The sequence below is a fragment of the Mesocricetus auratus genome, unplaced genomic scaffold (genome assembly GCF_017639785.1).
Source record: "Mesocricetus auratus isolate SY011 unplaced genomic scaffold, BCM_Maur_2.0 Super-Scaffold_100008, whole genome shotgun sequence".
Classification (NCBI taxonomy): Eukaryota; Metazoa; Chordata; class Mammalia; order Rodentia; family Cricetidae; genus Mesocricetus; species Mesocricetus auratus.
This window is the reverse complement of record NW_024429192.1, coordinates 1682448-1821698: the sequence shown is the minus strand read 5'-3', so window position 1 is coordinate 1821698 and position 139251 is coordinate 1682448. Positions and strand designations below refer to the sequence as shown.

Sequence of the window (139251 nt, the reverse complement as noted above, 5' to 3'; positions counted from 1 at the left end):
AGAGCAATTAAAGACAATTGAGAGGGCGGGGGGGGGTTAGTTACTCATCTTTAACAAAGCATTTCTGTCCTGAAGAGCTAGGGATTTGGAAGTGTGGCTCTGGGAGGCTTCCAGAAGAGACCTCCTGGGGTGCCCTCCGGAAGTGGGGGTTCTACTCACCAGTCCAACGGTGTGGGGGCGGGGTCCCCAGGGTCTGGAGCACCCTTGGTGAGGTCTTCATTGTCGCTGACGACTACAGGGGCCTCCTTTCCGTACCCCTGGGGAAGCTGGGAAGCTTGGTCCCTCTCCTGGACAACTTCTGACAAGTGATGTCTCTATCCCTGGGGTGTACTTCTTTTATACCTGCTTTTTTTTTTAAGGGCACCAAGTATTGAAAACATTAAAATGCCTGCTTCTACAGTTTTCGTTCAGGGTTAAAAAAAAGAGAGCCGCAAATAAGTGAAGGAACTAAAATCTGAGAGGGGAAAAAGAGTTGACTCACAACTGCTCCTCTGCAAGTTCCTTTTACTCTTTCTTCTTCTTCTTCTTCTTCTTCTTCTTCTTCTTCTTCTTCTTCTTCTTCTTCTTCTTCTTCTTCTTCTTCTTCTTCTTCTTCTTCTTCTTCTCCTCCTCCTCCTCCTCCTCCTCCTCCTCCTCCTCCTCCTCCTCCTCCTCCCTCCCTCCCTCCCTCCCTCCCTCTCTCTCTCTCTCTCTCTCCTCTCTCCTCTCTCTGTCTCTGCTCTCTCTCTCTGTCTCTCCACTCTCTCCAGACATGGAAGGAGCCAGGATCTCTCTTTGACTGCTCTCTGGATCTGTCTCCTTCCAGGAATCTGCCTAACTCCTAGTCCCTCAGGGTCTCCCACGCTTCCTCCTTCCAGGGTTCCTACACCATCAAGCTGTGTAAATCAGCTGGGTGAACTTGTTGGTTCCCCAGGGTGGGGAGTTGTGGCTTTGGTTTGTCAACTGGGACCTTCTGAGGATCGGATAGAAGCTGTGTGTGTCTCCCCAGGAAGCAGACTCTCACCTTTTGACAGTGTTCTAGGATTCCAAGGTAGATAATGGTCGGGGATTGCTTGTGTTTTCACCAAATAGGTTGAGAGACTTGAGTTATGCAAGCTGGAAGGAAACAGTTTAGATGTCTCAAAAGCCCCATTCTCAACCAGGATCTTAGGGGTTTTATGGAGTGACCCCCTGGGCCATCCCAGCTGCAGCTTTCTGTTCCCAACCTCATTCAAGTGTTTGCAGCACATGGGGGACCTGGGCGGATTCCATGGCATTTGAGGGTGACCTAGGTGGAGGGACAAACATACCAGGCAGACCAAACATACCAGGCAGACAGAGCTTAGTGAGAAGTTTTATTAGAAAGGGGAGGGAGTGGGAAGGAAAGAGAAAAGAGGTAAAGAGACACAGAGACAGAGAGAGGACAGAAAAGGGAGACAGGAAAAGTCCTGTCTGCCCCAGGGGAACAGCAGGAAAGAGAGCTTAAGTGGGTGGGGGTCTCTCTCTCTCTCTCTCTCTCTCTCTCTCTCTCTAAGGGGTCCTTTGTACCTGCATGCTGACCAGGGTACTGCCTGAGTGAATTTTGCCAGGCGACAGGGCAGGCTGGCATAATGCCTGAATCCTTCCTTAGAGTGGAGCCCGTCCATCTCTTCTGGCGAAGATCGGGCACAATTGTGGCCTCCCACGGTACTGGGGTTCCCGTTAAGTGAACTAACTTTGCCAGAGAAGTGGTGCTGGGGTTGGGAGTCGGGCAGGCACCGCCACTGTCTTGCCTTCTGAGCACAAGTGAGGGCGGATAGATTGTTGTGTATTAAAGGACAAGTGTGTGTGTGTGTGTGTGTGTGTGTGTGTGTGTGTGTGTGTGTATGTGTGTGGTATCAGGTCTTGGTTTGCACTGAATGCTAAGAAAGCGCAAGGTCTGTCACGTCTGCTGCGCGGCCTGTGTCTGAGAACGTGCGGAGGGTGTCGGGGATTGACAACACAGAGACTCGTTCAATGATATAAAGAAAACTTTAAACAGGCTCCAAAAAGGTTCAAGAAAACTTCCTAAGAAAAGCTCCCACCAGAGAAGCTTCTGCTCTCTCCTTTCCCCTGGCTGGTTCTGCTCTGACACCAGAGGTGGATGTGTGTGGGTTTTTAAGGTGCGATTAGTCTTTGGACAAGGTCGAGGTCAGGGCGGTTTCCGTGGGAAGGCGTTTCCCAGGAACTTATTGTATCGTTTTTAGTAAACATGTTTTTACTAAACATTGTCTTACAGCTGCCTACTCCCAGGCAGAAGGGGAAGTGGGTCTCTGCTCAAGGTCTGGTGTTCCCACAATTCACCCCTTTTTATTTTCAAATGAGGCACTCCTGGCTTAGGTCAAGTAGGGTCACCCTCCCTTTCCTGTCTTTGGGGGACCTTGAACCCCTGTTTTAGGTGGGAGGGGTCTTCCCCACAGGTTGCCCGTCATCGGAGATACCCCAACCTTAAATCATCTGTAACCAACCTTCATGGCTATCGGGATTGCCATGGGCTAGGCTAAGCAATACTTGGTTACGGATCTCTTGCCTCTGGAACAAGGCACGTTTGAGCTCGGCATAAAGCCAGAATGCCTACTGCCACTGCCACCATTTCCAGGACCCCCATCGACATAGCGCCTCTCCATCACCATACCCATCACCAGATCTGGGCCATAGCATTCTACCAGCCTTCGTCTGTTACAAGGGTAACCTGCACGTGATTTACATTCTGTTACAAGGGTAATCCGCATGTGATTTACATTTACAATTTGATAAAGTTTCCAATCGTTTCAAGATCTGCTCAGGAAAGCATTTAGAAAGTGCACTTGCACAGATACATTAGGTACAATCATTGATGTTACACATGTAGCATTATGAAAATATGAACAATAGGCTTGTTGCACTATCCACAGAGCACCAATTTGTTCCTGTGGTGATGTAGTTTGTTGATTTAACGTCAGCTGATTATGCGACTTGAGTTAAAGTCTCCTTTTTGTCGCATTAGGACAAGTTGCATTTCTCCAGAAAAATACATTGGCCTAGGCACGATTCCAGAAACAGGAACCACCAAGTCTGATATTTCAAGTGACCATGTCCTGTTCAATTACTGAAAAGAGGCTTTTGTCATTCATCATAGTCCATACCATTGTCCAAATATTTTAAATGGGTCCTTTTTTTTCTCTGTTGGCTTCATGATGAAAACTCATCGGTCCGGAAGGTTGATGCAGCAGGTCTGTTGAGAAACTGGAAATCTCGAACCGACTGTTTTCTTTCTTTCTTGGGCTGTAGATTCGATGACATCAAGGGTCAGGAACATTGATTTAGGAGATCTCACTCAAACTGGCTTAGGTAGGCTCCCATGGTCTCAGGTCCAGTTTTTCTCTGCTCCATGCATCTCACTAAATGGTCTGACAGCTGCCGAAGCTTTATTCTTTTCCTGCAAGAAAACACAAACATGCCCTCGACCCCAAATTAGGGTCTTCTCCACTGTCTAGTGCATGGATGTCTCCATTTGACCTGAGCAATGGTTGCTCAAGTTCCATCATGCCAGAATCTGTCTGAAGCTCACTGGCATTCACATTATAAAATTTTTAAATGAGGAGTGTATTATTTGATGAGTCATGTGGGGACTGGGGGCATTATTCCCCCTTTTTTATTTTTTAAAAAATTTTTTTTGAACTGTTGAAGCTGGACCATAACAGAAAAAGAATTTGTCCACCCTCCTTGGTCAACTATCTAGGTAAATTGGGATTACTACCTAGATTATTTGTAGATGCCCATTAAAAAGGACATATCCATTAAATATTTCCCAAAAACTTCTGAAAATCACTCAAAGATTGTAAACTATACTGTGTCCAAATAACCTTTGAAAATTATTTGAAGTCTGTGAGCAGTCTTTCCCAATCTAACCTGCAGAGCTCTCACTAGCTGACAAGGCCTCATTTGCATCTTAAATTTTTTTTGTTAAAACATTAACAGACTGGCTGGATGTTCCTTTTGGCTATATTTAAAGCAATCTAGGTAGCTTCTTAACTATTTTTGAAGGGATTTAAGTATCCCTTTAATCATATAAGCAGTTCACACTCACGCATTCACAATCACATTTCATACATACCGGTGTGGCCACACCATACATTCAGAACATACATGCATCTTTCAGTCATCCTTTTTCCCTAGGTCATGGTTAGTTTGTTGCAATGAAGCTCCCTTAATTGAAATCTATGTAAAAGAACAACTCCAGCCAATCCTTGAACTAAAAGGGTTAAAAGTCCTGTATGTTCTTTATCATTCCTCCATTTGAGCTATAGTCATGGGGTACAGCCGTACATACTCCTTGTAATTCTGTAGATGCAAGGTGGAGAGGCCAGGCTTTTAACCAAAAGTTTTTAGAGATGACTCACAAAATAGAACTTAAATGTAAACAAAAAATTTTCATTCCATATACCTTTTTCTTTTTCTTTTTTTTTTTTTTTTACTTAATACCAGTACCTCTTTACTGTTACCAATTTTTTTTTTGAGTCAGGGTTTCTCTGTATTGTTTGGAGGCTGTCCTGGGACTTGCATAAAGGTGTGTTGGGATTAAAGGCATATGCTGCTGGGAATCTCTTGGATTCCCCTACTTCCTGACCCTGGTATCAGGCTTAGGAGGGGGAAACTCAGAATGTCTAGTTTCTGACTTTTTAATCTCATTGGCAGCAGCCGCTTCCAATGTATTATTGGTGTTATAAAAATTGATGAACAGGGAGCTGGAATGACTAACTGGCATTAACATGGGGGGGAATTCTCACCAACGCCCATATTTCCCTTACCTGAGTGTTCAGCAATGGTTGGATCATCTTTAGCATGGTGAGCATTCCTAGTATCCGGAGTAGTATTGGGGTCGACATGCCTGATGCACCGTTTGGGGACCCAAATGGGCTTCTCACTTCCTGGAGGGAAAACACAAACAGCCCCTCGGACCCTAGCTAGTAGGGGAGTGGGTGGCTGCCATTTTCCTGTAATCAAATCCTTCCATCTGACCCATCCCAAGGACTGGGAGGGTTTGTTCCAATGTCTCTCCATAGCAGACAAATTATTATGGTCTATGGTCAAAAAATTTAAAATGTAAAGTATGGTGGATAACTGAATATTGGGGGAGGTAACATACTCCCCCTTTTTATTTTCTTAAAATACTGTTTGAGAGTGGCATGGGTGCGCTCCACAATAGCCTATCCCGTGGGGTTGTGAGGAATACCAAAAGAATGGACAATGTGATGTTCCCTGCAAAAGGCAGCAAAGCGATTGCTGGCATAGGCAGGGCCATTGTCCGTTTTTAGGGCATCTGGAACACCCATGTAGGCAAAGGCCTGCAGGCAATGAGAAATAACATCTTTAATCTTCTCTCCTGAGTGGAGAGAGGCAAAAATCAGTTTAGAATACGTATCCACCGAGACATGCATGTATTTTAATTTCCCTGCCTGTGGCAGGTGAGTGACATCCATTTGCCAGAGATGGTTGGCCCTGAGGCCCCGGGGATTTACCCCTCATTGGGAGAATTATGATAAGGGGCACAATCAGGGCACTGAGAGGTAATCTGTGTAGCTATGGATAAGGGGCACCCAGTGTGAAATTTAATGGAGCGGGCATTTAGATGATACCTCTCATGGAGCTGGTGGGCCAGCTGCTCCTGAGTAAATAAGACCCTAGGGCGGGTCAAGGAGTCAGCAATTTCATTGCCCTGGGCAAAGGGTCCTGGAAGGTTAGTATGTGCACGAATAAATCCCACATAAGCAGGGTGGATGCGCTGCCAAATAAGATGTTGGAGCTGAACTAATAAGGAACGAACCTGGGAGGTTGGAAGAACATATGGAGAAGTTTCTAAAGGTCTAACAATGTTGGCAACATAAACACTATCAGTATATAAATTAAAGGGCTCTCCCTCAAACATTTGGAAAGCCATCAAGCAAGCAAACAACTCGGCGGCTTGTGCTGACATCTGTCCTGTGGTTACCCTCTTCTGCACCTGAGAAGAAACCACCACCGCGAAACCCTTGGAGGAGCTGTCTGTAAAGACTGAGCGAGCTCCAACTAGAGGGTTCTCCTTTAAAATCTTGGGAAAGATCACAGGGTGTTGTTTGAAAAAAGACATCAAGGGGCTGTTGGGATATTACTGTGCGCCTGTAGATGTAATAAACAGGGTCCACCCATCATGGAAGATCTGTAGATGTTCCACCTCCTCCTTACCATAAGGAAGGATAATTTTATCAGGACTCTTTCCAAAGGTTTGAATGCTAAACTTGTGTGCCTTCCACAACAATTGTAAAATGAGATCATAGTAAGGGGTCACTATCTTCTTAGGGGAGGCTGACAAATGTACCCAATAAATAGGACCAGTCTGCCAAAACACGGCAGTGGGCGAAAAGCTAGATGAAAGTACAACCAGAACAAGGGGCTGCCCATAATCTATACGCCGAAGGTGGGCTTGCTCTATACTTCTTAACAACAATTGTAGGGCTTCCCTGGCCTCTGGGGTAATCTGTTTAGGGGAAGTTGGAGCAGGGTCCCCAGGAAGAATATCATAAAGCGCTTTAAGAGCCCCTGTTTTAATAGAAAGAGAAGGGCGAAACCATTGCACCTCTCCCAAGAATCTCTGCCAATCATGAAGTGTTTTTAAATTTGAACAATCGATTTGGAGTCTTTGTGGCCGGAGGCCAGTTTGTTGAATTTGATGACCCAAATAAGTATAAGGGGGTCTCTTTTGGATCTTTTCAGGAGCCAAAATAAATCCTCGGGCCTCCAGAAGCTCCTGTAGCTCTGCAAAGGCTATGTAACATTGTCTTTCTTCGGCCGTGGCCAAAAGAATATCATCCATGTAGTGGATAATGTAAAGATCAGGGAACTTACTTCTGAGGGGATCTAAACAGGCAGCTACATAAATCTGGCATATACTTGGACTATTAGCCATCCCTTGGGGGAGCACCACCCATTGGAAGCGAAGGGCAGGCTCCCTAAAGTTAATCGCAGGAAGGCTAAACGCAAACCGAGGACTATCTTGAGAATGCAAGGGAATAGAAAAGAAGCAATCCTTTAAATCAATGACAATCAAATGCCAGTCTCTAGGAATGGCCACAGGCACGGGCAAGCCAGGCTGCAGAGCCCCCATAGGCTGCATGGTCGCATTCACGGCCCTCAAGTCTTGTAGTAACCTCCATTTCCCTGAAGATTTTTTTATTACAAATATAGGGGTATTCCAAGGGGACGTGGAAGGAACCAAATGACCTGCCTCCAATTGTTCTTGAACTAGCTGGTGAGCCGCCCTTAGTTTCTCCGCTGGTAAGGGCCACTGTTCCACCCATACCGGATCATCTGATAGCCATGTGATGGGTATGGGGGCTGGCGGCGCAACAGTGACCCTCATCAAAAATGGCCAAAACCCTTCCTATCCCCTGGGGCCCTGGTCTCCAAAGGGAGGGATGCCACAGGGCAAACCTCTCCCTGTTCTAGTTTACCTAGTTCCTTCCCCGGGCTCCAGCCCCTCCCTTGTGTCATCTGGGGGCCCCTGCTTTTGGACTTGGGTGCCTGGGTGGTGAGGATCGCTCCCATTTCTTGCATGAGGTCCGGTCCCCAGAGGTTAATAGGGAGGCCAGGCAAAACATATGGCTGGAAAAGCCCTGTGTGGCCCTCAGAGTCTTGCCACTTTAGGATTCTGAGGCTTTTTTGGGGCACAGCCTGTCCTATTCCCTGGAGGGTCACTGTCCCTTCCTCTTTCGGCCAGGCAGGGGGCCAGAATTTATCTGAGAGGACAGAGAAATCTGCCCCAGAATCTAAGACGCCCCTAAAGGACTTGCCTTCTATCTTTAATGTAAGCTGGGGGCGGTTCTCCATAGTGGCTACCCAAAATGCTGCCGGGCCGGTACTTCCAAAACCTTGGTTGCCCCTTTTCTCTTTAATTTTTCTAGCCTCACAAGGAGCTGTAGGGAGGAGGAGTATCTGAGCAATCCGTTCTCCTGCAGGGATGGCAACAACCCCACTGCCCACTGATGTCATTATTTTCATCTCCCCCTCACTATCCTGGTCTATAACACCGGGGTGTACCTGGATGCCTCGAAGAATAGTACTGGACCGTCCCAAGAGTAGTCCGACCGTGCCTGGGGGCAATGGCCCATGCACCCCAGTAGGGAGGGCCTGGATCCCCATTTCCGGTGTTAGGATTGCCCGGGCAGAGGGAGCGAGGTCCAATCCTGCACTCCCTGAGGTGGCTCTAAGGAGGTCTGAGATATGAAGGGGTTGCTCTGGGGGAGAAAATGAGTCCTGCCACTGCCCAGAGCAGGGGTCATTGCCCTGTACACATTGGTTTTGGGGCCCTGGGGTGGGGCCCTCCTCCCGTTTCCCTGATTATTATTAGCAGGAAGGAAATTTCCCTTCCGGTCAGTTTTAGAGTAGCAGTTATTGGCCCAATGATATCCCCTTCGACAACGGGGGCATAAACCAGGTCTCTTGAGACCCGTAGTCCTATTTTGAGGGCGCTCTCTGCGGAAGTGTCCCTCTCTACCACAGCTGAAACATGTTTTTCTCCCTCCCAGAGTAGGTCTTTCTTTCCCCACTTGGGGCCGAATAGCAGCAGCTAACACTTGGCCCTGGATGAAGTTCCCATCAATGTCCCTACAGATCCGGATATAGTCATTTAGACTTTTATTGCGATAGGGGCGAAGGGCTTCCTTACAATATTTATTTGCATTTTCAAATGCCATCTGCTTGATGACTGGCATCGCAGGCCCAATGCCCCCAAATATTCTTTCTGCTACCTGACTGAGACGGTCTACGAAGTCTTGAAAAGGTTCGGAAGGTCCTTGAAGGACTTTGGACAGATGATCCCCTCCTTCCTTGGAAGGCAATGCTTTCCAAGCCCCTTGGGCCGCTGCTGCCACTTGGGCATAGACTGCGATGTCATATTGCATTTGTTGCTGAATGGTGGCGTATTGACCACTCCCGGTAAGCATCTCCACATTTCTCTGGGGCTGTCCGGCCTGTGCATTTCTTTGTGCTGTCTGGCTGCATCTTTCCTGAAACTCACCTCTCCAAATCAAATAATCTCCCCCCGACAGAGCTGCTCTGCAAAGCTGCTGCCAATCGCCAGGTGTCAAATTAAGAGACGCAAAAGATTCCATTAAGGAAAGTGTAAAGGGAGCCTGTGCTCCATAATTTAAAGTTGCCTCTTTAAGTTGTTTTATATTCTTAAAATTTAAAGGGTTATGACGCCTAATGACCTGTCCAGAATTGTTCGGATCTGGAACTTCCATTACTGGGGCCACCACCGGGCAGCATTGGACCCCTCCTCTGGGTCTTCCCTCCAGGTCCGAGAAGGACTGGGTTATCTCATAGGAGGAGTCCCTTTTGTCAGAGTATGGGGAAGGGTTTCTCTCCCTGTCCTGTCTTTCCTTAATTTGAATCTTTTTTAGTTCTTTTTTAAGGGCCGCGATCTCAGCAAGTAACCGTTCCTTTTCAGACTGTGACGAGTTTGAGTCTGAGCTACTTCCATTTTCTAGGTCTGATAGAGAAGGATATAACTGATTCTGACCGGAGTCCTTCTTTTTGGGTCGCGCCCGGAGATCTCTACCCGTTTTTTTGTTGTTACTAAGAGACTCCTCCTCATCCTCACTAACAATGGAGCCTCTAGTTTCAGTCACAGTCTCTTCATCATCACTCTCTGCCCCTGAACTCAAGGAGGCTTGAGTCTCAGTCTCTTGTAACTCTAAAAAAGTCTCTTTTGTGTCCTGAACTACCTGGCGGTGACGAACCTTATCTGTCAAAAGTGCTCCCCTCACTAATCTCCATAAGGAGAATGTCGTAGGGGGCAAGGACTCAGATCCCTCTTTTCGTAAAAGTCTATGAAGATCACGGCGAACCTCCTCCCAATTTGGAATATTTAAGCTTCCCCCAGTAATGAACCATGGACTGGCTCGTTCGATCGATTTTAGAAAGCCTTCTAGGGTTTTAGACTTGACTGAAGTCCCATGTTCTTTAAGTAACTTTTTTAGTTGATACTGCAATGATTCTAGCTTCCTGGAACTATTCCCCATAGTTTCTTAACCCCGTCCACTTACCTCGCTTTCACGATCTCAGTGGGACCTCCAATTGTCACGTCTGCTGCGCGGCCTGTGTCTGAGAACGTGCGGAGGGTGTCGGGGATTGACAACACAGAGACTCATTCAATGATATAAAGAAAACTTTAAACAGGCTCCAAAAAGGTTCAAGAAAACCTCCTAAGAAAAGCTCCCACCAGAGAAGCTTCTGCTCTCTCCTCTCCCCTGGCTGGTTCTGCTCTGACACCAGAGGTAGATGTGTGTGGGTTTTTAAGGTGCGATTAGTCTTTGGACAAGGTCGAGGTCAGGGCGGTTTCCGTGGGAAGGCCTTTCCCAGGAACTTATTGTATTGTTTTTTAGTAAACATGTTTTTACTAAACATTGTCTTACAGCTGCCTACTCCCAGGCAGAAGGGGAAGTGGGTCTCTGCTCAAGGTCTGGTGTTCCCACAAGGTCAACCATTTTCTTCCAGGCAAAGCACTCCTCAGATGGTCTATTTATTCCTAAAAAAAAAAAAATAATAAAAAAACCGCGTCTGAGTTTTTAGGTAAACACCATAAGCTCCTGCTTCAGTCTGCCGCAGTGCGGTGTGGTTTCATGATGTATATGTGTATTGGGGTGACTCTGTCTCTCTGATGGCAGTGTGCTGCACACAGACTCTTATTTTACATCCTGTGCTGGGCTCAGTACCATTGGGTTCCTCAGGGCTCTGCAGGGCTCATCCCTGCTGCCTGTGCCCACAGGGTCCCCTGGGGTTTCTTAATGGATTGTAGGTATCTGGTCTGTGAACCTGTAATGGTGGCCACACCCCTTTGGGAAGCGGAAGGAGGGGAGCTCGAGGCTTGGCTTTCCTTCCCTCTGCCTTTCTGGTGGGTCAGCCGATCTGGTAGGAAGGGCAGGGAGACGCTCCTGTGGTTCTTTGTATTTTTCTGTGTAATTGTTCCCCAATAAACACCCATTTATCGTTTATCTTTGGTTTAGCGAAGTCATTGCAACCTCACCTTCATTTTGGCGCCCAATGTGGGGCCACTGCTCTCACCAGACCATTGGTTTCCTTTAGGGCTTGTATTAGTTCCTTTCCTCTCTGCTGTAACAAAATAAACCGCAGGCGCCACTTAAGGAAGGGTGGGTTTTATTCCTGCTCATGCTTGGGGAATACAATCCTTCACGGAGAAGGAGGCTTGGCGGCGGCTGCAGCTACCGCTGTGACAGCAAGAGTGTGAAGCCGCTAAAGTACGTAGCTTCAGGTAGAGACCTTGAAAGAAAGTCCCGGAGAAGAAACAAAGTGTCCACTGAGCTTTATGATGAGATCAACAGTGATGTGGGAAGCTTGGGGTGCTGCCAGTCCAAAATCATAGTTCACCTTCCTCTGGATCCACCTAATGTCTTTGTGACCTTTAGTTCCTGTGGAAGGAATGAACTGGAGATCTGTACCTTAATTTATGACTTTCTTTGTTCTGTTTCTACAAAAACAAAGACAAACAAACAAACAAAAAAACCTCTTCAAATTGTTACCACGTTGAAACATGGAATTTGAGAGCATCTGAATCTGTGTTCCTGGCCATGGCCACTCATATTTGACTCCAGAGTAGACTCTCTTATCTCCTTTGAGATGAGAGCTGTGTTTTCATGCCGGAATTTGCTTTCTCTCTCCATTTCTATTCAGTCCCATGCCCCAGCCCTCTGAAATTCACTGCCTTTTGCTCTCCAGTTAACCCTCTCAGGAAGCTTTCTCACAGACCTGTCAAGAGGTAGAGGTGTGTCTCCTGGGTGACCCCAAGCCCAATCGAGTTGACAATGGAACCGAACCCCATTGCGAAGCTCTGTATACGGTGCCCTGTGCTTCTTCTTCAGTAGTTCTGATCTCAAAAAGAGTTTATGGCTATTAAATACAAATTATACTTTTTTTTTGAGACAGGGTTTATCTGTATTGTTTTGGAACCTGTCCTGGAACTCACTTGGTAGAACAGGATGGCCTCAAACTCACAGAGATCCTCCTGCCTCTGCCTCCCGAGTGCTGGGATTAAAGGCATGCACCACCAATGCCCAGCTATGAATTATACTTTTGACTGGTTGCTAGTAGTTCTTACCTAATTGTAGCAGTCATTAATTTTTTGTTTTGTTTTGTGTGTGTTGTGGGGGAGGGGGCAACCTTGAGAGTTTGTCCTCACCATCAGATTTTTTTTTTGAAGAGAGGGAGGGTCTCTTTTTCATCTCTTATTTTATGTGTGTGAGTATTTTGCCTGCATGTATATCTGTTTTCGTAGTTCACCATTCTGTCCCCAGGCTGGCTGCTCCACCAGTTTCTGGCATCCTTGGCTTCTGCATTAGGAGCACCGGGTTACAGATGTTTGTTACTGTGCTTGGCTTTATGTAGCTTCTAAGGATTTGAACTCAGGTCCTGAAGCTTTCACAGCAAGCCCTTTACTCACTGAACTGCCTCCCCAGCATTTTTATTTGACTGAAGCTGGTTTTCATATGATTTCCTGGGAGAGCCGTGAAGTAGATAGTGATGCTGATGTCAGTGTAAAAATGACTATGCCACAGACACAACGCCCATCGTCAAAGAATGAACCCAACAGAAAGCGTGTGACTACAAAAAAAAGGTAAGCTTGCTTGACGCAAGATCTCAAACTGGGAAGCTCCCAATGAATTGTGTTGCTCAATTGAAAACTCAAATGGTGAGCAATTACAGATGGCTCTGCAAAGCCCTATCTCCACATGTCTTATGTGTATACATGCGTACGGATGTGTACGTATATGTAAGTATGTGTGTTTGTGTGTGTATGGATGTGTGTGTATATGTATGTATGTATGTGTGTGTGTATGTATGTGTATATGGATGTATGGATGTGTGTGTATATGTATGTACATATGTGTGATTTATATGTATGTATGTATATATGTGTGTCTGTATCTCTGTGTGTGTCTGTGTGTATGTATGTGCATGTATATATGTATGTGTGCATGTGTGTGCATACCATACATGTATGTGTGTGTACCTCTGTGTGTATGTGTCTGTGTGTATGTATGTGTGTGTGGCCGCTTGCTTGTGTCTGGGAACAGATGTGTTTAGAGATGCGAGAGTGTGTGTGTGTGTGTGTGTGTGTGTACATGGGGTGGGCGTGTGAAGGTTGGAGGTTGGTGACGGGCATTTTCCTTGCTTGCTCTCTACCCTATATACTGAGGCAGAGTCTCTCACTACAACCCAGAACTCACCAGTTTGGCTGGTCTAGCTATCCAGTTTGCCCCAGGGATCCAGACTCTACTTCCTGAGTGTGGGATTTATAGGTGGGCCACCATGCCTGACTGGTATTTACCTGGATGCTGGAGATCCAAACTCCATACTTCAGGCTTACACTGCAAGCACTTTACCCACTGAGCGGCCCCCTGACAAATCAGTGTTGTGTGTTTGACACCAACGACCAGACACAGAAGCTAATTCAGTAGCCCACAGTTAACAATTTGAATTTTATTTTATTTTTCCTGAAGGTTTTGTGTCAAGGTTTAGGGACCCACTGTGGAGGGTAAGCCTGGTAACCACAGCAACACCATTGCTGTCCACAGAGTAGCTCCCAGAACTCAAGGCTCTCGGGCTGGGGGCTTAATTCCTACAACAAAGGGTTTTCTGTTCCAGCGGGCACAGGAAGGCTCCTGTTGGTGATGGTGGCCAGGACAAGCCTTCAGGCTGATGACTCCAGAGGGAAAAATGTAAGTCTATAGCTTCCTACCCTGGCTTGCTTACGAACAGACAAGTGAGAACGCTAGTTGGCGGAGTGCGTTCCTGGGTGACCCAGGCATCTTCTTAGCAGTCATAGACTCTCCCTCGCGAAGGTACAGTCAGTGATCCCCAAGCTGTGTGTAGTGCGGACAGCACCCTGGCTTAAAACAACCCCGGTGACCAGGAGTAGTCCTACCAGCTGCTTTGCTGTCTGCTTCCCACAGACACGAAGCTGCCTTAAGACTGGGCTCTGAGGCCGTCCTTGGGCAGTCCTCGGCAGCTGCACCATCAGGGGCGTGAAATGTCCTTTCCCAGACACCGGCTTGCTCCAAACTCAAGACAGAGCACGGTTAATGAAATGCCCCTCAAAGACAGTACGCAGCCTGAGACACGGCGCTTTCTCAGAAAAAGAGGAGAGTGTGATTTGAAAAAAACAACGTAGTGATGTTAGAAATGTGTCCGGAATTCCATTTTGTTTTCCTCCAGGACAGTAGTGGCCATGGAGGTGACGGTGCTGAGGTCAGAGACTTTGTAGTTAAGAGCGTGGCTTTTCTTTTTACCCACCTATATATTTACTTATTATTTTGTTATTGTTTACCTAGTGTTCATTTAAAAATTTTTTTGGTTTGCTTATCCAACCGTGTTTTGGTGGTGGGAGACCGCTCCCCATTTTTAAAATGGAAAAGACAGTGATCTTAGGAAGTGAGAATTGGACCATGCCCAGAGCTGCGATGTAGGGCTCTGCTTACGGAGGCATGGTGGTGACTGCTGGTCGGTGGTGGTAGTGGTGGGGTCCCCTGGGCTGGATGTTTCCAAGGATGATCCAAGATTGCAAAGTAGCAAGAGTGCTTAGTTCAAAGCAAAGTGGCAGTGCAGATCAGGGGGAAATGCATTTTATGATTCTTGCTCTGGGCTTTCTTTTATGGGAGTCAGAGAAGGAGTCTGGTTGCCAAGGGCATGGCACAGGCAGTTGGGTTTTGATTGACAAGCTTGGATTATGTAAGCCTTCCCTCCTTTCTCAAAGTACCTCTGGTTTTAGTCTTACGTGCATCAACTTTTGCATAGGCATAAACCTGTAAATAGGGGACCTACCCCCTCTAAGGGTTCAGTCAGAGGATACCCCAAACCAGTTGGGGCCACACTGGCCCATTTTCTGTAGTTCCGGCAGGTGGGAGGCAGGAATGTGTTTCAGGGTGTGTTTGAATAGAGACAAAGCAGGCACGCACACAGCTGAGTGCGGACGGAGGCTGTAGGTTGCTTACAGGTTGCTAGTGGCATTGTTCGGACAGGACTGTGTGTGGTACTTGGAGTTAAGGGTCCCATGGGCATAGAAGCTCCTTGAAGGGCAGAGGCTTACTCAGACTTTTCTCTGGAGGATTTTGGGCCCCAGGGACATCTTGTGTCCATTAACGCGCTATCTGGTGAAGCAAAGATAAAGTTAGGCCGGATAGTGAGAAGGTTGGTGAGGGGTGAGACTGAGCTGAGCGATTAGCCATCTCTCACCTTCAGTAGCTAAGGAAAGCAGCTGCTTCTCAATAATCCATATCTTCATAAATGTACTATTTTTTATTTTTATTTTTTAGAAACAAGCTTGTTTTAAATGTCAATCCCAGCTCCGTCATCCTCCCCTCCTCCCCTGCCCTCCAAATGTGTTATTTTATGCCAGCATCCAGGCACATCTTAGCTCTGACCCTTGGGAATCTGGCACGGTGATCTGGCTCTATACACAGGTGCAAAGGTCTCTTTAAGAGACAAACTCAGCAGCTGATGGAAGCAGAGGCAGGCACCCACAGCTAAACACTGAACCGAACTCCTGGAACCCAGTGACAGAGAGGGAGGACTGACGAGCAAAGGGGTCAAGACTGGGCTTGTTTAACCCACAGAAACAGCTGGCCTGAACAAGGGGGGAGCTCATGGACACCAGACTGATGGCTGGGAGTCCAGCATGGGACTGATCCAGACCCCCTGAATGTGGGTGTCAGTGAGGAGGCCTTGGCAATCTATGGGATCTTGGGCAGTATTTATCCCTGGCATACAAATGGGCTTTGGATGTCCATCTCACAATGAGGGATGCTCTCTCAGTCTGGACTCTTTGGGGAGGGCCTAGGCCCTGCCCTGAGTGAAATGACAGACTCTGGAGGTCCTCCGTGGAGGGCCTCAGAGTGGGGATTGGGTGGGGGGCTGGAGGGCCTAGTAGGGGTGTGGGGGAGGAGGAGAGGGAGAGGGAGCAGGGATTGACATGTGAAGCAAGCTTGTTTCTAATTTAAATAAAAAGATGAATCTCAAAAGAAAAAATATACTAAAAGAGAAAGCTCCAGGTGTTGGTGGCGCACGCCTTTAATCCCAGCACTCTGGAGGTAGAGGCAGGCAGATCTCTGTGAGTTTGAGGCCAGCCTGGTCTACAGAGTGAGTTCCAGGACAGCCTCCAAAGCTACAGAGAAACCCCCCCCCAAAAAAAGAGAGAGAGAGTAGCTCCGCCTACTTTCTCCCTCTCTCTCTCCCTTCCTTTCTCCAGTAAACTTTCCACGTAAGTCCTGGCCAACGGCATATTTGCCTTTCACCCGCCATGGGATTTGCAGTCCCACCTTGTGCCTTATCCATAACATTTTCTGTATAATATTTAGCTCGTTCTGCTATAAACTCACTATGTATTTAACCTGACCTTGAGCATTGATTTTTTTTTTTGAGACAGGGTTCCTCTGTGTAGCCCTGTCTGTCCTGGAACTCATTCTGTAGACCAAGCTGGCCTCAAACTCAGAGATCTGCCTGCCTCTGTTTCCTGAGTGCTAGGGTTAAAGGTGTGTGCCACCACTGCCTGGCTTGATTTTTTTTTTTGCGAAAAGATTACACACTGTAAAGTGTATTTTTATGTGTATAGGTGTTTTACATAAACCATGCTTGTGTACCATACATCCATGGATGCCAGAAGAGGGCTTGGATTCCCAGGGGCTGCAACTACAGACTGGTGTGAATCATCGTGTGGGTGCTAGAAATTAGAAACTTGGGTCTTCTGGAGGAGTGGCCATTGTGTGTCCCCTACCAATGAGTCATTTCTACAGATTGCCGCTGATCCTTTAGTCTTTTCTTTCCAAGTGCTGGGATTGCAGGGCTGTAAGAATGCACCTGGGTTCTCCATTTTTAAAAATGTTTATTTATTTATGATATATACAGTGTTCTGTCTGCACACATGTCTGCAGGCCAGATGAGGGCATTAGATCTCATTATAGATGAGCGCCATGTGGGTGCTGGGATTTGAACCCTGGGTCCTCTGAAAGAGCAGCCAGTGCTCTTAACCGCTGAGCTATCTCTCCAGCCCCATCAGGTACATTCCTAAACAGGATTCCAACAGTTTAAACAGTGCCAGTCTGTACATTTTAAATACATGTAGACAAACCTCCCCCCAGACCCTGTCCCTGTATTGCATGTAGTGGTGAGAAATGGCCTGTTTCTATATCTATACTTGGAATTTTTGCCAACATTGAAAATAACTCATATTTAAAAATTTCACCTTAGTGGTTTACTTATGAATCAGTTTAAAAATATATGCTTAGCTGTTTGACTGCCTGTTTTCTGTTGTTGGAGCACATGTGTGTGCTGTGCATGTGTGCTCACCTGTGTGTGTGTGTGTGTGTGTGTGTGTGTATGTGTAGGTCAGAGGCTGTTGCCAGAATGTCTTCCTCAGTTGACTTCCCACCTTTTCTCTTTTCTTTCAATGTATTTCTTGTTTTTTGTTGTTGTTGTTTTTAATAATCCATTTACTTTTATTTTATTTGCATCGGTGTTTTGCTTGCGTGTGGAGTTACAACTCTCGGATGCTGGAAATTGAACCTGGGTCCTCTGAAAAGAGCAGTCAGTGCTCCCAACTGCTGAGCCATCTCTCCAGCCCCCGGGGCCACATTTTCTTTCTGAGACAGGGTTTCTCACTAAGCCTGGAGCTCAATGTTTCAGCTAGACTGGCTGGTCAGTGAGCCCTTGGAATTGTCTGCCTCTGCCCCATCCTAGCGCTGGGGTTACGGATGCCTGGTGCCATGCCAGGCTCTCACGTGGGTCTGGGGCCCTGGTTCTTGAGTAGCAGCACTTAGCCGGCTGTGGGCTACCTTCTACAGTTTCTGTTTCTTCCTCGGTTGATGGCTGGGTCTTTGATCCCGAAATGTTCTTTGTACAGTGAAAACAACAAAATTAAACTCTTAACCGATTGCCCGAATATCCAAAGAAGCTTAGTCGTCCCTTATGTTTTACGGTCTCTGTCCCGTTTGGCTTTGTCAACTCGACACAGCCTAGAATCATCTGGGAAGAAAGCCTTGATTGAGAACGTCCTTAGACTAGGCTGGCCTGTGGGCATGTCTGCGTGGCGTGGTTGTCTTGATTATTAGTTGATACAGGAGGGCCTAGGCAGGTGGTCCTGGGTTGTGGAAGAAGGCTAGATAAACATGGGCCAGCGAGTAAGGGAGCCAGCAAGGAGTGCTCCTCCATGGTTCCTGCCTGACTTCTCTCAAGGGTGTGCTGTGCCTTGAAAGTCAAAGTACGGAGAGCAAACCCTTTCCAAGATGCTTTAGATCATAGTGTTTTATCACTGAAACAGAAAGGAAACTGAGGCACAGGACACCCCAAGAGAGCTCTGCTCCCAGTGCTTTTGAGACAAGGTTTTGCTCTCTGGCTCAGGCTGGTTTCCAACTCACTACAGTCCCCCCTCATACTGGGGTTACAGGTTTGAGCCATGCGTGGCTTGACTTTGATGAATACATTCCATTTTCCCCTCTTACAGAAGTTACAAAGCGTTGTAAAATCAACACTCCCTTTATAGATTGTCTTTAGTCTGCAGGACGTCTTGTCCCAGGGATGAACATTGTTTAGTGGTAACAGTTGAACAATTAAAGAACAATGCCTCTGCCCTGACTTTATCCCATAACATTTCAGGGAAACCTAAGACACCTACACCCTGCCACCCCTGAATGCCGTTCCCTAGAGAACCTCCTGAATGCTGTGCTTCCGAATGCCTCTTTGGCATCAGCTCCTAAAACAGGCACCCGGCGTGTTGAGTGGCCCCTTATCTGGCCAGCTACAGGGCAAGTTGTTACTGGATGAGGACACTGACTTTTGGCAGCCAGTTTCTCCAGGTGGCAATCTCTAGGACAGACTTTCTCTTCTCCTTAGCCCTTAGGACAGTCCTGGGGTAGGTAGGGGGTGTAGGGATGAGTTAGGGGATAGTCTTCAACACTGAACGATTGCTGTGTAACTTTTTCTTGGGGGAGGTGAACGGATGCCTATGTACCCTGGGAAGAACACCAAGGACAGATGGAAATCCAAATCCACTTTGATGAATCGATGAGTTCATTCATTTTACTTACAGGAGTATAGATGAGGAGTTACTTGCAAAGTGTGCAAAGTCGCATCCCTGAAAAAAACATCCCATTCCCAGCATGGATGATGACCTCATAAAAAGTGCATTGATGAGTCTCTCCTTTAGGTAACCTCTGCTTGCTCGGTCAGCTCCTGAGACCATGCGGAGCTGCGATAGGAGGGACAGAGTGGGTGAGATCTTAGGCGAGGGTCTAGTGACCATGCCCATTCCCTCCTCCTATGACAGCTCACCAACAAGCCTGTTCTTTCTAGGCTCTCAAGCAGGTACTCACAGCTGCTCCTCCTGGAAGGTGGCCATGGCCATGACAGCATTCCCCAAGATGGAAGAGTGGGTTTATCAGCCACATGCAAGTTTTCCTTAGCCTGAGTTACCCTTTTGGCTCTAGAAGTTTGCCTCTGGCTAGAGGGCGTGTCTATGAGGGTTCAAACCAGGCTGTGGTCTCCAGGAGGCTTAATCCTGGCTGCATTAGTAGCCAAGGAAACAAATTACCAGAAACTCTGTCATTTTAAACAGCAAAACCTTTTCTGTAACCTGGTGTGTGTGTGTGTGTGTGTGTGTTTGTGTGTGTGTGAGAGAGAGAGAGACAGACAGAGAGAGAGAGAGAGAGACAGAGAGAGAAGAGAGAAGGGGATTGAGTAAGAGGGAGAGAGAGAGCAAGAGAAATAGCAAAAGAGAAAGATACACATGCACACACACACACACACACACACGGGCACTTTGGAAAGCAGAAGTGTGCATCTGGGAGGCCTGCAGGCCACGCCCCATCCTAACCTGCTAGGGAAGATCGTGTGTGCCCTTCCAAGGTGGTCCCAGCTTGGGACAGCAACACTCCTGCTTCTGCCTCTTTTTCCCACATCCTTCTCTCTCGTCTCTCGGCATCCTCCTCTCTCATAAGGGTCCATACTCCCTCTGCCGAAAGGACATCTTGTCTTGAGATCCTTTATGTAGTTACATCTGTAGACGGAGTTTCCGTTCCGGCAACCCTTCAACCCCAAATAAACACACAGAGACTTATAATAATTATACACGGTTTGGGCCGATGGCTTAGGCTTCTCGCTGGCTAGCTCTCTCTAAATTGTTATTAACCCATAGCTACTAATCTATTAACCCATAACTACTAATCTATTTCTACATGGCCTTATCTTACTGGAGAATGCCAGAATCCTGTCTTCCTGTGGGCGGCTCCTATCTCTGAGTCCTCTCCCTAGAATTCTCACCTCCTGGCCTTCCTATAACTTCCTGCCTGTCTACTGGCCAATCAGTGTTTTATTCATCAACTGATAACAGAAACATGCATATAGAAGCCGTCCCCCGCCATACATCTTCGGAGACTTTTCTCCGTAATGTCACACTTAGGGTTCCAAGTGGACATGAGGTCCTCGCCCCCCCACTTATTATTACTTTATTACTATATATGTGTGGATGGTTTATGTACCATATGTGTGTATACATGCTGAGGCCAGAAGGGAGCATTGGATCCCCCGAAGCTGGCTGTTAGATGCCATGTGGGTGCTGGGAACCAAGCCCAGGTCCTTTGGAGGAGTGCCTAGGGCTCTTAACTAGTGAGCTATGTCTCAGGCCGGGATATGAGTTTTATTTTGTTTTGTTTTTCTTTTTTTTTGGTCTTAATTGTTTTTTCTTTCTTTAAATTAGAAACAAGCTTGCTTCACATGTCAATCCCAGCTCCCTCTCCCTCCCCTCCTCCCCAGCCCCGCACCAGCCCCACTCCTTTCCCCAGGGAGGGTGAGGTCCTCCTGGAGGGGGTCTCCAGTGTCTGTCATTTCATCCAGGGTAGGGCCTAGGCCCTCTCCCATGTGTTCAGGCTGAGAGAGCATCCCACATCAAGGGATGGCTCCCAAAGTCCATTTGTATGCCAGAGATAAATACTGATCTACTAACCAAAGCCCCATAGATTGCCAAGGCCTCCTCACTGACACCCAAATTTAGGGGGTCAGGATCAGTCCCATGCTGGCCTCTCAGCTATCAGTCTGGGGCCCAAGAGCTCCCCCCTTGTTCAGGTCAGCTGTCTCTGTGGGTTTCACCAGCCCTGTCTTGACCCCTTTGTTCATCACTTCTTATCTTTTATCAAAACTAAGGAAAACTCTAACTATAAGAACTATAATTATCTGTCTTCAACTCCATCAAAGACCACAGAAAGATAATATATAAACACTAGAATTGACAGAGACATCTTACTGCCTGGACAGTCACCTGAAGTTCCTCTGTATTGTTGGGGCATCCATCTTCAGCCCATAGACCACAGTGTGTCTGGAACACTTCTCAGCAAAGCAGGAAATTTTAAACTGTCCATCTGCATTGGCAGTTTGTCAGTAATTTTTCTGTGTCCTGCAGAATGCATGGCAGACTCTTCCATGAAGCACAAACCCTTTAGGACTGCCCCATCAAGCTTATCAGTTATTTTCCTATGGGTCCTGCATGTCCAGTCTATCAAACAGTAAAGACAAGAGCAGTTTCTTGCCCAAATGGATAATCTTGACATGTTGAAATCAAAACTCCATAACAAGTTTCTTCAATGCCCATCTTCCTCTCAGATGTAATTGGTGTGCCAGTAATAGTTGTGTCTCACTGTCATGAAAAACCCTAAACTATTTAAACACCATATATTCTGCAGGTCTTTGAAAGGTTTGAAGAATATCTATCCATCTCAAATACATGTCTGTATATCTAAAGAAACCTAACTAACCTAACTAAGTTTTGACTATTATAGGTGACTATCTATAATCTGTGTGTAATTATATATTACATTTTAAAAGAGCTGTATAAACACAATATCTAAACAAGAAGAGAAATATATATATCACAAAATTGATCTTAAATTTGTATCAATAAATGAAAATCCATGCCAGTACAAAGTATTCATTTCTGTATCATATTCCCTTTTTTCCCTTTAGAAAGAGATTGACTGTGATCATTACAATTTATAAGCAACCCCATTTAAATAAAAACAAAAATGTATAAACAATATTTGGGGATTTGGGCATTGTTCATTTCAAACTGCTTCCTGCTGGTTGAGGGTACTGTCCATACATATCATGGGGATCATGACAAAACACAGAAATCTGGCTAAGTCCTTGTTTTTGTAATCTGCAAGGCTGCATCATCTTGCTGTTTTAGATGTTGGATCACTTGGGACACTGTTTCCGGGGGTCTTGCCGGAAACCATATTAGTCTGGAAGGGATCCATAGCTTTATACTTTCTCTGGAAACACAAGCAGAACTTCTTTTCCCAAGTAACCTGCCCTTGTATCTAAATTTAGAAGTCAAAGCATTTTCAAAATATGTAAGTTGGATTAATTCAGTAGCATTTCTTTTAGCAGATGTTGCTATTTCCTAAGCAGTCAAACAATTAAAAAACAACACAATAGCATACAGTGTCCAGACTCTCTTTGTACTTTTCATCTTTTTATTGCTACTGCTGACATTCATTTTTATTTAAATATGTTCATCTTGAAAGAGACTACACAACAAATATAAATGTAAGCATGCATGTCTACATCAGAATTAAGCAAAATGAATTTTTAGGCACAAGATTTTAAATATTATTAAAGGAGACAAGGAATCTAAGACTGAAATAACAAAGGCAATGAAAATACACATTTTCTAACACTTGAGTTGGTCTTCCAAATTACTGGCTAAGGCCTGAGTCTTAGAAAGTCTATGTTCCTTGCCAAGTGGAAAGATCCACATTGACTGTTCTTAGTACATATCTACAAATATACAAATAATTTTCTTTCAAAATAATGTAATAAATATCACACACACACACACAGAGGCTTAAAAAAGTGAAGGAAGGACTTTGGAATTTTCAAGTTTTCCTATTACTGCAGCAACACCACCCATAGAGAAAATCATTCTGCTGCAGAAATAGATTAACCAGTGGCATTATTAAAAATCTCTAGTTTATATATATTGCATTTTCCCAACATTTTCCAAAGGATTACCATGGCTTCTCCGTAGAACCAGTTTTCCTACCTTACCCAAACGGCCAACATTGCACTGAGCAGCAAACACAAGTTAATTTAAGAATTTAGTAGGGACTTGCATGGGTATTTTCAGCATTGTCTCAGTGCCTGGAATGTTTCCCCTATGTTCATCCTCAGTCTTTAACTAGTTAGCTGTCTCAGCCTCCTCCCCTCCAGGCTAGGAGCATGTGCATATCTAGTTCTGTGATGACAGTCCCTGCTTTTGAGGAGCTCTTACCAACCAGAGGCCAGGAAGGAGAAAGGTAGTTTGTATGCACACCAGGGCACACCCCATAGGTTGAAAGAAATGAAGAGTTGGTGAAGATGGCGCCTGAGAAGGTTGAGTGGGTGCAGAAGAGGGGACGGCAAAGGCACAGAGACAGGAAGGAAGTCACTTGGTTGGCACAAGGCTACCCCTGAGAAGTCATCGTCGTCGCCATCATGCAGGAGGCTACATTCTGGATTTTCAAAACTGGCTTTCTTACTGTGGTGGGGAAAGGAGACAGGACCACTGAAGGGTTTGTGCAGACCCTGGAGCAAGGAAGAATGTGGTGTTGGTTAGGCCAGGTGACGGGGGAGTCTGGGGCTCAGAAGGCTCAACTCGCCGAGCCCAGTGCCACGTGCAAGTACTTCCTACAGAAACAGTCACTGGCCAGCGTGCAACGCCACAGCTCTGTCTGTATAGACCAAGGCTTTTGGAGAGGAGTGGGGCGGGGCAAGGGAGACTTGACTGGGCATTTTTAGTTCAAGTTCCTGGAGCCTGCCCCAGTGTGAGCAGGGTAAGAGACAATTCAATCCCCACATCCAGTGACAATTCGAGTCACCCAATCATGACCTTCACCTTCCCTGAGCTGTCATTACCAGAGAATTATAAAGCAATGATCAGTTTGCTATAGAGGTCCCCACCTGCCACTGGAGATCCCCAGTGGGCTGAGACCCCAGCACAGGGTCCCAGTGCACACTCCACACCTGTACTTGGTGTAAATGTGCTGCTGGGTATGAATCTAAGCTGAACACCAGCAATGCTTTTGTCTTCTGGAATCTGACATAAAGCTATGCAGAAAAATCTGATGCCAGCAGATGTAATTCAAAGGAGAAGCAGCAGGCAAGCTTGCACCAGGGACAGGTGACTGGCCTTTTCCTGCCGTGTGCTTCCCTTTCCTAGCTGCACTGAGCTGAGCTACTGGATTTCCAGCACACACACACACACACACAGACACACAGACACACAGACACAGACACACAGACACAGACACACACACACACACACACACACACACACACACACACACACACACACACACACACTGAGTGTCTGCATGCTTCCAGGCCTTAACTCCTCCTATAGGCTCTGCTTCGCAACGTCCTCCTGGGCTGTGGGGTCCTGGCAGAAGCAGCCAAGTCTTGCAAGCATGTCTGCGTACCAGAAAGCCGATTTCAAAAGCCTGGTGCGAGTCGTCACTGTCACTGCCAGACTCACTTAGCTGCAAATCATTTCTGAGTGTATTCATGACCTGAGAGCGTCCCTGGGGCTGGCTGGTTCCGCTGGCCGCTGCAGGCCGGCTGTTGTAGGTAGGACTGCTGGTGTGAAGGCTGGGGGGAGGGAGAAGCTGTGCTTTTCATCTTTACGTGACTTTTTAAAACGTTACTTTAGCCGGGCGGTGGTGGCGCACGCCTTTAATCCCAGCACTCGGGAGGCAGAGGCAGGCGGATCTCTGTGAGTTCGAGGCCAGGCTGGACCCACAGCCTCCAAAACAATACAGAGAAACCCTGTCTCGTAAAACCAAAAAAAATTTATTGTACTTCTTTTACATTTATTTTTGTCTTGGAGACAGGGTTTCTCTGTGGAAATCTGCCTGTCTCTGCCTCTGGAGTGCTGGGATTAAAGGCTTGTGCCACCACACCCCGTCATTATCCTGTTTCTTTTTTTTTCCACAAATAAGACTTTTTATTTATCACTATTAAAAATCTGGATTTTTAAACAGATTCCTGGACTGGTGGTTCATATCCATCAGCTCGTTCAACCTTAGCACCTGTCTCATCACCAGTAGTTTTTCCAGAACTACCTCCGTCACCATGGAGCTCCATGAGTTTTCCCAGTTCAAACTTGGGTTTCTTCCGCATTTTTACCTTCCTAACGAAGACATCATGAAGAGGATAAATGGACCGGCGAGCCTTTTCTATGTCTTCCCCAATGATGTCTGGAATCAATTTATTAACCACTTCCTTCAAGTCGTTTGTCTGCACTTCTCTGGTCATGATTTCCATCATCTTCTTGCGGGTCTGGCGGACCTGCCGATGCTGTGCATAGGGGGTCTTGCGGATCTGGTTGTTGCGTTCTTTTAGTGAAACCAACACAGAACAGACGTAGCAAATGACCGTCGGTTGTCTTGACATCAACATGAGCTTCAATCATGGTCTGCCACTTTTTGACCATGGAACATATTTTGTCCCCGGGTAAGATCCATGCCATGGAAGTTAGTCAGACAGTTTTTGCCCTGAACATCCTCAGTAATTAGCTTGAATTTTCTAAATGCAACTTCGTCATTCTGTCGATCAGCAAGGCTCACTTCAAACACTCGACCCTTGAGGCCATCAGATGCAATTTTGGTTCCTTGAGTCCTGGTGACCAGCGTTTTCCCCAATGTTTCTAATATTGAACATTGCAGGGGCCTTCACGTCATACCAGTCTTTCTTCAAAAATGGATCACCCACATTCTTCTTGGCTCCTTCTTGCTGCCTTTCGTCAGGCACTATTCTTGCTGCCGAGAGAGCCCACAGGACAGAAGTAGAACTCCTGCGAGAACTTATGCCAGCTGGGCAGGGAGCCCATTATCCTGATTCTTTTTTTCATCCAAGCCTACGCTTATTTTTTAACACACTATAAACATTTTAGAGGTTTTACTTTATCTGAATCTGACTCTACTGTAAATCTTTATGCTTTTCTGACCACGTGTCTGTTATCTGCTAAAATCAAAGCTGCGGCTGTTTTAACTGCTGTCTTTCCAAGATCACATGGCGACTCCCTCCTCTTGACTACATTTCCCAGAATCCTCCTCAACTCCTAGTCCCACCTATCTTGCTTCCCTATTGGCCAACAGTGCTTTATTTATCAATCAATAAGACAACATATACACAGAAGGACTTCCCCCATTAGATACCCCACTTTTTAATTGGATCCTTTGGTGTTTTGGAGACTTGCTTCTTGAGTTCTTTGTAAATTTTGGAGATCAGCCCTCTGTCAGATGTGGGGTTAGTGAATATCTTTTCCCATTCTGTGGGCTGCCTTTCTGTTTTGTTGACTGTGTCCTTGGCCTTACAGAAGCTTCTCAGTTTAGGGAGGTCCCATTTATTAATTGTTGATCTCAGTGTCTGTGCTACTGGTGTTATATTCAGGAAGCAGTCTCCTGTACCAATTTGTTCAAGGGTACCTCCCACTTTCTCTTCTAAGAAGTTCAGTGTGGCTGGATTTATGTTGAGGTCTTTGATCCATTTGGACTTAAGTTTTGTGCATGGCGATAGACATGGATCTATCTGCAGTCTTCTACATGCCAGCATCCAGTTATGCCAGAACCATTTGTTGAAGATTTGTTGAAGATTCTTTTTTCCATTGTATAACTTTAGCTTCTTTGTCAAAAATCAAGTGTTCGTAGGTGTGTGGGTTAATATCAGGGTGTTCAATACTATTCCATTGGTCCGGGACATTAGTTTTAAAGAGACATCGTTTTCTCCATCATACCATCTCAGAAAATGGTTCTCAGACCTTAGGTTATATGGAGACTGACCTTCAGGCAATCAGTTGGAGGGTTACATGTGCCTGGTTCAAACCTGTTTACTGAGATGGCAATGGGAACCAGTACCATGGACTCCTTGAGCCAGGGTGGGAGAAGACACTTACGGTCCACAAAATGGTAACATACACTCAATAAAAATCCTACTGGGGAATGGTGTGGCCTCTATTGACTGCATGATACTGGCTGTGAGCTTTAGAGTCCCCATCTATAAACTGAACCGGGCAATAGAATCTACTGTGGATTCAATAGAAGAGTGTATCTGGCATGTTGGGTGAAGTACTTGGGATGCAGTAAACACACGGTAGAGGATGGATTTTCAAAAGCTAATGCTGAGAAAAGACTGGCTCAGCATGCAAAAAAAATGATTGTGGATGCTGCTAAAGCGTACCCAGGGGCCTGGGCACCGAGGAGAGCTCGCCAGATCCTGCGGCGATGTTCACCTGGTGGTCCTGTATACTTCAATTGAGAATTGCCTGAAATCATTTCAGGAAGGTTCCAGATGGAGATGTCCAAGCAGGAAATTGGGAAGCAGCCAGGCCTGGGGCAGTGTGGGAAACAAGGGAAGGGTAGCCACTTGTATATGTTATTTTCCCCATTGCTATGACAAAAATACCCAACAAAAACACTTAAGGAAGGGCTTATATTGGCTTGTGTTTTGAGGTGGGGTTACAGTCTGTCACGGAGGCAGGAGGACGGTAGCTGTTCACCCTGCAGTCACAGTCGCGAGATAGAGGTAGCTGGATGCAGGCTCCTTTTTATTCAGCTGTGGGCCTAAGACCTTGGGATGGTGCTCCCTATGTTCAGAGTAGGTCTTCCCACCTCAGTTAGTCCAATAGAAACTCCCTCGTAGGCACCGGCGAAGGCTTGTCTTACAGGCGATTCTAGATCTTGTCAAGCTGTCAGTCAGTATTGACTATTACTCAGCTCTTAACACCCCAGGACCAAATGCATGGGAGGGAGGACCCAGCCAAAGGAATAAGAAACAGAATTATGTTGAAAGGCTGCCTGGATGGGAGCCGTAACCTAAGATACCCTGTAGGAGGGCCATGGGAGAAACGGCAAGACCCCACTGTCCTTCCTTCCTTCCTTCCTTCCTTCCTTCCTTCCTTCCTTCCTTCCTTCCTTCCTTCCTTCCTTCCCAGTCTGCCTGGATGTAATTCCGTTCGTTACTCTGTGTGCCTGTGTGCGTGCGTGCCTTTGTGCATACATGCGGTGTGTGTGTGTGTGTGTGTGTGTGTGTGTGTGTGTGTGTGTGGCCTCTGACCTAGGCCCTGAGAAATCAAACAAAATGCAGGCTAGGAAGGAGTGTGGAGGCACAGACGTGACACCTTGTTACTGTGGGTTGCTGGTCAAGATCATGGCACCCTCTCTTGGAAGACGGCGTTGACCTTGCGTGGTAAGCAACTGGTGGCTGAGCTGCGTCTGATGTCTGTTACTGCATGTTCACTTGGCATCTATTGACTCTCACCGGATGGCCACAGAGGGGGCTCTGCCATGCTGCCACCTTCACTAAGAGGTGACAGAACGCTGTGTGGTCTCAAGCGCGGTTCCATGTACAGCGCTTTGCCGAGTCTGTGTGAGGCCCTGGCATCCACAGCCACACATGCTTCGAGACACTAGGACCTGGGACTCTGATAGGTACAGCTGGCTCACTTCTGAGGTGAGAATAGCCTCCATGGACTGTGCTGCAGAGGTGCAATCCACTGTGGCTCTTCCTAGTCATTGTTAGTACTCTTGTACAAAGCCCTCATGCGGGATTCCGCACAGCTGGCTCATTCCAGCTTTCTGTTTCCATCCTCTTCCCTCCCTCCCTCTGTCCCTCCATCCCTCCTCCCTCCCTTCCTCCTCTCCCTCTCCCCTTTCCCTCCCTCTCCCTTCTTTCCTTCTCTCTTTCCCCTTTTCTCTCTTTCCCTCCCCTTCTCTCTCTCTCTCTCTCTCTCTCTCTCTCTCTCTCTCTCTCTCTCTTCTTCCCTTCCTCCTCCATCTCTCTCCTCCCGTCTCCCTTTCTCTCAATCCCAATTCAGATCACTGAGCCTGCTTACTTTTTGTGCTCCGGGCAGATTTTCAATGCGAGGATTTGTACAGTTTTATTCTTGAATTCCCTTCCCAGTGGCCGCTACCACCGAACCCTCTGAGCGCTGCCTTTGGGTGGGAGGCGTCCATAGGTTTCCCACACCCACCGGCACTTTGCTCTCCATCAGCATGCTGAAATATTTTCACAACGCTCTTCAGCCCAAGGAGCCTACTGAGCCCCTCAAAGCCACTCCCAGGTGGTCCATGGTAGTGAGAACTGATGGGGGACGTCCTTCTGTATATAAGTTTCTCTTGTTGGTTGACGAACAAAGCACCGATTGCCCAATAGCTAGGCAGGAAGCGTAGGCGGGGCTACCAGACCAGAAGAAGGCTGGGGAAGAGGAAGGCAGAGGGAGGCTGGGAAGAGACGTCATGTAGAGACCGGGAAGATAGGACGTGCCAGGCGTTCTCTGGTAAGATAAGGCCATGTAGAAATAGCATCGATTAGTAGTTACGGGCTAATAATCAAGACAGAGCTAGCCAGTAAGAAGCCCTAGCTATCGGCCAACAGTTTTATAAATAATATAGTGTCTGTGTTTATTTGGGGCAAAGCGGCTTTATTTGGCGGGACAGAAAGCTCCATCTTCAGAGAACCTTGACCGTGCTCTATTGCTGCCCCTACCTGCTTCATCTCTCAACCACAGGTCTTCTGTCCCTTGTCCTCACAAAATGAGTGCCACCATCGAGTCATCACTAAAAACAAACAAAAAACCAAACAGGCACAAAATTGTTTCTTGAGTCTTGTCTTACCGGCTTAGGATGCAGCTCAGTTGGCTCAGAGCTTAGCCTGGGTTTGATCCAGGAACTGCATAGACCAGATGTAGTGGCTCATGCTGGTAACCCCAACAATAAGGAAGTAGTCGTAAAAGGAGCAAGACCTTAGGGTTATCCTTGGCAACTGTGGTTTTGTTTTGTTTCGGTTTTGCCGACTTGTAGCAACCTGTAATCACGCCCATGAGGAGCCTCAATGGAGGGCTGTCTAGATCAGGTTCCCCTGTGGGTGTGTCTGTGGGACTGTCTGGATTTGGGTGATTAATGTGTCAAGGTAAGAGCTTAAAAGTGAGAAGCTCTGTTCCCTGGGTGTGGGTCCTGAACTGTGAGAAAGAGAAGGTGTGGGTGTAAACACCCATGTGTTGTTCATCTTCTGTCCACTCTGGACTGTGGGCGTGACCAGCTGCTCCAAGTTCCTGCCTTGACTTTTCTGCAGTGATGAACTGTTACCTGGATTTGTCAGCGGAAGAAGCTCTCTCAAAACTGCTGTTGCCAGGGGACCCCCATCACAATCACAGGAAGGAAGCTGATGGGGAATGTTCTTCTGTGTATATATGTTTGTCTTTTTGGTTGATGAATAAAACACTGATTGGCCAGGCAGGATGGTAGGTAGGACTAGGTGACAAGGAGGATTCTGGGAAGTGTAGGCAGAGAGGTGTTGTCATGTGATCCCAGGACGTGATGTAGCTGGGCAGAAATGGCCAGTACAGACAGGCAAGCAGTGATGTTAGCTGGGCAGAATCGGGATACAAGCAGGGACAAACAGGAAATTTTGACACCTGCACCATGACCACTGCAACTCCTATAAAGCATTTAATTGGGGCAGGCTTGCAGTTCAGAGGTTTAGTCCACTATCATCATGGTGGGAAGCATGGCAGGCAGACATGGTGCTGAGGAAGGAGTTGAGTGTTCTACATCCAGGTTGGCAGGCAGGCAGCAAGAAGAGAGAGGCACTGGGCCTGGCTTGAGCATCTGAAACCTCAAAGCCCACTGCCAGTGACATGCTTCCTCCAGCAAGGCCATGCCCACTCCAGCAAGGCCACGCCCACTCCAACAAGGCCACGCCCACTCCAGCAAGGCCACGCCCACTCCAACAAAGGCCATGCCCATTCCAACAAGGCCACACCTCCTGGTAAGTAGTGCCTATGGGGGGCTGTTTTCATTCAAACCACCGCACCACCTATCCCCTCTCCTAGTGGTGGGCACCAGTCACTAGAGCCTAGAGTTTCTCGTTGAACACGCAAGAGTGCTGTGATTCTTTCCGTATCTCATCAGAGAGGCTGTGCAAATACCCCCAGGGTCAGAATCACCTGCGCTCACCTTGGTCGAGCTATGCCAGGCTGCGAGACAAGTCTTGCCTGTTATGAGTGGGCACAGTCCCATATCCCTGCTGACTGACTGACACCTAGGCTTATAGGTATGAAGTACTTTTCTTGGCATTAGTTTGACTGTTCCTGTTTGCTAAATGGTTTCCCTTATTGCTTCCCAAGCCTGCTTTTCTTTCCCCCCTTGGCCACAATGCACACCTCTGAAAACTGTGGGCATTCATTTGACGATGGGGCTGTGGTTTTCCCTCTAGTCCTCCGGAGTTTCCCTGTTCTTTGTTCTCGCGTCTGGGCTGCTGCCCTTGTCCCCAGTGACCTTTCTCAGTCTGGGTCTCCCATTCCACATCACCAAGTTTGCACATGTTACTGTAGCTGCTGAAGTTTAGCTTAAGAAGTCCTGCACTGGCCGGGCGTTGGTGGCACACGCCTTTAATCCCAGCACTCGGGAGGCCAAGGCAGGCGGATCTCTGTGAGTTTGAGGCCAGGCTGGACCGATAGCCTCCGAAACAATACAGAGAAACCCTGTCTTGTAAAACCAAAAAAAAAAAAAAAAAAAAAAAAAAAAAGAAAAGAAAAGAAAAGAAAAAAAGTCCTGCACCATGCGCAGTCTTTAAGTTATGGGCCTGGATCTCCTCCAGGCAGGGTTCTGTCTCCCTTTAAGTAGGAATTGCATTCGCCTGGGGCTCATCATTACATCTGTGTTGGGCAGCGTGCCCCCACACCTCTGCCATTTCCTCTGGGTTCTTACCACCTTCACCACGTTTACTGTCGTGCCTCCTGTTTTCTTGTTTTCTACTTTGTGTCTGCAGAATACTACCCCTGCCCCCCATACCTCTTCTTCTTCTTCTTCTTCTTCTTCTTCTTCTTCTTCTTCTTCTTCTTCTTCTTCTTCTTCTTCTTCTTCTTCTTCTTCCTCCTCCTCCTCCTCATCCTTCTTCTTCTTCCTCCTCCTCCTCATCCTTCTTCTTCTTCTTCCTCCTCCTCCTCCTTCTTCTTCCTCTTCCTCCTCCTTCTTCTTCTTCCTCTTCCTCTTCCTCCTCCTCCTCCACCTCCTTCTTCTTCTTTTTCTTTCTGAGATAGTGTTTCTCTGTATAGCTTTGGAGCCTGTCCTGGAACTCACTCTGTAGACCAGGCTGGCCTCGAACTCACAGAGATCCGCCTGCCTCTGCCTCCTGAGTGCTGGGATTAAAGGCGTGCGCCACCAACGCCCGGCTCCATACCACTTCTATGATGTGTTCCTCGGGCTGGAGTTAAATTCCTGCCTCTACGTCTTGAGTCTGGAAACTACAGGTACACGGCACTGTGCCCAGTACCCACTGGTTTTGGTTTTTGTTATTTATTTGTTTTTTTTTTAGACTCCCATGACTCTTAGCTCGTCTTAACATCTGGTGGGACTGCACTTGGATTAGAAAGCTGACTTAGCCCTCCATAGGCCTCTTTCCCCCTCCACTTGAAACATTTAGCTTTATCAAGTTCCTCAAAACTCTCCACTGGAATTTACTGCCCATGATCGTACTCGAGGGTGAAGGTGTAACAGAATCTTTGTTCTGCAGCTTGCCATCGAAGAGACATTTTTCATGGATCCTCGACTTGCTTGCGCTCACTCACAAGAAGTCAAGGGCGAGCCAGGTGGTGGTGGCGCACGCCTTTAATCCCAGCACTCGGGAGGCAGAGGCAGGCGGATCTCTGTGAGTTCGAGGCCAGGCTGGACCGAAAGCCTCCAAAACAATACAGAGAAACCCTGTCTCGTAAAAACCAAAAAAAAAAAAAAAAAACCAAAACAAACAAACAAACAAACAAAAAAAGAAGTCAAGGGCGAACCCCAGAGTCTCAGGAGAGTTTACCTCTTCTGCTCCTTTCCTCCACCAGTGAGGGTCTCAACAGGGCTGGGGGCGGGCCTCCCTCTCTTCCTGCTTCATTTACCTGGGAGCCCACACCCCCTACCAAACCAAGCCCAACACCCAGTCTCCATTCAATGCTCATTTCAGTCCACCTTTATTCACATTTGCTGTTCACGGTAAGGTCAGAAGAGTCCTTGAGCGATGGACCACTGTCATGCTTCTCTGGCCATAGAGTGAGTTTCTTGGTTGAAAAGCGACGTCCGACAGGAGATCAGGCATTCTGTAAGTCTCCAGACGATGGTGTTGGCAGAAGCATCGTGTGCAGAAGAGGAAAAAGCCATGACCATAACAAGTATCTACTCCAGTTAAGGACAAACTGTTGTCCTTTCCACAAAGTGGTCCAATGTAGTCAATCTGATACAAGGTCACTGGCTGGTCATCCCGGGTGTAACAAGCATTCTTTCCCGCCAACTTGGTCCCAGAGCCACGTGATGGGGGAAGTCCTGTGTATATGCCAATAAAGCACTGTTTGCCAATAGGGAAGCAAGATAGGTGGGACTAGGCGTCCAGGAGGACACTGGGAAGGAGAAACACAAGGGAGTCGAGATGTAACGCCATGGGGGTAGGAAGCCCGGAAACTTCTCCGGTAAGAGACATACTTAGATTAACAATTATGGGGTAATTATTTAAATCAGAGCTAGCCAGTAAGAAACAAGCAAGGCCAACAGCTTCATAATTAATATAGCCTCCTGTGTGTTCATTTGGGACTGACGCGGCTCTGGAACCAGGCTGGCGGGAAGGCTTCTCTTTATAGCCACGCCAGTCCCAAGTGAGCATACAGGACACTATTAATTATGAAGCTGTTGGCCATTTTCTATGGTTTCTTAATGGTAGCTCTGACTTGATTATTAACCCATAATTACTAATATATATTTTTATAAGGTCTTATCTTACCGAGAACACCAGACTTGTGCCCTCTCCTCCTGGGATCACATGGCGACTCTCTCCTCTTGACTACATTTCCCAGAATCCTCCTCAACTCCTAGTCCCACCTATCTTGCTTCCCTATTGGCCAACAGTGCTTTATTTAATCAACCAATAAGACAACATAAACAAAGAAGGACTTCCCTCATCACCTGGGGAATAGTGCCTTATTTGGTGAAGACAAGACATGCCCTCCCCCCCCATCAGTTAGAGGCTCAGTGTTTTTCTCTGCTTCTGGCAGATCCGGCACTCATCAGCAGCAGTAGCTAAATCAGCCTCGGTGAGTGGGAGTTCATGCTGTCAACCCTAGGCATAACCCCGGTCTCTGCCACCTTGGTTTCTTTGTTAAAGGCCATCAGGCAATGGCAAAGGTGGCCAAGGAAAGAGGGTGACTGCCTACCGATAGGTCATCCTGCCTCCTTCGTTGTTGAAGTCCTCTTCTGCTTAAGTCAGCTTTTGATAGACAATTACAGAGGATACACAGTATCTTCACATCTTTTGCTGGACCAAAGAGATCTATCCACAAACTTCTTTCCCAAGTGTCTTCCTCACCAATTTTCCGATCATGTCCCTTCCAAGTCCCCGGCCATCCAGCCATTCGTTGGCTACAGCCCACGAATCAGTTAATAATCGAATATCTGGCAGTTTCTCCTTCCAAGCAAAATGTACAACCGTATGTACTGCCCAAAGTTCTGCCCACTGTAAACATTTCCCCCCACCCCCCAACAGCCTTTTTCAGGGTCGTCCCAGAAAAGGGTTGTAATGCTACAGCTGTCCACTTCTGTGTGGTTCCTGCATAACACGCAGAAACGTCAGTAAACTGGCCCTGGCTATTTTCTTCCTCAGCCATCTGACCATAGGGCTGCAGGTGCATTCTTGGCAGCAGATGGCTTTGTAACGGGGAGTAAGAACAATAAGTAACTTGCTTGTTCCTTCAGGACTTGCTCCAGCCCAATCACGTATATACCACTTGCCTGCGTTTTTTCAAGTTCTCGATGGTGGCACTGAATTCCGCAGTTCCTCCAGGGACTCGATACTGGCTTTGGTTCACTGCTTCCTCTTGCAGAAGCGCCTCCGAGGGCTGGCTCTCAAGACCACTTCCTTTGGTGGTGTATTTGGGTCTTCGGGAATGACCTCTGGGGGATGACGTGGAAGATCTTCAGGAGCTGGTCCTAGACAAGGGCTCCACGTGTTGCCTGGCTCCCCAAATCTCCCATCCTAAACAACTCTTTGGTTCCCCGGATGCCAGTGTCACATAATTAGAAACGGGTCTGGGGTCATTGGAAGATAAACCACCCATTCCAAAGTATGTAGACAAAACAAGAAATTCTACTTCCGTATTAGTACGCCGCATCGAGCGGGCGAGCCCACGCAGGGGTGCAAAGGGGCCCCAGTGCCACCACTCCAAGTGGTCGGAGTTTGGCCTTACTTTACATGGCTATCTCTAATTCGAAACGGCCAGCAGAGGCGGAAGGATCTCTGATTTCAAGGCCAGCCTGTTGTACATAGTGAGTTTCAGGACAGCCAGGGCTACCCGGAGAAACCATGTCTCCAAAACCCAAAACACCCAACCAGCCAAACCACCCCCACGACAACAAGAATCACAGATGATACACAAGTCTCAACTTGTGAGAGCAGTGTGCAACCTTGAGTGTGCAAAGCATCCTTGAACACATCTTCTGCTCCTGAGAAGTGCTGATCCTGAAGGAATTTGGATTTAGGCCAACCTGCTTCTTTACATTTTTTTTAAATGGAGTTTTGTCTTATTTAATCCTGCGTTAGAAAAGGCAGCTAATTCCTTTCTCATTTCCCACAACATCAGACTGTGTAACGGCCTTGAGGTGTTTTTTTTTTTCCTTTTTCTTTTTTTTTTTTTCTAGTGTGTGCTTATGCCAACCCATAGCCGTATCCCTTTGGCTGATTTGTTTTGGCTTACTAGACCAAGCAGCATTCTTGCTGTCCATTCATGTAATTGCATACAGGAAAGGCCATTTCTCTTTACCTCTCCTTTAAAGAACTCTTTGCTGATCTTGGGTCATGAAGACTTCTTGTGTGTCTCATTTAAGAGTTTTATACCTTTTTCTAAAGTTGTCCTATAATCTACCTCGAGTTGGATTCTGTATGACAGGAAGGGTCATGCAAATGAACGTGCAAGCATTGATTGTAGTCACATCCAACAGCAGAGACTCCAAATGCATGGAGTCTAGGTCTAGGCTATGCCATCACACAGTATAACCTTTTTTTTTTTAAGACTGGAAGTTACAGACAACGCAAGGTTCAAAGCAACTATAATTGCTGAAGAGATCAACACAATTAAAGAGAAGAACTTGCTTCCACTCTGGGAAAACATCTTGTAAAAAACGCAAATCCACTTGAGAGTGAAGTCCAAACTGATAACGCTACTGGAAGAGTTCTCAACTAAACAAATAAAAAAATATAAAAAAATCCACCTAGCAAAGCGTTTCCCTAGGATCAGCACACAGTGACAGAACAGTGGCCCAAGGAGATCAGGCTCCACACCAAGCTGGCAGCAGAGCTTGGCAGCATCAAGCACAAGTCACTGGTTTTGCAAGCATGGAAGATGCAAGACGGGGTGGTGGTGGTGGTGGTGGTGGTGGTGGTGGTGGTAGTGGTGGTGGTGGTGGTGGCTGTGGAGTCTTGCTTCACAGTTTCCAGAGTCACCAAGGTCAGAATTTCCTGCCCTGAGGCTCCGAGAGATCGTGTTGTAAAGCTGTGAGGATGAAGTCAAAGGTGCAGTGAAGACACCAGATGTGGGTATAATGCATGTCTGCTGCGTATGTAGACAGGCTCGCCTTGATCTGTATATAGAGAAAAACAGGGATATATGTAGGTTTTCAAGTTAAAGACAGTAGCGAAAGATCTCTTCATGCTGTCCGGTAGGTCCACGTAAGCTTGTCTGTGTGGCTTGTCTCCTGGTGGGACCTAGGATGCCTGTGGGGTATGCCACAGTCAGGACATGTGTTTCCCATGTTTCTCACACAAGTATGGGGGGCAGGGAACCACACGGTTATTTGACTTTATCCCCAGATATCCCCTTTATAGCCTGATGATAGTGGAAGTAGCTTCCTGCTTTTAAAAATGTACTGTTAGTAGTTTCTGTGTGTGAGTGTTTTGCCTTCGTATATGTCTGTGTGCCATAGGTGTGCCTGGTGCCCACAGGAGCCAGAAGAGGATATCAGATCCCCTGGAACGGGAGTTACAGATGGTTGCAAGCTGCTCTGTGGGTGTTGGGAACTGAACCCAGGACCTTTGGAAGAGCAGCCTGTGCTCTTAACCGCTGAGCCCAGACTTCTTCTTGCTTTTGAGACTCTTTAAAAATCTTGAATGTGATTTCTCATTGCCCACAAACTTCTCTATTTTATTGGCATCCCTCCAGTGTATCTCTTGTTTTTTTGCTATTTCCATTGCTTGCTGAATCTTGCTGTTTTTTTTTTTAAACAAAAGATCCTGACTACAGACTCTTGAAAGAGACAATAACTTACAAGGAATAGAAATGAACAAATAAAATGCTGAAAAGGCTTGCAAATCATACAGGTAAAGCATCAAGAGGAGACAGGAAATCTACACAGGAAGACTGCTGGAATTGAACTTAGGGAGTCAGATGAGTGATTTGTGTGTGTGTGTGTGTGTGCGTGCGAGGGTGCACATATGCATTTGTGTGTGCTGTTTAAATGGGATGAGGTGAAGCAGGGATGTAGGATTTTCAAGGGACCAGTGGGGAAGAGGGCTAAAGGATTAAGATCTTTCTAGAAGAATTAGCTATTAGCCAGTAGCAGAAGGAAGAAGGGAAACAGTGTTCCTCAGTCTGTTGTCTGCCGAAGAGGAACTTCCTGTTCATGAGTGCAGGATAACACCGAGGGAGGCAGACTCAGGGGAGGTAGGAGGAGCTCTAAAGAACGCTTAACCAGGCGAGGATGAGCCCTGAACACTCCAGTGTTTTTGAGTCTTCACAGAGATGCCAGAGACTCAGTGTGACTTCCCCTCTTAGGACTCAGAGGTAGTCTAGATTGATAAATTTCAAGTCAGGCCATGGAAGCTTCTGGAATGGTGTGTGAAACAGATGGCTCCCTAACATTTGCCGAGGAAACACTGAACACTCTGTACAGCTTTGTATTTTTTTCTTTTTTTGTGAGTGAAGTCCTTGACACATGGGCTTTACTTACCTTCGTGCGTTCACTAATAACTCTAGGAATAATTTATGTCTTCCATTTGATATGAGACTTGGGTATCTCATGGAACAGCACACTCTCCAAGTGGCTAAATGACATTTGGTCGTATGTTGACAGTAGTGGCATTTCAAGCAGACCTGGAGATGACAGTTCTGAAGCTGAACTTTACATGGAAGGGCAGCCTATGTATTTGTAAAAAATACATCGTCTTACCTGTAACTTGAGACAGTAAGTATCTTGAGGAATAGGGGTTTTTATGTAGGGTCCGGGAGGCAAGTTCTTAACTGATGATTGACTCGCCTTGAATGTAGATGAGGGGCATGGGATCCTAGGATGGTTTTGTTGTTGTGTGACTTTTTCTGGGGAGATGGGAACAAATGTGTATCCACTCCAGATAGGGCACCAACGACAGATCTAAGGATCGCTACCACTTAGTTTAGGTTAGGGTACCAGTTAGTTTTTTTTGGGGGGGGTGGGGATAATAGATGAGGAATGGGGAATGTTTACTCACAGGAGGATAAAGACACCTATGTCCTGAAAAGCCCAACACCAGCGTGGGTGATGACTCACAAAATTTCAGGATGTGGGGAATGTAACGAATGGATGTGCATCGTTGACACGGGCTTGGCCACGTCAAGGACCAGTGCCTAAGACCCATGGGAATGGCAAAACCTTCCGTAGGCCAGGCTCAGGTTTGGCAAAGCTTTCATCTAGGAGCGAGGCTCAGAGGGATGGCAGAGTCTTCCTCTGGCCCATTTGTGAATGCTGGAGGCGTGTGGAAGCTCGAACGTTTAGGAACAATTGACCAGAGTGTGTAAAAAATCCAGCAGCTCCAGCCTCCTCCTCCAGGATGCTTACAGCTCACCTACAGAAGCCGCCTCCTGAGACTAGCTAAACCCGCCCCTCTGTGCTGAGGTTCCTGGTTGCTACGGGTAGTAAGTGTGCTTCCTCAGAGCAAGCACAACCCACCTGGTCCCAGCTTTCCTGTACAAGTGGCCGCGTGTCAGCCCTCTCTTCCTTCCTTTGTTGCCCCTAGTCAGGTCAAGGTGGCAAAGCCATGCTGGGTGTGGTACCCAGATGCCCTGTATGACTCTCGGGCAGCAGCTGCTACCTCTTCCATCACCTGGAGACGGGGCCTTGCAAATCGTCTTTTGCTTTCTCTCGGGCGTTCTTTGTATGATTCATTGGCTTTTGAGTCTTACAAGCCTCCCTCCCAATCTGCAGAAGGAAGGACTCAATCAGGGCAGGATGCCTGTGCAGTGTTTTGCTTTGACGACGGATGAGGATGAGGGAGGTCGGTTTATGAGAATGCAGGGTCACAGAAACAGACGTGTTGTAGAGATCTGGGGGACCTCAGCCAACGACCTCGCGTATCGCGGCTAGTCATTTATCAGGATTTATTAAGATTTACCAAGTGATAAGCTAAAAGCAAAAACAAAATGCAGAATGATTTGTGAAGCAGATCTCCTCAACCCCAGGTTTGGCACAAACCATACCCAAACACCTGTTTTCACAGAGAGACCCTTTATTCAGTGTGTGTGTGTGTGTGTGTGTGTGTGTGTGTGTGTGTGTGTGTGTGATAATAAAAGTTAAAGTGACTGCTTAGCAAATTGCCTTGTATATATATATACATACATACATATATATATACATATATATATTTGTTTATCTTTTTGAGGGCTTCTCTGTAGCTTTGGAGGCTGTCTTGGAGCTCCCTCAGTAGACCAGGCTGCCCTCAAACTCACAGAGATCTGCGTGGTCTCTGCCTCCTGAGTGTTGGGACTAAAGGCGTGTGCCACCACCGCCCGGCATGGGTATAATTTTTAAGAAGAGGAATGGGTTGTGTTGGAATGGGTTAGGATGCGGTGGTAAAGGAGGTAGGGTCCCACAGAGAAGGGGAAAGGACAAGGAAAGGGGGCAGGGGGCATTTGTTCTGGAGGGACCAAAGACTGCCTCTGGATAGAGGGGGAGACCGATAGGGTTCATAGGCCAATGGGAACCCCTGTGTTAGGATGAGGTGTGTTTAGTTTTAATTGCCCATGTTAACTAGGTGAACCAGAGTGGGTTTTTGATTGCGGGACTTTGGTAGTCAGCCTCAGGGGGAGGAAGTGGCCAAAAGAAGGACATAGACCTTGGTGGCTAGCTTTAGGAATGTAATCTAACAGTTTTTTTTTTTTAAATCAAGGCAGAGGGAATGGGGGAGAAGAGCAAGGCCTTCCAGAGAGAGCCACATGCTTGAGTGGGCTAGTGTCCCTCCAGTTTGCAGACCCTGCAAAGTTGAGTGGAGGGGCCTGAAGGATGGCTCAGTGGGTGGAACACTTGTTTGCTGACCTGGACGACCTGAGTTGGGTTATCAGAGCCCGCATGTTGGAAAGAGAGAACCAACGCCTTCAAGTTGTCTTCTGACCCCCCCATGCGTGCTATGGTGTGTGCACACCCCTGGGGGGGGCAAATAAAAAACAAAACTGAGCGAAATACCAATTGAACGTTGAAGATTAAAATGTTTTTCTAAATGCTGGAACATTTATCAAAAACTGATAGGGGATTTATAGAGTAAACACACACTTAGGCAATTAAGTTTTTTTTTTTTGTCATTTCCCCCAATGTCTGCATGTGCTGTATTTTTGGCTACTTAAAAGTAAATGAAAGGAGGGAGAAGATAAGGCTCAACAAGCCATTTTGATGGGAAGGTGGTCTTCACTCATTCCTATCACTGCTAGGAGTAGACAGACCACACCTAGAGAACCGTACCCACTCACATGCGTGACGTGACCTCATGATTGCTTAGATGAGCTCAAGTCCAGAGACGAAATCATTGCTCCCCAGAACCCTAAGGGTGCAGGTAGAAGAAAGAAATTTGGGGTGAACCTGTTAATGGTCTACTAGATCAATGCTGACCCCTGAGACAACTGGCCTAACTCTGCCAGAAAAATGGTAAAATACAGATTTCCAGGACCAACCTAAGATCACAGCCAGCTTCAGGACTCTGTTACATGGGGCTGGAGACACGGTCAGAAATTAAGGGCACAGGCTGCTCCTCCAGAGGATCTGGGATTGATCCTCAGCACCTGCACGGCGGCTCACAACCGTCTGTGACTCCAGTCCCCGGGGATCTGACACCGTCCCCTGGCTTCTGTACGTATGTGGTGCGGATATACATGGACGTGATGATGTAAGGGCTGGTTCACCAAGAAGAGCGACGGCCTGTGCGTCTGAGTTTCCCACGGGGCGAATGTAACGGAGCTGGGAGTGACATGGATGAATCTGTAATTAATTATACTCTGGGAGAGCATAATTGACAGAGCAAACATGCCAGCAAGGGTTTGACTGGTGTTATGGGCAGTCTGACGTCACTGACAGGGTAAGACAGCCTACTCTCCAGCTGCTTGTGTGTGTACATTGGCTTCAAATGCTTGCACATGATGGGCCAACAGATGATTCCCCAGCACACTAAAAATGATCAGAATGATGAAACATGTATTCTTAGACCAACACGGGAGCCAAAGAAACCAGTAGCAGACAGGCACATCTTTAAACGATCCTCAAGCATTTGGAAATGATGACTAACCCACATGTCAAGAGAGTGAATAGAGAAATCAGAATGCATTCTGTCTGCACTGGGTATAGAAGGAGAAAAAGTTGCAAGCATCAGTACCTTTTTATAGAAATGGCAGTTGTTAAAATTCAATTTCGCGGGATACAGGTGCAGAAACCCAACAAGCCCAGGCTGGCGAGGTGTTCTCCGGGGGTAGCAAGCTGCATGCTGCATAAATCAGAATCTTAAGTTAGCATTCTTTCCACGCTGTTATTAAGTCAAAGCAGCGTCTAATTTTTAATGCTTCATCCCGACCAAAAGCATTTCTTAAAAATCCCCCTCTTCCCCTTCTCTGTGAGTCAGTGGCCTTCCTTCTTATCCAAAAGCTTCAAGCGTAATTGACCAAGGAAATTCAATTAGTTCTAGCTGAAACCTTTTCCCTTCTAGTGCTGCAGTTTCAGTATGAAGGTTTCACTTAACAATACACGGAGAGGTGAACTATCAATGTTTATCGCCCCCACTGGAAATTCTATTTTGCTTAAGATTTATGTAAGTGCTTAAAAGTCTCTATCCAGAAACTAGAACAAAGGACTTTGAAAATAGGATTTATTAGTTTTTTTCCTTTATTAAAAAAATGGGGGCTTTGCTTGAGTGTTTGTCTGTGTACCACACGTGTGCAGAAGCCTGATGAGGTCTATAGGCCGGCAGTAATGAATGAATTAACCAGACCCAGCAGAATAACTGATGGCGTTTTATCAGGGAAAGAACTCACACAGCAACAACAAGTAACTGTTGCAGCACTCCAGCTCCAAGGACATAGACTCTGCTTCCCCCATGGTCTCCGTGACCCGAAGGGGCCCTCGATTTCTGATCCTCTCCCTTTATGGGGGCCTGTCTCCACCTGTAACCACGCCCAAGGGGGCATGGTCATTGTTACAGGTGCTCAGGCAAATGTATTGCTATGGAGGTCAGAGCAGGGCATCTGATACCCTGGAACTTGAATGCTGGGGACTTAGCATGGGTCCTCTGGGAGAGCAGCTAGTGTTCTTAACCACTGAGCCACCTCTCCATGCCCAGCACTGATTGATTTTCTTCTACTTGCTAACTACCCATCTGAATGAGAGTTTGCAGAAGATGACAAAGTAGGATGGGAGAATGGGAGGAGCTTCCTTGGGAGGTGGCATAGCAGTCCTCCAAGCTCGGCTTTCCCTGACCCGGGACAGCAGAAAGATTTTCCCGCCAGGGTCAGAAGGCAAAGCCCAGGAAAAAATCAACACCAACTAAGACTAATAATCGAAGCTGACCGAGTGCTCTCAGGAGTGACTGCTAGGTCTCAGGGAAGATTGCCACCAGAGTTGCAAAATGACCCGTGAGCTGTGAGCACCCAGCTCTGCAGCCTGCGAGACACAGGAAGCTGAGCGTTCCTGCAGAGCTTCTGGGAGGGCATGCATCCCCAGCCTAGCAACCCCAGGAGGCTCTCTCTCCAGGCAATGGCAGAATGCACAAAGACCACCGGTACTAAGGAGTAGGAAGCTAACTCTGCCATGCTGACAAGGACAGGAAGGGAGTCTGGGCACTGGGGACACATTGATTTCTGACTGCCAGTACCATAAGGTAATAACGTTCTCATGGTTACCGATCATTGAGTAGGGTCTAGACGGGCTCCAGGATCCCTGCCGGAACCAGCCAGCATCCACGAACGCTGAAGTCTCTGTCAGAAGATGATGGGATATTTGCATAAAGCCCACGCACACCCTTCCACACGCTCAGCCATCTCTGCGAGAGCTTGCACAGCTAATACAATTTGAATAGACACTGCACTGTATGGCTTATGGCTTGACAAGAAAGTAAGGTCCATATATTCAGAACAGTACGATTCCCGAGTTGGTTGGAGTAGAAACCGCAGGTATGAAGTAGTGGTAGAGTCCTGCTACTTTCCTTATTGTGTGCCTCCCTTGGTAAATCATGGTTTTTAATTTTTTTCCTCTTAAAACTGTCTTTACATGGACACAGAACAACTACAGGCATGGTGTGGGGGCTAATTTTAGGTTAACCTGACCCAAGCTAGCTATAAGGGTGGAGCCCCAGGTAGGCAAGCATGTTGGACATTTTCTTAATTGGTGATTAATAGGGGGAGGCCCAGCCCATTGTGGGTAGTGTCCTCTTTGGACTGGTGGTCCTGGGCTCTATAGGAACACAGGCTGAGCAAGCCAGTAAGCAGCACCCCTCCCCCCATGGCCCCTGCACCAGCTTCTGCCTCCAACTTCCTGCTCTGCTTGAGTTGATGCCGGGGACGGATAATGCCAGGGTGCTGTGCAATGGTAGACATTGAGCTTCACTGACCACAGAGGCTGACAGAAATGAGGTTGTGGACTGTTACATTGAAGTGTGAGTGAGATAAACCCACAGCAACCATAACCCTAGCATAGACACTCAGCTTCTAAAGCTCCCTTTCCCTCTCTCTTTGATACTGAACTGGTGTGACTCAGGGAAGTACTTAAGTAAAGCAAATGAAATATTAGACCGGCGAAGACTTTATAGTTTCTTTTCGTCCTTCTTTCTGGAGAGTCCCAGGTTGTGTGGGTTTACTGATGGCTTCTGGTTGGCTAGAAACATTGAGTTTCCCCTTTTTTTTTTTTTTTGCTAATGCAAGCGTTTGCTGTTTGCAGACGTAGCATGAGACCAACTGTCTTCAACTGTGTCCCTCCATGGGACCTCAAACACTTGCCATTGTCACAATTTGTGAAAACACACGTTTAGACATTTCATCGTGCCTCAGTCTACTTTTTTTTTTTAGCCAGAGGCCTCAGGAGGAGCCATCCCTGCTGGCATCTCGCATCTCAGATTTCCAGTCTTCAGGACTGGGAACACATGAGTCTGATAACTTCACTCGCTAGGCAGATAGCACAACACTTCCCGTGTCTCCATTCTAGTTTCTGGGTAGTACATTAGTGTCTGTGACCCCTCTCCCCATTGCCACGGTGAAGATGGTTATATCCTTTCTCAGCTGACCCCCTGACCCAGCCTGGGAAGCCCCAAGGTTGTGAGCCAGCATGGGAAGCCCCAAGGCTCAGTGAGGCACAACGGTGACCACAAATGTGGAGATACCTAAGTCGGGCTCAGCCTTGGCTGGCGATGGTGGTGGAGGAGAAGCGACTCGTCTTCCAGAGGGCACGCGGGGTGCGTAGTCAGGGGAAGCCTCCCTCAGTGCGTGGTCAAGAGGTAGGAGGGGGAGCCCACGGGGAGAGGAGCTGGCTATCCTACGTGTGTCTGTGTGTTTGCCTCAGCTGGTCTCCCGGGTAGGAAGCAGGGGGTGGGGCGGGGTGCGGTGGTGGTGTCCTCCTGGTCACTCCCTCTGCATCAGAAGTCCCGTGTGCCCCATTACCTTCTCCTGACAGGTCCCCACTCTCAGCCTCCTTGGGTCGGATGCCTTTTCCATAAGGGGCCAGGCTTACACCACGCATTGCGTTTTTTATTCTTAGTGTTCGGCTCTGCCTCTAACACTTCAGCAGGTGTGGTGGGCAAACGTGGTTTGTGCTTATGACTCTCTGACATTGCGCTGTTGGTTTTGTGGAGTGGATGGTGTCTCAGTTAGGGTTTCTACACCGTAACCAAAAACAACCCGGGAAGGAAAGGGTTTGTTTGACCATGCAGCTTATAAGTCCTCTTCGGAGAGAAGACAGGACAGGGCCTGAGCAAGACACTGCTTATTGGTTATCTCCTCATGGCTTGTACAGTTTGCCTTCTTTTAAAAAAATTCATGTGATATTTAGTCATAAATTTTGGTATTAAAATATGATTACTACAAAAGTAATAATTCTTACAGTATTTCAAAATTCATCCATAGTCCTCACTTTCATAAAAACCATAATTTGTTTTAAAATATTCTCACAGAAGAAAATTGAGAAAACACAGAAATACAAAAATGGAAAGCAATAGCACTTTTTACATGTTAAATAACAGAAAAGGCATTGATGGTTTTATGGGCTCCCTTTTTAACTGCAGAATTCCAAATGAATTCAGAAGTTTTGTTTCCGTGTTAATTCAGTTATCTCCTCAGATGGTTTAGAAGTTAGCATATCTTCCTGTCCATGTTAAAAAGTATAGAATGTAATTAACCTTCAGGCTTCACTGGAAAGCTTTTGTAAACTATCAAAGCAACCAACTTGCTTTCTTATACAACTCAGGGCTACCTACCCAGAGCTGGCACCACACACAGTGGGCTGGGCCCTCTCACGTCAAGCAGTCTGGCAGGGCATTTTTTTTTTCAATTGAGGTTCCCTCTTCCCAAACGCCTCTAACTTGGGTCAAGTTGACATAAAACTAGCCATTACCAATTAAGGTGCAAAAACCAGGCAGTGTTTGCAGCAGGCACTTTAAACCTGTGTTTGGAATCAAAGGGGGGAGGCAGGTAACCTGAGGTTAGGGCAAAGGGTGGCTCGGAGTTACCCAGTAAGCATATTCTCCATCCTGGTGCTTTTTAGGAAGTCTTGTGGTAGGTCAAGCATAAAGGTATACACGATAGCTTGCTCCAGGCTTGTCCTGTGGGGCACAGTCAGAAGAGCCGGGCAGAGTAAATTATTGACCAAGTCCTTATCAGTGAGAGGATCAGGGCATAGCAAAGTGGCTTTTACCATCTGTTAAAAGAGTAGGTATCAGGAAACTAATAGTGTGGACTCAGTGATGCGGTCAGCTGGGCTCCAGACTCTGGAAACACTTTCTTGCTCCAGACACTCGAAACACTTTCTTTGCAAAATAAGAACAATGTTTCTTTCAGTGTCTTCTCTAAGATTAAAACTTCTGACTTGAGCTGGGTGTGGTGGAATTCCAGCACCGGGAGGCTGTGCCAGGAGCATCTGACAGTTCAAGGCCAGCCTGGGCTGCTTACTGAGTTCCAGGCTTTCACCGCAGAAAGTGCCAGTTCTCATCTCCATTTTGAGACCAGGGTGGTGTTTTCTTTGTCTACAGGGCAGTCCTTCTGGCCTGTTTAAGCCTTTCTTGTCTGTTTTATCTATCTATCTATCTATCTATCTATCTATCTATCTATCTATCTCTACTTATCTATCTATGTATCTATGTATCTATCTATGTATCTATGTATCTATCTATGTATCTATGTATGTATCTATGTATCTATCTATCTATCTATGTATGTATCTATGTATCTATCTATCTATCTATGTATGTATCTATGTATCTATCTATCCATCCATCCCCCATCTAACTTTCCTGGGTTAAATGACTTAAGCCCAGCAGTTTAACTCATTCCAGAATCTTCTTCATCAGCTGTATAACACAGCTCACTTTTACACAGGGGGAATTCCTTGGTGGTTGGCAATAGCACATCCCCGGGAATGCGTGAAAACGCGGTGTTTCTGATTCTGCAGGGACTTGGGCCCTGCCAGGGATAATAGCGTGTTTTCATGAAGCCCCACCAAAGGTGCTGGTGAATATTCATGGCACCTATTTTCCAACAGTAGCTCAGGTGGTGACACCATTTCCCAGGTTCCCACCATGTCCAGGTGTGAAGTCAGCAGTCAGATGGGTGAAAATGCCGCCCCCACTAAATCTGGATAATGATCAGAATGAGACACATGCCTTGTTTGTGTCACCCCCCCTCCTCTCCCCGAATCTGGTCTCTAGCATTCTTTCCCGGGGCTTCCAGGCAGCCGCCCTTCCTGCCGATGGGACTCTGTGTCTGGGGGCAGCTGGGCTGGCAGTACTGTCCGCGTCCACCACCTTCAACTGAAACACCTGTTCCCACTTGCAGGCGTCCCTCTTCTTTATACACGCCTTTACCTTTCCACGCGTGGCCCTGCCGTGTCTTAGCCAGAGATTGGTGGAGGGCAGACAGATGCCAGCTGTGTGCGTGTGTGTGTGTGTGTGTGTGTGTGTGTGTGTGTGTGTGTGTGTGTCACAAGATGAAAACTACCAGAAGAGGGGCTATGCCCACCCTCCGACCCCCTCCCCTTCCCCAGTGTGCCTGTTGCAAGGCCAGGTTCTGAGGATGGTGGTGGCGTCCGAGGGGTTTCCTTATTATAATGTCTTAGTCAGTGTTCTATTGCTGCGAAGAGACGCCATGGCCACGGCGGCAACTCTTATGAAGTAAAATATTTATTTGGGGCATTGCTTACAGTTTCAGAGGTTTCGTGGTGGAGGAGGTGGGGGAGGCAGCGCGGCTACATGCAGGTGGGTAGGGCGGGGAAATAGCTGAGAGTTCTATGTCTGGATCTGCAGGCAGCAAGGAGACACAGACACAGACACAGACACAGACAGACAGACACACACACACACACACACACACACACACACGCACACACACACACAAACGTCAAGCAGTTTCACTCCCTAATGACCAGTCAATCAAGTAGAGGAGCCTATGGGGAGGCATTGTTATTTAAACCACAACACTTAGCATGCTCCTCCTCACTGTTTAACATCATACAAGTTGGGGGACTTCAGCTGTGTGGGGTCCCTGTCCCTGAGCAGGGTATGGGCATGTGATCTGAGCAGCCCTAAAGGGTGCCATGCAGGGCCAGGAACAAATAGGCCCCAAGGACAAAGTCACGGAGTCAGGGCAGATAAGGTTAGCTCGTGATGTGGGTTTTTTTGGTAAACAATGAGGGGTTTCCTAGTAATACAGGGGTGAGTAAGTCAGGGACAAATAATGCCAGGGTTTTATGCGATGGTAGATGGTGTCATCACTGGCCACAGAGACTGAAGAGTGGCGGATCAGAAATGTGGTTGGGGACAGATTGTGACCTCTTATGTGCGTGCATTTCTGGCTAGGGCAATCATGGTTTCTGTGTAAAGGGCTTGACTTCATGAGGATGGTGCTAACAGGGGAGCTCATGAGGGAGGTCCGCCTGGAGGATGCTGCAGAGAGAGCCCCCTAACCGGGGAGAGACTTCTCGGTTGCTCTTAGAACAGAGACGTTTGGGAAGGAATGGCTAGAGTTTGTGCAGGATGAGGAGGACACGAGGTCCCTAGCCCAGTTGTCACAAGGATGATGGTCCCGCGTCCCTAGAAAGGCCAGTCTAGACGACTGGGTACAGCTTGCAGGAAGGACCTTGGTGCATCTGTGTCCTCTGCTTCCCAGCCTCTCCATGTCATCTGTCTGTCCAGTGTTGACTTCGCGTGGGTCAAAGGCTCTCTACGTGGATGCCCAGCCACTCTGTGTGGCGTCCTTAGCCTGCCCAGGCTCCAAGGAGATGCCACCAGCAGAAGGTGTGTGTCTTGAGAGGGCTGAGCACACATTGTCATCTATGGCAGGACCTGAGTGACTGGCTCTGCGTCTTCCCACCCGAGCCTTGTCAGCTGGGGCCGGCGTGTAAACCAGAATCAGGGTCTATGGAAAGGAACGGGGCTGGAACTTGTATTTGTCTTTTCTTCTTTTGATATAGCCAAATGCCACAGACTAGGCCACTTGGAAGGATTTGACACTAAGTGGTCCGAGGGCTTCATCTGCTGAGGGGGTAGGTTGGGGATGGGGGCACGACTCTGTAGTCTCAAGGCAATGCTGGACGCTAGCTACATGGTGTGGTAAGAAATGTAAGGAAAGATGGATTTTATAGCCGACCTGACATTCTCTTAGTATATTCATTCACTCTGTTTTTTTTTTTTTTGACATAGGGTCTCATGTGTCCCAGGCTGGCATTGAACGTTTGCTGCAGCTGAGGATGACAGCTTTTGCTTCCCAAGTGCTAGGATTACAGGAGTGCACCACCACACTTGCTTACAGTGTATTGGAGATGGTGCCCAGGGCTTTGCATGCACTCTGTCAACTGGGCTACTTCCCCATGAGACAATGAATGGGCTGCCCTGTCCAGGAGGACAGAGCCTCTCAAGCTTACCCCTCTCGGAAGCATACCTGGTCTTGTCTCTTTGCAACTCACCACTGGGGTCACACGGCACGGTGTCTCTTACAGCTTGCTGGTTAGGTTCCAAAGCCACCATTCCTGGGCTGCCTGAGGGTATGGCATGCTGTCTTGTCTTGGAGAGCAGCGGTCTAGGCCCAGCGGAATGTAATACAATTACTGTCTCCCGAAAGCACATCTATTTCTAAGTACAGTAGTTGCTCTCTGTCCCCTAGACTTGGGGGCAGTGTGGTCCAGTTCCATAAATGTAGAAAAGCCAACTGTATGCAGACTGTCCCTTCTCAGCCTGCCTGGGCCACAGCCCGGTGCCTCTCACCCACAGAGGGTCAAACTGCCAAAAGAGGAGTCCCAGGTAATTGCAGGAATAGGCACCACACACGTTTATGCGGTCATTCTCTAGGTTTCCTTTTAGAACAACTTTTACCCAGACAGGGATCTTCAACATGTCTATACAACACACTCTTCGAAAAATGGGTTTCAGCGTCCCATGACAGTGGAGAAGGTCACACCCCTCAAGCTGTTCCTTAGTATCCTCGATTCACGGTCAAGGCTCCGAGAGAGTCTGCGATGGAAACTGGACCTGTGGGCTGGGAGACGATGGCTCAGTAAGGAGAGTGCTCGTGGGCAAGCGTGAGGTTCTGAGTTCAGAATCCCAGACTAAGTACTGGGAGCATATCTGTGATCCCAATACTGGGGAGAGCAGAGGCAGGAGGATGCCCAGCTTCCTGGTCAGCTAATTTAGCTAATGAGTGAGCTCTGGGTTCAGTGAGGAGACCCTGTTTTTCTCCACCATTATATATATATATATGGTGGGAGCTGTAGAGGACACCTTGTACCAGCTTGTAGCTTCCACATGTCTGCACACACGTGGGCACTTGTACCAGACACCTATGTCTGTGCACATGCATGAAAGCATACAACACACACACACACACACACACACACACACACACACACACACACACACACACACACCAAACTGCAGATTCCCTATTGCTTGTCAGGACACAAAACCCTGTTTGCCGTTTTGCATTAAACTTGTGTTTTCATTTTATGCATATACGTGTTTTGCCCGAATGTATGTCTTTAAGCATGCCTGGTGCCTAAGGAGGCCAGAAGAGGGCAGTGTATCTCTGGGCTGGAATTTAGACAGTCGTGATCCAACATGTGGGTGCAGGGAACTGAACTCTAGTCTTGGCAAGATCAGTAAGCACTCTTAACCAGTAAGCATTCTCCCCAGGCCCCTTCTTTTGCACTTTTTGCTGACTATAGTTTTAGCACCTGGGTTAGACCACTGTAGACATGGTCATAGCGCATCCAAACTGGGCTAACCTTTAATGTCATGTTGAGAGCCCGTGAAAGAGCCTTGGGCAGCCCTGGAGCCGGAGTGGGGGTAACCCCTGACCCGTGGGGGGAATGTCAGGTATCTTCTGCCTTCATGGCCCATTTCCATCCTCCCCCACCTTCTCATTAGAATTTTCTTTACTTATCCTACTTCCTGATATTTTACCTCAGATGAAAGTAGGGTAATTAGTTCCTTGTCTCTGCTTTTGACTGTGTCTCATCTGCCTTCTGGCTTAGCTGTGAATTACGTCTTTAGGGTTTTTTTCCCCCTTTGAAATGAATCTATGCTGTTAACCTCCACCACCCCACCGCTCCTGGCTGGTTTCCCTTCTGTCACTGGAGACTTCAGACTCACTTATTACCGTTAAGAAGCAAGAAAGGGGCGTGGAGAGATGGCCCAGTGGTTAAGGACCCTTAATGACTTTATGCGAACCAGAGTTCAGTTCCCAGCACTCCCAAGGCAGCTCACAACAGCTGTAACTCCAGTTCCATTGGGACCCAACTCCCACTTCTGGTATCGACAGGCACCCGATGTACGTGGTGCGCAGAAGATGAAGATGGCGGCTTCTGTCCCTCCTGGTCCCGCAGCCGTTTAGCCCCAAAATAAACAAATGGATGCTATATTAATTATTAATTAATTAATTAATTATTAAACTGTTTGGCTGATGGCTTGGGCTTCTTATCGGATAGCTGTCTCCCCCCCCCCCCCCCCTTTGTTTTTTACGAGACAGGGTTTCTCTGTATTGTTTTGGAGGCTGTTGGACCAGCCCAGCCTCGAACTCACATAGATCCGCCTGCCTCTGCCTCCCGAGTGCTGGGATTAAAGGCGTGCGCCACCACCACCCGGCTAGCTCTCTCTCTTAATTACTAACCCGTTTCTAGTAATCTATGTATTGCCACGGGGCTGTGGTTTACCCATAATCTGACATCTGACGTGTTACTCCTTCTCCGCATAGCGTCTCTCCATGGCTGCTCCTCCCTGTCTTCCTCTCCTCAGGTAGCCCCGCCTATACTTTCTGCCTGGCTACTGGCCAAACAGTGTTTTGTTCATCAGCCAATAAGAGAAACATAAGTGCAGAGGGACATCCCCCCCCCAACACACGCACACAAGATAGAAATAAACCTTCCAAGGAAAGCTAAGAAGGAATTAGGCACCCTGATGAAGTAGCACAGCATTCGTTCCTCGTTGCTATGATGCTGTTTTACCTTGGCCAATGCTCTGACCTCTCTGAGCCCCTTTCTCTCATCTTCAGAACGCCATCTGCTTCCCAGGAGTGTGGCGAGAAGGAAACGAGTTACCGCGCCAACACTTGGAATCGTGAATGGCACGGTTATTCTAGTAACTAATGACAACAATAACGATTGATATTTTGGCTTTAAAAAGGCATTTAAATACGTTTTCCAAACAGCCCCTGATTAACCCCCCCCCCCCCCCCGAGGTCTTACTCGTCAAGACGAACCACAGAAAACGTTTCTCCCGTCACGGTGTTATTCAGGTTCACCAAGTTGCATTTTTTTAAAATTTATTTGCGGTGCGCACAGTCACTCCAAGGACACTAGTGTGGCAGAGTGTGAGGAGAGGACCCAGAGGGCTGGGCCCTGCTTTCCACTCCTTCCTCTTCCTCCCAAATGGCTGCTGGCCATCGCTAACACGTGGAAGGCTTGCACTTAGAGGTAACAAGAGGCCATGGGCTCAGTCACTAGTGAGTCTCAGTTTCAGGTGTAAATAATACATTCTGCCCGCGGGTGCCACGTTCTGGGAGGCTGTGCCGGCTGCCTGTAAACAGGGCTTTGTCAGCCGCAGCTTTCTGGTGGGAGATGGCAGATCTTCAAAGGCTCACTTTGGCGCCTTACCCCTTAAAATTTTTATTAGCATATGTCGACTTTGCAAGGCGGTGTTTCCTGACCTCCTCGTGCCAATGCCCCGAGTTCCTCTACGGTTACCCATCACTGTTCACTCAAGCTTTTCAGAGGGCTGACAGATGAAACCTCCTGTCAGGCCTGTCCCTGTACCCTTCCACGTGGATTGGCCATAAAGCACTGTTTGGAATCAGCAGCTGCAGCAGCAGCAGCGGGAGCCGCCTGGGACAACTGGGGGTGACCGGCTGTCTCTGCTTCCTCTTCCTGGGGCCTCCTTTCTGCATTTTGCACAGGGGTCCCACTGACCAGCGTAGAAAGTCAGAGAGTGGAAGGGAACCGGCCTGCCCTGTGACCCAGAGTGGCAGGAAGGCCATAGGATGCTTGTCCCTGCCACCTGCTAAACGAAGTCCGAGCACATTATATAACAATGAGAGCTTCTAACCTTTAAACAGAGGGCAGTGGATCAAGTCCTGCTGAGCTGGAGCATTGGAGTCTGCCAGTGCCTGTCACCCCAGGCTGAACTGTCCCTGTGTGAGCCCTGGTCTGCACTGGGAAGGCTGCCGGTTGCCACTCTTTCCTTCTTCCTGCTGCTCCGAGTTCCTGAGTAAGAAACGCCACCATGTAAGTGTGCCTACATATGTGTGTGTGTGTGCGTGTGTGTGTGTGTGTGTGTGTGTGCTTGTGCATACACGAGGCACATCAGAGGTTGTGGCAGCCTTTTGCGCTGTTTCTCAGGAGCTAAGCAACCCTCCTTAATTTCTGAGAGGGTCTCTCACTGGCCGGGAGCTTGCCAAGTAGGGTGGGCTTTCTTACAGGTGAGTCTCAAAGATCCTCCCATCTCGGAACCCCCCACACGCAGCCGTGGTGTCACGGTCACGAATTTACCGTGTTCAGCTTTGAAGAGAAAATGGGGGTCCTGGGGTTCCGAACCAAGCCCCCTCCTCCTTAGAAAACAGCTCAGTCTATGAAGCCAACGAAGAGTTGGCACACTTCAGTCCCCTAGTGCAAACAGCCGCAGGTCTCATCTCTTTCCTAGCTGTTGGCAGAATCACCCAACGCCTCCGAGTCTCTCTGAGTATGGGCTTGATTTCCTTGTGTCTCGAGCTCACCCAGCGCTAGCAGGCGGCTTTTCAGATGGCAGTGACAAGTGTCTCTGAAGAAAGGGTTTCTGGGGAGGGTGGCGGATGTGCTACAAGAGGCTGCGATGAGGGTGTGGCTTCTAATGTGACAGGGCAACTTGACAGGCGTAAAGGCCGCTGCACTGTCAAAGGAATGGCTTGCTGTTTTAGAGTGATGCTTCCTGCTAACTTCTTAATTGCTCCAGCCATAGGCTCTTCAACTCTGCTTCTAGATGGTTCTATTGAGAAGTCCAGGCAGTCCCTTGGATCTCATTGATGGCTAGAGCCGTCTTGTCTCTCCAAGCTCTGGTTCTCTGTATGTGCGTGTTCCACTGTTAGTGTCAGAGAGAGAGATAGGTCTCTCTCTCTCTCTCTCTCTCTCTCTCTCTCTCTCTCTCTCTCTCTCTCTCTCTCTCTCTCTCTCTCTCTGTGTGTGTGTGTGTGATGTATTTGCTTGGCTTGGAGGCTCACCAGTTCATGCATGCTCATGCATGTAGAAGCCAGAAGGATGTTGATGTTGGATGTCTTCCTCAGTTAACTTCTTGCATTATTTTGTGAGAGAAAAGTCTCTTAGTGAACCTGGAGTTCATCTAGTCAGTGAGGCTGGTCAGTCAGCCAATGAGTTTGAGGGATCTGCCTGTCTGTGGCTCCCCAGTGCCCTGACACCCAGCTTTTCACATGGAGGCTCAGGACATGCTTGCACAACAAGGACTTTACCCACCGAACCAACTCCCCAGCCCTGGCCCGCATGGCTTCCATCCTTTCTTCTGAAAGAGCGGTAGAAAGGACCAACAGGAAACATCTGTTTGCTTGCACTCAGGAGCTTGGTCCTGTGGTTTATCCTTTCCGCCAAATTATTGCCGATGGCGTCATCTTTGCATTGAGCCATTTTCTTAGCACAAGACCCATTTTTTCTAAAAGCGGAAGATGAAATGATGAGCACAGAAGGTGGAGAAAGAAGCAGACAGCATGCGGCGTGCTCACGACATTCCAGACCCTGGTCTGAGCTCTACCCAGCTACTCACGGTTAAATGCATTCGGTGCCCCGTTGCTTTGTCTATCCTCGGACCTCTTGTCTGAGTGCCCACATGGTTCTCTCTGTTCCCGTTGCTGTGATAAGATACCCCAAGAAAAGCAACTTAATGGGGAGAGGGTTTGCTTGGCTTAGAGTTCCAAGTTGTAGCTTGTCAACATGGGAAATCCAAGTGTCAGGAACTCACATCCGCAGCAAAGAACAAGGAGCTGAGAGAGTTGTGTGCACACACCCAGCTTCCTTTCTCCACTGATTAAGAATTGCATTGTGTGTGTGTGTGTGTGTGTGTGTGTGTGTGTGTGTGTGTGTTGGTCACATGTGGCACAGTACATGTGTGTGTGGATGTCAAAGGACAACTTTTGGGAGTTGCCTCCTTCTTCCATGTAAACTCAGATGATAAGCACCTTTAGTAGCGAAGCCATCGTGGAGGCTCATCCTCCATTCTCAATCAGTTCAGAGCCTTGAGCCTAGGGAATGCTGCCACCCATAGTGCCTGAGTCTCCTTACCACAGCCAACACAGTCCAGGTAATCCTCCACAGATGTGCCACAAGCCACCTGCCCTAGACAATCTCTCATTCTCTTCACCGGCAACTCTAGGTGATGCCAAGTTGACAGTCTCTGCTAACCATCACATCAAGTGTTGCACTGAAACAGCCTCTGGCGAAAGGACGTTTTTAGTCAGATAGTGCCGGGCTCTTTGCTCATAGAATGTCACCTGGTAAGAAAGGCAGGCATGGAACCAAACAAACGTTACATGTTAGGAAAGCCAAGAGCAAGGTTCCCAGGAGACTCCCACATTGTGGCTGCTTGGTTATTCGAGAGCCCCTGCAGTGGCCCGGAGCTCAGTGCCTGGCCTTGAGATGAAGAAACTGAGGGCCAGAGCCAACTTCCAGAGTAGGAAGGCTGGCGACAGTTGGCCAACCTCTTCACGCTCCAACCGGTGTGTCCTCTCTCTGGCTCAGAACTTCTGCCCTAAGATCCCGGATGGATCTTAGTTTTGAAGACCTTTGACTAACTCACCTTAGGGTTAGACTTTCCAGAACCTGCCAGAGATGTCAGAGAGCAGTCCAAGGTCAAGGGACTTTTTGTTTGGATAGCTAGCCCAGTGGCTAAAGGCAGAAGGCCCATGTCTAAGTGTGGAGGTTAGCTTCAGTTGTCAGCTTGAAACAATCTAGGATCACTTGGGAGGAGATTCTCAGCGAGGGATTTTTCCAGATCACGTTGGTCCACGGTTGGGTCTCGGTGTGTGTGTGTGTGTGTGTGTGTGTGTGTGTGTGTGTGTGTGTGTTGTCTTATTAAGTTAATTGACGTGGGAAGACCCTCCTACTGTGTGTGGGTGGCACTGCTCCTTGAGCAGGGGATGCTGGATGATGTAAGAGTGGAGAGAGTTGCTGGGCGTTGGTGGTGCACGCCTTTAATCCCAGCACTCGGGAGGCAGAGGCAGGTGGATCTCTGTGAGTTCGAGGCCAGCCTGGTCTACAGAGTGAGTTCCAGGACAGCCTCCAAAACAATACAGAGAAACCCTGTCTCGAAAAACTAAAACAAAACAAAACAAAAAAGAGTGGAGAGAGTTCCCGAGTAGCAGCATAAATGCATCCACTCATTGTTTTCTGCTTTTGATTGAGGATGTGAAATGGCTGGTGTCTTCAGCTGTTGTCACCAAGCTGTCAGCTTATCAGCCTAAACATGCAGAGCCTCTGGGGAGGGGGACCCCAATCCTGATTGCCTGGGAGGGGCTAACTCCTGGCCTCATGGCTGCCTGGACTTCCCTGTAGAGAGATGGGAGTGTAACCTTTCCTCCCTGGGTTGATTATTGCCGAGGCACTTTACCACAGCAACAGGAAATAAAAAAAAGAGACACTAAGTGGCAAATAAATATTTTTATTTAAACACAAACTGGAAGGTATACGGAGAAAATATGCTCCACCGTGTTTGTTAGTTACCCCTTTGTCACTATGGCAAATACCCGAGAGAAACTGGTTGTAAGGAGGTAGGGTTTGTCTGAGCCGTGGTTGGTTGGATCCTCTGAAGTGAGGCAGGGCGCCGTGTAGTCAGGAGGCTGCTCACCTCATGGCAGTCTGGATGCAGATGGAGAGCAAGGGGCCTTGGCTCAGTAGGTGTCTTTGTTGGGGAGAGAAGTTTATTTGACTCAGAAACACCATGGCCAAAAAGCAAGTTGGGGAGAAAAGGGCTTATGTTGTGTAGGAATCAAGATTCGCTAGACTCAGTACAGGTTAAATGAAGTTTATTTGGAGAGACTGCACTTACACAAGAGGCGCGTGGCTGCCTCAGGATCCTCCAAGGATCCTCCCAGCTGTCCCCTGTGACCCGGCCAGCAGCAAGAGAGAGAGAGAGCTCTGGGGTCTGCCACCCCAGATTTAGTCCTGTCCTCCATCAAGCCCTCACCTTGGGCGTGGTCAGTGCTACAGGTATGGGCGTGGGGGTTACCTCACTAACATTCCCCTTTTTAGGCTTGATATGAAACTACATACAAAGATAGCAAATCTCAAGTGTGCTTTAGGAGAAGTGACAATAAATCCATTAAGGGGACTGAAACCACTTGGGAGGTCAGAGTCCCTGGGATCCAGTTCCTTATCCCGGAAGCCTTGAAGGTGTGAGCCTCTGGGAGGGCACTCCACTTCCAGAGCACTGTCCCGTCCCCGTGGCAGCAGGGCTGGCTGGCAGCCTCTGCACTCCAGAGGTAACCAAAGGCCTCCATTAACCTGACCCTGCTTCTTCTCCAGCGTGTTCTGTTCAACTTTCCAGAGGGCGGACTCTGCCACCTGGGCAATGAGATCCACCTGCTTACAGGGATGAGGGCCGCTCACGGGTCAGCGGGCACCTATGACACCGGCAAGTATGACGCAACTGGCCTCAGCCTTGCCTCTCCACCACAGACAGGGGCAGGTTGCAACCAGCGAGAGCCAAAGGGAGAGCATAAAACCCTATTCTACTCTGCCACACCACCGAAGGTTCCCGCCCAGGCCAGGGGAGGACAGCCTGGCACACACAGGCTGGGTATCCCTGGGTGGAGCAGAGATGCGGATCACGTGGGCCCTGGGGGTAGTGACCTCACTGCCCTTGACACTCGAAACTCCGAGTTTCAGCCAATTTATCCTCCATCTCTCCGTCCCAATGCCCCTTCTCCTGTTCCACTAGACAGCTGTGTTTAATGGTTCAGAAAACTGCTGTGGGTCTGTAGAGTCTTCCCAGCAGAGTCATTGGTAATTAGGATAGCGGCTTCCCTGGGAGAACCATTTTTTTTTCTTTCCAGGCTTCACAGAACCTCACAGGAAGTCCGTGGGACTTTTCAGTCAGAGGCTGCCCTACCCAGCTTCTTGACTCAGGAGCCTGGATGATCTTGCTGGCAATTGCTTGAGGCTCTCTGAAAAAAAGAGTAGGAGACAGAGGAGCAGCAGCACTTCCTCTGTGCCCCACGAACGAGTCCAGGTCAGCCTCGGAAGAAGGCATTAGTTTGTTCCTTTCAGGGTTACCCATACTGTGGAAAAAGGCACTGCCCTCACTATCCCAGCAGCCATCACCACAGACACCAGACAATATCCACCGCTCATCCCATTAACTGGACCAGCAAGCATCTCGCCACATACCAGGCTGGGTCCACCGAATGTTATGATAATGCGCGTGGGGGACCTTGGTGGAGTCTATGGTGGGTGAGGGTGTCCCCAGGAAGGGGACAAACATGCTAGGTGGACAGAGCTTAGTGAGACGTTTTATTAGAAAGGGGAGGGAGAGAGAGAAGGAAAGAGAAAAGAGGTAAAGAGACACAGAGAGAGAGGGAAGAAGAGAAGAGGGAGACAGGAAAAGTCCTGTCTGCCCCCAGGGGAAATAGCTGGGAAAGAGAGTATAAGTGGGCGGGGAGGGAGGTGTCTGTCTTTTAAAGGGGTCCTTTGCACCTGCGTGCAGACTGGCACTCATGGAACCCTGGGCTGACCAGGGTATGGCCTGAGTGCATCCTGCCAGGCTACAGGGGCAGGCCGGCGTGCTGCCTGGATCCTTACGGTGGTAGTTCTTGACTGTAGACGGGTTTTTCTCTCCCTGGGACGTTTGATGATCCAGAGACATTACTGGGGGAGTCACCTGTGTGTTTTTGATGCTGGCAGGAGTGGATGGGTACCGTGAACACTGTTAAATGCCTTACCACAGCAAAGAATGGTTAGAGCCAACAACAGTCCCTCCAGTTGAGGTAGGAGTGTGCTCTTTTTGGGGTCACTCTGGCCCCTGAAGGATGTAGTCTTTGGTACTGGGCTTTGGAGAGGGTTTGGGTGGTGACTGGGGACACACAGAGGAGAGGTATAGTCGACATAGGTCGCAGATAACAAAACCACCCTCATGAGAGAAACAGCACAGCTCACAGCCTGGAACGGTGTCAGGACTTTAGACTCTGAACTTTGGGTCAGGAGCTACCTACCCTCTTATCAGAAGCCTCCAAGGCCCAAGGCCAAGCCTAGCTCATTTCCCAGGGGGCTTCCCTGGGCCCCGCAATTTGAATACAAGAACCTACCTCACCGGCTGTCTGCTGTTAGCCCATTTCCCACACAGAAACATGGAGTCCCAGGCAGGCATGCTCCCATTGCAGGCCTGGGTCTGGCCAGCCCCTCTTCTGGGAACGCTCTCTCCTTCATCCTGGTGTCTCAGCCACAGCTTTGCCCAGGACAGGATTTCACCCCTGTAACCCAGGCTGCGCCCTCAGAGAGGATCCCCAGTCCTGTCAACTCACTCCCCACCCTGCCTCCCCCCTGCTGCCCCCAAGCCACAGAGAACCCCAGCAAAGTACAACCGCAATGTAATGTCATAACCGAACCCACTGTTTTGTAAGCTAAGCAGATACTGAAACAAAGACATGAAATGAAACACTCCTGCCCTGGTCACGTCTCCCCGTTGCTCAGGGTCCTTGAAGTGTCAGAGCCAAGGTGACCTGAGAAACTATGGGATGGATGGGGAGAGGGACTGCCTTGAGGTCAAGGAGGGTCAGGACAGAGAGGCCCGTGTGGAGGGAAGAGGCCACAGTCCTGCACCCTGTGGGTGGTTCAGGCCCCTGGCTGCAGGAGGCTCTGTACAACCTGGTTCTGCTTGCACACCAGGCCCTGGGTTACACCAGGAAAGCGAGCCTCTGCAAGAAGCCCTGTGCAGAATAGCGTGGGAGCTTAATAATTGTGGGTGCTTAACTCCTTTCCTCTCCCACAGAGACTGCAGTCCCCACGACCCACATATTCCACCCCCTCCCTTCTCTGAAAGGGTTTCATATCATTCTGTCTGTGGATTCCAGTCGTCCTAACATTTTGCTACAGATCCCTAGCCCAGGAGTGCATTTGCCTTTCTGTAAAAAACAAAACAAAACAAAACAAAAAACAATGGCATGCTAACTGTCGGCAAACAATGGCCTGCGTTGTTCTGAGACCACTAAAGAGGGAACTTCAAGGGGAAAAGTGTTTGGGATGGGAGCCACACACTGGACATCTTCAGAGCATCCCAAAGATCTTACTGTGTGATTCAGGTCAAAGAGCGCCGAGCTAAGCAGTGTTCAATTGGTAAAAATAGTGCGCAGTGTTGTTCATAAGAGCACATAAATAAACGGACGTTTTCCAGGCCAGAGAAGGGTCTATGTCTTCTGTCATCCTTGCTTGTTTCTTTACCTCCACTCTGCTGACACATTTGTTTCCTGTGGCAGAGGGCATTACCCAGCACCGACCTCTTAACTTTCTTGCACTTCAATTTCTGCATCCACGAAACGAAAACGCGAGGCAAACCTTCATCATTGCCCCAGTGATTAGGATGCAGGCACGTTTCCCCGTGAGGTTCTTTGACCTTGCCCAAATGGTCTTAGAATCGTTTCCTCCGCCCCCTCCTCTGCCCCCTCCCCCTCCCAGAGCCTAGGGAGTGTCGTGGTCTTGGGAAGCCTCTGGGGTCTGGGAAACTCGGGACCCCAAAGCTTGGCCAGCTCTGGAGTGAATTCAAAGTTAATTTCAAGACTGTCCCCTGCGAGGGCCAGAGCGCAGAGCCAGCAGCGGCCCCCGCAGAGGATCTGCGCAATTGCTGGTGCCAGAGAAGATGCTCTGGCCAGCGCACTCGGGAGGCGGGACCTTCGCAGATAGTTCCTGCTGCTTCTCTTCAGCGCAGCTCGCAGGTCTGTGGTCCCGGGGGCCCCGCTCACTGACTGACCCCGCGCTGAGCTGTGGGAGTCAAGTGATCCTCCTCCCGCCACCGCGCACCTATCACAGTCCCTGAGCGCATTGCCGTGCGCTCCTCCCACCTGCAAATGCCTGCCCAGCCGGCGACCGCCACGGCCTGGACAGCGCCTGCCGGCCGCTTGAACCCCGGCTCTACCCCAGCCTCAGCTCCAGCTGGACGAAGGTAAGGATTGCCGGGGACCCCAGGGCGAGAGGACCGGGGACCGCAGGGCAGGCTGGCATCCGTGTGTTCCTTCTTCCTTTAAAAATTAAGGCACAGATGTCACGGGGCTTGGTGCGGGCTTGGGCTCACCGATAGAGACTTGTATACACACCACGCTGAAGGAAGTTGCGCTTCTGCGGTGGGTAACGGCACACGCATAAACAAGGGCTGCACAGCAAACGGACACAGCACATGATTCGTAAGAAATGCCCGAGCTGGAGAAAATAACATCAATCAAATCAGATTCTAAAACCAACTCGGAAGCATCCTGCCGCACCAGCTCCTGCATCGTGTGGGCCCAGGGCTGAGAACAAGAAAGGAAAAAAAAACCCATCTTAGCCGGGGGTGACAACCAGGGGTGACAGCCAGGGGGTGGCTCTTCTGATCATTTCTAAATGCGGGGAGTGCATTAGGCTTGGTAACCAACATTTTCTGGGGAGGGGGATGTTAGGGGAAAATTGTGCTATGATGATGATGATGATGACTGTGCGCGGTGTGTGCACTCACCAAGGGTAAACACACAGAAAAAACAGCATTTGAGGAAGGCCCCCCCCCCTCCTCATCCCGTTTCAGTTCACAGGTTTCTAATTTTAGGGCAACAGTCGGCTTTCAAATAATGGAAACTAAATTAGAAGAAAGCTGCTGTAGATTTCCTTTTCACTTTTCTATTTGCTCAATAAACTTAAAAAATTATCTGCTATGTGTCTATAACATCACCTCCATGTCCACGTTTGTATCTCCATTTACTATTTCTGCCCTGGGCCAATGGGATGGGGGGGGGTAGGTTTTAATCAGGTGGGATCTAGGGAAGGGTCTTGCTTGCTCCAGTCTGTGCCGGGGTATCCGATGGCTGCCTTAGCCCTTTATAAGAATGTAGGGAATTCTTAGTTGAATGGCTGAGTTATATATACACGCTTACATACCTCTCCCTCCCTCCCTCCCTCCCTCCCTCCCTCCCTCCCTCCCTCCCTCCCTTCTTTCCTTCTTCTCTTATTCTCTTTCTCTCTTTCCTTCTTCTCTTATTCTCTTTCTCTCTTTCTTTCTTCTCCTTCATTTTTTTTTGATACAGGGTTTCTCTGTGTAACACTCCTAGCTGTCCCGGAACTCACTATCTAGACCAGGCTGGCCTCAAACTCACAGAGATCCGCCTGCCTCTGCCTCCCGAGTGCTGGGATTAAAGGGGTGCGCCACCGCCGCCGCTGCCGCCGCCACTACCTTGCCCATTCTTGTATAATGAAAAATTTTCTCAGTTAAATTATAGCCTTGGGCAAGGAATATAGTTCTGACGGAGTTGTCCCTGGCACGTGGGAGGCTCCAACTCAGTACTCAGAACTGAAAACAACAACAACAAGAGGCCTGTCTATTTACCTGCCTGTCAACCATCCTTCCATTCCTGTATGTGCTCCATGAAGCCGCCCCAGCCCTTTTTCAGCGTTTCTTCTCTAAAACAATAGCTTGAGTAAGATGCAAATTTGTCTTCAAAAAGAGACGACTGTTTGTGTCTTAAGGAGGGACCGTGCAGAGGTCTGTTTTCTGTTACCTTCAGTTATTTATTTATTTTTTGTCTTCTCTTTCCAAGTTGTTCATCCAAAAGGCAAAGTAAAAAAAAAAAAAGAAAGTCTTAATTTTGAGGGAGACGCCGCTCAGGGCAAAGCTGTTTGGTGTCAAGTCCCGGAAGTGATCTTGGGGACCGGGTTCTTTCTTCTTCCTCCTCCCCACCCCTCGGCTTGACCCAGACACTTGAGGTCCCCTTCTTCTGTGGCTCTAGGGCAGGTGCCCCGAATGAATAATGGGTATCCCTGAGACTGGGTGTTATGAGATGAGGCCAGGTGTTGTTTCCGACCTGCCGGTGAGTTTCCTTTCGCCCAGGCCGTCCTCCTCCTGCTTCCACTCACTGGTCATAGGCAGTGGACGTGAACGGTTAGGTCAGTGGACAAGGTCCTAGAAGGACCTCTAGGGGCTCTGAGCTCAGGAACTTGCTGTCTGTCCTGTTTGCCCATTTCACTGGGCATCGGATTCTGTTTCTCCTGGGCTTTCTGTCAGGAGTAGATCTTGGCCCTGGGTGCCACCTGTAGTTCCATTGGCTTTGAACATCTGCCTGGTGTCTTCTGTCCCCAGATAAGCCAGTTGGTCGGACAGGGTGTGATCCTTTTTTTGAATCTGACATAACTTAAACTCCCGGCCGTGTCCTGTCCCTGACTCTAAGTATCAGCTATCAGAGGCTCACTGCCCCACACTGGGTTGGGTGAGCTGAGTGTGTGTGTGTGTGTAGGGGTTGGGGGTGAGGAGTTGGGGAGTGGCCTCCTGCACACAGTTGGCTTTTCTCCTGATCCCGATAGCTTGTCTCTGCTCACTTCCCTGACGTCATGGAAATAGACCACTGGCAAGGGATCTTTCCCCTTTCCTGATTTCAGGCTGTCCTCTGGCTAGGCTTGGGGACTACACTCCATCAGGCTTTGTGGTTGGCCTCCTGTGGGGTTTGGACAACACTTTCCTTTGCTTCTGGTAAAGAGGGAATTATCTGAGCCCATGTCTGAAGCTGCAAAGTGAACGGTTGGGTAAGATGGTTGATAGAAGTCACACGACTCTCCGTTTAAAACCAGGATCACGAGATCGAATGTCACCAGAATGAACCCCGGAAACAACTGGTTCTGCCAGCTGTATGGCACGCAAAGGTTAAACCCTGGACTCAGGAAACCACAGCCCTTGGGTGTTAGCTGTTGAGTTAGTTTGTATTCCCAACAGCCCGGCCAATTCCAGACCAATTCTGTCTTGCCTAGATGCCATGTTGATATACCAGGCTCACTATAATTTCAATATAATGACACACCCACTAGTGCTGAGAAAGACCTGAGCATGTCCAGACCAGGGAGGCAGAGAGGAAACCCCCGGAAATCTGCCTCACTCCTATGACAAACTCCGATGCCCGCGTGCAGTGCCAGATCCCTTATGGCTCAGCCTGCGTGAGACAGAGCATACACTTGCCCTGGGAAAGGAGAAGGGTGCTTTCCTGTGAGAGCCGACCTGTGCCTGTCATTGCTACCTAGTGAAATTTCCAGCTGGCTCTCAGGACTGCTTAGCCATTTGTAAATTGTACTGAGTAGGGAAAGAACCGGCAGGCCCAGCTGTGGACAGATAATAACTGGGCTTTTGACACAAACTCTGAGCTGGGAGGTTGGAGGGGAGAGGAGTGGAGAGTGAGAGAGGAAGAGAAGGGGAGAGAGAGAGAGAGAGAGAGAGAGAGAGAGAGAGAGAGAGAGAGAGAGAGAGAGAGAGAGCAAAGAGAAGAGGTCAAGAGGGTGCCTGGATGAAATGAAATAGCAGGTTTATATAGGAATGAGAATCTGTGCGGAGCAACAGATTCTCTGAGCTGGAGAGGTTTTGGGGGCATGGTTAGAAGGGCTGAGAGGAAGCCACAGGAACTGGGCGAGCCAGCTTGGAGGCTAGGTTGAGCTTTGGTGTGCTCATAGGCTTCACAGATAGCCTTTTGGACCTGACAAAAATAACATGGCGTTGGGTTGAAAACTACAATCAAGGGTTCAGAATATTATGTAATGATATTCACTTGGTAAAGGTAACAACCAGACTTTTTGTAGCTGATTTTGAATACCATCCTACATCCTCAATAGGAGCCAGAAGTCATTTGGGTCCAAACAGGGCTAAAAATGTAGTTGATCACTCCCTTGTTCCCTACGTGCTCACGGAGAGACAACGGAACTCGAGCAGATTATGTCAACCCTGTACCTCGGTTCTCTCCATCATCACCGTAGAGGATGATAGTATTATTTTTCTGGGTGCACATGGTGAGGACTATATGGTCCCATCTTTCCCTGTGACCCCCATCAACAACGATTATTGCAACCACCATTTACCTATCACTTTTCAAACGCTTGGGTATGGAAAGAAGTGTAAAAAAATTCTCCAATTATAAAATAACTTGATTTTAAGAATAATTTCCAATTGGTATGACACGTATACTTTGGGGCACAGTCAAATGGCAAAAATAGAGACTTTGGGGGCACAGTGGCGGGTGTGCCGAGTCAAGTTTGGATTCTCCTCCATGTAGCTTTTGAGTCACAGTTTCTAAACTTCCTCCCCAGTATCACTGTCAAGGCTGTCTATTCTCTTTCTAGCAAGACCTCATTTCTTTGTTCCCTAGGGGTGTTTGAATCGCTCTGCGAGTGTCAGCTCTGCAAGTCCCTCTTTGAATCTCCCAGGTGGGTCTCTTGTCATTTCCCGGGTCTGTTGTGTGTTGCTGACCTTGGGACTCCCAGTTTCTCTGGGGAGCAGCACATTATCAGGCTCACCTTCCATCCACATCTGGGAGACGGGGGCTCCCAGATTAGCTGGGTTGCCATTCTTGTTTAACAAGGGCAGGGTCACCTGCTTGGCCGCCTCTGTAGGTGCAACCGTTGTAAGCCGACCATTTGCGGACTGCCTTCCTTTTATGCTGCATTTTATTCGAATTCTTCTCAGAGTTTCACCGGAGGCCCGTGAGTGTCACAATCTACTTCTTTGTTGTCCCAGGCTATGAAAAAAAAAAAGGGGCGAGGCACCAGGTCCTGAGAATAACCAGGGTGGGCAGGTTGCTTTTCCTGTCCGTTTACGGAAACATGCTTTCGAGGCTACTCAGGTCAGGTGGGAATCAAGCTTGTGTTTCTCAGTAAAATTGCAGACTGTCTCAGGTGTGTAGAGAAGTCACAGAGCAGCAGACAAGCTATGTGGGGGCATGTCCCTGTGACACTGGTGGCACCTGCTCGTGGCTTACGAGGTGTGATCGTAAAAAGGTGAGCTGGTCGTAAAACACCGCCTTTTACTTCTCTCCCCACCTTAACCTCTTTCCCACCATTCTAGATTCCTGCTCCATCCTCTCTCTCTCTCTCTCTCTCTCTCTCTCTCTCTCTCTCTCTCTCTCTCTCTCTCTCTCTCTCTCTCTCTGTGCGCGCGCGTGTGCGCGCACGTGTGTTCTAATCCTTTCAGGTGAGTCTGTGTCTCATGTCACTACCACTTTGCTTTTGAAATTTTGAAATTAGGCTTCCAGTATTTTAAGGCACAGCACTAATTTCTGCATTTTTCATCACCATGGTTGGGTATTTAGGTGTTTCACTTTTTTTTTGCTTTTAGTTGTCTTTTTAAATCCCACTTCTCCCCTCCGAAAGTATTCTGTCTTGTCACGCAGCTAGAAAGCACTCAGGCTCGGCACCGTGATCTCCCGGCGAAACAAAACTGATATAGGGCCCTCCTGCTCTTATCTGTCTGGCCAAGTCATGCCAGACCGAGTGGGCACCATCACAGAAAAGAGCAGGAAGTCTCAGCATTGGAGGCCCAGGCATCGTGGGCACGTGACCACCCATGGGTGGGCTTCATTCCGGGAGCAGGTCCCACGGGCATCATCCCAGGAGGAGGGGGGGGTCCATCATCGGCATCCTGGGAGGGCCTCCCATGTGGGATTCAGGCATCGTGCCAGGGCGAGGAGGACCCGGGAGACCGGGGTGGGGAGGGGCGGTGGGATCACGGTCCCGGCAGCAGGAGGAGCAGAGAATAGAGCTGGAGTTTGGAGTGATCTTTCCTTGTTGGGATGCAGCCGTTGTTTTTGTCAGTCAGGCTCTGGCCCTGCTCTTCCATCCATTTCCCATTCTCTTGGTGTTTCTGACCACTGCGGCGGCGGCGTGTCTTCCTCACGGACGGAGAACCATGGGTAAGATGCGTATCACAGCAGTCGCGATAAAACTTAGGCATGTTGCTTCGCAAGCCCTTGGCGCCGCCGGGAATGTGTTTACATTTTTATACAAAACAGAGTGGTAGGCATTCCTGGTCTGTCTCCTCTTGCACGACTGTCTGATTTCCTGTAGATTCAGGGTCTATCTGTATGAGTATAACTGACTTCCAGGGCATGCATGTCTTCATCGGTCCTAGACCCTGAAGGATGCTACTTCAGGGAGAGTAGGGGCTGCAGTAAATCACACTCCCACAAACCATACGGTTCAGTCACTCAGTGCCTGGTTCCCCACAGCTTTGCCAGCACTTAGAACCACTGGACTTTTACATTTGTATTAGTAGAAAAAAGCAGTATCTCAGTCTTATTGCTTTGATATGCATTCATCCAAGCCGGGCAGTGGTGGCGCACACCTTTAATCCCAGCACTCCGGAGGCAGAGGCAGGTGGGTCTCTCTGAATTCGAGGCCAGCCTGGTCTACAGAGTGAGTTCCAGGACAGCCAGGGCTACACAGAGAAACCATGTCTTGAAAAACTAAAGAAGAGGAAGAGGAAGATGCATTTACCTTATGCTAGCACAGCTGGTTGTGTTTTTGTTTATATATTGGTATTAGCCTATGATTTATCTGTCTCTTGTTTATCTATCAGTCAGCCATCATCATCTAGTGATTGATCTATCCATCTTTCCTCTGTCTTTGTATTTACCATCTATATTTACTTGTCTATCATCGATCCATCTATCACCTATCAGTGTTCAATCAGGTATGTATCTATCACTTGTCTATTTTCTATTCATAATATATATCATTTATCTATTATCTAATATCTACCTGGCATATCTGACAATCATTTTGTAATATATCTATCATCTATGTTTTCATCAACCTATCATATATCTTCTATTTATAATCTATATAATTTATCTATCTTTTATTTTATATCTTATTGGTATATCTATTATCTATCTGCCATCTATCTATCTTTGATTTATAATCACATATCATTTCTCTATCATCTATCATATACCTATTTATAATCTTTTTCTCATCTATCATCTATCTATCTATCTATCTATCTATCTATCTATCTATCTAATCTATCATTATCCACCTGTCTCTGCCTCTTTTATAATCAAATGCTTGACAAGAAAGAAGCAGCATTAGAGGAGGGGTTGACCTGATGCCACAGTCTAGAAGGTACAGTCCATTACAGCAGGGAAGGCATGGAGTAGGGGCCAATTCCTGTCTGCGGCAGCAGGAAGATGAGGTGACTAGTCAAATTACGCTAACCAGGCAGCATAGGGCTTAGACAAGAAGGAGGCTAGGCTACAATTCTTAAAGGCCCGTCCCTACCTTACCCCACCATGCTGCCACACCAAAGGGCCCATTGCCTCCCCAAGACAGGGCCCGGAGCTGAGGACCAATAATTTATTCACACAATCCCATGGGGGAACATTTCTCACTCAAATTATGGAAATCTGTCTGTCTGCCTGCCACTTGGGATTCCTCTTCTGTGAGTGATATCTGTTTGTACCTTCTGTCTGGTTTTATGTTCTGATGTCTCTGTCTTTTTTTTTTTTTTTTTTGGTTTTACGAGACAGGGTTCCTCTGTATTGTTTTGGAGGCTGTCGGTCCAGCCTGGCCTCGAAATCACAGAGATCTGCCTGCCTCTGCCTCCCGAGTGCTGGGATTAAAGGCGTGCGCCACCAACCACCCAGCTGATGTCTCTGTCTTAATGGTTGCAGGAGCTTGTTACACTTCATTTACTGTCCTCATTGGGGCGCATCCTGCCACATTCTATTAAACCCAAGCTTCTCATGTTTTAATTTGATTTTTTGTCTGTGGTTTGCGTTTCGTCTTGAGAAAACCCTTGCATGCTGCTCTTGAAGACAACTCTGCCACAGTTCAGATCACAAGCCTCTTCTCACTATACACTCAGGGAATTATGCGGCATGTATAGCAACAACGTTAATATTGATGATCGATGGGCCAAGAATTATGTAAAAAAGATGACAAAGGAATGAGATGTCAGGACCTCCCTTTCTTAGAAGAGTTAGCTCATGCAGAGCCACTGTGGTATAGTATTGCCAAGGATCAACAGGATGCTAGGATTAGACACATAAACAAATTCTCTAAATACACGAAATGCGGACACTGTGCTATGCCAGAATTTGAATAATAATAACTGCAGCAGTTTTGGGCTGAGGATTTTTCCTGGGCATGCTGCCCATTAAAAGTTAATAAGACACTGCTTGGGACACAGCAGTATGCCTGGGCTTGCTTGAAAATTTTTGTTTTGGTCTAATGTCCTTGTAACCACAAAAGCAACTACCTGTAAACAGCTTGTCATATGTCTCTAGATTCTTAAAAATTGGGTTATAGGGTAGATGAGTAAAGATGCTTATGAAAGATAACTGTTCATCAATGATGTCAAAACTTGAGGGGAAAATGATTGGAAATGATAAGGCTGTTCTGTCATAGTTTATTAATGATGACTCAAAGATGAGCAAGACCAAGAGAAAAACATACTGCAAAACAGAAATGACATGATCTATGTTTTGGAACAACATGAGTGTATCCCTGCTTACTGAACTTTGTATAAATATAGAAGCACTCTGGCTGGTAGTCAGTCTGTAAGAGTCCCCCCACCAAGGCCTGGCTCACTCTCTTCCCAGTCCTACTTACATCTGCTGGGAAAGGAGACGGTGCTAACTTCCTCTCTGTCCATCTCTTAAAATGGGACTAAGAAGTGTCCTGTGTCCGATTCATCATCACTGCTCTCGCATCCACCCACCCTGAGACCCTGCCCTCATCCGAACCATAGTGACATGCTTCCTCCAACAAGGCCACGCCTGTTCCAACAAGGCCACACCTCTAAGTGGTGGCACAGGAGTCTATGGGGCCATACCTATTCAAACTGCTACATTCTACCTCCCAAATACTGGGATAATTGGTATGTGTCACCATACCCCGCCATTCTGTTTCTTTGAAATCAGTTGTATGATATATACCTGTATATAACCATTGTTTTTTTTTTTTTTTTTTTTTTGCAAAACTTGTCCTTAAGTCTTCCTGGGTGGTACTTAGAATGGAGGCAGATCAACTTTTGATTATTCTTTGCTTATTCAAGGTCTGTTTTTTCTTGGTTAACAAACTTCATGAATTCATGATGTGCTATAAAATCATTTCTGATTTGGAATTTATTGACAGAATTGATAATAGCATTTTGTTTGTTTGTTCTTCAAGACAGGGTTTCTCTGTGTAGCTCTGGCTGTCCTGGAACCTAGCTCTGTAGACCAGGCTGGCCTCAAACTTAGAGATCCACCTGCCTCTGCCTCTCGAATGTTGGGATTAAAGATGTGCTCCACCACTGCCTGGCTAATAATAGTATTCTAATGGAAGCAGTTTTTTTAAATTTCTATACAATTATGGGTGTGTCCTATAGATGTGTTCTCCACCTTTCTTTATACCTCCCTTCTGGAGATGCTACTTAAACTTATATATAGCTCATTTTTCCTAATCTAACAATTTTATTTTAAATACATCGTCTTTTTCAGAAAAACTTAATTTTTTTTCTGCCTTCATTTTCTTTTGTTATTTTTATTTTACGTGTCTTGGTGTTTTGCCTGCGTGCGTGTCTGTGTGACGGTGTGTGATCCCACTGACCCGGAGTGAAAGACAGTGGCGGGCTGCCGTGTGGTTGCCAGGTCCTCTGGAAGAGCAGCCAGTGCCCTTAATCCTTGAGCCGTCTCTCCAGCCCCTTAAATAAATTGTCTTAACTCCGTTTGTGATGTACTCTCTGAGGCAACGGGATGTGAGCAGATCGCTGTGTGTTTCCCGTTTGCTACATTTTCTTCAGTTGTATGTATTCTCTATTTTTTTTTTGTCTTCTGTTGGATGTTTCCCACACTCTGGTTTTCCCCTCTCCACTGTTGTGCAGTCTGGAAACCGTGTTTCCCATCTGTGCGCTGTTCATCTTGGATTCCGAGCCCTGCATTTTAGCTATGTATGTAACACAAGATTTGGCGTTCCGCTTAACGTTAATCATCAAGAGGCCTCTTTGTCTTGTCTTTATTGCTCAGAGTTTGTTAAGCTTGAAATTGCAGTCATTTTAATGGACATAAACTAAACTTAATCACGTATTTGATCAATCCCTATGCCCTCCCCCTTTTTTGATGGCATTTTAAGTGTAGGTTAGCTTCATTTGCTTAGCGTTAGATCTGCGCTATTCTTCTGCAAGCAGAGTAAGACCCTGCGGCTTCATCAGCTGTTACACATACCGAACAGAAGTTACTGAATCAAGGCGGAGGGTGGGTGTTAGGAAAAGTGGGAGAGAAGAAATAAAGAGCTGACTGTGTGCTGTCTTGCTGGGAGCCTCAAGGCTATTCTGCTTCCCAGGGAGGGCGTAGGTGGCTGATATGGGTTAGGATCTTATCCCCAAACGGTGACCACTTTGGTACCAGGAGCCCCAGGGTACCAAAGAAGCCAAGACATAGTTATAGCCGGCCCATTACTACAGACTCACCCCGTTCGTTGGATTCCCATGGCGCCCCTCTTTCAGCTTTTATTTTATTTTATTTTATTTTTATGGAAAGCTTCAGATTCATCAGGTTCAGCTCCAATGGGTGCGCCGAAGTACTCTCAGGGCGCTGCCAGGTTAACTTTGGCTCCACCTTAGCCTCTTGCTGATTTTCTTGAATCACCTTTGGTTAGTCTTCTCTCTTGGTTTATTTTCCCCCCACGTCTGTTCAGCGCTGCTGTCTTGTCTCCAGGAGCCTCTAGCTTCAATCCTATTTCTGCCTGTAAAAAGTAAGAAGTCTCTTCCTTCGGCTGTCAGCTGTGGTTATCTCTGCCTCCTTCTTGATGGGTCCCAGGGCTTTCATTGCATGACTTTGCTTTGCTTTCTTCCTGCTAACACAGAAGACCCGCCAGCCTACCCACTGCAGCATAAATCGGTCTCCACTAGTGGATAGAAGTGGATGGGATCTCCTGCTACCTCAGCCTCTTGCTCTGTGCTCCTTTTCATGTCCTATATCCTGTGATATATATGCACGGGGTTTATGCAGTGTCTTCTCCCAGTGTATCTATTTATAATCCTTGGAGCAAGGCTATGTGAACTGAAGTTCCCTGGAAAAGGAACACACCTACCCATGTGGGAGGTCCTGCACACTGAGGGACTGGTTAGAACTTCCTGATTGTGTAGAGTTGGAATGTCATAGCTCAAGACTCAAAATTATCCCATCACCATGGTGAGGCCTGACCAAGGCCCTCCCCTGTTGAGAGAAGCCTTTTCCTTGACAGCCGCTTTGGTTTTTCCTCACCAGTCGCCTGGGCTCTGCCAAGTTGCAGTCCCCAAGTACCACACAAGATGCTGTATTAATTATGAAGCTCTTCAGCTGGACTTTGAGAGCTTGACCTAGTGGTTAGTTGTGGATCTCTGCATCTGCTTCCGTCAGTCACCGGATGCAGATTTGACAATTATGGCAGTCCTAAATCTGATTATAGAGGAAGGCCAGTTCAGTCCCCCTCTCCACTATTGCATAGAGTTTAATCTGGGGTCATCCTTGTATATTCTCGGGAGTTTCCCGAGTGCCAGGTTTCTCAATAATCCCCAGATGGTTCCCTCTATCGAGATATTTCTTTGCTTGCTCTCCTCTGTCCTTCCCCTAACTTGACCTTCCCATTCCCTCATGCTCTCTTCCCCACTTCCTTTACCTTCTCCCTTCTCCCTTCTGCCTTCTCCCCTCTCCCCTTCTGCCCTCCCCTGCCCCCCCCATACTCTCAATTACTCAGGAGGTCTTGTCTATTTCCCCTTCCTAGGTGGACCCATGTATGTCTCTCTTAGTATTTTCTTTATTACCCAGCTTCTCTGAGGTTGAGGATTGTAGTCTGGCAACTTATGAGTGGGTACATACCATATTTGTCTTTCTGGGTCTGGGTTACCTAGTTCAGGATTTTTTTTCCTGGTTCCATGAATTTGCCTGCAAATTTCAAGATGTCATTGCCTTTTACCACTGAGTAGTACTCCACTGTGTAAGTGGTAACCCATTTTCCTTATCTGTTCTTTGGATGAGAGGCATCTAGGTTGTTTCCAGGTTCTGGCTACTATAAATAATCCTGCTATGAACATAGTTGAGCAAATGTCCTTGTGGTATAAGTGTGAATCCTTTGGGTATATGCCAAATAGTGTGGTATTGCTGGGTCTTGAGGTAGACTGAGTCCCAATTTTCTGAGAAACCGCCATACTAATTTCCAAAATGGCTGTACAAGCTTGCGCTCTCACCAGCAGTGGAGGAGTGTTCCACTTACTCCACATCCTAACCAGCATAGGCTGTCATCAGTGTTTTTGATCTTAGCCATTCTGACAAGTGTAAGATGGTATCTCAGAGTTGTTTTGATTTGCATTTCCCTGATGGTTAAGAATTTTGAGCAACTCCTTAAATGTCTTTCAACGATTTGGGTTTCTTCTGTTGAGAATTCTCTGTTTAGACCTGTACCCCGTTTTTAATTGTATTATTTGGTATTTTGATGACCAGTTTCTTGAGTTCATTGTATATTTTGGAGCCCTCTGTCAGATGTGGGGTTGGTAAAGATCTTTTCCCATTCTGTAGGCTACTGTTTTGTTGATTATGTCCTTTACTTACAGAAGCTTCTCAGTTTCAGGAGGTCCCATTTGTTAACTGCTGCTCTCAGTGTCTGTGTTACTGGTGTTATGTTCAGAAAGTGGTCTCCTGTGCCAATATGTTCAAGGATACTTCACACTTTCTCTTCTATAAGATCCAGTGTGGTTTTATGTTAAGGTCTTTAATCCATTTGGACTTGAATTTTGCGCATGGTGATAGATATGGATATATTTGCATTCTTCTACATGTCGACCTCCAGTTATGTCAGCACCATTTGCTGAAGATGCTTTCTGTTTCCATTGTATAGTTTTATGAAATTTTTCTTTGTGAAAAATCAGGTGTTCATAGGTGTATGGATTAATATCAGGGTCTTTGATTTGATTCCATTGGTCCACCTGTCTGGGTTTATGCCAGTACCAAACAGTTTTTATTACTGTAGCTTTATAATAAAGCTTTAAGTCAGGTATCTCTGGAAGTTCCTTTACTGTACAGAATTGTTTTGTGTATCCTGGTATGAAGTTGAATATTGTTCTTTTGAGGTCTGTGAAGGATTGTTCTGGGATTTTAATGGGGATGACATTGAATCTGTAGATTGCTTTTGGTAAGATTTTCATTTTTCTATGGAAATCCTACCTATCCAAGAGTTTGGGAGATCTTTCCATTTTCTGATATCCTCTGTAATTTTGTTCTTCAAAGACTTAAAGTTCTTGTCATATAGGTCTTTTACTTGTTTGGCTAGAGTTACCCCAAGATATTTTATTCTGTTTGTGGCTATTGTGAAAGGTGATGTTTCCCTAATTTCTTTTACAGCCGGTTTATTATCTGTATATAGCAGGACTACTGATTTTTTTGTGCTAATATTGTATTCTGCTACATTACTGAAGGCATTTATCAGGATAGGAGTTCTCTGGTAGAATTTTTGGGGTCACTTATGTATATTATTATGTCATCAGCAAATAGCAAAAGTTTGACTTTTTTCCAATTTGTATCCCCTCAATCTCTTTTTGTTGCCTTACAGCTTTAGCTAAAACTTCAAGTAAATTATATTGAGTGAATGTGGAAAGAGTGGGCAACCTTGTCTTGTCCCTGATTTTAGTGGAATTGCTTTGAGTTTTTCTTAATTTAATTTGATGTTAACTGTTGACTTGCTGTATATTGCCTTTATTATGTTTAGGTGTATTCCTTTTATCCTTGATCTCTCCAAGACCTTTATCATGAAGGGGGCATTGGATTTTGTCAAGGGCTTTTTCAGCATCTAATGAGATGATCATGAGGTTTTTTCTTTCAATTTGTTTATATGGTGAATTACATTGCCAGATTTTCATATGTTGAACCATCCCTGCATCTATGGGATGAAGCCTACTTGATCATGGTGGATGATTTTTCTGATGTGTTCTTGGATTCAGCTTGGCAGTATTTTTGAAGTATTTTCACATCAATATTGATGAGGTAAATTGGCCTGTAATTCTCTTTCTTAGTTGTGTGGTTTGGGTATCAGGGTAATTGTAGTCTTGTGAAAAGAGTTTAGCAGTGTTCTTTCTGTTTCTATTGTGTGGAACTGTTTGAGGAGGAGGAGTATAGGTATTAACTCTTCTTTGAAGTTCTGATATAATTCTGCACTGAAACCTTCTGGCCCTGGGCTTTCTTTATTTGGGAGACTTTTGATGGCTGTTTCTAGTTCCATAGGGGTTGTAGGTCTATTTAATTTGTTTATCTGGTCTTGATTTAATTTTGGTATGGTACTTATCCAGAAAATTGTCCATTTTCAAATTTTGTGGAGTACAGGTTTTTGAAATATGACCTGATGATTCTCTGAATTTTCTCAGTGTCTGTTATTATGTCCCCCTTTTCATTTCTGATTTTGTTACTTTGGATATTCTCTCTCTGCCTTTTGGTTAGTTTGGATAAATGTTTGTCTATCTTGTTGATTTTTTTCACAGAGCCAACTCATTGTCTCATTGATTCTTTGTACTGGTTTTTTTTGTTTCTATATCATTGATTTCAGTCCTCAATCTGATTATTTCCAGCAGTCTACTCCTCCTGGGTGTGTCTGCTTCTTTTTGTTCTAGGGCTTTTAGTTGTTTTGTTAATTTGCTAGTGTGGGTTTTCTCTAGCTTCTTTATGTAGGCATTTAGTGCTATGAACTTTCCTCTTAGCACTGCTTTCCCTGTGCCCCATAAGTTTGGGTATGTTGTGCTGTGATTTTCATTAAATTTTAGGAAGTCTTTAATTTCTTTCTTTATTTCTTCTTTGACCCACTGGTGATTCACTTGAGCATTGTTTAATTTCCATAGGTTTGTAGACTTTCTGCAATTAGTGTTGTTGAATTCTATCTTTAAGCCATGGTGATTGGATAAGATACAAGGAGGTTATTTCATTTTATTTTTGTATCTGTTGAGGTTTGCTTTGTTACCAAATATGTGTTTGATTTTAGAGAAGGTTCCATGGGGTGTTGAGAAGAAAGTATATTCTTTTGTGTTTGGGTGGAATGTTCTATAGATGTCTGTTAGGCTCATTTGAGTCATAATATCTGTTAGTTCATTTATTTCGCTGTTAAGTTTCTGTCTGACATATCTGTCCAGTGGTGAGAGTGGAGTGTTGGGGGGCTTGATATGTCGTTTAAGCTTTACTAATGCTTCTTTTACAAATGTTGGTGCCCTTGTATTTGGAGCATAGATGTTCAGAATGGAGACTTCATCTTGATGGATTTTTCCTGTGATGAACATGAAATGTTTTTTCATCTCTTTTGAGTATTTTTAGTTTGAATTCTATTTTGTTAGATAGTAGGATAGCTACACCAGCTTGGTTCTTAGGTCCATTTGATTGGAAAATCTTTTCCCGACCCTTTAATATGAGCTAATATCTGTCTTTGAAGCTGAGGTGTGTTTCTTGTATGCAGCTGAAGGATGGATTCTGTTTTTGTATCCATTCTGTTAGTCTGTGTGTTTTAACAGGCGAATTGAGTCCATTGATATTAATGAACATTAATGACCATTGATTGCTAGTTCCTGTTATTTTTGTTTTTGTTATTGGTGGTGGTATAGTATGCTCATTTCCCTTCTTTGAGATTTTCTGGTGTGGGATTTTCTTTTGTCTGTGTTTTTGTGGGTGTAGCTGACTTCCTTGGGTTTGAGTTTTCCTTTTTTTGTGTGGGGCTGGATTTGTGGATAAGTATTGTTTAAATCTGTCTTTGTTATGGAATATCTTGTTTTCTCCATCTATGGTGACTGAAAGCTTTCCTGGATATAGTAGTTTGGGTTGGCATCCGTAGTCTCTTAGTGTCTGCATAATGTCTGACCGGGACCTTCTGACTTTCATTGTTTCCATTGAGAAGTTGGGTGTAATTCTGATAGGTCTGTCTGCTTTATATATTACTTAGCCTTTTTCCTTTGCAGCTCTTATTATTCTTTCTTTATTCTGCATGCTTAGTGTTTTGATTGTTATGTGGCAAGAGAACTTTTTTGGATTAGTATAGTCACTGTTTTATAAGGTTCTTGTACTTTCATAGGTATGTCCTTTTTTAGGTTGGGAAAGTTTTCTTCTATGATTTTGTTGAGTATGTTTTCTGTGCCTTTGAGCTGGTCTCATTCTTCTATTCATGTTATTCTTAGGTCCATTCTTTTCATGGTGTCCTGGATATTTTGTGTTAAGAATTTCTTGAATTTAACATTTTCTTTGTCTGATGAATCTATTTCCTCTATTACATCCTCAGTGCCTGAGTTTCTCTCTTCCATCTCTTGTATTCTGTTGGTTATACTTGCATCTGTAATTTTTGATATAGTTTTCCCAGATTTTTCCTTTCCAGAATTCCCTCGGTTTCTGTTTTCTTTATTGCCTCTGTTTCAGTTTTTAGATCTTGAACTGTTTCCTTCACCTATTTGATTGCTTTTCATTGGTTTTCTTTAAGGGATTTGTTGATTTATTCCAATTTTTTGTTTTTCTTTTCTTCCATTTCTTATATTTTTGGTTGCGAGCCCTAGCCTTCAACAGGGCTGAGCCATTTCTCCAGCCCTTTTCTTCCATTTCTTTAAGGGATTTTTTTCACTTCCTCTTTGAGGGCCTCAATTATTTTAGTAAAGTTATTTTTTTTTTAGGTAGTTTTCTTCTGCTTCACCTGCATTGGGTTGTCCAGGTCTTGCTGTTGTAGAACCACTAAGTTTCTGGTGGTACAGTGTTGCTCTTGGCATTGTTCAAATTCTTCCTTCAGTCAGTACCAGGTGGAGCCTGTGCTTGGGTGTCGGGGGGGGGGGAGGGGGAGGGTCCCTCTCTCTCCAGTTGGTGCAGTTGGTGGCTGCGGCTCTGTTGATGGAACCTCCAGGTGCCAGCAGGGAAGATCCTCCATTGCTTGCGCCTCCAGGTTCAGGCAGGCCCAAGGCTCAGGTGGTCATTCCTCCAAGCGCAGGCGGGCTCTGGTGATGGCTCCTCTTGGAGCAGGCAGGTCTTAGACTCAGGTGGTCGCTGATTCGGCGGGGTATCTCGTACAGAGGGGTGGCACTGGATGCTGGCTGGGACATAGGTGGGGACTTCTTAAGATTGTTTCTGGAAGCCACTGCTGTGGGTGCTTCTGGGCCTCTGTTGCTCTCTCTCTCTCTCTCTCTCTCTCTCTCTCTCTCTCTGTCTCTCTGTCTCTCTCTGTCTCTCTGTCTCTCTCTGTCTCTGTCTCTGTCTATCTCTCCCTCTCTATTTTTTTTAATCTCTACTGAATCTTCAGATCAAAGGGGTATCCTGCCCCGTGAGTCGTCAGACTGAATGGCAGCTGATATGGCCAATCATAGGAAATTGCCGTGAGTCTCATTACCAGTTCTCCTGCAAGTAATTTGTCTTTTCCTTTGGCAGCTCTTCGGTCACACTAATGCATAGTGAAGCACGAATCTGTGCTGAGGATAGTTAGGCTGCAGCTTTGATCTAAGGACACGCAGTTACGTGTAGTCATCAGCAAACTTTTCCTCGTTCCCACCCCTGTTCTCCCTGGTTCCATTTATCGGCAGTACTTTTCAGAGTAGATGGACCCTCCTCATCAGTCCCCTCTGCCTTGTGCGGGGTTACTATTGGAGCCCGTGACTCCTAACGCAAATGGCTCTTCTTCTGGTCTCTGTGACCAGTGGGGCAGCAAGGCCAGACTTCAGAGCTCGTACCAAGGGATCGTCTCCCTTTGGTCTCCCGTTTACTGTCTGCATTCACTTCTTTTTTTTTTTTTTTTTGAGACAGGGTTTCTCTGTATTGTTTTGGAGGCTGTCCTGGAACTTGCTCTGTAGACTAGGCTGGCCTCGAACTCACAGAGATCCACCTGCCTCTGCCTCCAGAGTGCTGGGATTAAAGGCGTGTGCCACCAATGCCTGGCTGCATTCACTTTCTTCTAACCTGGGGATTATCGGCGAGGCTTTAAAGTCTCAATGCCTCACATTTCCTACTTTTGCTGAAAAGGCACATGTAAAAAAAAATCTGACACTTCCGGCGTCCCTCCTCTGGCCTCCCGTGTGAAGGAATAAGCCCAGAGCTGTGCCTCTTTGTGTGTTGTTTGTATATTTTTTGGCCACTCTGAACTTTGTGGGTTTGCTTTTTGGAGACGGGGTCTGGAGGGTCACAAGCTCACAAGCCCCTGGCCCTGCTGTACTTTAAGAGGGACAGCAGCTGCTGCGATGACTTGATACCATAGGTCGAAGTGACACTCCGTGTTCTCATTTGTGTGTGCATGCACCCAGGAGCAAGGAGTCAATCTTGGATGTAGTTCCTCAGGAGACAGATGTTCATTTTACTTTTTATTTCTTCGGACAGGGTCTGCCATTGGCCTGGAGCTTGATAATTTGGCTAGACTGGCTGTCCAGTGAACTGTAGGGATCCTCCCGTCTCTACCCCTCCAGCACTGGAAGCACCAGACAAGGTCTCACACCATGTAGCCAAGGCTGTTTTGATACTGTAATTCTCCTGATTCAGCCTCCTGAGTTGTTGGGGGTGGCAGGCATGTTCCACCAAGCTCGGCTTAATAATGAGAACTCCTAAGGCTATGTGTGGATTTACCTGTGGAAGTAATTTTAAATACACCTAAGAGATTGCCCCTAAAATTCTTACGTGCTCTCTTGTGTGGTCTACTGCCGCGTATTTAGTTTGTCAGTTGGCTGGACTTCCCCTTCTTCCTTCAGACAGTTTCACTATCTAGGGAGGCTGATTTCAAACTCAAGATCTTCCTTCCCCATCTCCTGAATGCACCAACATGCCCGGTACTAATATTCTTTCTCTCTTAGCACTTGGAAACTTTGATCTTTACGAAGCCTGCTGTTGATAGCCCCTTTCTTAAACTTGATGTGGTTGTACCGATGCGTGGATGTACACACAGTAACAGTGATGCCGATTTAATGCCACTAGAAGCTGGAACTCACAAGTCACTAATTTTAGCATAAAATTAAAGTTTTTGTTCCCTCAGCTGACTATTTTTTTGCATGTGTGTGTGCGCGCACACGTGTGCGTGCGTGTGTGCACGTGTGTTCACATATGGGTGGATACATGTAGAGAACAGAAGTGGGTGGTTTTTCCTCAGTCACTCTCCATTTTATTTTACTGGGGTGGGGGGTCTCTTGTCGAATCTGGAGTTCAAGGATTTGACTGCTCTTTCAGAAGACCCATTTCTGTTTTCCCACAGATGCATGGTGACTCACAGTCATTTGTAACTCCATTCTCAGGAGATTCACAGCCCTCTAGCTAGTCTGGGATCCCCGGTGTCTGCCTCTCTGTGTTGGAGGTTTCTGCCCTGCCAGGTCCTGCATCCCACACCCGCTTCAGCCCCAAATAAACACACAAAGGTATCTATTAGTTATAAAAACTATTGGTCGATGGCTAGTGCTTCTTACTGGCTAGCTCTGTCTTAATTACTAACCCATTTCTATTAATCTATGTATTGCCACAGGACTGTGGCTTACCTGTAATCTGGCATGTTATTGTGTGGCCAGCATGGTGTCTCTCTGCACTCTCTCTGCTTTCCTTCTCCTGGTCTGGTTGCCCTGCCTATGCTTCCTGCCCGCTATTGGCCAAATGGTGTTTTATTCATCAACCGATAAGAGAAACATATATGCATAAGGACGTCCCCCATCATTGGGATTCCAGGTGAATTACTGTGCCTGCCAAGCTTTCTGAAAACAATTTTACTTACCAACCACAGTTTTCCCTCCCTCCTCTCTTCCCACTCCCTCCCCCCAACCTCCTTCCTTTCTCCCTCCCTCATCTACTCCTCCTCCATCTCTCTGGGATGCGGAAATAGGTGAGGTCTCCAGGGTAAACTGGGGGTTCGGGTAGAAGGGAGGGAATGGGGGATGCTTACCAAGCTTTTACACAAGCGCTAGAGATCTGAACTCTGATCTTACACCCTTCCAGCAAGAGCTTTATCCACTGGGCCATTTCCCTAGTTACTCACTAGACTGGTTCCTAAACAAGTAGAATACCTATTACCAGCAAAACCCTTAGTCAAAATCGCTACTTCAGGTTTTCGTGGGAAAACAGTTCCAGCATGCTCTGTAACAGCCAAAATGGAAAGCCAGACACCTGTGAAAACTTAGGAGGCCTCTTTCTACCAAAACAGGAGGACTTTCCAGCAAGCCTATCAATGTTTAGCAATTTTAACAAGGTTGTAAAATGTGTGGTCTGTTAGCTATGAATCATGTCTCAGTAAGATCTGTAGATTTCCTGGCAAAGTCACCTCCAGTGCAAGTCGTGTGTTTGCAGCCAGACTTGGAGTGATGTGCGTGTGAGAAGCTAAAATCAGATTCCACAGGAAACCCAGATGCTGGGGTGGGGCAGTCCGGGAGTCTCGAGGTCTGTCTAAACCCTCTTCGACAAGTGGTTCCCTGCCATTTCCCTCTGAGAGGCGAGACAAAGCAGACACCAGCCTAAGAGTGGGATGCAGTTGTGAAAACAGGTCCCTGCTGACTTTAGACCTTCTGCAACCACCGTATCTTCTGGTAACGTCAACATACAGCATGGTCTCCTCAAGGAAATGAAGATCCAGGGCCTGGAGTGATGGCTCAGCCTCAAAGAACACTGGCTGCTCTTTCAGAGGACCCAGGTCCTGTTCCCAGCACATACCCGGCGATTCACAATGGTCTGTAACACCGGTCCCGGGGCTCCACCCCCCTCTTCTGGCCTCTGTGGGTACCGCACACGTGTGGTGCGCAGACATAATGCAGGCAAAACACACACATACACGTAAAATAAAGTCTAGTGAGGAAAGGAAGACGCACACCAGATCAGAAGGAGGTGTGATGTTCCTGTGGGTAGAGTTTCACCGAAGGCTGCTGTGACCTGTCCCACTAAGAGAGCATGAAGGCAGCATGCTACGGAAATGCAGACAACAACGTCCATCTGTACCCACTTTCCTGATGCAAACATTGCCCCTGAAAAGTAGCCACCGTGCTTTATCTTAGAAGGCTGAGTGGATGGATTGCTAGTCACAGGGGAATGGTCATTCCATTTGCCGGACTCTACGAGGTTGTGCTTTGGTCACATGGTACTGAGGGAATCATGAAAGCAGAGACTACTCAGCAGTACAAGGCAGCCCCCAAGTTAAAGGGTGAAAGATCAGTTTAAAAGTCTATACTGTGACATAGACTTTTCCTGACTTCTGTTGAAACCGGTTCAAGCTTAAGTTAAGAGGATATTGCTATGGGGGCACCTTAAGCAGTCTAGAGCTGTGATCTTGATGTAAATTAGCTGTAACCCACACAGTGTCTATGTATGAATGCAACTTCAAAATATGATTCTGGAATATTCTGTTGTAGTTTGCTTTCTTAGGTGGCCTACAGGTCCACACTTAAGGCTTTCACTTTAAGCTTTCCAGCAATCCTTTCTTCTTTCCTTCAATGCTAGAGATCAAACCCTGGGCCTTGTGCATACCAGGTAAACACTACACTGCCAAGCCATCACATTGTTCTACCCAGCCACTACATTCATGCGCATAAACGAAGAATCTTGCAGTGGCCCTGTTTTTTTTTCTTTCTCATATTATGACACTAGACATGCCGTTGCTTGTGATTCTAAAATCAAGCTTCAAAATGTGCAGAGTCATTGCTTTAAGGCAAATAGCTACTTGCATTTGCAAAGTTCTTCTTAGTTTATAAATCCTTTTCCCCATCCTTGCTTTACTCTGTAAATACATTCTCGTGACCCCAAATCATCTTTCTTACTTTAAGCTCGAAGACACAGAGGCTCAAGGTTTTAAGAAAATCGCTAAAAGTCCAACAGGATGACGTAGGTGGAGGAGCCCTGGTACTGGGTGTGGCTTCATAATCCTGCGTATGGAGTGACTACTGGGTTTCTATCTTTCTTGAACCATAGTGAGGCCCTGACATTAGCTGACTTGGCTCACACATAGTATCTTAGTTCTCTTCCTATTGCTGTGAAAAACACCATGACCATCAGCAACCTGGGGGAGGAAAAGGTTGATTTTATCTCATACTTTACAGCTTATCATCAGGGGAAACCTAGGCAGAAAGAGCTTAGGGCTAGAGCTACAGTTAGAGATGGAACTAGGTTGAGGATTAGGATTTTGATTGGGATCTAGTTAGGGATAGGTTTGGGATTAGGATTAGTGTTAGAGTAGGTTAAGGTTAGCGTTACGCTCATGGTTAGAGTTGGGGTTAAATTTAGGCTTAATATTGGATTTGGATAGGGTTTGAGTTCGGGTTATCTTTTATGTAAGGGCTAGAACTAGGGACATAGAGTTAGTTTGAGTTCTGGTCATGGATGTCTTCTGTGATATAGGGATTCACTTGGGATTTCCTTCTTGATGTCCTGAGGGCAAAAGTATCCGGAGAGCTCTCTAGACTGTCCTCATTTCAAGTTTCATTGTCCATCCGCAATTCCTCATTGCTTCCCCTTCACCTACATGATCATCCCCTTGGCACTGGCACACTGGCCACCTTAATGACTACAGGAGAGAGAGAGAGAGACAGAGAGAGAGAGAGAGAGAGAGAGAGAGAGAGAGAGAGAGAGAGAGAGAGAGAGAGATCTCATCACATATTGTGGGGACAGGGGGAGGGGGAGGGGGAGACCATGTACAAAGAAATTGACTTTGGCAATTCTATCTGAAGCTTATTAAGCCTTTAAACAATAGTCCCTGACAAGCATGTCATTGCCTGTGAAGACTGCTGGAGGAAGGGATAACTTCAGTCAGTGAGTCACCCAGGGGATAGCCAGAGGACACACAGCAACAAAGGAGCCTGGGAAGAGAGAAAAAAACCCCAGAAACCAGACATGCATCAGAGGATGGCTTCAAAATGGGGACTCGGAGAGGTTGGTCAGTTCTCAACAAGATTGTATACAATCGTTTCCCACCATACAAGAGAAGTCTGCATGTTCGCTGACTGCTCTCCCTGCCTGAAGGATTGGACAGTGCTAAAAGTTGAATGAGTTTTTTTTTTTTTGAGTAAAGAAGAAATCTGCAGCTGCCTAAAAGAGGGTGAGGTTGGCTACATCATCTCACGGGCGGTTAAGCCATTGTCTACTGAAGAGGGAACGCCCCTCTCCAGCCTGGACAAGGCAGGAGTCAGAGGCTGATTTCTTGGGGTTGTTGGGCAGGCTGTGAACTTTTTCTAGACCTAGTTCTGTCTCTAACTGTAAACTCTATCCCTAAGCTTAGTCTTGGCACCAGCTCCGGCCCCTGTTACAACCTTAGTTCAAGAGAAGGGCAGAGAGAGGGAAAGGCAGGAGAGAGGGGGAGGAAACCATAACTGAAAGCCTAATCTCATAATCCTTATCCTAACTCAACCCTAACCTTAATCCTATTTCAATTAACCCTAACCCTAGTCCAAGCCTTAACTCTACCTCACCACTACTCTCAGTCGTAGTATGCGTGAGCTCAGGCTTCTCCTTACAACAGTTTACAAAGTACTGCCTACCTTCCTGGGTTTAGCTGGCTACTTAGCATGCAAGATAGGTTGGTAACAGTGTTCTGGAAAAGTGACTGTCACTCTGGAAAGGGGTTCAGTCAACCTGCATTTCCTGTCTGTTGGCTGGAGACAGCACCAGACTTCCAACCTGCTGTGGTTCCCACAGCTGCCCTGAAGGTGTAGGGCTTATAGGAGGTTCACCATAGCCGTGCATGAGGGAATGTGTCCCTGAAATGTCAGACAATTTCCAGCAGGGCGTTGGTGGTGCACGCCTTTAATCCCAGCACTCGGGAGGCAGAGGCAGTCAGATCTCTGTGAGTTTGAGGCCAGCCTGGGCTACAGAGCCAGTTCCAGGACAGCTTCCAAAGCAATACAGAGAAACCCTATCTTGACTACCCCCCCCCCAAAAAAGAAATATCAAACAATTTCCACAGTCCTTTACACCAGGTCCGGTGTTCTGTGTCAAAGCCCTTTGTGTGGTTAAGATCTTCTGCCCCAAGTAGGGCTGCTTCTGGGGGAGGGAGGGTCTCCCCCTTCCAACAGATGAGGAATCTGGGTTCCTCAAGTCCAATAGCTTGTTTGGGGGGGTCTCCATGTTAGACAGTAGAACATGGGCTCTGCACCTGAATTCTGGGCTTCAAATCCATCTCTGGTCCCTCTTGGCACATGCTCCAAATCACTGCCCTTCTTCAGGTCCCAGACTAAGGCCAATGTCTTTGTGGTTGATAATCAGCAGAATGTCACTAACCCAAAACTCTTCCCTTTTGAGCTGGCTTTCACCAAGAGGGAATCAAGTTCCAGCTGGCCCTCCTCCTGAGCCAAACAGTTTTTCTCCTCTCAACTCTATCTCTCAGTTTTAAAAATTTATCTTTATGTTACGTGTGTGAGTGCCTTGTGTGTGTGTGTGTGTGTGTGTGTGTGTGTGCACATGCATGCATGCACATGTGTGTACCATTTTTGTGTAGAAGAGGATGGTGGCTGGAAGAGAATGTTGTATCCCCTGGAACAGGAGTTACACACAGTTGTTAGCCACTGTGTCTATACTGAGAACCAGACTAAGGTCTTCTGCAGGAGCATTAAGGACTCTCAATCACTGGGCCATCTTTCTAGCCCCCCCTACCCCCCACCAGTATCTCATTTTTAAAACGTCTAATCTGAAGGCTGGTGGACTAATTAGATGAGATAATGCTCATGGAATACAGTAAGAGGTAAACAAATGCTAGCTCCCTTTCTCTTCTCCAGGATGACAAGAACCTAATGGGTTCCTCCATGCTCTCTGAGTGTCTTGCATTGCCTTGAGGGTGGAAGGACAATTCTGGGCCACAGAGACATTTCTGTATCGTTTCAAACATCAAACTAGCATTCCCACAAAGCTGGCTATGCCAACTATCCCTCTTCACAGCTGCCTTCTTTGTTATATGATTGGCCCGGATTACAGCACAGTCAGAAGGGGCCATGGGGCCCAGGAGATCTAGGTTCAGGGTGACTGATAAACCCCATACTCTGTAAGTCATGGAGGAAGTTTCCTTTGAGATGGTCAAGTCCACCTCTAACTGAGGAGTCTGCGTTGCACACAGGGAAAGATACTGTCCATATCGTGTCTGGAGTCTGGCCCTCGGGCGCCAACGTCATGTTGGCTCTTGTGGTGACCTGGTTCAGGTACTGCCACAAAGTTCATTTTCTTGACCCTGATATCTTTTTTGTCTTTCTTTCCAGTCCAGTGGGGCGTGGCAGGGGCGTGGCGTGGCATGGCGGGCATGGTGGGGGCGTGGTGGGGACGGGAATAGTAAGCACAGCATGTTAGCCTACACCTTCCATTGTCACCAGGGAAGGAATACTCCCCCAGGGAAGTTTTAGGCAGGCCTGAACGATGATCTGGCAGCTGGTGGACACACATGGTCTCACTTCTTCTTACTCCCTGCATTCCTGGAGCTGAGCACTTATGGCAAAAAGTCAGTCATTAGTGCTCTTTCAGGAGTTCATTTTTTTTTTTCAACAGAAAAGAAGGGAAAACAGGTAGTGTGATGAAGGGGCCTCCGGCTGCCCAGGGACACTGCAACGCTCCAGTGTTACAGATGGTTCTTCCCACCAGCCTGGTCACACAGTTGTGTCAGCCATATTAGTCATAAAACTATGGGCCGATGACTAGGGTTTCTTATTGGCTATTAGCCAATTATTAGCCCATTTCTGCAATCTAAGTATTTCCACGTGGTCTTATCTTACCAGAGAAGGGTCCGAGCCTCTAACTCCTTTGGCGACTCACATGGTGACTGCTAAGCATCTCTGCAGAGAAGAAAGCAATTTCCTGTTTTGTAAAGAGAAGCCTTCCCGCCAGCCTGGTTCCAGAGCCACATCAGTCCCAAATAAACACACAGGAGGCTATATTAATTATGAAGCTGTTGGCCTTGCTTGTTTCTTACTGGCTAGCTCTGACTTAAGTATTCATCCCATAATTGTTAATCTAAGTATTTCCCTTACTGGAGAACTTTCCAGGCTTCTTATCCCTATGGCAGTTACATCTTGACTCTCTGTGTTTATCCTACCCAGAGTCCTCCTCGACTCCTAGTCCCACCTATCTTACTTCCTTATTGGCCAACAGTGCTTTATTGACATATACACAGGACTTCCCCCATCACTGTTTGTCCTGGCTTATATCCTGATTCTGCCCAGCTTTATCACTTCCTGTCTGGCCAATTGGCCAATCAGTGTTTTATTTATTAACCAATAAGAGAAACATATATACAGAAGGACATCCCCCATTACCCCGGTGCTGAACCTGCCACAGAAGCATACGGGGTCTTTAATCACCCACCAGTCCCTAAGCCCTACCCCATGAAAAGCAGAGAGTGAAAACACATGACCAGTTATTTTCTGCAACAAACCAGGCTCACCTTTCAGAAATCATCAAAGTCTCTTATGAAACATGCAGAAAGCAAACATACCTGACTCAGTGAACAATTTTGATCAACAGTTGCCAAGGCCGCCTGATACAGCCGTGAGGAATTAAATCGGGCCATTGGGAGGGGGGATGGTCACAGCACAATGAGGCTTTGCCAATTTTATTGAGAGCAATCAGACTTTTTTACACCCTTATCAGAAACAGAATATGATGGCAATCGCCAAGATCAATACAGTTGTCATTGCCAGGATTCAGTGAAGTTTGAAGGCTACATAGGGCACATAAGATTAATGTCTAAGACGGATTGTCCTGTCACGCTTCTATGCTCCCTTGACTTCTGAGGGCAAGCGCAGAGAAACACAAAAGTAGCCTGAATGCTTCATTGTCTGAGGGAGTGCACTGGTCTCCCGGGGAACTGGAAGGCACACTCTGCCCCCAGGAACCATGTACTCTAATGGGAAAAACCTATGGTGCCTGCCTCTCAAGGCTGCTGGGCCAGGCCAACTCCGTGGTTCCCCCATACAACACATTGGTGATTTGAGTAGCCTATGAAGTGAGAGCTTCACTTATGAGCTGGAAGTTAAGGGAGACATGTTCTAGTAGGGCAGAGGTGGGTGAGCATGGGGGGGCATAAGATCCACATGGGGTGGTGGCGGAAGCCATGCTGTCACCCTTGGGAACGGTGCATAGGTGTGTTGCAAATGGAGCTCCTTAGACAGAAGGCCCTTTGGAGAATCCCACCCACGTGGCAAGGACCTATGGCTATAATTACTGCAAACTCCTGGGCTGATCTTTTGGAGCTCAGGAACTTCAGGCTTCCCTAATTTTTTTGCTATGCTTATTTCTAAGGAAACTGTTACTTTTGCCTTGCTAATCATGATTATGCTTGAGTTTGCCAGGAACAAAAGTCTTTACAGAAAAATGACATTTTTCTGATCTGTTGCAGAAACCAGTTTCTTTCGGTTTGATCCCTGGCTGCCTTTGCAGTCATCCTGAATAAGCAGGAGGAACTCACTGAGGTTAATTATTATTGCTTATTCAATACCAAAAAGAGATAAACATATTCCAAAAAAATTAAAAACCGAGCCGGGCGTTGGTGGCACACGCCTTTAATCCCAGCACTTGGGAGGCAGAGGCAGGTGGATCTCTGTGAGTTCGAGGCCAGCCTGGTCTACAAAGTGAGTTCCAGGACAGACTCCAAAGCCACAGAGAAACCCTGTCTCGAAAAACCAAAAAAAAAAAAATTAAAAAAAAAATTAAAAACCAAGAAAATGGTTTCTTAAAAGATGGCATTTAAAACCTATAGGAACACTGTAGGAAAAAGAGATAGGACATGAAAGATCAGACATTCCTCTGGCACCAGGATATGAACACTCAGATGTTTTTCCAATATAAAAGTATCGACAAGGAATCCAAAACTCCTAGTGCCTCTTATAGGAGTACATTTAGAAATTCCCAGGAAGAACAAAGAAACTTAGTCTCAATAGTGAAAGAGTTAAATTATTTTGAGAACTTATAAAGAATAGGATTATAACTGCGATCGTATAATAAAGTTGACATACAGGTTACCCAGATACTGGTACACACCTGAAAATGACACTCTATATATTCAAAAAATATATTCAGCTGATCTCATACTGTTAAGAATTAATCACCGGGCTCAAATCGCTTACTTTGTAACTGCATGTTTGCTGCCGGCTAGGGCACAGTACAAATGAGATACACCTAGCTAGATATATACATTTGGCTTGCTATATAATGATATGGGGTAAGGGTGACCGACCTCAAGGGAGTGGGAAACAAGAGAAACTAAAATGTTAATGTTTCTGGGGAAAAAAAACTATTAAAGAGAAATTGCTTTGAAACTGCTCATGCTCAAATGCATCAGAACGTGTGTAAATGAAGACAGCCTGAGCTAGTCGGGGCCATCAGTTTGAAAGACAACCTGTGGCCAGACTCATCATTTTTTCCGCTGACTTCACACACCCTTCCTTTTGCACAAAGAAGCCTGCTGGAACTGAGCCCTGGCAGGGTGGGAGTAACCAAGGCACAAAAACTGGTGTGAGTCCTGGTCGTTGCCAGGACTAGACAAACCAGCTCGCAGACCGCGGGAGCCTCGTCTTTCAGAGTGCTGAATATGTTCGTCGAGAAAAGCCGTTGGTTGAATGGTCAAAAACAAAGGTTTGCACTTAGTCAGAAAAAGTGCTTGCCACTTGTCTAAGTTACTTTCATGTCTCTGTGCCAAAGCAATTTTTTTCTTGTTGTTTTTCCAGACAGGGTTTCTCTGTGTAGCTTTGTAGACCAGGCTGGTCTGGAACTCACAGAGATCCGGCTGCCTCTGCCTCCCGAGTGCTGGGATTAAAGGCGCGCGAGCCACCGCCGCCTGGCAGTCAAGGCAAGTTTTAGAAGGAAGAGTTTATCTGGGGGCTCACAGTTTCAGAGCACGAGTGCCCGGCCGTCATGGTGGAGCGCACAGCAGCAGACGGTGAGACATGATGCCTGAGAACATGTGCGTCTTCTTGGGATGCTACCAAGGCAGGGAGGAGGGGCTTTTCTAAGTTTTTCTTGTAATGGACAACAGAGTAGGCTTTGGCTTGTAGTTGACTGATCAACAAGTAATGAAATATTGCAAGAGCCATTGTGCAAACTCACAGTGATCCAGGGTTTCTGGCAGCCTCCAGCCTGTCTCCGAGTGAAGTGAGGTTTGGATTGAACCCGAAAGGAGCAAATCCAGTTTTCTCCCGTCGTCGGCCCGTTTTTTTGTGACTTACAGGAGCGTGAACGGAAAGGGGGAGGGGGCAGACTCAAATCTGTGGCCAAATGAATCTGGGTTAGATCCGTAGGAGGTACCAAAATTTTGGAGATTTATTTCCGAGTGTGATGAAAGTATTGGCATACTATGTTAGTTACTTTTTGCTGGAGGAAGGAGTTTATTTCAGCTTGTGGTTCCAGAGGGATTAAAGAGTCCATTTGTGGGAGTCATGGCAGCAAGCATGAGAGCAGGATTGGGGAACTCAGGGATCCCATCTTTAGATATAGAGGAGAGAGAGAGAGAGAGAGAGAGAGAGAGAGAGAGAGAGAGAGAGAGAGAGAGAGAGAGAGAGAGAGAGAGGAGAGAGAGAGAAGAGAGAGACAGAGAGAGGAGAGAGAGGGGAGAGAGAGAGGAGAGAGAGGGGAGAGAGAGGAGAGACAGAGGAGAGAGAGAGACAGAGAGAGAGACAGAGAGGGGAGAGAGAGAGGGGAGAGAGAAGAGAGAGACAGAGAGGGGAGAGAGAGAAGAGAGAGACAGAGGGGGAGAGAGAGAGGAGAGAGAGGGGAGAGAGAGAGGAGAGAGAGAGAAGAGAGAGACAGAGAGGGGATAGAGAGGAGAGAGAGACAGAGAGGGGAGAGAGAGAGAGAGGAGAGAGAGAGGAGAGAGAAAAGAGAGAGAGGAGAGAGAGAGGAGAGAAGGAGAGAGAGACACAGAGAGAAGAGAGAGACAGAGAGGGGAGAGAGAGGGGGGAGAGAAAAGAGAGAGGGGAGAGAGAGAGGAGAGGAGAGAGAGAGAGAGAGAGAGAGAGAGAGAGAGAGAGAGAGAGAGAGAGAGAGAGAGAGAGAGAGAGAGAGAGAGAGAGAGAGAGAGAGAAAGGAAAGAAGTTGGACTAGGAGATAAACCCCCAACGCCTGTCTCCAGTGAAACATCACCACCAACTGAGGACCAAATGCTCAAACCCATGAGTCCATGGAGAGGGGAGCATTTCTCAAGCAAACCACCATACACAGTGTATGCAAAAAACAAAATGTACAGGTCTTAGCTGTCTGGTCCAGTGACCCTTAACATATAATTATAACCTTGTAGCTACCATTCTGATCAAGAACAGAAAACGTCCAGCTCTCCAAGAGGTTTTTAGCGTCCTTCTCAGTCAACAATCCCTCTCCCATGAAAAGGCTTTTCCTGGTCCTGCTTTGTATAAATGTGTCCATTCTTGTGTGTAGCTCTTTCTTTCTTTCTTTCTTTCTTTCTTTCTTTCTTTCTTTCTTTCTTTCTTTCTTTCTTTCTTTCTTTCCTTCCTTCCTTCCTTCCTTCCTTCCTTCCTTCCTTCCTTCCTTCCTTCCTTCTTTCTTTCTTTCTTTCTTTCTTTCTTTCTTTCAAACAACACAGTGTTTGTTTGTGCCTTTGTGTTTAACAGCCATGTGGCCCTTCCCTTATCTGTCGTTCTGTGACTGGATACCTCCTGATTCCCCGACGACAGTTGTGTTAGGTATATCTGCGTACTTCCCTCTGCGCTCCAAATTTGCCCTTTCTCGGGGTCTGTGGGAGCCGATTTTGAGCGCTGTCCCCCAGAGCCCAGCTCTTAGAGCTCGTCAGTAGAGGATGAAGAGTTTTCCTAGCGGCCAGCATTGCTGGCATGGTCCGTGCTCCCTGCCAGCACTGTGTGGAGAGCACCTTCTTTGAGGACACTTCCTCCTGGTTTTGGAGCAGGGCGCAGCTGTGAGGAAACTTGAAAGTAGCTTTCCCATGCAGAGGTCATTCTCTCTCTCTCTCTCTCTCTCTCTCTCTCTCTCTCTCTCTCTCTCTCGTCTCTCCCCTCTTTTTCTCTCTCCTCTCCTACTCTGTGTCTCTGTCTGTCTGTTTCTGTCTCTGTTTCTCTCTCTCCTCTTTCTGTGTCTCTGCCTCTGACTGTCTGTCTTTTTGTCTGTTTCCCTCTCTCCTCTCTCTGTGTCTCTCTTTGTTGCTGTATCTGTCTCTCTTTGTGTCTCTGCATCTGTCTGTCTCTCTCCTCTCTCTGTCTCTGTTTCTCTCTCTTCTTTCTTTGTGTCTCTGCCTATGTCTGTCTTTCTGTCTCTGTTTCTGTCTCTCATCTCTCTCTGCATCTCTGTCTCTGCCTCTGTCTCTCTGTCTTTTTTCTCTCTCTCTGTCTCTGCATCTCTGCCTCTGCCTCTGTCTCTCTGTCTTTCTGTGTGTGTGTGTGTGTGTCTGTGTATGTCTCTCTATCTCTCTCCATCTCTGTCTCCATCTCTCCCTCCCTCTCCCTCCCCCCTCTCTCTGTGTGTGTCTGTGTGTCTCTCTGTGTCTGTCTTTCTGTGTTCCTGTGATATGGAACCGCATGACTCTGCCTTTTCCCCAAGGTCCAGATCTCAGCCTGGGGCTATGAGGTTTTCTCCTTGCCTGAGCACCTCACTTTGACTTCTCTTCTCTCTATGGCTAGCCTCTCACTGTTCACATCTGCCCCCGAGGTGACTGTCTGCTTGCAGACAACTCAGTGGTTTCTCTCTCTCTCTCTCTCTCTCTCTCTCTCTCTCTCTCTCTCTCTCTCTCTCTCTCTCTCTCTCTCTCTCTCTCTCTCTCTCTCTCCTGGATTCAGATCTATTTTTTTGGGTAGCTATAAGACATGCTATGAATATTCTGGGCCATGTCTCTTGGTGTCCATCAGCAGTCACTTCTATTGGGTATGATCGGGAGGCATTGGCTGAGCTATGACATGTGTGTCCTCCTCGGGTGGATGCTGCCAAGGCAGGTGGGGCTTTTTAAGTGTTTCTTATAATATGCACCTGAAATTCTCATTCTTGTCAGTGCTGGGTATTGCTGTCTGGTGGTGTTTCCTTACGATTTTGTTTCCTTTCCTAATGACTAGCTGTCTCAATGTTGCGTTGCTATGAAGAGACACCAGAACCATGGCAACTCTTACAAAAGAAAGCTATTTAGTTGGGGCTCCCTTATAGTTTCAGAGGCTTAGTCCGTTATCCTCATGGCAGGGGCTTGGCGGCACACAGGCAGACAGGGTTAGCTGAGAGTTCTACATCTGGATCTGCAGGAGACAGGTAGAGAGAGACACTGAGGCTGGTTTGGACTATTTGAAACCCTAAAGCCCACCCCTAGGCACACTTCCTCCAACCAGACCATATCCACTCTAACAAGGTCATACCTTCTAATCTCTCAAGTAGTGCAACCCCCTAATGATCAAGTATATGAACCTACGAGGGCCATTTTCATTTAAAACATCAAGCTAATGATGATGACGTTTTACGGGTGGCTGGGCCTTCTGATATTTATTCATAATACATTCTTTTAAATGTCTGTCTTAGTTAGGGTTATTATTGCTGTGATAATAAAACACCATGGCCAAACGCAACTTGGGGAGATCATAGTTTCATATAACAGTTCTTCATCAAAAGCAGTGAAGGCAATGAAGGCAAGAACTCAGACAGGGCAGAATCCTGGAGGCAGGAGCTGATGCAGAGGCCATGGAGGGGAGCTGTTTACTGTTTTGCTCCTCATGGCTTTCTCAGCCTGCTTTCTAATAGAACCCAGGACCACCAGCCCAGGGAGGGCACCATCCACGTTGATCACTCATTAAGAAAATGCCTTACAGCCAGATATTGCAGAGGCATTTTCTCAATTGAGGTTCCCTCCCTTCGGATAATTCTCGTTTGTGTCAAGTTGACATTAGACTAGCCAGTACAATGGTGGCTATTAACATTTTTTAGTGTGTGTGTGTGTGTGTGTGTGTGTGTGTGTGTGTGTGCATAGGTGTAACTTTCATGTGGGTCTGTTTCTGGCCTCTTGATCCTTCAGATAAAAAGTAGGCCAACTTGTCCCTCTAGTGAAGACTTAGCTATAGGCATTAGATGGCAGACCAGATATGCCATCGTATGGCTTTTTAAGATGGGGTCTGAGTATCCAACTCAGGCCCTTATGCTTGCTTAGTGAGTGATTTACCAGCTGAGCTGTCTCTCCAGCCTCTTGGGAAAGTATTTTCAATAGATCAGGAAGAACAGACCATGGTTGTAAGGATTCAGGCATTATGCTGGCCTGCCCCTGGCACCTGGCAGAATGCACTCAGGCAGTGCCCTGGCCAGCTCAGGGTTCCATGGAGGTAAAAAGGACCCCTTGAAGAGAAAGACCCCACCCACTTAATGGTCTTTCTGCCTGCTCCTCTTTCTGTTCTCTGTTCTTTCCCACTCTCCTCTTTCCTGCTGTTTTCCTGGGGCAGACCAGACTTTTCTTGTCTCTCTCTTCTCTCCTGTCCTCTCTCTCTGTCTCTGTGTCTCTCTGTCTCTATGTCTCTTTACCTCTCTTCTCTTCAATTCCCCCTTCCATCTCTGTTCCCAGCTGGCCAACACCTACCCTCCCTTGGCTCCCTTTCCCAGTAAACTCCACGTGGGTTTGTCGAGTTTCGGGGTTAGTGTTTCATCACCCCCAGCCGCTGCAGCAGAAACATTTTTTTGGTGCTGTGAAACTTGCACAGGCTCTCTCTCTCTCTCTCTGACTCCTCCTGCCACCCGCTGGCAGGCAGCTGGAGATACTCAGGGATTCTGATCCCGAATTGACAGGCCACTTTCTTCCATCTCTCTGTCTGCTGGGACACAGCACTGGCTATGATTTGTTAAGGCACCCCGTCTCCCTGTCGGGGTAAATGTTTCCTTGGACTTGTAGGAGTGACCGTTGATGGTTCAGCACCCTTCAAGTGTTCTCGGAAGTGGGGGGCACCCCCCAGTCAGAGCCTTCAAGGCCACGGCTGATCCCTCTGGCTGACAATCACTCCAGTGATCTCCACACAGGCTAAAGGCTTAGCACCAAGTGCTCTTGACTTTCAGATTCACACCTTCGGTGGTTACGGGTTACTGACTCCTCTCGGACTACTGTGTCCTAGGGCTTAGCCCTTGGCCCCTCATTCTTGGGCTGACAAGTTGCAAGAATGACCTGTGGCACTATTTTCCTCCCTGCCTCTCCATGGGAAGTAAACTTTTGTACTAAGAAATGGCCCAAATTGGCTTCCCAAAGGCTCTATAGGTCCCGATATTTTATGGGACCTTTCCGATTATTGCCAGTGGACAGGTAAATGCAAGGAGTTATCATATATCCAAGCCTTCTACTTCTCTGCTGAACATTCTCTCTCCTGTTCCTCTTTTCTACCAAACTGTGCTGCTACCATGTCCCTCACTGTACAGGAGACAGCATCTGTTCAGGACGCTTCTGAGAGTTTTTATTTTCATTTTTCCCCACGAATGAGGCCTTCGGATTTTGTGCCCTACCACCGTCCATACTGACTGGTGCATTGGTTTCTCAGACTTATGGTGGTCTTTTCGGATGTTGTGCTCCTTGGACCCCGGTGTCCTATCTTTCTGCCTCGATCACGAAAAACAGGCCACTCAAAACTTGCTATCTTCGGCCAGCGGACAGGAACCTGTTTATGGCAGCCGCCACCTTGACAGAGGGCAACCCCGCGCGGCTTAGCTGTAGCTCCACCCACTCCATGGGTTACTCCCTTCCTTCAGCCTAGGCAGAGGGACAGCCTAGCCAGCTTCTGCCAACTAACCCTGCTGCAAGACACAATTCGTTTTTCTTTTCTGCCTTTTATTTCTTTGCCTCTAATTTCTTCTTTCGACGGCTCTGTTGTATGTGGCTCGCTTGTGTAATGGCGTGCCTTTCCAGGGCCCGGTAGGGCACACATTTTATGCAAAAACAAACAAACAAACAAAAAAACAAAACAAAACAACCCTGCCTGTTCCATCTGCGGTGGATCTGGTTTCTTGTCACTGGCGGTTTTAAGTCGACTCTGTCTCTTTAAACACCCTGTCTGTCTGCTACATATATGTGAATGTAAGCCAACTCTCTATAGGCAACTTAAATCCAATTGTGCTAAGTCTCAAATACTTAATGTGTCTAAAACTTATGCTTTCACAAACTCAAAAGGACTCTTATAAGTTCCAGGGAGCCGAATTGGACCCACCCAAACAGGTCCGAGAGGCGCTAGAGAGTTCCATACAACCTGGACTTTGATGAAATGACCAGCTACCCCAGAACGTGGCAGCACCCCAGGTTTTCCTTTCCTCCCCCAAAGATGGTCAACAGCAGGAAGTAGTCTTGAGAACTCGACGCCCTTATCCCCTGTCCTGCCACACCTAACCCCTCACACCATTTTCATAATAAATAAAGGTGGGAATGTAAGGATTCAGGCGTTATGCTGGCCTGACCGTGTTACCTGGCAGGATGCACTCAGGCAGTACCCTGGCCAGCTCAGGGTTCCACGGAGGTGCAAAGGACCCCGTGAAGAGAAAGACCCCACCCACTTAATGGTCTTTCTGCCTGCTCCTCTTTCTGCTCTCTTCTCTTTCCTGCTCTCCTCTTTCCTGCTGTTTCCCTGAGGCAGACCAGACTTTTCTTGTCTCTCTATTCTCTCCTGTCCTTTCTCTGTGTCTGTCTCTGTGTCTCTTTACCTCTCTTCTCTTCCCTTCCCCCTTCCCAGTTGGCCAACACCTACCCCGCCCTTGACTCCCTTTCCCAGTAAACTCCACGTGGGTTTGTCAGAGTTGTGTGGTTCCTGTTTCTTCGCCCCCAGCAGCTGCAGCAAAAACAACAACAGTTGTTCCTGTGTCTTTTCTGACTCAGAGCAGGCTGCCGCGAACCTTGGCAGGGTGACTGAGTGAACAGTGCGGGCGAACACAGGCTTTCAGTGGGTTGAGGGTGATGGCGCTAAAATGGGACCCCGCCCCCCCTCCAGTCTGTCGTGGGGGCTTGAACTCTTCTCAGACATCCTCACCGTGCTTTCCCCACGGCATCAGTAACTCTAGCTGTAAAGCACTCATCCACAAGGACAGTTTGCTCAGCATTCCCCTTGGGCCCTGGGCAGGCAGCTTCGCTTTTCATCTCAAAACAGCCATTTGGCCCCAGGGTCAGCCTGGTGTAAACTGAATTACATGACATCAATGCTTTGTGCCTCTGACTGCTTCCCTGTGTGTTCCTGGCCTGGTGCCTCCTCCACATGCTTCCAGAAGGGTCCCTTTTGACACCTCAACCACACGAGCCACACCACCTTTGAGAGTCTTGTATTAGTTAACTTCCGTTACTGCAATAAGACACTATGACCAAGAGCAACTTATAGTAGAAAATTCATTTTGGCTTATGATTCCAGAAGGTAAGTCCAGCATGGACTTCCGTTTTTGTCAGGCTCTACGTAGAAGTTCTTATAAACCCACACTGGACGCCATTTTCGTACGGAGTTTCCCCATCCAGTTCTGTAGCCGCCTTGTTCCAAAGAAGCACATGGACGCTGTTGGCCGAATGACCAGGGCTTCTTATTGTCTAGCTCTGTCTTAATTACTAACCCATTTCTATTAATCTAAGTCTTTCCACATGGTCTTACCTTACTGGAGAAAGGTCCAGTGGGGGACCTGTTACTACTATGGAGTTCTATAAGATGACTGACTGCCTCTGCCAACACCTCCCAGAACCCTCCTCATCTCCCAGACCCGCCTATCTTATTTCCGTATTGGCCACAGTGTTTTACTCATCAACCAATAAGATAAACACACAGAGAAGACCATTCCCCATCAGAAGGGCAGAGCTGTTGAGAGATCACATCTCAGCTGCTCACAGGAATCAGGAAGAGTTGGAAGTGGGGCGAGGCTATTAATCCCCCAAAGCCCAGCGACAAGTTTCCTGGAGGACTAAGTATTCAAATACCAGAGCTTACAGAGTGGAGCGTTGGGGGGGCATTTCTCAGTCAAAGCCTGCCAGGTCTCACTGGCAGGGTTCTCAGAAGATGTGGGACTCTCTGCATATGCTGGCCAGGGGCCACCGGGTCAACAGGATGTGCCTGCATGCCAGGACATTGCTCACGGAAGCAGCGGCTCACAGTTACAGAGGCTGCACAGTCCCCAGATCTGCAGTAAACAAGCTAGGGGTTCGGGATTGGTGCTGGCTTAGCTCCAACCTGCGTCCGAGGATTGAGAGCCCAGAGAATCAATAAGCCAGCTAACATCACCACGAAAGGAAGGTGTTTTGCCCGAACACAGGGAATGTCTCTCTCTCTTCACAGTCCTTTTGACCATACCAGTTCCTCTCAGCTGAGTATAGGAGACTTACCTCCACGGGGAAGATTCCACCCATTCAAAATTCTATTTTCATTCCCCAAACATGCTCTCAGACACATCCAAAACAACATTTGACCAAGCATCTGAGAGTAGCCCGTGGCCCAGTCAAGTTGACATAAATTAGTCATCACGTTGCGGGAGCTGTGCGGGCTGCTCTGCGTCTGTTGCAAATGCCTGGCACTCATCCCCTGGAATAAGAGCTGGATTCCAGCTATGTGCTTGGAGCTGATGGCCCCATTTGGGTTCGGGCATGGTGAAGATTTCACCCTGCCACGCCATTACGTGAATGTTTGGGTAGCTATGAAGGTGGACCAGCTCCATCTCACTCTTGGAGATACTTTTCCTCAGCGTGTAGTTTCCATAGTTTGTATAAGTTTGGTGGAGACTTTTCATTTTTAAGAAGAGGAAAATGTGGGGTCTGAGACTCTCCTTCCTTGCAAATCACGGAACTGCCTTTCTCCTAGAAGGGCTGGCTCAGTCTCGCCTGGTAATACTGGGATGAGGATTAATTGGGGGAAGCGTTGCTGTTCTCTGGCTTCAAGCTGTGGGTGACGCATGAGTCCATTCCCCGGTGCAGCACCCTAACCCACCACCCTCGTTTTCCTCTCTGCTATGCTCAGTAGAACGAATCTTTTCAGATTCCACAGTTTGAAGATTAAGCGACCTAGGATTAACCACTCATTTATGCCACAGTGCCCACATTTGGTTGACTCTGCCCACGGTGACCAACTGTTCCTGCCTACCAGAAGCTTGATGTACCTAGTGCCCTTCCGGGAAACGTTCTGTCCCAATCTATATTTCCCGATGGTTCTAGTATCTTCTCAACTCCTCTCTCTTGAGAGGCAGGTGCCCCTTTCAACTCAAGGCAACAGACACCTACTTTGTACATGGGCACACAGATGGTGTCACTTTAGACACAGCTTCTTGCCAATTCTATTAAGGACAGGAGGACGTTGCAACCCTTCTGGGAACAGGAAACCCAGGGAATGTGGGCATTGGGTGTGGCATGTTTTGGCCACGGGAAGCCATTTGATATCTATGTAGAAGGTAACTGCAGTGAGGTGGGGGGAGTTTCCACTCCCAGGAATTTCAACCTCTTCGAAGTGTGTAGAGAAAAGGCACCTAGGAGGAAAAGGTACTTGCCACCAGAATGGATGATGACACGGGACCTGCATCTATGTGGTAGGAGAGAACTGGGCTCGCTGCACACATGCACTGCAGTGTGCACTCTCCTCTCTCTCTCTCTCTCTCTCTCTCTCTCTCTCTCTCTCTCTGTCTCAGACACATACACACATGCTCACATGCACTGTAGCATGTACTCTCCTCTCTCTCTCTCTCACATACACACACACATGCTCATATGCACACATGCACTGTAGCGTGTACTCTCCTCTCTCTCTCTCTCTCTCTCTCGTTTTCACACACACATACACACACACACACACACACGACTTCTAAAGATGCAGTTTTATTTACTTTTTACATTATGTGTACGTGTTTGTGTCTCTGTGTGGGTTTTCACATAGGATATGGTTGCCTGCAGAGGTCAGAAGAAGGCGTCAGATCTCCTGGAGCTGGAGTGAGAGGAGGTTGTGAGCTGTTTGACATGGGTGCTGGGAACTGAATTCAGGTCCTTTGTGAGTGCTGCTCTGAGCCAGTTCACTCTCTGACCCCATAACCTCATAGTCATACGGTCCTGTAAAATGGACCCAGCCTAACCGCAGAAGCCCCCGAAGTTTTTCACAGTCTCAACACAGTTTAACGTCTCCACAACCCCTTTACTCATGTAGCATTAGTGACTCTGAAGCCAGAACGACGTGGACAACAGGTTCAAGTTTGACTACCCCCTTGTATCATGCTTGCAGTGTCTTTGCTTTGTCATTGCTTTTTTAGGAGCAGAAAAGTCTACCCTCTCACAAGTTGGGAGCTTAGCTGGGTGGGGTCTTGTCTTGAGGACACCCAGCCTTTATTCCATTTTGGATCAAGCCTTTCTTTAATCTCCTTATTTCTTTTAGCATAAATCTTTGTTCCAACATTATTTTTTTCCGGTGCTCTTTTTTCCCCCTCAAACTGTATATTTTGCTTGTATTAATTTTTGCTCCGCTCACTCTTTTTCATTCTATATTTGCATAAGAGTGATCACTACTAACCACATAAGGAGGTCAGTATTAGCCTGTCTTGAAATCCCTCTGCCAGAGTGTACCGTACATTCTTCCTGCCAGCCTCGTACCTGACCTGCATCAGTCCCAAATGAACACGCAGGATACTAAATTAATTATGAAGTTGCTGGCCATTTGTGATGGTTTCCTAATGGCTAGCTCTGACTTAATTATTAACCCATAATTACTAATATATACTTTTATAAGGTCTTATCTTACCAAGAACGCCAGACTTGTGCCCTCTCCTCCCAGGATCACATGGCGACTCTTCACTATTGACTACATTTCCCAGAATCCTCCTCGACTCCTAGTCCCACCTATCTTGGTTCCCTATTGGCCAACAGTGCTTTATTTATCAACCAAGAAGGCAACATATACAGAGAAGGACTTTTCCCATCATTTCCTCTTTTCTGTCTAAATAAAAAGAAAGGTTTTAAAACACTTTAACATATATAACAAGGCAGTTATTAAGCAAGAACTATAAATACAATATTTAGTCCATTAACATTTAGCAAGGTTAAAGAAAGTATTTTATCATCTATCCTATCTGTGTGAGTCTAAAGTCTTATATGTAGCTTATCTTTTATCAAAACTAAGGAAAACTATAACTGTCTTCAACTCCATCAAAGAAGGGTAATATATAAACATGAGAACTGACAGAGACATCTTGCTACCTTGACAGTCACCCAAAGTTCTTCTGTAACATTGGGGCATCCATTTTCAGCTCATATGCCACAGCGCGTCTGGCAGACTTCTCAGCCAGGCAGGAAATTTTAAACTGTCCAGCTGCACTGGCAGTTTGTCAGTCATTTTTCTGTGTCCTGTAGAATGTCTGGCAGACTCTTCCATGAAACATGAACCCTTTAGGACTGTCCATCTTATTTTGTAAGTTTAGCAGTCACTTTTCTGTGGGTCCTGCATGTCCAGTTTATACAGAAAAAGCCAAACAGTCCAGGCAAGAGCAGTTTCTTGCCCAAATGGCTAGTTTTGCCATATTGAAGGTAAACTCCATAATGTTTCTTCAATGCCCATCTTCCTCTCAGATGTAATTGATATACCAGGAACAGACATTTCTCAGCAATGGTCAAGAAAAACCCTAAGCCATTTAAATGCTGTTTTCTGAAGGTCTTTGAAAGGTTTGAAGACTATCTATGAGTCTCAAATACATCTTCGTATATCTAGAAAACCTAACTAACCTAACTATAAGTTTTGACTATTATAGGTAACTATCTATAATCTGTATTTAATTATGCATTAAACTTTAAAAGGTAAGTATAAACACAATACTTAAACAAGAGGAGAAATATATATATATATATCACAAAATTGTCCTTAAATTTGTAGCAATAAGTGAAAATCCATTCCAAGACAAAGTATTTATTTTTATACCATAATCCCCTTTTACCTTTAAAAAGAGATTGGTTGTAAGCATTAACCATTTATAACCAACCCCATTTAAATGAAAACAAAAATTTATAAACAATATTTGGAAATTTGAGCATTGTTCATTTCATAATGCTTCCTGCTGGTTGGGGACACTGTCCATGCCATGGGGATCATGACGAAACACAGAAACCTGGCCAAGTCCTTGTTTTTGTAGTCTGCAAGGCTGTATCATCTCAGCTGCTTTAGATGTTGTATCACCTGGGCCACTGCTTCAGGGGGTCTTGCTTCATCAAACCATAGAATGCAGCCAACACCGATGAAACTCTTATATAAAGGAAAACATTTAATTGAGATGGCGGCTTAAAGTTTCATCGGTTTAGTCCATTATCATCATGGCAGGTAGCATGGTGCCATGCAGGCAGACGTGGTGTTGGCTGCATTCCTGATCAGAAGGCAACAGGAAGTGGACTGTGGTACTGAGTGGTATCTTGAGCATAGGAGACCTCAAAGCCCGCCCCCAGAGTGACACACTTCCTCAAGCAAGACTACACCTCCTAGTTGTGCCCTCCTTATGAGCTTATGGGGGCAATTATATTCAAGCTACCATAGAAATTAAGCCCTTACTCTTCAATTTAGCCTCAGGCATATTCCTTTTTTTTAAATGTCTTTTTAAAGTTAATTTAATTTTTGCATTTCAATCCCATTTCCCCTCCCTCCTCTCCTCCCCCTCCTCCCGTCTGCTCCTCAGAGAGGGTAAGGCCTCCTCTAGGATGTCTGCTAAGTCTTCCCCATCATCTTGTTGAGGCAGGACCAAGGCACCTCTCCACCCCTACCCTCCTGAGTCTAGGTTGGGCAAGGTATCTCTCCTTACAGAAAGGGCTCCACTAAGTCAGTTTGTGCGTTAGTGTTAGATCTTGGACCCACTGCCAGTGGCCTCATATATTGTCCCAGTCACACCAGTGTCACTTATATTAAGAGAGTCTAGTTCAGTCTTATTCAGGCTTGCCCTTTGTCAGACCTGAGTCAGTGATCTCTTACTAGCTCGGGTCAGCTGATTCTGTGGGTTTCCCCATCATGGTCTTGACTCCTTTGTTCATATTATCACTCCTCCCTCCCTTCAACTATAGTCCAGGAGCTTGGCCCAATGGCTAGTTGTAGATTTCTGCATCTGCTTCCATCTGTTTCTAGAAGAGGGTTCAAGCTTCTCTGGGGTTGTGGATTGCAGGCTGGGGATTTTTTGTTTTATGTCTGGTATCCACTTATGAGTGAGTACATATTCTATTTGACTTTATGGGTTTGGGTTACCTCACTGAGGTTTTTTTTTCTAGTTTTGTCCATTTGCCTGCAAATTTTAGGATGGCATTGTTTCTTATTGCTGAGAGTATGTCATTGTGTAAATGTACCACATTTTTAAAAATCCATTCTTCAGTTGAGGGGCATTTAGGTTGTTTCCAAGTCCTAGTTATTATGAGTAATGTTGCTCTGAACATACCTGAGCAAATGTCCTTGTGGTGTGAATGTGCCTTCTTTGGGTATGTGCCCAAGAGTAGTATTGCAGGGTCTTGAGAGAGGTTTATTCCTAATTTTCTGAGAAATCTCCATATTAATTTCCACAGTGGCTGTTTAAGTTTGCATCCCCACCAGCAATGGAGAGTGTTCCCTTTCTCCACATCCTCTCCAGCATAAGCTGTCATTGGTGTTTTTTGATCTTAGCCATCTGACAGGAGTAAGATGGTATCTCAGAGTGGTTTTGATTTGCATTTCCCTGATGACTAAGGATGTTGAGCACTTCCTTAAGTGTCTTTCCACCATTTGAGATTGTTCTGTCGAGAATTCTCTGTTTAGATCTGTATCCAATTTTTAATTGGATTATTTGTTGTTTTGATGACTAGTTTCTTGAGTTCTCTGTATATTTTGGAGATCAGCCCTCTGTCAGATGTGGGGTTGGTGAAGATCTTTTCTCACTCTGTAGGGAGCTCAGGCATATTCTTAAGACAAGGACAGAAAGCAGCCGCATTCTTTGCCACCAAAAGTATCACAAGAATGGCATCTATCTGTAAAGTGAAGCCTTTCCCGCCAGCCTGGTTCCAGGGCCTCATCAGTCCCAAATAAACACACAGGAGGCTATATTAATTACGAAGCTGTTGGCCTTGCTTGTTTCTTACTGGCTAGCTCTGACTTAACTATTTATCCCATAATTGCTAATCTAAGTATTTCTCTTACTGGAGAGGTTTCCGGGCTTCCTACCCCATGGCGTTACATCTTGACTCTCTGTGTTTCTCCTACCCAGAGTCCTCCTCGACTCCTAGTCCTACCTATCTTTCTTCCCTGTTGGCCAACAGCGCTTTATTGACATACACACAGGACTTTCCCCATCATTTCCTCTTTTGTGTTTAAACAAAAAGAAAGGTCTTAACTTTAACATAGTCAAATTATATATAACAGAATAGTTATCAAGTAAGAACAGTTACAATATTTTAGCAAGATTTTAAAAAAATATCATCCATCCCATCCTTGTGAGTCCAAAGTTCTATATTTAGCTTATCTTTTATCATAACTAAGGAAAACTATAATTATAACTATCTGCCTTCAACTCCATCAAAGACCACAGAAGGATAATATGTAAACACTAGAACTGACAGAGACATCTCGCTTCCAGGATAGTCACCCGAAGTTCCTCTGTAACGTTGGGGCATCCATCTTCAGCCCATAAGCCACAGTGCGTCCAGAAGATTTCTCAGCAAAGCAGGAAATTTCAAACTGTCCATCTGCATCAGCAGTCTGTCAGTCATTTTTCTGTGTCCTGTAGAAAGCTTCGTAGACTCTTCCATGAATCAGGAACCCTGAAGGACTGTGTGAGTTCAGCAGTCACTTTCCTGTGGGTCCTGCATATCCAGATTATACAGCAACAGTCAAGCAGTCCAGGCAAAAGCAGTTTCTTGCCCAAATGGCTAATCTTGCCACGTTGAAAGGAAACTCCATAGCGAGTTTCTTCGATGCCCATCTTCTTCTCAGACATAATTGGTGCTGCCAGGAACAGACATTTTTCATTGTCAAGAAAAACCCTAAACCATTTTAAATGCCATTTTCTGAAGGCCTTTGAAAGGTTTGAAGACTGTCTATGTATCTCAAATATATCTCTGTATATCTAGAAAACCTAACTTACCTAACTATAAGTTCTGACTATTATATGTAACCATCTATAGTCTATATTTAATTATGTATTATGCTTTAAAAGAAAAGTATAAGTACAATACTTAATCAAGAGGAGAAATATACACATCACAAAATTGACCTTGACTTTGTATCAATAAAGGAAAAACTGTACCAATACATACTACTCATTTCCATATCATAGTCCCCTTTTTCCTTTAAAAAGAGATTTGTTGTGATCATTAACCAATTATAAGCAACCCATTTAAATGAAAACAAAGATTTATAAACAAGATGGGAATTAGGACGTCGCTCATTCCAAACTGTTTTGTGCTGGAAGGGAGCACTGTTCATACCATGGGGATTATGACAAAACTCAGAAACCTGTATAAGTCCTTATTTTGGGGGTCTGGAAGGCCCCATCATCTTAGCTGTTTTAGATGTTGGAACACCTGGTCCACTGCTTCTGGGGGTCTTGGTTCATCAAACCAGAGAAGCCTGGAAGGAATCCTCAGCTTTTCATTTTCTGTAGAAACGTAAACAAAAACTCCTTTCCCAAGTAACATATCCTTATACTTAAATTTTGAAGTCAAGGCATTTTCAAAAGATATAAGTTGAATTAATTCAGCAGCATTCATAATCAAGTGTACTTTAGCAGTTGTTCCTTCCTTAGCAATCAAAAAACTGAAAAACACAATAGTATACAGTATCCAGACTTTCTGTGTATTTTCCATCTTTACGTGGCTTATTTACTTATCTATTATTATTACTCTATTTCTTTTACTTTTATTTCTTTATTTATTTCTCTGAGACAGGGTTTCTCTGGAAATCTGCCTGCCTCTGCAGCAAATCCTACCGGCTTGCGCCACCACAGCCGGCTTCTCTACTTATTTACCACTATGTCGTTTCTTTTTCTCTCTCAGTCTTATGTATATTTTTATACACACTGTAAGCATTTAGAGATTTTTCTTCATCCAAGTCTGACTTTACTGTAGATATTTATGTTTTTCTGGCCACATGTCTTACCTGTTAAAACCGAGGCTGTTTAAACTGCGGTTTTTCCAAGATGGTGGGCGTAAGCGTGACTCCATCTCATCGCTTCATCTATGCTGAGATCCAGCAAAAGCTGCCTGCTTAGAGATGCGGTCACTGCCACTTCCAGCTGTACATATACACCTTTCAATTGTTAGCAGAGCCTCTTAAAATATCCTTGCTGGTTTTTGTTTTTTTGCTTATGCTGAGTCAGGAAAACTCCCTTAAGCGAGCTGCATTAAGTCTCTGCTGTCTCTAGTAAAACAGAGCCCACCTGAGAAAAATGCTGCTACCAAGAACCCATGCTTTTCTCTGTTCTTTTGTTTCTAAAATTCCTTTTAAGCTTTTGTTATTCTACGTGGACATTTAATCCCACTCCTGACAACCATTATGTAAAGGAAGGCCTTCCCGCCAGCCTGGTTCCAGAGCCGCATCAGTCCCAAATAAACAAGCTGTTGGCCTTGCTTGTTTCTTACTGGCTAGCTCTGACTTAAGTATTTATCCCATAATTGCTAATCTAAGTATTTCTCTTACCGGAGAGGTTTCCGGGCTTCCTACCCCATGGCGTTACATCTTGACTCTCTGTGTTTCTCCTACCCAGAGTCCTTCTCGACTCCTTGTCCCACCTATCTTGCTTCCCTATTGGCCAACAGTGCTTTATTGACATATACACAGGACTTCCCCCACTATCTATCCCTGTTAATAACAGTGTTCCCCTCTGGAACCTCTTGAGGCGGGCTCCCATAGTCACAGTGTTCAACCACTTTCCTAGTGCAACGTTTCCATTGTCTTCTACATTCCTCCAAAACACAACCAAGTCATCTGTCAAGTTTGTCAAGCTATATCCCACCCTTTGGTACCAACTTCTGTGCTGATTAGTTTTCTCTTGCTGTAACAAAACGCTATGAGCAAAGGAACTCATAAAAGCATTCAGCTGGGCTTACAGTGTAGAGGGTTAGTGTCTATGGTGACAGAGCAAAGATGTGAATGGCAGGAACAGCTTAGAGTTCACACCTAGATCCACAGCCACGAGGCAGAAAGAGAGCACACTGGCAATGGCATGGAGTTTTGAAACCTCAAAGCCAACCCCCAGGGACACACTTCCTCCATCAAGGCCACACCCCCCAGTCCTTCTCAAACGGTTCCATCAACCGATGACAAAGTATTCAAAGATATAGGCCCAGCGGGGGCCATCATCACTCACACCACCACAGGCATCTTCATCTGTGAGGCCCAAGAGGATTCTCAGATTTCTGTTTTTTTGTTGTAGGCAGGTGAACCATGTGGTTGACTCTGTGCCTCAGTTGTAACCATTTTAGAAGTCACAAAAGTAAGGCCAGGAATGCAACCCACACCTGTGCTTAAGGTCGCAGAGAGAGAGGGAAAAATGTGAAGTAAAGTGCAAACAGTTTGAGCTCTATCATTATTTTTTTTTCTAGTTGTTCCTGAGAGACACGTTCTTCATTTTTGGTAGACAAACCAAGTCCTTAAGATTGTCTCAGAAGTTAAGGTGGAGCGTTGCTCACCGACTGCTCTTCACAAGGGACTCGTTTCTTCGTGGCTTCTACCTGTGGCTTAACCCTCTGGACGGAGCTAAGTTCTTACCCAGCAAAAGTGAGTGTCTTCCTCTCTTGGTGCCACTACACTAACACGGGTGATTGACCCCCATACTCACCACATTCCAGGTTTCCAGAATTTCAAGGTAGTTGTGCAAATCAGGAAACTGGAGGTGCTTCCGCGTTCATTACCTTTCATGTTGTTGTGACCAAATACCTGAATGAAAGGTGACTTACGAGAGGGACGATTTACTTTGGACCCTGATTTGCAGTTACTGTCCTTTGTGGTGGGAAGATAGACACACTCCCGGGAGCAGCTTGTAGCTGTGGTATTGGGAGTGTGAGACTGCTTGCTCACATCTTTGGATTGTGGGGGGGCGGAGAGAGGACGTGAAGTGGTCAGTGCCAAAGACTCAACACTCGCCCCCCCCCCAGGACTCATTTCTTTTAGCTATGCTCCAGCTCACAGAGGGGCCTACAACGTTTTACAACAGTGCCGTCAGCCTCAGAGCAAGAGTTCAAACACTGAGCCTGTCAGGAACTCAGGTTGTTAAGAGCTGCTTTTAGAGCATGCTCAGTGAGAGCAGAGGAGTCTGTGGCCAGACCCGTGCATGCACCCAGAATGCACTGCTTCCAATCATGTTCTTGCACCCAGAATGCACTGCTTCCAATCATGTTCTTGCACCCAGAATGCACAGTTCCCAGTGCCATGCTTGCACCCGGAATGCACAGCTCCCAGACCTGCGGGCTGTCTAGCTGCATTGTCTCATTCTTTGTCATGGAGTCATCAGAGGTCAGAGCTGAGCATCTGTTGGGAGATCTGGTCCCATCTACTGAAGGACAAGGAGTCTGAATATCCCATCAGTGAAAGGCTGGCAGTTCTCAGAGTGGGGGCCAGCATCCAGAGCCCACAGGACTCTCCGTGTGGTGCCGGGAGCCAGTATGGCAGCTGTCCGTGTGCTCTACTGCTGAGGCATAGCCTGCATTTCTGTGTACGGAATGAGTCCAGAGTTTTCTAAGCTGTGGATCTCTTCATCCATCTCACCTACCTGGCACAGCAACTCGGATTTTATTTATTTATTTGTTTACTTATTAATTATCTATTTTTTGATATTTTAAAAGTTAATTTATTTTTTTTTTACATTCCAATCCCAGTTCCTCCTCCCTCATCTCCTCCTTCCCCTCCCTCCACTCCCTCCTCCTTCTCCCATCTGCTCCAGGGAGAGGGTGAGGCCTCCCCTAGGAAATCTACTAAGTCTGTCCCATCATTTTGTTGAGGCAGGACCAAGGCACCTCTCCATCCAACCGTGTCTAGGCTGGGCATGGTATCTCTCTATATAGAAGGGGCTCTGCTAAGTCAGTTTGCTCATTAGTGTTAGATCTCGGACCCACTGCCAGTGGCCTCATATATTGCCCCATTCACACCACTGTCACCTATATTTAGGGAACTCATATTAAAAGTTCATTTTTAAATTGTGTATATATGGGGTTTGGTATAATTCAGTACACACGTGTGAAGTGTGACGTTCGCACTGATTCACAATTTCATTTCCTTAAACATCCATTTTTCCTTTGTGTTTGGAACTTTTCTGGGTAAATTTTAAAAAGTTTTTAGTGAAGGTGTACGGGCCTTTTGCCTGCATGGTTTTTATTTTTTATTTTTTGTGCATCACATGGGTGCAGTGCCCACGGAGGCTGGAAGAGGGCGTTGTGATCCTCTGGAACTGCAGGTACAGGCGGCTGCTGGTACCAAGCGTTCCTAACCACTGAGCTTGTCTTTTCCAGCCCAGTGTTGGCAACTTTCAAATACTTCTCTGCTAGTTACTCGTAAAAAAAAAAAAAAAAGAAAAATATGAATTCCCCGGCCCGGGTGCCACACTTGGACCACCGGAACGGGCATACATGCTACTCCGCCCTCTGGCTCTGGAGACCTGGCAGCCTGTCTTTGTTCTTTCAGATGACCTTCGTGAAGATGAGGCTGGTGTACGCCTTCCTCCTGACAGCGGGCGCGCTCTGCGTGTACCTCAGCATGGAGCCTTTAAAGGAATTTACCTTCGTTCTCAAGAGAGACCAGGGGAAGTTTCTGCGGCTCCCGGACGTAGACTGCAAGCAGAGGCCGCCTTTCCTCGTGCTGCTGGTAACCTCGTCCCACAAGCAGCTGGCAGCCCGCATGGCCATCCGCAAGACCTGGGGTGGGGAGACAGAGGTGCTGGGACAGCACGTGAGGACCTTCTTCCTCCTGGGGACCTCAGACAGCCCCACCGAGGTGGACGCCGTCGCCCAGGAGAGCGAGCAGCACCGCGACATCATCCAGAAGGATTTCAAGGACGTCTATTTCAACTTGACCCTGAAGACCATGATGGGCATGGAATGGGTCCACCACTTCTGTCCCCAGGCAACCTTCGTGATGAAAACGGACTCGGACATGTTTGTGAACGTCGGCTACCTAACGGAGCTGTTGCTGAAGAAAAACAAGACAGCCAGGTTCTTCACGGGCTACATAAAGCCCCGCGACTCCCCCATCAGGCAGAAGTTCAACAAGTGGTTCGTGAGCAAGTTTGAGTATCCTTGGGACAGGTACCCACCTTTCTGCTCTGGCACCGGCTACGTCTTCTCCAGCGACGTGGCGAGCCAGGTGTACAACGTCTCGGAGAGCGTTCCGTTCCTCAAGCTAGAGGATGTGTTCGTCGGGCTCTGCCTGGCCAAGCTGAGGATCCGGCCCGAGGAACTCCACACCAAACAGACCTTTTTCCCTGGTGGCTTGCGCTTCTCCGTGTGCCGCTTTCAGAAAATTGTGGCCTGCCACTACGTAAAGCCCCAGGACCTGCTCACTTACTGGCAGGCCCTGGAAGCCTCTCGTGGGCAGGACTGTCCTGGTTTCTGAGGTGTGTGTGTGTGGGAGGAGTCTGTGGCACCTGGGACAAACTTCTGATAACCTTTGGTGATCGATGCTTTGGGAAGATCTGGGATGGCCTTGCTGGGAACCCGTCGGGAGGGTAGAGAGAGAAGGAGGAAGGCATGGTGTTGCTCTCCACGCCCTGCACACACGCGCGCGCGCGCTCACACACACACGCACACGCAGGAATGGATGCACAAGCCAACAGACTTGTTCCCACTTGGCACCCAGAGCAATAACACACCTCATCTTTCAGGCCTCTGCGCTATGTTCTCAATGACTGAGACACACCTTCATCAGCTCGTTTCAGGGCTCAGCATACCTATGAAGCCATGGATGTGATCATTCCTATTTTATAGGCTAAGGAGCCAGCAGCCAGGGTCACCTAACTTGCCCAAAGACGACTCACAGCCTGCCAAGCAGAGCAGGGATGAGGACAGAGTGCTGTCGGAATTCAGTTGGTGGGACCCAGCTGAGTGTCCCGTTCTTTGGGAGAGGGGGGTGGTGGTGGTGGTGGGAGAAGCTTCCATCTCAGGCCCCTCCCCTCACTTGAATGATGTAGCTGGGTACTGAGTCTGTTAGACATGGTACCCAGTGTACCTTCAATATGGTCCCAGGAGAAAGGCATGGCTGCAGACACCAGCTTGTCACCTCCGCGCCAGGAGGAAAGTGGGTCGTATGGCCGCATAAATCAGGCTCTCTCAGCCATTGCTGAATCTTGGCTGAACAGACCTACCCTGCCGCTGAAATCTCAGGGAGGGTCGCATCTCCTCTGAAGCTTCTGGGGCAGCTGGTCTCAGCAGAGGTTGCAGCCCTGGAGCACTTCAAACTCCAGGGTAGCCAGGTACAGGCATGGTCTGTACAGGTATTCAAGAACTTTGCAGGCCCCTGGGCTGGTCCAAGCTCCTGGGGTGCAGAGCAGGGAGGTAGGGCCCAGTCTAGGGGCTCTCCCCACACCTGCAATCCCACCTTACCCCGGCTCTTCATGCTGGGTTTATCACCGGGTCACAGATCAGCTGAGGTTTAGCCCTGAAGGTTTTTTTTTTTTTTTTCCAGAGCTGGGTTAAAAACAGGGACTCATGCTCATTCCACCAAAGTGACCAGGCATGTATGGAGTCTTGCTCTGCATTGTGGGAATCATCGCTCTTACCCCTGCTTTGTGCTCAACTAGATTTAACCGTGCTCTTGGAGCGAAGGCTTGGCGTGTCTGCACGATGATTGTTAAACGTTGCAACACGCTCTCATCTGAACTCAGGAAAACTCACTCAAAGGTCAGAGCACCGTTAAATTGGAGGAGGCCGGAAGTTGCCTCCAAGGCCTCATTCCCAAGCTTGTTCCTGTCCCTCCTCTGAGTCTCTTCCATAACTCTAGGGGGCAGAAGGGGAGATACTTCTGTATGTGGCATTCTTCAGAATCATACAGCACCAGGTTCTGACCCTTATAGTTCAGAATGTGTAAAGATCTGAGCCAGGTAAAGAGAAAGGCTGATTGCTCCTGGGTGTGTACTAAGGGACCCCTTACACCATCAAAACCAAGCCCAGCCAGATCTTCTTTTGACAGAGGGGAAGCCGAGGCTTGTAACGGCATGGTGGCTTTGTTACCTAGCGTGGGTGGAAGAGCTGGCGTCAGCATGGGGCTCCAGCCGCTCTGCACCAGACCCTCCCTTCATTCATTCATGCATCCACCATATTTGCTCGTCGCGTTCACACAGATCATGAGCAGACAGCAGACCCGAGTGAGCGCTAAGGAGATGGTCCGGCATGGGTTCTCTTGGTATACGCGCAGTGCCCTGGGGAGCATAACTGCCCACACTCCCGTTTGTGTCGAAGATGACAGGCAGACTTGGCGCAGGTAGCCATACTTCCTTCTTGCAACCGAGTTGGTTGTCGGCAGAGGCAACGGAGGTGACGACTCAGTGACTCACCCAGGAGCCCAGAGGTGCTGGAGACCCAGCCCTCCGCCTTCTCCACTGGCGCACCCATTAACACAACTTCCCATGCGCTTATTCCCTCAGAAGCTTGGGGCTGGCGCTACCCGAGGGGGGCACCAGCAACTCCCTTTGCTTGCACACTGCTGCCTCCGTCCTGGGGGTTGGCTGGAGTGTTGGTCTGCTTCTTCCTGGTTCTGTTTGATTTCTGTAACTTGCCCCCCCCCCGGGCCATGTGTGGGATTCTTGCAAACCTCCTGTTTAGACTAGTTTTTTGTTTTTTTTGTTTTTTTTTTTTTTTGGTTTTACGAGACAGGGTTTCTCTGTTTTGGAGGCTGTCGGTCCAGCCTGGCCTCGAACTCACAGAGATCCGCCTGCCTCTGCCTCCCGAGTGCTGGGATTAAAGGCGTGTGCCACCAACGCCCGGTTTAGACTAGTTTTATCATGAAGTCCTGTGCATTTCACGCATGCCCGAACGACCGATCCAGGTGTCTACAGGAGGGCACCAGGCTAGTTTTATTACCTGGGGCCATGAGCTGAGGGAGTGGCTCACAGATACAAGCCCAGAGGGGTTTTTTTAAGCCCCAGCCTCCCGGGCAGAAGTGAAACACATGCACCACCCTGCCAAGCAAGCATAAGGCTTTTGGCATCACGATTACAGCAGCAGAAGCAGCAATGAAAGTGTCCACCACCAGGGCTCAGGGTGCTGTTTTGGAAGAACAAAGCCAGGCTTCAGACACCCTCTGGATTTTCCACTGAGTCTGCAGCCTCCTGGCGGACTAAATAATTAACAAGCCGAATTTAATACTGTAGCTGCCGGGCACGGTTAAAAAATGCCAGATAAGGCATTTATATTTTCCCCAACACCTCCATTTGGAAGAATTTAGTTTCTTATAGCATATTTTAAAAATTAAGAATGAATTTTCTGTATTCTTCACATTGGGGCTGGCATCTTAAGCCTTGTCTAGGCGGGGCTCTCCTGGTAGTTTGGGACGTTGACTCTTCTCTCTGGCTGGGACTTTGGCTCCCAGGTGTGGTCGGAAGGAGACACCTGTAGTTATACATAGGTCCTAAGGGGACTTCTCAAAGGAGGTGTCTGACACCAGCCAAGCTACTGCAGTCTGTGAGGGTGCTGGCAGGGACGTAAACACCAATTGTCCCTTCTGGCCTGGGTAGGATTGTTCAGTGGTTTAAGGTGTTTGCTGCCAAGTCTGGCAAATTTAGTTCAGTGCTTGAGACCCACATGGTAAAAGGAAGAGAACTGACTTCCCCAAGCCCATGGTGGTCCTGCACACAGGTGCACGCACAGGCATAATAAACAAAATGGAAACAAATACCATACCTTTTTTTGCAAAGGCCCCCTTCAGACACCGGCCTCCAAGGCTCTTTGCTCGTTTTTATTTCTTCGTGGCTTCTCCATGATGCAAACCCCTGTGCATGAACACTGGGACAGGCATGTTAGAAATAAACTCTCAAATTGCACCTCTAAGCTTTGCAAGGTACTTTCTCATTTGGTTGAGAATTTGATAGGAAAATTTGTTGGGGGTTTGCCTCAGGTGTCTCTGGTTCCCTGCCTTTTAACCTAGCTCCCAGGATAAGACAGATCCTCAGAAACAGCCTTAGATTGTTCCTGGAGGCGAAGAGTGAATCAGTCCAAGCTCAGGGTTGAGACGGGCTGTGTGCACCTCAGATGAACGAGTTGGAGTGAAGCATAATAATAGTAAAAAAAAAAAGATTTTAAATCAATTAATTTTAAATCAATTAAAAGCAGCGTTCCCAGGCATAGTCATTTTAAATACAGGTTGAAAAATGGATTCTGTGGACAAATGCCATTGTGTATGTGTGTGTGTGTGTGTGTGTGTGTGTGTGTGTGTGTGTGTGTGTGGCATCATCTTGTGGTTTTGGTGCTGGGGCGTGGAGCCCACAGCTGCACACAGGCTCTCTCCGGCCCCCGTTGAGTTGTTTTGTATCATGTATTCTACTACCTCCAGGCAGGGGTCATGGGGATCAGCTCCTGATGCCCGCACTTCGGATGCTGTTCTGGGTAGTTTTGACTGTTGAAAACCTGACGCAACCTACAACCGTGCTGGAAGGGAGTTTTAAAAGAGAAGTATCTCTTTATTACCAATCGACGGAGGAAGACTCAGTCCACCGCGGGTGGCACTGTTCCCTAGGCAGGGCTCCTGAACAGTACGAGGAGAAAGCCAGCCTAGGGGAAGCAAGCATCCCTGTGTCTATCCTCTCTCTCTGCCGGGAGCATGGATGTGCCCCACGGCTTCCAGTTCCTGCCTTGAATTCCCTGCAATAATAGACCGCAACCTGGAATTGTGAGCCAAATAAAGCCCTTTCTTCCCTAAGTTGCTTTTTTCCCCCTACAGTAACAGAAACGATGCAAAAACAGATGCTCAGGGGGCTACCCACACCATGGGGTCTCAGACTCTTCTCCACACCACCCTGCCCCTGGATGTCATCTCTAGTGCCATCCCTCTGTCCCAAACAGAGGTGAGCCCAGAAATCTGTGGAGCCCTTCTTATGTTCTGTTGCGGGAAATGTCAGAGGGGGAGAGCTGACTCATGTCACCCAATCACACACGACAAAACAAAACCCAAACCCTCCATGATTGGGAGAGATTGATCCACAACTGAGGATGCTTTGTGATCAAATTTGATTTTCCAAAGAATTAAAAAAAATTAAACATCCATGTAATTGAGTGGTGTTTGAAATTATCATTTGCCTGTCCACTGGGGAGGTTCTACAGGCCGACACTGTATTTCGGGAGTGGCTATATGTATTTATGATTTGTTAATAATGATATTTATCTTTAATAAAAGTTTAATTACAAGCACCATAATGTATGTGGGTGGTTCTCACTTGCAGCTCCCTGGAAGTTAGCAATATCCGTATGATCTAACTTGGGCTTTTTTTTTTCCTGTTGATGTTTGTGTTTGGAAAATTTTTTTTTAAATTCAGTTTTGGTTTTGTATGCTTAGAAAAGTACTGCTGAAGAGTCTCGCTTATCTTTGAAATACAAGAGGATTTCTTTTTTCAATCGTGTTTTGGGAGCAGAGTCACAGAACTCTACGGTTTGGAAGGGTTTCAGTGGTAGTTAGCATCAGGCAAGCAGTGTGGAGCTGTTGGTAATTACAGTCCAGACAGCAGGCATTCGCCCTTTGAAATTATTTCCCCTCTGGCATATTTTTTCCTACTGTTTAAGCCTAAGGAATTAATCTTATGACTCAACTGGCTGAACCTTTGGCGTCTTTGATAATTAATTGCTTTTGAGGTACGGTTTGGATCCTCGATCTCTCATGTGTCACTTAAACGGAAATAAAGTGGATGAACCAGAAGAGTCTCCCCCTTGACGCACTGCTCACCTCCTCTGCCAACCTCAGAAACTAAACAAGTTGGAAGCGGCCGTGAGGGGTGAGGGCACGGGGCTGTGTGTGGAAGTGCAGGGGTGCTTGGAGCCTGGCCCCTTCTAATGGCTCTACTCACTCCCTGCATCCACCGGCTACATCTTGCCTCTCCACGGCAACGTGGAGACTGTGCATGGTCCCCTTAAAGGCTGATCCCGCCCCACCTGCATGCCTGCCTGGCTGCTTCTACAGCTAGGCCCCCATTGTCATCTCCCATCACAGCTCTGGTACCTCCCCCTTCCCCTCCCCCCTTCCAGAACAGTCTGTCAGCACACAGCATGCTTTCCTTCTGTACACAGACTGTTTCCCAGACCTCCCCCTCTCCGGTTCCGCCCCCTTTCTCTTTCTCTCTCAGTCCCTGCGAAAACCCTCTCCAAAGGACAGACTTCCCCCACGCTACCTGCCTTGGGCTTGTTCCCCTCATCCCAGCACATCCTGACCATCCTGGTGGAGGGACAGCACCCTCCCCCTGGCAACTACTCCTTCCACGCAGGAGGGCACAGTCCAGCCGCTCCCTCCCCACCTCCCAAGGCATCTCAGGCCTGCATTCCTTCACTTCTCAACAAACCCAGCGATCTGCTCGGGATTATTAAGAAGTCGGAGGAGCTGCCAGAGGCACAGCTTTCCGCGAATACCGTGCTCGCTGCACAAGTTTGGATCCCCAGAATCTACATAAACCTGGGGACAGAAGCATGTGTCTGTTATCCTGGCTGTGAGATGGGAAGAGGAGTCTCCTGGGAAACTTGCAGGCCAAGAGGCCTTGGTACACAGGGTGGTGAATAAATCAAGCAAGGCGGAAGGCCAGGACTGATGTCAAAGGTTGTCCTTGACCTCCACAGGTGACACTTGCGTGCTAGAACTCTGTCTGTCTGTCTGTCTGTCTGTCTGTCTCTCAATCACACACACACACACACACACACACACACACACACACACACACACACACACAGAGCAAAGGAAGACAATTGGGATACAACGATTTTGTTTCCATGGGAGGATAGCCTGGAGGAGCTCACTCTCTTCCCACCTTGCAGGTTCTGGGACTCAAACTCAGGTTGTCAGGCTGGGTGGCAAGCGCCCTTACTGGCTAAAGCATTCCACCAGCCTGGACCGCTTTCTGTAGCCGTACCCAACACTGATTGGATGAAAGAAGCAGCCAGTTATTGTCACGAAGCCTTACTGGTCTGTGCTGTCCCGTGGCGTGAACTGTTTAAGGCACTAGAGAAAGGTGGTTCTGCGGATGTCTGTTTAAGATCTGGGTCTTATGACTGACGTCTGTGAACCAGGGAAAGAGTCCTTTCCATCTGGCTTGTGCAGGTGGGGAGGGTGGGCCAGGCCAGTCTAACGTATCAGGCGAAAGCCTGGAGATTTAAGTGAAAGACAAGACATCCGGCTGTCTGTGCTGAGAGAGAGAGAGAGAGAGAGAGAGAGAGAGAGAGAGAGAGAGAGAGAGAGAGAGAGAGAGAGAGAGAGAGAGAGAGAGAGTCTTTATTGCAAGGAGGGAGCAGCCTTATATACAGACTTACAGCACAGTGGAGAAACCCCAGGTGTAAGAGCTCGTGTTTTCATAATTAGAGGTTGATGCCCATGGGGCAAGGCTGGGGCTGTAAGCCAGGACTAGAACACAGGATGCCCTTGTGGTTATTGGCTGACACGCAACTCACAGAGACCCCGTGGGGGCTGGAGCCCAACACCCCATGGCAACATTGTGTACTCTCTCCTTGTTTGGATGCCCTGTGGCTCGGCAGGCTTTGTTGGTATAGACAGAGCTTGAACCCAGCAATCAGATTTTTCCGTTGGCCTACTCTAACAAGGCCATACCTCCTAATAACGCCACTCCCTGTAGACCCAGCCTTCAAACACAGGAGTCTATGGAGGCCATTCCTATTCAAACCACCACAGAAGGCTTTTGAGAGGCAATGAATTTGTCCACGAGAGATTCACCCTTATGGATAGGCTCTAGACTTTTTAAACAGGAGATTAGAGAGACGGTCTCTCTGCCACAGAAGGTACAGCATAGGGGATAAGAAAACATCTGTTTGCATAACAAGAAGAATGTCTTTTAGCAGGAGCTGAGTTGACCAACACTTTGACCCCTGACTTCCAGGACTGCCTGATGTTTAAGCTGCCACACAAGGTAATTGTTCGGGAAGCCCAAGTTATTAAAACAAGAGTAGACAATTCAGGGCCAGACGATGGCTGACTTTTTAAACGTGATACATGGGATTCTGCCATGATTCCCTGGGATTTTCTGCCCGGATCTCTAGGGCAGAATCAGGAGGGACAGCACAGCTGTGGCTATGCTATATTGCACGGCAACACAGATTTTTGTAATTGAAGTTCAGGATCAGTTGACTCTGAGTCCATCAGAGGGGCATGGCTTGGGTGAGTCCAGACTGGGAGCCCTTTGGAAGCAGTCGGAGATTGCTCTCGATTTCTCAGAGGGTCCAGGATGGGGAAAAGCCATTTCACAAGCTGATAATGGGCACCCATTGGGAATGTGGGCCTCAGCTAACAGCCAGGAAGGAGAGGGGTCCTCAGTGCTGCAGAGCTGAAGCTGTTAGCAACACAGACTTGGAGTGGATTTACCCAGTACCTCCTGGGATAGCCTTGGCAAGCTGACACACAGAGCCTTCCTCTGACGAGTGTGGTAGGCTTCCTGCCTTCAGGACTGCGAGGCAGCACACAGGTGTTTAATGCTAACTCTAAATTAGTTGCATGATGCTGTGGTTGGTTTTTAATGTCAACTTCATACAAGCTAGAGGCATCTTGGAAGAGCAAATTCCAGCTGAGGGATTAATTAACTCTCTTGGCCAGTGGGCATGTTTTTTTTTTGAGGGGGGGCATTTTCTTGATTAATTATTGATGTGGGAGGGACAGTCTGCTATTAGTGGACTATTCTTGGACACCTGGGCTGTACAAGAAAACAAGCTGATGGACGGCACTAGAAGAAACCATCCTGAGTGAGGCAACCCAGTCACAAAAAGAGACACATGGTATGTACTCACTCACAAATGGATTTTAGACATGAATCAGGGGAGTGCCAGCCTACAATCCCACTGCCAGAGAGTCTGGGAAACAGAACCTTCATCCAGCGACTGATGAAAGCAGAGGCAGACACCCACAGACAAACACTGAACTGAACTCCTGGAATCCAGTGTCAGAGAGGGAGAACTGATGAGCAAAGGAGTTAAGACTGTGCTGGTTTAACCCACAGAAACAGTTGACCTGAACAAGGGGGAGCTCTTGGACTCCAGACCGATGCCTGTGTGGAAAGCATGGGACTGACCCAGATTCCCTGAATGTGGGTGTCAGTGAAGAGGCCTAGGTAATCTATGGGGCTTTGGGTAGTATTTATCTCTGGTGTACAAATAGACTTTGAGTGCTCATGCCACAATATGGGAGGCTCTCTCAGCCGGGACTCTTGGGGGAGGGCCTAGATTCTGCACTGGATGAAATGACAGTCACCTGAGATCCACCATGGAGTGCCTCACCCTCCCTGGGGATCAGAGTGGAGACTGGGTGGGGGACTGGGGGACCTGGTGGGGAGGACGGGGGAGGAGAGGAGGGAGAGGGAGCTGGGATTGACATGTGAAACAAGATTGTTTCTAACCTAAATAATAATAATAACAACAATAATAATAATAATAAAAACAAGCTGAATAGATGATATCATTCATGCGAACTGAGAACCTATTGTGTCTAGCCGCGTGAGGCTGAAAAAGCCAGGTGTGATAGAGAAGAGACCAGCATGAAATAAACCTCTTCCCGAACACCCACAGCGTCAGCACACAGAAGCTGCATCCGGAGGGGGGCGGAGCGGCATCAGATGCTGGCAGCTGGTCACGTGCAAGAGAGTCTTCCACGTGGTACTGGTTTAAGCAGCTTAAGAGAGCTGCAGAACTAAAGAAACCGTGGAGTGCAGTTGGGGCTTGCTGCCACAGCGAAAGGCTAGGAGAGGCCACTAACGAAGAAGGTGCAGCCTCAGTAGCAGTGAAAACCCCAGGGGTCGAAGGGGTCATGGAGATCAAGCCAAAGCCTGGGGCCTCGCGGCCACGTGGGAGTCCCCAAAAGAGACCTGGAAGCCCTTCGTGAAGGCGTAGCCTGTAACAGAGCCCTCAGCCCAGCAGTGATGCCAGGACCACGGGATGTCCGCCTAGTAAAGGTGTGCAGCGGAAGCGGCCTGACCTTAGAAGGCCGAGCTGTGCGTGCCGAAGGCGGCAGCAGCAGCAGTCAGCGAGGTGAAGTCCCAAGCCTTTTTGGAACCCAGAAGATCAGGAGTGACTCTTCAGACATCGGGCGCTGAGGTATTTTATACTGCTCCGTTTTGGGTTTTGCTTTGGCGTGGTTGTAATGAGAAACACATTAACTTAAACGCTCGCGCGCACGGCACAGGTGAACCCCCCCCCCCAGAGGCCAGAAGAACACGTGAAACTGGAGTTACAGGAAGTGGTAAAGCCACCCGATGAGGGTGCTGGGAACTGAACTCGGGTCCTCTAGAAGAGCAGCAAATCATCTTAATCGCTGACACAATTTTCTGGCTCCCCCTTATGTGTTTTTTTTTTTAAACAGACTTATTTTATGTTGTCTGTATATGTACGTGCACGCCACGTGTGTGCACTGTCTGCAGAGGCTTGGAGAGCCTGGATTCCCCTGGAACAAGGAGTCACAAAGAGCTGGGAACCGCCATGTGGGCGCTGGGAACTGAACCTGGGTCCTATGCAAGAGCAGTCGGTGCTCTGGGCCACTGAGTTTGCTCTCTGGCTCTTGTTTTTGAGTTTTCACAGGAGTCTACGGTTGAGAGACTTTGTTTGCACTTCTTTTTTTCCTAAGAGAACTTGGGTTTAACAGTGTTGAAAAATTTAAAGCCTGTGAGAGTTCAAGAGTTACACTATGCTTTATATTGTGCTGCTGACAAGAGATCTTGGAGATGAATTAAAAAAAGAAAGAAAGAAAAAAAAAAGAAAGAAAGGTTATGGCTTTTGCCGGCGTTGGTGGCACACACCTTTAATCCCAGCACTCGGGAGGCAGAGGCAGGCGGATCTCTGTGAGTTCGAGGCCAGCCTGGTCTACAGAGCGAGTTCCAGGACAGCCTCCAAAACAATACAGAGAAACCCTGTCTTGTAAAAACCAAAAAAAAAAAAAAAAAAAAAGAGGGGTCAACTGTGATGGTTTTTTTTTTTGTTGTTGTTGTTGTTGTTAACCTGGCACACAGCGTCAGGATCATCTAGTTAGAGGGAACTTCAGTTGAGGAATTAACTCCATCAGATATGCCTGTTGGGCAAATCCTTGGGGGCCTTTTCTTGATTAATGATGGACCCAGGAGGGGCCAGCAGTGCCAACCCTGGTAGGTGGTCGTGAGTTGTATTAGGAGGCAAAGGAACAAGCCCTAAGGCACAAGCCAGTAAGCAGCACTACTCCGTGGCGTCTATCTGCTTCAGCTCTTGTCCCCAGTTGTCCTATCCTGACTTCCCTCAGTGATGGGGTGTGTGTGTGACCTGAGAGTTGTAAGCTGAAACAAACCCTTTCCTCCTAAAGTTGCTTTTGGTCGTCGTGTTTGAAAGGACATGAAGAGTGTAAGCAGAGGAAAGGTTTAAGAATGAGAATTAGGAGCCGGATGATGGTGGCAAACGCCTTTAATCCCAGCACTCAGGAGGCAGAGGCAGGTGGATCTCTGTGAGTTCGAGACCAAGCCTGGTCTACAGAGCAAGATCCAGGACAAGCTCCAAAACAATCCAGAGAAACCCTATCTCGAAAAAAAGACAAAACAAACAAACAAACAAAATGAGAATTAGGGCTGGCTACGGTGGCACAGTGGGCAAGCGTGCTTTCTACACGAGCCTGACACTCGAGTCTGATTCCTGGGACCCCTACAACGGAAGGAGAGGAGGAAGAGAATAACAGAAGCCGTCCTCTGACTTCCAAATGTATGCTGTGGCACACGTGTGTGCGACACACAACAATAATAAATAAAGCATTAAAAAAACAATCCAGGAAGGTAAAAAAGAGTTAAGGCTCTTAGATGCAGAAGAAGCAACATAAAGAGAATAATTAAAAAAAAACAGAGCAGAGAAAGAGAACCTAGAAATCAAGAAAATGGCAGTAGAAAAAAGAAATCTTGATGATTATATGTTCCCATAAGCCAGAAAGACAAACAATCTGAACTTAGTCCCATGGTTCATCTAGTGGCAAGGGTTTCTAGGAGATGTCTTAGCCTCTTTCTTTTCTTTTTTTTTTTTTGGAGACAGGGTTTCTCTGTATTGTTTTGGAGCCTGTCCTGGAACTCTCTCTGTAGACCAGGCTGGTCTCAAACTCACAGAGATCCGCCTGCCTCTGCCTCCCAAGTGCTGGGATTAAAGGTGTGCGCCACCAACGCCCGGCTGAGATGTCTTAGCCTCTTGCGTTGCTCTAATAGAATAGGAGGCTGAGACACCTATAAAGACCAGACATGTATTTCTCGTAGTTGTAAGTGCTGATAAGCCCAAGATCAAGGATCTGTCATCTGTCAGACTTCTGGTCAACCAGTGACCTCACCAATCTGGTGCTGACCTCACCTCGAGACCGTGAGCGTGAGTTGGTGGGCTACACAAGGAAGCAGGAGGGTCTGGGGCTATCTCTGACTACAGGGACCGAAGCATCTTCTTGTGTTTTTCCTGGGCTGTTTCCGGAATGTTCCTTGTTCTCTGGGTTTAGTTGTGGCCTCTACTGACTCAGGTTCACTCTGAGCCATTTTGCCAGATGGGGCATTGATTCTCTGTGGCACCGGATACTACTCTGCTGCTGTGGTTATATCGTGAGTGGGACGGGAGTCGGTTTCTGTTAACTGTAACCATAAACCGTAATTACTGCGTACAGAAAGCCTATGGCAAAAAAAAATCAAACTTGACGGGGGAAAGGCCAGAATCCCATCTTTAAAAGTGACCTTTAGGGGTCACTGACCTTCATGACGATGGAGCCCAAGCAAGACCAGAACCTTGCATCTCTAAAGTGACACCGGTCACGTTGGTAGTCTTCTCAGCAGCAAAACATAGGTGAAGTCCCCACTAAGGTAGGGGCTCACGTAAGTATAGGTGTGACCCCATGGAGATAGTAGCTGAGATCCGAGAGATAAATGCATGTGTTAGCTAGAGCCACAGGAAATGATAGCTGCCAGAGTTCCCCCTCTTCACGTACCAGGATACCTCACCAAATGTAAATGGTTGTCATAAAACAGGACTGATGGGGCATAGAATGAGTTTTAATTTGGCGGGAGCAGATATGTGTGGAAGTTTGGGTAAATGGCAGCTAGAGCTGGAAAAGCTGGAGGACAAGTGGTGGGTTCCAGATTTATTTTGGCTTAGATCTCTGTCTGTTGCATATATTTTTAAGATTTTAATAGGAGTATATCATATCTCTCTTCTTTCTCCTCTCTGTTTGCTTTCAAATCTATGGCCTCTTTTCTCCTTCAATTGTGTATGTGTGTGTACACATATACATACATACACATACATATTATTCCTAAAAACATAAATATAACCTGTTCAGTCCACATAATATTGCTTGTATGTATGTTTTCAGGACTAACCATTTGGTATTGGATAGTCAATGGGTGCTCTCTTCCCTGGGGAAGACTGTCTCTCCTGCCCATCATATATTTTAGTTGCCTGTAGTTCTTTGTCTAGGTGGAGGCCTCACGGGCAATACACAGTATTAGGTATTAGCTTGTCCTCGTTATCACAAGGTTGTATTTGGACACCTTAAAAACATAACCCAAGGAGTGCATAGGCACTGCGTTTGCACCTTCCGAAATGAGTTTGTTTGATCCAAGCTAAAAACAAACAAACAAACAAACAAACAAAAAAACAACCAAACTACTTCCCACCCCAAGCTAGTCATGGAAATAGCTGCCGCAGCTTTCCAGTGTAGGCAGACAAGGCAGCAGTGGGCACATGCCAACCACTGCACAAGAATGGAGAGGTCTAAGGGCAGCCGAGCCTGCGGTGTCAGCGGTTAGGGTTGACAGGTTGTCTTATTCCAAGCCTAAATGAACCAGCCTGGCCTCCTGCAGCCAAGAACCGAGATTGTTTTCCGTCACACGCCTCTCTTTCTGGGGTGAGACAGATCCAAGGTGGGTGAAAGCATCCACTGGAGGAACAGACCCTCTGCCACCTTGCAGGATCTAAAGAAGGCAGAGCTAGTGGATCAGAGGTGGGTCAGCAGCCACCAGGCTGGGAAGCCGTGTGACCCAGGACCTGGGTGTGGGTGCTTTTTCACTGCTTCCATGGAGCTGTATGTGTGGCTGGGGCTGTGGGCTTAGCAATGGAAGAGAAGAGTGTGACAGGAAGTGGGGAGAAGCTGGGACCGGAACCTACTGCCTTGTCCATGGTCGTGGCTGCTGCTGGTGACCATGGCAACCTGCAGTGAGGAGACTGTCCCGCTGCTCTGTCTGTTCTTCCGATTTTGTGCAAATTCCAGGTTTGCCAACTCTCTCTACTCTGGCAATTCACAGAGAAAGAGACTATGGGAAAAATGATCAACCTGGCATCATGAAAACCGCTCTAGGTGTTTGTCTATGGAGGCCATGTAGGGCATTAGCAACAGCCAGCAAAAAAAAAAAAAAAATAAATAAATAAATAAATAAATAAAATCTTACACTCACGCGTTATCCTTTGAGTTAAAGACTCCAGTGTTGAGGCAGCATCCCCCCCGCACAACTGAACTGATACACAAGGACTGTTGGCAGGAACACTACTTACCTTAGCAAAATGTTGGAAACGATGCTCACATTCAAGGAAAAAAAATATGTGTAGTAAACAATGAAAAATCGTGCACTGGTCCAGGAATAGCACACATGGCCACGGAGTGCTAAGCCGTGCACAGAGGGCTGAGACGTACCGCTCAGTGAGAGCTGGCAGTGCCCAGACTGAGCAGAGCGCAGGCCAAGAGTTCAAGTCTCAGCTCTACCCCGAGCCCGCTGTCCTATACACTTGACTTGTGGTCTACGACTGTGTTTCATGGGCACACACGAAGACTAACTTTAAAAAAGTCATTTCCAGCCGGGCGTTGGTGGCGCATGCCTCTAATCCCAGCACTCTGGGAGGCAGAGGCAGGCTGATCTCTGTGAGTTCCCTGCCTCTACTGGCTATTGGCCAAACAGTGCTCTATTCATCAACCAATAAGAGAAACATATATACGGAAGGACGTCCCCCCATCACTCGGGGATCCTCCTGCCTCTGCTTTCCCCGGTGCTGAGGATTCAAGCTCATGCCACCAAAGCTAGCTTTTTTTATGGGGTGTTGGGGTCACACCCATGTCCTCATGCTTGCACAACAGGGACATTTCTCACTGAGTTACCTCACCAGCCCTCATGATGCCATTTCTATTGCTATTAGGTAATTCAGAACTACCTGGAAACTGGCAGCCAGCAGTCTTAGGCGGACGTGGAGGCTCATTAGGAAGAACTTCCTGGAAGAATTCCAGAGCCAAGGCTGCAAAGCAAACAGCCCTGCGTGTGTCATGCCGGGCGGGAGGATGCTTCCTATGGACCCATGCCCACAGTGGGCTCAAGGGAGCTGCGCGCCCTCCCCTGTTCCCTGCAGCTGAAAAAGCCTCTGTGACCCCATCCTCCGAGGGGCTTTGTAGTTCCCATCTCACCGTGACAAGACACCAAGCCAGGCAGGCAGCTTCGGGCAGAGCTGACTGACTGACAGACCCCCATGCTGCTGCCACCACAGCCGCCAGTGATGATGGAGACCTGAGGAGACAGGTTAGCACAATGGGAAAACTCCGCCCTCACCATCCTGTCCCCACACATCCAGACTTGACAGGGCCTGGGAAAAAGACAGTCAGTCCTTCCAGGGCTCAGCCTGGTCCCACTGCTCGGGTGGTCACAGCCACATCCTGAGACTCTGTGCGCTCTCTCTCTCTCTCTCTCTCTCTCTCTCTCTCTCTCTCTCTCTCTCTCTCTCTCTCTGCCTCTCTTCCTCTCTCCCTCCCTGCCTCCATCCCTCCCTCCCCCTCTCTCTCTTTCTCTCTCTCCCTCCCTTCCTCTCTCTCCCCCCTATCTCCCTTCCTCTGTCCCTCCCTCTGTCCCTCCCTGCCTCAGTCCCTCTCTCTCTCCCTCTCTCCCTCCCTCCCTCTCTCTCTCTCCTTCTCTCCCCTCTCTCCCTCCCTCCATCCCTCCCTCCCTCCGTCCCTCCCTGCCTCCGTCCCTCTCTCCCTCCCTCTCTCTCTCCCCCTCTCTCTCTCCCTCTCTCCCTCCCTCCATCCCTCCCTCCGTTCCTCCCTCTCTCTCTCTCTCCCCCTCTCTCTCCCTCTCTCCCTCCCTCCATCCCTCCCTCCCTCCGTTCCTCCCTCTCTCTCTCCCTTCCTCTCCCTCCCTCTCTCTCCCTCTGTCTCTCTCTCTGTCTAGTAGGCTTCTCTCTACACTTCCCTACCTCCAGAACAGCTCCTTGCCATTGGCCTGGGCCCCTCCGCCACCGTCCCAGATATATCTCACTCTCATTCTCTACATCCAGCCTCACATCAAGAGTCACCTCGGCAGAGAACTCTAGCCGCTTTTGTGTGAGTGGCCCCTGAGCGGGCAGTGAGGGTCTACGCTGCTGAAGGATCATTCATGGTTTCTAGGCTTGTGGCGTGTCCTAGATGAGAGCGAGAGAGTGTCTTAAGGAGAGGGTGTGCCGTGTGTTGAGTCTAGCACCTCCTAGCCCGATTCTGGTCAAAGCATCCAGCCAGCCAACAGACCCTGGTCAAAGCATCCAGCCAGCCAACAGACCCTGCATCTCATCTCTCACCGGCACCCAAATATCTCTGGTTCCACTGCTCAAGTGTCTCACCCCACACCACACCTGCCACAGCTAGCGGAGCCACCCCTGTGACAGGCTTAGAAGTCACTATCAGGTGTGATTATCACTGTCCTGGCATGGCCGTAGAGAGGGCAGCTCACTACACTACAAAATCAATACACAGCAACAGTCTGTTTCATTTTGTTCCTCGATTTTTGGAAATGACTTTTTTTTTTTTTTTGGTTTTTCAAGACAAGGTTTCTCTGTATTGTTTTGGAAGTTGTCCTGGAACTCGCTCTCTGTGTAGCTTTGGAGGCTGTCCTGGCGCTCGCCCTGTAGACCAGGCTGGCCTCTGAATCTGTCACTCAAGGAACTCTCACTCAGTTTACAGCCCTCAGGCTAACACCTCTGAAAACAAACTAAGTGATAGACATTTTCTCCAGGCAATAAGGCAACATAATGGCAATAAGGGGGTTTAGCACACACCTCTCCCTTCAGATGACATACCATAATGAATTTGCACACTGTCAATGATTAACGGTGTGTTTTTCCCCTTTGTGCCTGATGACGACTCAGATGAGGCACAAGGGTAAGGTCCCTATGTTCTCAGGTGGTGGGTATGATTTCCCATGAGCCCTTCCATTCTCTCCTCAGATTTTTCTCCTTGATGCCAGTTGACTGACTGGCTATGTGTGGGCTGTGCCGTGGCCGTGTGTGTCACTGGCTGATTCCCCAGTGTGATCTCCGTACTCCTGTGGGTTCCTTGCAATTAGTCCAGGAGCAAATCCTTCTGGCCTGTGACCCAAGGCAGAAGGCAGCTGAGAGCCAGTGAAGTCTCATCTGTCTTTTTTCTCTGCTGAGGTGACATTGGGGGCCATGGGTCCCGGACTGTAGCATGGTCCACTTTCTGTCAGACCTACCATAACTGAAAATGAGTCCAGCTGTGTCAGGCTTCTGTGATGCCAAATCTTCTTTTCAGTGCCCTCCCAAAAAATGTCCCATCTTGAGAGTCTTATTATTATCCTAAAGAGGTATCTCCCAGGTTTCTGGAAAAGACTAGCACTGAAATTGGTATGCAAAATATTCTTGAAGACTTTGAGCGTGTGAAAAAGTTTTAAGTGCATACAGGTGGGATTTTAGATTTATAGGCTTATATGAGTTTTTGTTTTGCTGTTTTTTTCAAGACAGGTTTTTTTTTTCTGTGTAGCCCTAGCTGTCCTGAAACTAGCAGGCTGATTTTGAACTCACAGAGACCCACCTGCTTCTACCTCCTGAGTGCTGGGATTAAAGGTGTGCGCCACCACCACCCGGCTGAGTTTTCTTATAGGAGTAATTTTTAAAGATTAGTTATTTTAACCCAAATATTACCCATACACGGAGCCAATGCCTCTGTGCTGTGAGACCCACAGGGAATGTCACCAGTAGCGTGTCTCTCCCCCCCCCTGCCCCAGCAGGGGCTCTGCTTTTCACCAGTAGCGTGTCTCCCCCCCCTGCCCCAGCAGGGGCTCTGCTTTTCACCAGTAGCGTGTCTCTCTCCCCCCTGCCCCAGCAGGGGCTCTGCTTTTTGCAGCTGGGACTTATGACACGCACACTCATGTCACCCAACAAGGAATCTGCTCTGAGATGTGTGCCGCCAGGAGATCCCGCCATGCCATGATAGGGCTGGTTAGTTTGTTCTTGCAGTGGGGGCAATGTGGCTAACACGGGTTTCATTACATGTTATGTCATGATAAGGCATAGCTTTTGATGGGGGGGTTGTTTTCTATGAGAAGGAATAGGCTCCAAGATCAGAAAAGTGTAGTCAGTAAGAACATGGATGCATCATTGCATGGTTATGGAGATTACTGATGCCAGGCGTCATGAACTGTTCACAGCTTTATGCCATGAGCTTAAAAAAATCGCATATTATTAATTTGTGTGTGTGTGAGGGAGAGGGAGAGGGAGAGGGAGAGGGAGAAATAGAGAGGGAGAGGGAGAGAGAACTCTTGTGCTTTTGTGGAACAATTTGTGGGAGTTGGTTCTCCCGTTGTACCATGTGTGAGTCTCAGGGATCACACTCCGTTGGGCTTGGCAGCAAGCACCTTTACCCACTGAGCTGTCTCTCCAAACCCCATGTGCTTTTATATGATGGGCAGCATTTTGTGTTCGGGAGCTTTCTGGTGTGCTGTGATGTTGGTGTGGTATCTCTGGGAAACACATTTTCAGCTTCCTTCCTGGGGAATTCTGTCCTTGACAGAAATGTCATTTCATTTTACAGGGGTGCTTCTGGATAAGAAACTTGAGTTATTACTCCCACACCCTAGCCATTCACTCCTGGCATTTTGCTTAAGCATGCTGTATTTGTTATTTTTTTGCAACCAGTGAAAAGTCCCAGAGTGAACACTTCAAGGGGGGAAAGACCCACTTTAGCTCTTTTCTTTCATTTATTATTGCTGAATTCCAGCCCATTGTCTAGATTTTTAAAAATCCACCATCAGAGGATATTCAGTTGATCTCAGCTTTCTGCAAAAAGTAGAGCCGTTACAAACACGCCTTTGTGTTGTATGAGCTTAAATCCCCTGGGTCAATGCTGAAGAGCTAACCCTGACTGTGGGATTATAAGGGATGGGTGCACTAGCCCTGTGAACGCCTAGGTCTGTCTGCCAGTTGCCTTCCAAAGTGGCGCAGAGGAACAGTTCAGTTGCTACACCAGGGAGTCACAGGCACTCGATGGGGTGGGTATTCTGGATTAACTATTCTTTAACTGGTATTTGTTGGGTTTTATGTCTACTGACAAAAGCAGTGTGTGTGGAATGGTCCTGAAGCCGACTTTGGCTGCACGCTTTTTTGATCTATTCTTGCACAAGCGAAAAGTGAAATATGCAGGAGACTTGAAGCCTATATAGTTTGTCGAATAGTTACGGGGGGAACTCAGGAGGCACACCTGATGATCAGTACTGTGTCTCGCTGTGGAGTTACATGGCCTAGGCCTGAGCTTCCAAGCAGGGTGTCTGAGTTAGTCTGGTTTTCTGCTTAGCTTAATAGCCACAGCTGACATGAAGACAGTCTATTCTCCTCTGGATCTGTCAAAGCGAGCCCTCTCCATTGCTGATGAACAGATCAGCACTTTGTGTCTCTGTGCCGTGAACACTCCCTGCTGTGTCTCTCGTGACTCACTTCTTTAGGAAAATTTTACTAAGCTGTTTTTCATGCAATTATGCTTTGATCAGATTATTTTCTCCTCTCCAACTCCTCCCAGGGCCTCCTTACCGCCCTACCTACCCAATTTCATCTTCTTTCTCTTTCTCAAACACACACTCATGCATGCAGGCACACACGCATGCACGCATACACGCGCACACACATTAAAACTAGTAAGCAAAAAAAAAAAAACCAAACCAAAACAAAAAAACCAGCAATACCAATCTAACATCAGGGTGTCTGTTTTGTGTCGACCAACTTCTCCTGGGCACGGGGCCTGTCCTGTAGTGTGGTTGGTATACCCAGTGACACTCCATTGGAGAAAACTGATTTTTTTCCCTTTCCCAGAAGCTATCAGTTGCAAATAGCTTCTTGGTTAGGAGCAGGACTTTATGTTCCCTTCCCATTTTGGTCTTTCTGTCTGGTTTGAACGTGGGTTAGGTCTTGTGTGCACTGTCATGGTCTCTTGAGTTTATAAGTGTACGAGTACTAATGCATCCGGAACACTCTGCTTCCGAAGCATTGACTCCTTCATTTGCACCTAGGACGTTGATACTGGGAGAAATGTATTTCGAATACCAACAAAGTATCAACTTGGTTTCTGGCTGGGTGTACTAATTCACCCATGGAAGCTGAGAGGTTTCACTGCTTAACAACTCTGCCTTTTGTATTCCAAGCAACTCAGGGCCAGCCAGCAGCAGAGGTGACTGAGAGGTGTTGAAATGGCTTGAGGGTTTAGGTTTTCGGGTGTGGTGATAATTTTGGTACGCAGAGTGGACATGAATCCTTAGGAGGGTGAGCTACAGTAGGTCGGACACAGGCTCCCCAAAGATGCCCATGGCCACCCACAGCAGCCATGGTGCCATTCAGACACTGAGGGTAAGAGTGAGCTTTTCTAGATCTGTGTAGCTACGGTCATCTTTAAAAAATTTTAAAAACTATTCTTTGTGTCTTTCACATCGTGTATCTTGATTCCATTCATCTCCCCTCTCCTTCGTCTTTGCCCTCTGCCCCTTGTGCCCATAATAGTGGTTGACTGCCCGGCTCCCGTTGGGCTGGTGTTTTCTCCTTGGTGCCCAGGGTGAAGTGCCCTGGCCGTGTGACGGGTCATCTTGACGAGGGCTTTGTGCCTGTGTTTAGAATAATGTGCTGAGATCTCTCTGTCTGTGTGTAGCATATTTTTTTTAAATCCTCTTTCTGTTGTTAAATAGTGCCGCATGGTATGAAAATATCCAAATGTGTTACTTTGTTTTCCACACTATGGACATTAAAATCTCTTCTGGTTTAAGCTGTTGTAAATAAAAACTACTGTGACTCATTCGCTCATTCAGGTCCCTCATCCTGTGTGGGTGGACATTTACATCTCAGAAAACTGAACCACTGAGGGGGCAGGCTCTGCACTTTATTATCGGCTTTTGGTTGGAATTGCATACAAAGATTATGGACCTTTGGACTAAATGAATATAACCCTTATAAAATATGATTGGCGTTTTTGTAAATATTCTTGACGCGCACACACAAAGCTCTCACTCACATGGCTCAGAGTGGAGCTACATCAGCCCAGATTGTAGTGTAATGCAGGAGGAAACAATTTTTCAAATTTCTAGTTACATAAGATGGCAACTTGTTTGCCTAAGATGATTGTAGGCAGAAGTCCTGTGGCATTTGTCTGAGTAGACTATTACTTTGTTATAATTTACCACAGCCTCTAATCTTGTAAGCATTCTCCCTTGGATCTCGTCCAACTGCTAAATTGCTTAGCAAACACTTCCTCGAAGAAAGTGTGAGCTAAACATGGAGGCATAACAGACTTTTTTGGCTAATGAGGCCAATTAATGAAGCTGTGACTTTATACGAGTAGAATTCAGATCCCAGTAACTCAGCCCACGAGGACCAGCAAATTCCTAAGATGCTAAGTGAGCTGGTGGGACCAAAGGGTGACCCTCAGTGTCATGTGTCACAGCTCTGAGAGACAGGCTCCTTCCCATCAATCACATGGCCCCCGGTAGGAGAATTTTTAAGATGAACTTCACAGAAGAGAGGTGTGTGCAAGCTAAGACAGTAAAAGCAGAAAACCTTAGTTCTGAACATAACCAGCCGAGCCTGGTGCTCAAACTTAACTATCTAAGAATTAGTCTCAGGAAAGAGAGGCTAGTGGGAAAGCTACTAAGTTCCCCCTCCCAGGTAAATAGAATAGAAACGGGAAGGCTGCAAGAACTCTAGCCAGGACTGTGAGGGAGTTCGAAGGTTGGAGAGCACCCTTCCCAGGTGGCTCAGCTGGTGCCTGCTTCTTCCAGGCTGCTTAGTGACTTTCAGCACTTTTTTTTTTTTTTTTTTTTTGGTTTTACGAGACAGGGTTTCTCTGTATTATCTTGGAGGCTGTCGGTCCAGCCTGGCCTCGAGATCACAGAGATCTGCCTGCCTCTGCCTCCCGAGTGCTGGGATTAAAGGCGTGTACCACCACCGCCCGGCGACTCTCAGCACTTTTGACTGTTTATATTCTCAGGGAAGGAAAGGCCTAGTGAGTCAGGTCCGTTTCAGGGGCCCCCTGAAGCTATTTTGAGGTGATCAATTCCCGTGTTCACGAGATTCCTTGTAGGATGGAGTGTTTCAGTCCTGGAGGGAACTGATATACAACACAAATATATGTATCAATAAAGATTTTTTTAAAGAGAAAAAATAGGGTGATTATCCCTTGCCATATTGTCACTAAGATTTTTTTAATATAAAAAGCTATATGGTTTAAATCTTACAAGATGCCATGGATCATGAGAAATCTTGGAGACTAGGGAAAGGGCGGTTGGGCGGATCTGGGAGAAGTTAGAGCGAATCGTGACAATGGTCAAACATATTGTATTTGAAATTCCCAAATGATTGAAATGCATTTGGAAAAGAATACAAGAAACCAGTTACTCTCACCCTCATTGTTTTCAGTAAGCATCACCAACTCTGCATCACAAGTCCTATCGGCTCCCAAGTCCCACCCCACCCTCATCATCCTGGGTCTGAGTCACCTTCGGGTAAGAGAATAATGAGACTTCCAAAGTGGTGGCTACTAGCTGGGAAGCTGGCCAGCACCCTTGCCCTTGACTTTGGGCACGGAGGGCAGTAAAGCGTGCCGAGCACCTTACTTGGCTCTTACCCGTGTCCCACTTGAGATTCTCAGTTGGGCGGATGACATGACTACTCTTTTTCATATGCATATAATCTTGAAAAGGGACAGGAATACACACTCACTGGGCTGGGTCCAGGTGCTCGCACGTGTTGAGCTCAGCCAGGCAGCAGTACTTTCTACCGAGTCACGTGTCACACTCTACTTGGGGTCCACATTTGGTCTAGTGTCCCTCTTCCACATTTTATGGGTCACAGCCCATGGCAGGACCATCTGATTCTTCACAGGGTTTCCCACCGGGCTTGTTAGAATGCACATTCATTCCCACCAAGACCCGATACGGCGCAGTTTCTACGGGGTAGAGGCCCGGGGTCTATACTTCTTAAGGTCCCCGCCCCCTCCCCGCCAGCTCCCCAGCCGCCAGTAATTTTGTGCTCCCAAAAGTCTGAGAACAACTAAACAAAAGAGGCTGTACAGGCGTCAGCAAGTCTCAGGACTCGCAGAACGCTGCCCTGTCCTAGAAGCCAATGGCAGAGCATGAAGGATGGTGTGGCTTTCGCTGAGTCACATGGTATGAGAGACAGAAACACAGAAGGGAAGGGGAGAGGAGGATATGGGGGAGCAGGAAGTTTGAGTCAGGGGGAAGAATAGAGGAGAGCAGGATGAGAGATGCCATAATAGATAGAGTCATTATAAGTTTGAGGAGAGATCGGACACTAGTGAGATTTCCAGAGTTTACAAGGATGACACCAACTGGCAAACTAAGCAATAGTGGAGAGACTACATTAAATGCCCCCCCCATAATGAGTTTAACTACTACCTTATGTGCCATCCTAGAACCTTCATTCAGTGGCTGATGGAAGCAGAGGCAGATACCCACAGCTAAACACTGAACTGAACTTCTGGAACCCAGTGACAGAGAGGGAGGAGTGATGAGCAAAGGGGTCAAGACCTTGTTGGTGAAACCCACAGAGACAGCTGACCTGACAAGAGGGAGCTCATGGACCCCAGACTGATGGCTGAGAGGCCAGCAGGGGACTGATCCAGACCCCCTGAATGTGGTGCCAGTGAGGAGGCCTTGGCAATCTCTGGGTCCTTGGGTAGTAGATCAGTATTTACCATGGTGTATGAATGAACTTTGGGAGCCCATTCCACATGGAGGGATGCTCTCTCAGCCTGAACACATGGGGGAGGGCCTAGGCCCTGCCCTGGATGAAATGACAGACTCTGGAGATCCCCCATGGAGGGCCTCACCCTCCCTGGGGAATGGTTTGGGGATTGGGTAGGGGGCTGGTGGAGGGGCAAGAGAGGAGGGGAGGGAGATGACATGTGAAGTAAACTTGTTTCCAACTTAAATTAAAAAATATACTTTTTAAAAGAAGAAGAGAAACATGGTTCACTAAACGGAGTTGCAGGCCAGTCTCTAGCTCATGTCCTCCTGAAGTTTTGGTCAAGGACACTGGATAGCAGCTGGTGACTGGCTTTCTTAGCTAATGGTGAAATGGGTGACACTTTAGGACATGCTCCCAAATAACTAGTGTCACCACCATCACCACAGTCCAAGGACAGCCTGGACTGTAGATAAAGACCACCTAAAAAAATAAATTAAGGGCTAAGAAGATGGTTCATTGGGTGAATCACTTGGCACACATGCATGAGGGCCTGAGTTTGGATAGCCCAAACCCTCTTAAAGACAGGTATGTTAACAGGCTTCCATAATTTTTCCACGGTGGTATCACAGCAGAGACAGAAGGATGTCCAGAATCTGGTGAGCCAGCTAGCCTGCAAATGCAGTGGCGAACAGTGAGAGACCTCTCCTCAGGCAAGGTAGAGGGAGAGTACACACACCCAATGCTGCCCTTACACATGCACATACACATGCAAAAATAAAAAGTTAAAATAACAATAAAAGCAATATGGTGAGGTCAACTCCCGAGTTCTTCCCGGAAAGATCCATTTCCCCACGGTGCCCGTGGCCAGATGGAGGTCAAGGGTCTTAGAAACGGGATACGAGACTGAAGACAAGCACATGTTTGCATCTATGAAAAAATAATACCAGTTGAAGTGAACCGTATCAGGAAAGTGTACAGGGAAATGGGTACCCAAGGCCGGAAGCTCAGGGCATAGTCCTGCAGAAATGTACTGATCCTGCCATTCCCCCCCACCCAAGCTGGCTGGTATCTTTGTGGTCTCTTCTGCTTGCCCTGTGAGATAAAAAAAATGAACTTATTAGTGAGGTGGCTAATGAGAGGATTTGATTGAAGGTTACGGTCATGGCTGAGCAGGTAACTCAGTTGGTAAAGTGATTGTCAATGACCTGAATTTGGGTCCCAGCATCCGCATACAAAAGCCACGCGTGTGGCGTGCACATGCGATGCGTGTGGTGCGCACGCGTGATGCCGGTCCTGCGGAGCCAGCCTAGACCAGTTGGTGAGCCCCAGGTCCTAGTGAGAGACTCTGCTTCCGAAAGCAAGGTGGACATCCGAAGCTCACATTTCCACATAGGTGTGCACACATGTGCATACGGTACCTGCACACATGCAGCCACACTCGAATGAACACCTCCTTACACTATTATGAGAAGAAAAAAAACTCAGAGTCAGACCACAGTAAAAGTCAGCTTCTTTCTAAAAATTATCGTGTGTGCGTGCGTGTGTGTGCGTGTGTGTGTGCGTGTGTGTGTAAGTGCAGGTACACAATTGTCATGCTGCATGCATCATTGCAGGTTTGGGAAATCAAACTCATATCATCAGGTTTTTCTTCATTTTTTTCCTGTTTTAAAATTTAAATTAGAAACAAGCTTGTTTTGTTTTTAAGGCTTACTAGTTTTATATGCAACGATCGCGTTTTTGCCTGAATGTTTGTCCGTGCACTGCGTGCATGCAGTGCCTACAGAGGCCAGAAGGGGGCGAGAGAGACGGTCTGGAACTGCCGTTTACAGACAGCTATGAGCTGCCTTGTAGGAGCTGGGCTTTGGGAACTGGAATGCCCTGGCAGAGTGATTAGTGCCCCAACCAACTGAGCCATCTTCTCTAGCCACGTGGCAAGCGTCTTTTTGCTCACTGAGCCATATCAGTGCCCCCAAAGCCCAGTCCCTTCACCGATGAATCTACACTTAGAGCGTCAGAGAGCAGAGGGGTATGAATACTTTGGGGTGATGCTGCACGAGACCAGAGAGCACTGTGTACCCCAGCAGGCAGCAGCCCTTGAACACAGACTCCACATGACACAGAGACACCATCTGAGACACATGGCCACTGGATGCTCCCTGAGCCTGAGTCAGAAGGAGGCTGGACGGTACACCACACTCATTCACTGAAAACAGGCACCTGCTGTTGGCAAGTACAAAGAGTGCCCCCGGCTAATCCTAGACTGGATCGTGAAAGGAAGCAGAAACACACCTGCTAATATTCAAAAATTAAACACAGCTGGTGGAGAGTCATTCATGGTTTTTCTATAGAAGTAGCATCGGTGGCTTGTGTTTTCAGGGCGAGCATTCACAGAACATCTGAGTCACCCATTCACAGGTGTGTGTGTGTGTGTGTGTGTGTGTGTGTGTGTGTGTGTGTGTGGTGTCCTGGGCAGGGAGGGAAACAGCCCAGGGAGGTTAGTAAACTAAAGTTTCAGTGCTCTGGAGATGGCTAATTTGGTAAAGTGGTTGTCTTGCAAGCATGAGGGCCCGAGTGTGACCTGCCACCCCCAGAAACCACACACACAAAAATGCCAGGTGTGGAGACATGCTAGTATGCTCATCTCTGGGGAGGCAGAAAAGGGGTTCCTAGGGCTCACTGGTTCCCAGCCTAGCCTAATTGGCAGACTCTCGGTTAATGAGAGAGTCTGTCTCAAAGGATGGCACCATCACCAAGGATGCCACACCAAGTTGTCCTCTGGCTTTCATGAGCGCACGCACGCGCGCGCGCGCGCGCGCGCACACACACACACACACACAAACAGGGACATTAAAAAAATCACTATGCGTAATTTTAGTTTCTCACCCTGCAGTGCCATCTGGTGGCAACTGTGAAGTGCTACATTCCAATCTATGCCTGTTTATGCCTGTCTGCAGTAGCCCCCCCTAGTTTTATCACACTAACTTGAAGAGTTTTGAACGTAAAAGGGAAAGCGGTTGATAACCCCTAGAGTGCCATGCGTGGATGAATCCTGTCGAGAACAAATGCACCCTGGAGAGGGAAAAGTGACCCTGACACTGAATCAGTGAACCCACACACCTCGTTTCCGAGGCTGGAAGTCTTGGCTTACCTCTCACTAATTACCACGCGTGGATTGTGGAACCGCCAGGCAAACTGTAGGGAAGCTAATTGCAGATCGTCAGTGACTGCCAGCTAAGGGTGTCTCAAATGTCCAGGGAAGCACCAAATGCCTACATGGAATCCAGGTGCTGCATCTTGCTCCCATAATCCTAGCACTGGGGTCAGAGACAGCAGGATTACTCAGACTTACCGTCAGCCAATTTAGTCAGTCAGTGGGCACAAGGTTCAGCGCCAAAAAGCAAGGTGGGGGATGATGGAGGAAACGTGATATGCAGAACTCTGTCACCTGAAGACTCTTCTGGCTTCTAAAAATAGCATTTGATATTTAATTTTTATCAGTGATTATGTGTTTTTTTGTGCGTGTATCTCTGTGTGGGTATGCACACTGTGTGCAGGTGCTCACAGAAGCCAGAAGAGGGCGCCAAATCCCCTCCCGGAATTGGAGTAGTGGGTGGGTGTGAGCCGCCGGCGTGGGTGCTGGAAGCTGAACTCAAATCCTCTGCAAGGGCAGCTAAGGTTCCCTTATGCCTGAATCGCACGTGGCCGAGACTAACCCTGAGCCACGGGTGACATTCCCACGTGAAACATCCGTGGCACCTCGTCAGGCTGTGAGCGAATGAGCCAAGGTTTCAGAACCCTTTTACGTTACTCTTTTCTCTGTTCCATACAACTTTAGTTTTTGCCATGATGCCAAGCGGAGCTGAGGAGTCCCTGCCTTGGGACCTGGGGGCCACTGGGCTCTACTTCTGCCTGTGAAGTCCTGAACTGTTACTCCCTTGGCCGGTAAGTGTGTCAATGTATTTAAATATGCTTGGATGATTCCATCAACCAAAGCTCCTGCTGCAGGAAATGGCAAGGATTGGTAAACGCTAGTCGGGTGTGAAGGACTTCAGGTATGGCCCTTTAAGTAGGGAGCCAAATAGGATAAAGATGGTTTGTTTTTTCTAACATAGCAGGAGTCTCTCTCCCAGCAGGGCTTCAGCGATTGAAAGCAGCAGCAGGTCCACTTTCTTCTCTGGTATGGTTAAGATAAAAGGCTTTGCTGGCTGCTTCCTGTGAGAAGGAAATTCAGGTGTTTATGCCTGTCCACAGTGCTGGACATGGATGCACTCCTCCTCAGCAGGTAGGCCAGGACTCTGTCCCTAGGGCCTGACTAGACAGAGGGTCACTGTTTTCACAAGTGGACCACAAGCCACCCTCTGGAACACAGACATACAATCATCTTGGTCTCAGTCACTAGGAGGGGGGGAGCCTGTGAACTGGGAGTTAGGGTAGCAATGGGGGAGGTCTGTGGACCAGAAGACCTCAGGAGCTAGGAGTACAGGGGTTCTGGAGTGTATCTTAGGTCTGTGCTGATCGGGAACTAGATCCCCATTGCCCGAGATACTGGAAGTAGTGGCTTTTCCTGCCAGACAAACCCGCTTCACAGGTTTCTGAGGAATGCTAAGCATAAGGCTTTATTTATCTGCTAGTGATCTTTCTGGTTATGTGGTCAGAGTGAAGCCTGAGCTGAGATGGGACTTCTGTTCGTGACATTGTCACTGTTGGGAGTCAGGGGGCACTTTGGATCTAACACTCTCTGTTTAGAATAACATTGCGAATGTTTCAGTTTGGAGGGAATGGCCTTCCTGCCGCCACGGTCAGACTCTTCCCCTCCACAGAGGACCGACGCCTCCAAGATCGTGGGGTCAGATGAAGTAAGTGCCCTTGAGTCACTGTCCTGGTGATGAGAGAAGCTCATTTTCACCCGCCTGCACTTGCCTGTGGGTTGTGGCCGGTCACGGGCCTTTGTAGGCATGGTAACAGAGCAGGGATTAATGTGCAGTGGAGATGATCCGAGATGAGTAAGGGGCAGCCTCTGTGTTTCATGGTCGGGTCAACTCAACGCTTGCAGCAGCTTCCTGCAAACCTGGGCTGCAGGGTCTTACGTTCTGCAGACTTCACAAGAGCCACGCATGAAGAGCACTTATCCTGTGGGTGGCTTATACCATCGGAAAGGGGGTGGTGGTCAATGAGTGAGCATCCCTCTTGCCTTTGAGGGCAAGGCTCTAGAGTGTGCGTCCCAGGAGGTCTGAACGCGAAGTCCCACCAGCCGCAGCGGTTTCCTTGGCAACGCTGGCTGGTCCTCCCTTTCTGCCTTGCCGCTGTCAGCGGCTGCACCTGTGAATGC

General features: G+C 47.4%; 1 protein-coding gene, 1 long non-coding RNA gene and 2 pseudogenes across 2 annotated transcripts; 1 reads left to right on the top strand and 3 right to left on the bottom strand.

Annotated features, from left to right (window-relative positions):
- Positions 1 to 25039: 25039 nt before the first annotated feature.
- On the bottom strand, positions 25040 to 45083 carry LOC121141833 (annotated as a pseudogene).
- Positions 45084 to 47760: 2677 nt separating this feature from the next.
- Positions 47761 to 52734, bottom strand: LOC121141853. The gene is made up of 3 exons (XR_005878775.1): positions 52287 to 52734; positions 49490 to 50083; positions 47761 to 48967 (listed from the first exon to the last, which is right to left on the bottom strand). It is a non-coding gene; the product is annotated as an uncharacterized LOC121141853 (long non-coding RNA).
- Positions 52735 to 60649: 7915 nt separating this feature from the next.
- Positions 60650 to 110673, top strand: B3galt5 (beta-1,3-galactosyltransferase 5). Its single transcript, XM_040750395.1, has 3 exons — positions 60650 to 61224; positions 107400 to 107574; positions 109474 to 110673. Exon 3 carries the CDS (start codon positions 109474 to 109476, stop codon positions 110398 to 110400), a length of 927 nt encoding a protein of 308 aa, XP_040606329.1. The 5' UTR covers positions 60650 to 61224; positions 107400 to 107574; the 3' UTR covers positions 110401 to 110673.
- LOC121141852 lies at positions 66512 to 67002 on the bottom strand (annotated as a pseudogene).
- Positions 110674 to 139251: the final 28578 nt, after the last annotated feature.

What these genes read in the sequence shown, in the direction of transcription:
- B3galt5 (XM_040750395.1), top strand. Translation starts at nt 109,474, where the DNA reads ATGACCTTCGTGAAGATGAGGCTGGTGTACGCCTTCCTCCTGACAGCG.